This window comes from Oncorhynchus masou, chromosome 14 (assembly GCF_036934945.1).
Source record: "Oncorhynchus masou masou isolate Uvic2021 chromosome 14, UVic_Omas_1.1, whole genome shotgun sequence".
Lineage (NCBI taxonomy): Eukaryota > Metazoa > Chordata > Actinopteri > Salmoniformes > Salmonidae > Oncorhynchus > Oncorhynchus masou.
Window position 1 is genome coordinate 13081261 of NC_088225.1, and position 144179 is coordinate 13225439.

The following is a 144179-nucleotide window of genomic DNA, read 5'->3' on the forward strand; positions in this document are numbered from 1 at the left end:
GCAGGATTTCTTATCAGCGTCCGAATTAGTCTCCCGCTCCTTGAAAGCAGCAGCTCTAGGCTTTAGCTCGATGTGGATGTTTCCTGTAATCCATGGCTTCTGGTTGAGATATGTACGTACAATCACTGTGGGGACGACATCATCGATGTACTTATTGATGAAGCCGATGACTGAGGTAGTGTATTCCTCAATACCATTGGATGAATCCTGGAACATATTCCAGTCTGCGCTAGCAAAACAGTCCTGTAATGTAGCATCCACGTCGTCTGACCACTTCCGTATTGAACGAGTCACTGGTACTTCCTGCTTTAGTTTTTGCTTGTAAGCAGGAATAAGGAGGATAGAATTATGGTCAGATTTGCCAGAAAGAGGGCGGGGGAGAGCTTTGTATGCATCTCTGTGTGTGGAGTAAAGGTGGTCTAGGATTGTTTTTCCCTGGTTGCACATGTAACATGCGGGTAAAAATTTGGTGAAACTGATTTAAGTTAGCCTGCATTAAAGTCCACGGTCACTAAGAGCGCCGCTTCTGGGTGAGCATTTTCTTCTTTGCTTATGGCCTTATAGAGTTGGTTTAGAGCGGTCTTCGTGACCAGCTTCGCTTTGTGGTGGTAAATAGACGGCTACGAATAATACAGATGAGAACTCTCTTGGTAGATAGTGTGGTCTACAGCTTATAAGGTACTCTACCACAAGCAAGCAATGCCTCAAGACTTCTTTAATATTAGGCATCGCTCACCAGCTGTTATTGACAAAAAAGACACACACCCCTCACCCCTCGTCCTATCAGAGGTAGCGTCTCTGTTCTGCCGGTGCATGGAAAATCCTGCTAGCTCTATATTGTCTGTATCTTCGTTCAGCCACGTCTCGGTGAAACATAGGTACCTTAATATAAGTTTCCATTTTTAATGTCCTGTTAGGACAGTCATTAGTCAGTGATACAGTTGTTAACGTGTATTATTATTATTATCATCCATATTTTGTCTCATTCACTTATTTTTTTTACCTGCACTCTTGGATCCCGGAGCATAACATTGTCGCTGTACCCTGCAATTACATCTGCTTCCCTGTACTTATGACTAAACACAATGTAATCTAATCAAGAAGCTTCGTTTCCCTATCACTATGAAAAACCAGCAGCGTTGCAGTACTTGACACACTCAAACCGGTGCTCCTGGCACCTACCCCGTTCAAAGGCACTTAAATATTTTGTCATGCCCATTTGCCATCTGAATGGCACACATTCAGGATCCATGTCTCAAGGCTTAAAATTCCTTCTTTAACCCAGTTCCTCCCCTTCATCTACACTAACAGGTGACATCAATAAGGAATCATAGCTTTCACCTGGATTCACCTCGTCAGTCTATGTAATGGAAAGAGCAGGTGTTCCTAATGTTTTGAACAATCATTGTATATCACTCTAAAATGGGTGGGAATACTTTAGAACAGATTTCCAAAATTAAAATCACTTGGACCTGATTTGCTGGTGTTTTTAGTCTTTTATGTCCAACAACTAAAACAAATAAAAGTGGATTCTTTTTTTTTTGTTCAGAAACTTGGGGGGCCAAATAAAATCACCCGCGGGCCAAATTCATGCCACCAGTTTGGGAACCCTGAATTACATCATGAATATAAGTGCCAGTCTTACAGAATGGCGTGCTGTAGCCTATATATTCAGATATGGAAACCAATAATCTTAGAATCATACAGTGAAATACAGTATAAGAAATGTTGACATAAACACAGAAAAAGGTGTTGAGAAACTTTATTTGGAGCAGAGAGACAATGAAAATGGACAGCTCAGTAAAAGTGAGATGTCCTGTTGCTTGAATCATTCAGTTTTGTCATGTTTGCAGTATTTCACATAGCACTGTACAAGCCATATATTTAACACTTCCTCTTTAGTTTACAATTACTTTTAACTCTATTCATCTCAAAGAGACAACTAAGCAACCTCTGGATATTCAGTTTTGGCAGATTTGTAATATACTATATTAGATTTAAATCTGGGTTCAAATGACCCATCTTCAAGCCCTGGATGAAAGGGGTACGTCAATGATCTGGCAGATGAAAGCACCTCGAGTTATTTATAGCGCCTAAGTGTTTGAATTTCTTTTCACCTTTTTTCAGAATGTTGCATAACCAATTTGGTTCAATCATAGTGGAAAGCTTTAATATATTAAACACTTATTTGCATGATAGTCCTTCTAAACATTTAAATTAAGCTACTGTAGTGTCATACACTGATTTTTAAAAAGCATTTTGGAAATGCCTATCAATCGGTGATTCATCTGGCATGGTTTAGAATGTACACTAAACAAAAATATAAATGCAACCTGTGAAGTGTTGGTCCCATGATTTCATGAGCTGAAATAAAAGATCGCAGACATTTTTCCATATGCTCAAAAAGCTTATTTCGCTCAAACTTTGTGCACAAATTTGTTTACATCCCGTTAGTGAGCATTTTTTCCTTTGCCAAGATAATCCATCCACCTGACAGATGTGGCATATCAAGGAGCTGATTAAACAGCTTGATCATTACATAGGTGCAGCTTGTGTTGCAGAAAATAAAAGGCCAGTCTAAAATGTGCAGTTGTCACACATCACAATGCCACAGATGTTTTGAAGGAATGGGCAATTGGCATGCTGACCTCGGGAATGTCCACCAGAGTTGTTGCCATAGAACTGCATGTTACTTTCTCTACCATAAGTCGTCTCCAACATTGTTTTAGAGAATTTGACAGACGACCAAACAGCCTCAGAACCACGTGTAACCACGCCAGTCCAGGACCTACACAGCCGGCTTCTTCACCTGTGTGATCATCTGATACCAGCCACCTGGACAGCTGATGAAACTGAGGAGGATTTGTCTGTAATAAAACCCTTTTGTGGGGAAAAACAAATTCTGATTGGCTGGGCCTTGCTCCCAAGTGGGTGGGCCTATGCCCTCCCAGGCCCACCGACAGCAGCACCCCTGCCCAGTCATGTGAAATCCATAGATGAGGGCCTAATGAATTTATTTATTTTGACTGATTTCCTTATATGAACTGAAACTCAGTAAAATTAGTTTAAATTGTTGCCTTTATATTTTTCTCAGAATATTTGTATATTCAATTGACAAGTCCACACAGCCTTGCCTGTCGGCTCAAAGTGAATTCTTCCGCTGCTCTATCGATGGTAACAGACTTCAGTCTGAGAGTGCAATCATTGAAGTCGTTTGTATTGACGTCAAATTGACGGGTGTTGTACAAAACAAGGCATAAGCGGTTGGATCATCTCTAACCCATCAGCATATCAAAGCCAATGACGAATTTTCAAAACGCCGATTTACCCACGTGTTCTGGCTCTGGCCCAACCCATCGGTTTCTGGGACCAATCAGACGGTCTAGAATGGATTTCCATTCTAGAAATCATTGGGGAGGTACTCAGATCCAGACTCATTGCAGAGGAGAAACTAACGTCCGTGGGCGTGGCGTTTGGCCGGAGCAAGGAGTTTGGGTAGCTAGGCAACACAGCCATGGAGGCCCACTTAATCATCAAGAGCATTATAGGAGACAAATAGAAAACAATGTAAAAAGAACAGGGAAAAAACTAAGTATTAACACTGAAATGCAACCCAGAACCCTTTACAACACACACATCATTATCACCATCATTTAAACCTTGACAGTCTGAGTCCATAAATGTTTGTCAGTGTCCCCTCTACAGCAACTGACTGTAGTGTATGTGGAATGCTATCCAGCCTGTCAGGGCAGCCCCTCCTTTCGCACGCACAGCCCCAATCAGTATCGCCATGACGGCGGGCTGATACCCTGGTGAACATAGTGATCCGGGTGAGAACATTCCCATCCACTTCTCAGGTGGCAGTGGCAGGCCGTCTCCTGTGACCTCATTTCCTTTTAAGGCTCATGGGTTGTTTCTCTCTGTTGGGAAACGTCAGTCATCTCTCTCATTAAAACAAGTAGGTGACTGGTTTTGCTCAGAGGAGAGGAGACAATAGGAAACAACTATAAGTGTCTGTATATTGGTGTGTGACTGAGGGAGAGAGTCACTGCTGATGCTGTTCCAATGTGACTCCTTTCCACAGAGTAAAGCACCTCAGGGAAGTCTGTGAGGAATGTTGAGTGTTGAATGGTGGGATTCATGTAGAGTTCGCTCCACCAATAAATAAAGGACATTCTGTTCAATGGGTTTCAAAAATGTAGCCCCAAATCTGTTGTCTTCAGACGTATATACACCACACGTGTATTTCACATGACGTGCCATCATACTATCATCTTCCACCTGTTCCTCTCATGGCACCCACTTGACAACAAACCAAGCAGGGGTCTGTCCATCATGGAACATTTAAACTTGATTTTTTTTGTCATAAAAGAAAGTTGTTAAAAACAAAACAGCAAAATGTCTGTACAAAATCCTTTGAAGTCCTGGTTTGCAGTTACTCAACATTGCCATAGAACGGTGTCTACTTTGAATAACGTCCAAGGCTGGAAGTAGCGCACAGAGGTTTCTTTTGACCCAGTGGACACTGGTGCAGAACAAAGTCAAAGTTCGCCGACGTGCACATGGCGTAGAAGACATTAGCTTTGTCCGGAATGAGCAACTCTGAAAAACAGAAGAGGTGGCGGTTGGTATGAGAAAGGAGAATATTACATACAGTATACGTACACTATTAAAACGTCCTCTTCAATCATTCCAGGACAACAATATCTTCAGTGATATTTCTACTATAGGTAGGTGTAGTTAATGCCAAAAGATAACTATCTTTGCTTGACCAACACTGATCTGCACAGTGATGTGGCATCTTTGAGTGGGCATATGTACTGTGTAAGAGCATTGATTGTTTTAGCTCACCTCTTTCCTGGGAGATCAACTGTGTGAGGGTGAAGTCTTGACAGGTCAGGTGCTCCAGGTTGTGTTTTTCCAGGGCCCTCTGGATCACCTGGGCAGTTTTGTCCTGACTAGTCAGCTGAGAAGGACATAAGTCAAACAAGCAGTTAATATGCTGTAATGAGGAAGTGAAGGGTTGGCTGCAAAATCTCCCTTCAACCAACCAGAGTATCTTAAATGACACAACCCCCCCCCCGACTTTGCTAACTTCTTTATTGAGGAAAAATGTGGTTGTCTCACCAAGCTATCTTAAGATGAACGCAAGAACTAAGTCGCTCTGAATGAGAGCATCTGCCAAATAACTCAAATGTAACCAACACAGCAGTTCTTATCATAGTTTTCATCATAACCAAATGTACAGAGCTAGAGTACTATACCAATGATCCATTTTACATTTCCGTAACAGGACCCCAAGATAATCCCTACCGCCAGATCCCAGCTCACCAGGATGCTCTTGTACATGTTGCCGTTGCCAGCCTCCACACTGACCCTCACTATACAGGAGTCAGCCACCTGTCTGTTGTAGAGGGGGAGGGAGGTCATGGACACAGAGCGCTTGTGATGAGAGGCCAGCATGGGTTTAGGGTGGGCAGCCACTGGAGCAGAGAGGTCAGGCTGAGAACTGGAGGAACAACTGGAGGGAGTGGAGCCATCCGGGGAGGAGGGTAAGGCCTCCGCCATATTTTGACAGGAGCTGGACAGAGACTGGGACAAGGTAGAGAGACAGAACATGCATGAGTGCCATTGGAAATAATGAATTAGTCTTTCAGTTTGTCTGTCTGAGACATTGACCTCTGAAGACATTGACAACTGAAGTATTGAGCCATGCTTCACCAGCGAGGCATGTGCTAAGCAAACACCACTCCTGCTTGGCTTCAAGGACCTGGTCAATTGACTTTCCAGTTCTCAAGGACATCAGTTTCGATGAGATGTCAATGGGGATCACTGTTATGAATGGGAGGTTATATAAAAAGACACACAATGGCTTTCATTACTTTTGAATTGCTTCATGGTGTAACTACTGGTATTAGTAAAGTGTAACTAGAGGATGTTTTGTAGTACAGTGTGTTATATTAAAACATTTGAAACAGCTTTAACCAGGGTGTGCAATGACTGACAGAAAGAGAGAGACAGTCAGAGGCATGTCTAAAGGGGATAGGAGAGAACTGTACCTGCAGTCGGAGTGTGGAGGGAGGGGTGAAGACATCCTCCATCTCAGAGCCACTGGACCCTGAAGACGACACACTGATCTGGTCTGCATGGGTTTTCCTGCTGGATCCCTCACTCACTTTCAGGAGTCTGCAAATACACACAGTTAGAACTAGTAAAACCTTAAATACTGCATTTTGTCATGGTTCTTTTACAGTTCTTGTTTATTTACAACTATTTTACAATAGTTGTATAGAGTCGGAAGTTTACATACACTTAGGTTGTTTTTCAACCACTCCACAAATTTCTTGTTAAACAAACTATAGTTTTGGCAAGTCGGTTAGAACATCTACTTTGTGCATAACACAAGTCATTTTTCCAACAATTGTTTAGACAGATTATTTCACTTATAATTCACTGTACCACAATTCCAGTGGGTCAGAAGTTTACATATACTAAGTTAACTGTGCCTTTAAACAGCTTGGAAAATTCCATAAAATGATGTCATGGCTTTAGAAGCTTCTGATAGGCCAATTGACATAATTTAAGTCAATTGGAGGTGTACCTGTGGATGTATTTCAAGGCCTACCTTCAACCTCAGTGGCTCTTTGCTTGAAATCATGGGAAAATCAAAAGAAATCAGCCAAGAACTCAGAAAAACAATTGTAGACCTCCACAAGTCTGGTTCATCCGTGGGAGCAATTTCCAAACACCTGAAGGTACCACGTTCATCTGTACAAACAATAGTACGCAAGTATAAACACAATGGGACCACGCAGCCGTCATACCCCTCAGGAAGGAGACGAGTTCTGTCTCCTAGCGATGAATGTACTTTGATGCGAAAAGTGCAAATCAATCCCAGAACAACAGCAAAATACCTTGTGAAGATCCTGCAGGAAAACAGGTACAAAAGTATCAGTATCCACAGCGAAACGAGTCCTATATCGACATAACCTGAAAGGCCGCTCAGCAAGGAAGAAGCCACTGCTCCAAAACCAACATAAAAAGCCAGACTACGGTTTGCAACTGTGCATGGGGACAAATATCGTACTTTTGGAGAAATGTCCTCTGGTCTAATGAAACAAAAATACAACTGTTTGGCCGGAATGACCATCATTATGTTTGGATGAAAAAGGGGGAGGCTTGCACGCCAAAGAACCCCATGCCAAACGTGAAGCACGGGGGTGGCAGCATCATGTTGTGGGGATGCTTTGCTGCAAGAGGGCCTGGTGCCCTTCAGAAAATAGATGGCCTCATGAGGAAGGAAATGTATGTGGATTTCTTGAAACATCTCAAGACAGTCAGGAAGTTAAAACTTTGTCGCAAATGGGTCTTCCAAATGGACAATGACCCCAAGCATACTTCCAAAGTTGTGGCAAAATGGCTTAAGGACAACGAAGTCAAGGTATTGGAGTGGCCATCACAAAGCCCTGACCTCAATCCCATAGAAAATGTGTGGGCAGAACTGAAAAGGCGTGTGCGAGCAATGAGGCCTACAAACCTGACTCAGTTACACCAGCTCTGTCAGGAGGAATGGGCCAAAATTCACTCAAGTTATTGTGGGAAGCTTATGAAAGGTTACCTGAAACATTTGACCCAAGTTAAACAATTTAAAGGCAATGCTACCAAATACTAATTGAGTGAATGTAAACTTCTGACCCACTAGGGATGTGATGAAAGAAATAAAAGCTGAAATGAATCATTCTCTCTACTGTTATTCTGACATTTCACATTCTTCAAATAAAGTGGTGATCCTAACTGAACTAAAACAGGGAAATTTTGTTCGGGTTAAATGTCAGGAATTGTGAAAAACTGAGTTTAAATGTATTTGGCTAAGGTGTATGTAAACCTCTGACTTCCAACTGTATATTAGGTGAATACTATTGTCTTGATTACAATTAACCAGATGGCAACTGCTGTTAAGCGAAGTGTTCAGTACTCACGAGGACAGTTTCTTGCTGAGCAAACGGTGGCTCCAGGCGCTTGGGGAGCAGAGGTCTATTGGAGGCTCCAGGTTTCTGGACAGTTCATAGCTGTGGCAGAACACATAGAAAACACTTATGAGGCCTGAAGTCAGGGTGGACTTGTCTAAATGTATACAGCCTTTTGTTCTAGCACTGCACTAGCACATCTGACTCTAAAAGCCTGAACACACTGCAGCCCTGTGTCAACCCCAGCTCTAGATGGGTTTTCTATAAATTTCCTTAACAGGCAAAACCAGGGTAGGGATTATGGGAATTGTGTTTTACATGTAATTTGGGTATACAGTATATTAGAAAGGGACAATTCAGGTTGTATAAAGGGTTTATTGGCCTATAAGGGGCATCATTTTAAGACATGATTATGCCCCATTAATCCTTACAAAGCTCACCAGCTCTTTATCTCCTCATTGATCTACCATAAAACCAGTGGGGGACAGGTTCTCACCTCTCCTGGTCAGTGAGCAGCTTCTGGCCCTGCAACCAGGCAGTGATCCTGGTGTGATGGGGCAGGTTGTACTGAGAGCAGGAGGCTTGGAGCTGCCGGATCTGAGAGAGAATCTCAAACTCCTGCAGAGAGAGAGAGAGGGAGATCATGAGCCCATGTCAGCTGTGTGGTTGTTATGTAACTTGTCCTGAACGAGTAACACCTGACAACACTTAACTTTCATGGGGCTCCAATAAAGGCTAGGAGATTTAGAGTCATTTAGAGCAGTAAGCAAACATCCTTAAGCATAAAGGTGTCCACTTTTTCCTTCGGCATGTGAAAGTACCACTACAATGTGGTGGTGAGTGTGCCACCAATTCAATGCATGTCAAGTCCTATAACAAGGGTGAAATATTTAGACACGTTTGTACTGCATTTTTTGTTTTCTTTACGTAAAATCCCAACAGCAACAACTTACCCTCCTCCTCTTTTCAAAGTTTATGAGGTCCCCCTGTCAAAAATAGCACAACATGCTATTATACTTGACAATATGGAAGATTTATTATCAATATTAAACATTAAGATAGTAATCCACTAGAAGGCAAATATAGAATTAACTTAAAGTAGCTGCCATAACTGAGCAGTCTGTTTGCTTACCTCCACAGTATCTGGTAGAGCAGTGTCCAGCATTGTGAGGATAGTCAGGTACGTGCCCAGGTAAGGAACCACCCCACCGGAGGTGCTCTGAGGAGACGACAGTACATAGACAGCATGTCAGCAGAGGATTCTAGTAACACAGATTTAGAGAATGTGCATATGAAGCTAGAAAAGGTATTGGTCTATGATTACTGTCCTTTCATAGCCTAGTAATCTGTGGCCATTTGAAACATCAGTGGCTAAGGATAGGATGGCTTCCTTTTGCCACACATGACTCTCTCAGTCTTTGAATAGATTTTTCCTCCAGGGGAATCACTGTACCCTCTTGTGGGTTAAGAGCTGATGGGGTTAGGGGGCTACATGTGACTTCAAGAAGCAGAAACTGCCCCCGCAAAATACTGAGCAGACAATACTAGGATCACTCCTCCCCTCCGCGGTAGCAGCTTATAATAAACTTTTTTTTAAATTTTCAGATACACAGAATTCTGCTATCATTTCTATTTTATACCCCCTTTTTCTTGATATCCATTTGCAATCTTGTCTCATCGCTGCAACTCCCCAATGGGCTCGGGAAAGGCGAAGGTCGACTCATTTGTCCTCCGAAACATGAAGCCACGCTTCTTCTTTTTTACCCCTTTTTTCTCCGCAATTTCGTGGTATCCAATTGTTACAGTCTTAGTTGCCACTGTAGTTACAGTCTTATCTCATCGCTGCAACTCCCGTACGGACTCGGCAGAGGCGAAGGTCGAGAGCCATGCGTCCTCTGAAACACAACCCAACCTAGTCGCGCTGCTTCTTGACACAACGCACATCCAACCCAGAAGCCAGCCGCACCAATGTGACGGAGGAAACACCATACACCTGGCGACCTGGTCAGCGTGCACTGCGCCCGGCCCGCCACAGGAGTCACTAGTGCGCGATGAGACAAGGATATCCCTGCCGGCCAAACACTCCCTAACCCGGACGACTCTGGGCCAATTGTGCATTGCCCCCATGGACCTCCCGGTCGCAGCCGCCTGCGACAGAGCCTGGGCTCGAACCCAGAATCTCTGGCGGCACAGCTAGCACTGCGATGCAGTACCTTAGACCACTGCGCCATCCGGGAGGGAAGCTGTGCTTCTTAACACCCGCTCAACCCGGAAGCCAGCTGCACCAATGTGTTGGAGGAAGCACCGTTCAACTGACGACCAAAGTCAGTTTGCAGTTGCCCAGCCCACCACAACGTGTCTCTAGAGTGCAATGAGCCAAGTAAAGCCCCCTCCAGCCAAACCCTCCCCTAACCGGACGACGCTGGGCCAATTGTGCGCCGCCCTATGGGACTCCCGGTCACGGCCGGGTGTGACACAGCCTGGGATAAAACCCCAGGCTGTAGTGAAGCTGTAACACTGTGATGCAGTACCTTAGACCGCTACGCCACTCGGGAGGCCTCTGCTATCATTTCTGTCCATTTAATGTTGCATGGAAAGAAGAGAAAGCTAAACTCAAACTTAATGACCCCCACTATATATAGATATCTCTCATGTCTACATATCATGTCTGCAATGTCTCTTACTCAATCTCTCTCTCTGAAGTATCGCTTACCATCTGTCTGGCAATAGGACATCGCTTGGATATCTTGGGAGAAATGTTATCCATGGCTGTTTGGCTTCCATCCTGAAAAGGGGTCAGATAGAAGCTAAATTCAGTCTGCATTTATGCCCTTCCATTGTCAACCTGTCCACTCATGTGCAATGACCTACAGCATATGCAAAGAGTCAGTCAAATCTGGTCTAGGTCAGAACTTCCTTTACCAGCTTATGGGGTCAACACCACATTGGTTGTTCTTAGACACACACACACACACACACACACACACACACACACACCTCATTATGTAAACAATATAGAGCTTTTAAAATCCATGGAAACGTGAGCAAAAGCAGTTTTGTGCTAAGGAACATTTTGATAAGAACATCTGTCAAAAGCACAATTTCTGTGAGCCTGTTAATAGACACAGGGAGCATATTAAACTACGCTGCTCAAAAAAATAAAGGGAACAATAAAATAACACATCCTAGATCTGAATGAATGAAATATTCTTATTAAATACTTTTTCTTTACATAGTTGAATGTGCTGACAAATCACATAAAAATTATCAATGGAAATCAAATTTATCAACCCATGGAGGTCAGGATTTGGAGTCACACTCAAAATTAAAGTGGAAAACCACACTACAGGCTGATCCAACTTTGATGTAATGTCCTTAAAACAAGTCAAAATGAGGCTCAGTAGTGTGTGTGTGGCCTCCGCGTGCCTGTATGACCTCCCTACAATGCCTGGGCATGCTCCTGATGAGGTAGCGGATGGTCTCCTGAGGGATCTCCTTCCAGACCTGGACTAAAGCATCCGCCAACTCCTGAACAGTCTGTGGTGCAACGTGGCGTTGGTGGATGGATACGAGACATGATGTCCCAGATGTGCTCAATTGGATTCAGGTCTGGGGAACGGGCGGGCCAGTCCATAGCATCAATGCCTTCCTCTTGCAGGAACTGCTGACACACTCCAGCCACATGAGGTCTAGCATTGTCTTGCATTATGAGGAACCCAGGGACAACCGCACCAGCATAAGGTCTCACAAGGGGTCTGAGGATCTCATCTCGGTACCTAAAGGCAGTCAGGCTACCTCTGGCGAGCACATGGAGGGCTGTGCGGCCCCCCAAAGAAATGCCACCCCACACCATGACTGACCCACCGCCAAACCGGTCATGCTGGAGGATGTTGCAGGCAGCAGAACGTTCTCCACGGCATCTCCAGACTGTCACGTCTGTCACATGTGCTCAGTGTTAACCTGCTTTCATCTGTGAAGAGCACAGGGCGCCAGTGGCAAATTTACCAATCTTGGTGTTCTCTGGCAAATGCCAAATGTCCAGCACGGTGTTGGGCTGTAAGCACAACCCCCACCTGTGGACATTGGGCCCTCATACCACCCTCATAGAGTCTGTTTCTGACCGTTTGAGCAGACACATGCACATTTGTGGCCTGCTGGGGGTCATTTTGCAGGGCTCTGGCAGTGCTCCTCCTGCTCCTCCTTGCACAAAGGCGGAGGTAGCGGTCCTGCTGCTGGGTTGTTGCCCTCCTACGGCCTCCTCCACATCCTCCTGATGTACTGTCCTGTCTCCTGGTAGCGCCTCCATGCTCTGGACACTGTGCTGACAGACACAGCAAACCTTCTTGCCACAGCTCGCATTGATGTGCCATCCTGGATGAGCTACACTACCTGAGCCACTTGTGTGGGTTTTAGACTCCGTCTCATGCTACCACTAGAGTGAAAGCACCGTCAGTATTCAAAAGTGACCAAAACATCAGCCAGGAAGCATAGGAACTGAGAAGTGGTCTGTGGTCACCACCTGCAGAACCACTCCTTTATTGGGGGTGTCTTGCTAATTGCCTATAATTTCCACCTGTTGTCTATTCCATTTGCACAACAGCATGTGAAATGTATTGTCAACCAGTGTTGCTTCCTAAGTTGACAGTTTGATTTCACAGAAGTGTGATTGACTTGGAGTTATATTGTGTTGTTTAAGTGTTCCCTTTATTTTTTTAAGCAGTGTATTTTTCTGGAACAGTCCAGTTGAACAAGGGGTGGAGCAATACAGTAAAATTAAATAAAGATGTGAGGCAAATGACAGTGTTTCTCAAGGAACTGCTGGGGAAATTGTCATTAGTGCAGTGTTTGTTGACAATGATGTTATATCAGCTTATTTGGAAATTCTGAGCAATATGTAGAATATTACTTTTGAGCCCGCTCACTGTAACCAGACCTAGTGAAGATTTGACACAAACACCCAGAGCCGACAGAAAAATAGAACACCCTCTCTTTTGCTTTGGGACAATGGCTTACTATTAACACACTGTTACGCAATTTCACTAAACATTAACTTGACAGAAAGATGGGTTTTAATAAGTCGTAAAAGTAGAATATCAAGGTGCTTGAAGATGTAAGTAAAGGTCAACTGCTCTCAAAACAATAAAACACTCCATATTGTAAGTATTTCAACAGTGTCATATCGTCTGCATTATGGTTGTAAAAAGAAAGCATACATTTGTGCAGAGACGCAAGTTTTAAAAAATGAAGTTAAATAATTTTCCTTAATGTACTTACCTCCACACTGATCTCTCTGTTGCTCAACACACAGTTCTCATCAGGGAAGGTTTCACAGAGGTTATCAAAGATGGCCACGCTGTCCCTGAAGAAGAACAAACCAATTAAATCAATCCAAAAATAACACTCAGACAAGAGAGCAACTTTATTACAAAAGATATCCTTGAAGCTTCAAAGGGATTTAGAGTTGGTAAGGCATGGCATGTTGACCTAAAATTATTGTTCAACTATTCTTGACTGACACAATAAAAATGGTTTATTACATAGTTATGGCATGAATCAATTATTTTATTTATTTTTTCGTTTATTTTTATTTTTACAGGGACAGTGCACATTAATCAACGTTTCAGTAAAAGTGCCGGTTTTAGCCAGCCGGCTAATTTTCAACCGCAGTCCCTGGGCAGGTTATTAAAAACAATTACAATATAGAACAAGCAAGACGTAGCAACATAGGACAAGCAAGACATAGCATACAGACAGAGCAACATAGGACAAGCAAGACGTAGCATACAGACAGAGCAACATTGAGCAAAAAGCAGCAAGACAAAATTCATAAAAGCAACAAAGTGTTTCCACACCTCACAAGCTACAGACAACAGACAACATGGAAAGCGGCAACACACAGCTAGGGACCATGTTCACAAATCTGATTGACCTTTAGCCATGTCTTCAAGCATTTTGTGAAATTTTATTTTATTTATTTTTATTTCACCTTTATTTAACCAGGTAGGCTAGTTGAGAACAAGTTCTCATTTACAACTGCGACCTGGCCAAGATAAAGCATAGCAGTGTGAACAGACAACACAGAGTTACACATGGAGTAAACAATTAACAAGTCAATAACACAGTAGAAAAAAAAGGGGAGTCTATATACAATGTGTGCAAAAGGCATGAGGAGGTAGGCGAATGATATGTGGTGCAGTTATGTGTGTCTGATGGCAGTGTATTCCAGACATGGGAAGCTCTCACAGAGAATGCAGATTTACTAAAGGTGCTTTTCCTTAGGGGAACCATACAGTCACCTCTCATGGCAGACCTTGTGGATCTGCTGCCATATGTCTGGCTTTTCTGTTTAACAAAAATATTGAGTGGAGGGGGAGCCAGGCCATTAAGGATCTTGAATACAAGACATGCGTCGGTGTATTGCACAAGATTTTCCCAACTCAAGAGCTCATGCTTTCTAAGGATGTGACAATGATGATGGCTATTGGGCTTCCTATCAAGCACTTTGAGAGCCTGTTTGTAGACAGACTGAATAGGTTTTAATGTTGTACAGCAAGCTTGGGCACAACTAGTCAAGCAGTATGTTAAGTGGGGGAGTATCATAGAGTTGAAGTACAGTTTTGCTACCTCTGTAGTCAAACAATTTCGTATAAATCGGAAATTAGCTAGGTTGATTTTAGTTATTTGAATTACCTTTTTCACATGCTTTTTAAAAGAGAGGTTGGAATCAAGTATGATGCCAAGGTACTTAAAATCGGATACCACCTGGAGCTTCTCCCCTGACACAGAGTCATCTGGCTCAGTAGCATCTGTTGCCCTCTTTGTGAAGAACATGCAAACAGTTTTTTTCACATTGAGATGCAAACACGAGTCACTGAGCCACTTTGTAACCTGGACCATTACAGTAGTGAGTTCTTGTGCAGCTTGTTGTTTGCTCTTTGCATGCACATATATCACTGTATCATCTGCATACATTTGAACTTCAGACCCAGTACAGACAGAAGGCAGATCATTAATGTACAGGCTGAACAGGAGGGGCCCCAGTATTGACCCTTGGGGCACGCCCACATCATAGCTACGAGTGGGCGACAGCTCATTGCTCACTCTGACACACTGAGTTCTGCCTTCAAGGTATGATTTCATCCATCTCAAGGCATCAGGGGAGAAGTTGAACTTGGACAATTTTGTGATGAGAATCTCATGGTTAACAGTATCAAAAGCCTTCCTTAGGTCCAGAAACACAGCCCCAACAGCACCCCCTTTGTCCATCTTGGACTTCACATTTTCCAGAAGAAAGCAGTTGGCCGTTTCTGTGGAGTGTTTCGCTCTGAAGCCAAACTGCATGGAGTGTAATGTGAAGGGGCTGTTGTTGAGGTGGGCAATCAGTTGTTCTGCTACACACTTTTCAACAACCTTTGACACCACAGGTAGTATACTAATGGGCCTGTAGTTACTCGCGTCAGCAGGGTCGCCTGGTTTAAAGATGGCCGTTATTATGGCCGACTTCCATACCCTTGGAAACACACCGAGACCAATAGATGTGTTGGTGACCTTAGTAATGGGGCCAATGAGTGACTCTTTGTAGTTTTTAAGAAAGGTAGAGTCCATCCCAAACACATCTTTGGCTTTAGAGTTCTTTAGTGAGCTTATCACCTTGTTCACCTTTGACTCAGAAACCTCCCTTATGATGAAGACTGGTTGAGTGTCATTCACTAGCACTGAGCCCAAGAAACCAGTGGAGGGGTTCTGTGTCAGTGCCCTGACAGAGTCAATAAAGTAGGAATTGAAGGCTATTGCTATTTCGACTGCATCCTGTGTTAGATTGTTATTCACCATGATTTCTAGTCTTTTTGCAGTGTTACTATGGTCTTTCCCTGTTAACTTTTTTAGATTCTCCCATATCAATTTAGAATTTCCCTTTGCTTCACCAATTATGTTAATAAAAAAGTTTGCCTTGGCCTGTCTGATTTCTTTCATCACCTTATTTCTCAACATGGTAAACCTACGTCTGTCATGCTCTAATTTAGATTTTAGGGCTATTTTTAGAGCATAATCTCGTTCTTTCATCAATTTCCAGATTTCTCCATTTAGCCAAGGAAGAGTGCTCTTTTGGCCAGGTTTGGATTTGATTTTCTTTATTGTAGTCTGGATTGTGGATAGAAAAACCTGACTATCAGCTTCCACGTCTGTATAGGACAAGAGATCATTCCAGTTTATTCCCTTAATTGCTTTTTCAAAATAGTTTAATTCACTCTTAGGTATTCTGAGTTGATCCGGCTTTCTAACAGTAGAGAGGTTAAACCTGCTCTTAGACAGCTTTCTGGCTATAAGTGTCAGATTATGATCAGACAGCCCAGTAACCATATTGAATGATTTAGTCACTCTCTCTGGGTTATTACTGAACACCAATTTTTCCGAACATTTTTCCTTAGATGTGGCCAGAGCAAGTCTGGTATCTGACAATAAACAAAGCCATTGTTATGTAAATTACTAGTAAATAATTTCCTTACTAAGCCTTACATTCTCAGAGGATAAGGACACCCTTGTTCATTTTTTTGTTGTTGCCGTATTCAATCAATATTATTGGCCCTCTACCTTCATGACTCAGCTAACCCTTGCAGTGTGACCCGACAGTCCGTACCTACACACAGCAGCCCACGTCTTCCTCAGCCTGTAGACAGCATTGGACTGAAGGGCAGACAGGATGGCCCTCAAAGAGGAGAAATTCTTCAGCTGCCGACACTCCTGTTTCAGAAAACAGTCACAAGTTAGAGACTGACTAGGGACTTACAACTGAATGCACTGAGAACCAGGATACAGGTCAAAGTTTAGATGTGTAAGAAGGCTGCACTTGGATTTGAAAATGTATCCCTCAAATGGTCCAAGTTACTAGACGTGTCTGACCTGTCCTACTCTGATCCACTTCTCAATGACGCAGGCCCTCTGAGCTGGGCTGGAGGCCCTGTTGACGGAAGTGGGGCTGGAGGTGGGCCGGCAGAGCAGGGAGGTGATAACTCGGTTGGTGACTTCATTAAACTGGGCAATGGTGGCGCTGACGGTAGCAGACAGGTTCTCCTTCTTGTCTCTCTGGGACCACACACAGCCCAGACACTGGTAGGGAACCACCTTGCTAAACAGCCCCTGAGAGACGCACAGATAAGGAAGGTAAAAATGGAAAAAGAGTGTTAGCGATCCACTCCTGAGGACGCATATTAAGAGTCAGAAATTATCTGCCATGATTGACACTTACAGCGTCCAGTCGGGTGAGCTGTTCTGCGATGCCTGTGACTGAGAAGTCCATGATGTCACCCTGATCCAGTGGGCTGTCCCATCCTAGGACTTCCTCCCCTGAGCCCTCATCTTCCTGATTAACCTCAGCCTGGGAAGAATGGCCACCAGTATCCATTTCTATTAAAGGGAGAGAAGAATGACAGAAGGGGATCAACAATGGTATCATAATCAAAGGCAATTCACAGAAGAGGTTAGGAAAAACAAGTGGATCCTGTACCTTCTCTATGGAACTTCTTAAGCAGAGTTTCAGAGTGCTGGGCCAGTGAACAGGAGGAGGACAGACAGTGCAGGTGGTCCATCAGCAGCCTTAGGGAGGGGTGCTGAGGAGGATCCCGGAAGACCTCACTGTTCTCCTCCAACCAAGTCTGGATCAGGGGCAACAGACGCCTGAGGAGAAAACGTGATGAAACAATGTCTTCCCTGTTTCAGAGTCAAGGAAATAAATGTGATCAAGGGAAAAGCAGCCAGCTCACCTCCTGTGACATTCACTGTTGTACACGTCTGAAGCCCCATTGTCCCTGTGAGAACAATTAGGAAGAGTGTCAGACTCATCTAAACTGTGATTGTGACCAACAGGACAGTGGTCCATTCTTCTTCAGACTGATTTTCTTTGGTCTGTCTCTATGCTCTGTTGTTATCCTGACTTCACTCCAAACTCAGCGAATAATTGTTGTTGTTGTAAAACCTGTAATGGCTAACTACCTGCTGGGTGCTTATTATCATTACATCAAAGATGCTGAGATAGTAATTTTGTGAGGGAGGCAAGAAAGAAAAAAAATTGACGAAACTAAGTGACTTTGCATACACAGCGAGAGGTGTTGTTCAAAAAAGACCACTCTCGACATACCCTCTCATCTGTATCCAACATAACATTCAATTTGGCTAATCTTATTTGTTACTGTGATAACTCGGAATGTGTCAAAAGAGTTGTGTTTGCAGAAAGGTGGGTGAAGACGAGATGGCAAAAGAAGAGGGAGATAGACATTTTTTGGGCCATTTCACCCGAAATGTATTGTATAGAAGATGGGTTTTAATAAGCAGTAAAACTAGAACATCAAGGTGTTTTCAAACTATAGAGGTAAAACAACCTGCTCACCCAATTTCATACTGTATAATTTTAACAGTGAAATAGCTTCTGCATTATGGTCTGAGAATGGTCAGGTGAAACAAAACAGCAGTTATGAGTACTGTAACTTAATGACATGGCCCACCTCTGGAAGAGCAGCTCAATGAGTGCACTGGTAGTGGTGAAGGTCTGGTAGGTGGACAGAAAGATCCGTCTGTAGTCGGGCTCCTGGCAGCAGGGGTCCAGGAGGTGGCTCACCAGCCGGTTCAGGGTGGCTGCCTTCAGCCTGCGCACCTTGCAGGTTCGGTACTGGACGAAGGCAACGCATGGCCGGGCCTCGGTGGGGCCGGCTGGTATCTGGACGGGCTCCCGACGCAGGGTGATCCCATACAACGCCCCCTCCTCAAACTCCTCCCCCCACTCCTGCACTGGGTTCTGGTTGGGAAGAAGGAACTCACACGGTGAGACGGAGAGACTGGAGCTCCTTTCAATTCCTTCAATCTTCTATTACTCTTGTATTGACGCATACTGGACGAGACACCTCATTTTAGTTTTTGGAAACACAGAGGTCAAAAGGTGGATCATTAGCAGGTAAAAATAGCCATAGTTGACCACTAACAAACAAGCAGATGTGACCCGCTGACATGCAAACCACCTAAACCCCCCTGATCCACAGTGATGAGGCGGCTATGAGGCTCACACAACAACAAACTGGACCTCACATGCAACACAGACATTTCAGCTCATGTGTATAATAGCTGTTTATGGGCAGTAGACCACTGACAGGACAGAGCCTACAGACCATAATGACCAGCTTTAAGACCAGATTGATGTTTATGGTCCATCACAGTAAGCCTATTCAGATGCATGCCCGCCGTGTGAGCAAAATGTAGACACTTCACCTGGGAGGTCTGTGATACAGGGAGTGATACAGGGAGCGCTTTGGGTTTATCAGTTATTCAGCTGACAGGTGAAAAGACAAACTCATGTTTACATCTGTACCCACACCATCACAGATTTGTCTCAGGGTATTCACACGCAAAGATAGAAATCTCATCCAAATCTTCGCTTTAAAGGTTTAATTCAAATCTCTTAGAAACACTGTAACTGTTTACGTTAGAGAAAACACTGAGCAGAAATTGAGATATTCAATCACTTTGACAGCATCCTTTTTCCCCCCATACATGTTTGCTGATGGAAGAAGTGCTCAGCAAATGACTTTTTGGACATGAATGGCAAAACATTCAGGAAATAGAGGTGCTCAAAGTTTCCCCATGTTGCATACCCCACCATACCATCAGACATCCATTTCTTAATCATTGGAAAAGATACATGGTTAAACAGGGTTTGTCAAACTAATTTATTTAATACAAAATTATTATTATATATTATTTTTTTTACCTTTAACGTAAATGATTACCCAGCCTGTATTAAAGAGCATGTTGTGTCTCAACTGATGGCAGGCCTCAGATTATGTCAAATAGGGTCTAAACTACAACATGTGCCAATTTGAACAAATATATCATTTATGTTTAAGATTAAAAATATATATATATATTTTCCAGTGATGAAGACATGGATGTCTCATGGTACGGTATGCAAAATAGGTCAACTTTAAGCACCTTTCTCTGTTTTGGCATTCAGATCCAAAAAGTCACTTTCTGAGCACTTCTACAATGGACAAATATGTATGGAAGGTTTTCTTCAAATCAAAAGGTGTGCTGTCAAAAAGTGACTGAATTCAAATGGATTTACCCAATTACAACATTTCATACAATAGTCTACATATTTAGCAGGACAAGGAACTTGACTCATGTATTCCAAAGAACATTGGTACAGAACAACATGAAAGGGTACACAGCTTGCCTATTGAGGACAAGAGCAATGTGGTACAAAGAGACGGCACCTGGGTCAAATAATTGAAACAACATGATCAAAGAAATCTTAAATAAATCAGCATAATCCCCTTCAAAACATGTAACCTGTTAAATTGACAGTGGCAAGAAAAAGTATGTGAACACTTTGGAATTGCCTGGATTACCTAAATTGGTTAACCAGACTGTTTGTCTATTGTTGTGACATAGATGAAGATCAGATCAAATTGTAAAACCAATTTATGCAGAAATCCAGGTATTTCCAAATAGTTCACACACTTTTTCTTGCCACTGTATCCCTCCACCCACTCAGTCCTACATACAAGTCTGTCACTAGCCCCCAATCAACCTCTCTGTTCTAATACACGCCCCTCATATCTGTCCACCGCTTTCTGATATTATTTAGGCTTTCCCCCCTATGTCCCTGTCAGAACTAAACAGTCTGGTTTAAACATTGGCACTGATATTATCCTTGTATGCTCAAAGAAAATCTGAACATTTTAAGTCACATGCCATCTGACAGACGTGCAGATGCGTATGGTGGGCAGAGCACTCAAGGCACATTATAAACATTAACCAGCTCCTAAATTACAGAGGGTTACTGAGGTACCAGGCAGGCAGACGTGCGTCACAACCTAATTATACACACCTGACAAAAGACCAGGCCAAGAAAAAGAGACACTATTATCGGTGTCGTGAGGGGACCAATATCACACCATTGTCCTTTATGGAATACTGCAGTACATTATCTGTAGGCCTACATGAGGCCAAGGCACAGAGATCCTAATTCTATGGGCAAGGATACAATACAGTAACATCTTTATCTTAGTCTTAGGTGCACCAAACTAAATTCAAAACAGACAAGAATTGTCCAATATTGAGACTAAACATAATGATACAAATTATATCAGGATAGCTCTCGAAAACCCTTCTTCCCCGAACTACAATTTCGATGCTTTATTTTAATGTTTAGAAACATAAATCATAGCTGTCAAACCGGTTTTCGAAACATTCCGATATGCACCTTATCTTTCATATCAACGAAAACAATGTTCAAGTAAGATCACTTACTGTTGTAGCTTTGCACAGATCCACAAACTGTGTGTGCCTCCAGTGACGAACTACACTTCCTCCCAGGTATGCTTACACACAGGTTAACGGAGAACGCTAGATAGCAATTTACTACAGGTGGCAGCCTATGTCTTCCGTAAACAAGCGATGTAACACGGAGATGTGGCCGAACACTAACCCTAAAAGGTCGGTAGTAAATTTAATTGTCGCCGATATGAAACACGATCCTTGATTGCAATACCATGCCGCAAGAGATGCGTTGTAACGTGTAGAACGAGTGTCTGGGGTCCTAACAAAACTGCCCTGATCAGAAAATACTATTGTCAATAGTTGCTAAAGCGTTAAGCGTCTATTAATCTGTTAGCATTATGATATCACCATGTATTGTTGAAAACCAGCTATAGGTCTAATACTCTTTTTTCCATTAAGGCAGTTTTATCTAATAAATAGACCATGAGACTAAAAGAGGCACCATCGGTCGTCACAGGACAATGATGCAAATAATAGTCTCACTGATTTATATGCATACACTACATGCAATGATATACTGTACATCCATGCATGGGCAATATGTTGCAGTGTTGCTGCCTTATTCATTAGCTGCACATTAGCCCATTCATAGACGCCTTCTGGCCGGGGAAGTTTTGTTAAGAAATTAAACGTTTGCTCTAAGTGTTAACACGAAGGAAAAATAAGGACAGGTGGAGGCTGGTGGGAAGAGCTATACGAGGACAGGCTCATTGTAATGGATGGAATGGAGTAATGTAACGGATTCAATCGTATGGTTTCCATATGTTTGATACAATTCAATGAACTCCATTCCAGCCTTTACAATGAGCCAGTCCTCTTATTGCTCCAGCCTCCTCTGACGAGGACCGTTGTCTCCTCAGGTATCTGTTTCATATCAGCAAGAAATAATAATATATTTTTTATTTTAAATATTACACTACTACCCACCTTTATAGAGTTAGGGTTCCCACACAGCCATATTTCCATGTTACAGCGCTTGTTTACAGAAAACAGACAGAAGACAAGAGTCCACTGCCTATGCTAATTAACCGCTTCTCCAAAAACCTGTGTGTAAACAGAAGACTGACGCCACAAAGTGTTGTCACTGAAAAATACTGTCTGCTGCAACTGTGTTAAACCGTGTACAGAAAGTGTATATTAAGCCTATATTTTGATGTGACATGAAAGTAGAGGGCTTTATGTTCCTAAAAATCATACCGCAATTGTGAATCGATTCACGTTTAGATGGTGTATTTGGCTACCATAACCAATTCACCTCGAAACAGAACATCCAAGGTCCTTAGAAAATACGGAGTAACGTTAGGCTCATTTAGTCCATTATTGGGCTATAGCTACACATGTCTATAACGCTCTGACAAGACAGCACTTTCTGATTTATGCCTAACAGGTGTAAGAGAAATTAGGCTATTAACCGCATATGACTCTGTTCAAACAGTGCATAACCTATGATTCAAATAGCCTACATTACATTATAGTTCTTAAAATACAGTAAAACTAATAAGATAACTATCATTTCTAAATGAAACGCATGTCGTACAACCACAAAATTATTATGCACATCATTGGAAATTACCATTGATATCTCCCATTTTCCCATCTCCTCAGTCCCCGCAGAACGTTTATGGTGTGATAACTTCCATCTTGTTCAAACTAAGTGTTGAAGCTGAAAATACACATCCACTTCGAAGGAGTTGAAGTTTACGGCTGCATGGTGATATGAATAAATATTTTACAGAAACGTCTCTTTAAACTACATGTTTAAAAAATATATATGTAACGTATTGTTTTTATCTGAGTACTATTCGTCACATTTTGCGGCCGCATACAAGTTACACGCTATCAGTTGTCAAGAGCTTCCCATAACTGATTGTCAGGCAAATCAATAAGCTACACGAGCTCCGCACCTAATGCCAGTATCGGTAAATTCTTCAAGGCGAAGCTTGGCGTTCTTGCCTGTAACTTCCAGCTTTTATGCAGTGGGTGGCGGCTATGGGAAGGATAGGCTACTCATTTGAGTGCGGTCTTGATGAAAGGGGTGTGCTCTCTGGTCTACTCTTTTGTATGGGTTTGCATATTTCCTACAAAAAACTACATAGGGGATAATCATCTGATCGAAACTCGAGCTCATTGCTTCTGCAAGTTCATCTTCTGGTGAGTTTTTTGTGATGATAAAGAAAAAACCTGGATGCTGAAAGTAAAATCTGTTGTAGGCGTGTTGGCAGCTCCACAACCTATATATCCTATGGAAAATAAGGGTGGCAGAATGAGCACAATGATAATTAGGGGTGAGTGGGGTAAATTGAGCGAAAGGGGTAAGTTGAGCCTCCCTTGTTTCTAGGAAACCATACACACAATTAATCATTTGACCAAATGTTTAGGAAGAGGTAATTTCATTGAGTCTGTGAAGGAAGAAACCACATGGAAAAAGTGGTAAGCAAGTTAGGTCCAAAAGATTTTCAGCAAGTCAAATGCATTTGTTAGAGGTTTCATGACACTTGTATCTAAACCGAAGTAGATAATTTTAAGTGTTCTATACATCAGTTGGGGTCTCTATAATCTTCATTATGAGGTCCTAAACCTGGCATGAACATGCATCCCTGTAGCTGTGTGGGCTAATATAGTCAACATGTTTGCCTTGGGGTAAGTGAACCAATGGCAAGTTGAGCAAATGTAAGTGTTTTCTTCCCAGGCATTATGCAAGACATTGTTGTTTGGAAATGAGGTTAGAACAGGGCCTAGCTTACGATAAAGGTGTTTTTAAACACACAGTCTTTGTTAGGTGTTAAGCTTATGTTAAAGGATGCTTAAAATGATTATAATCCAAAAGTGATTGTGTTAAATTGTGTTTGGGAAATAGATAGATATGGTTTTAAAAAGGTAGTGTATTTCATTCAGTACTTACAGTGGGGAGAACAAGTATTTGATATACTGCCAATTTTGCAGGTTTTCCTACTTACAAAGCATGTAGAGGTCTGTAATTTCTATCATAGGTACACTTCAACTGTGAGAGATGGAATCTAAAAGGTTTGAGTCTGTTTGATTGAGTGTGTGACAGGTGTATTTTATACAGGTAACGAGTTCAAACAGGTGCAGTTAATACAGGTAATGAGTGGAGAACAGGAGGGCTTCTTAAAGAAAAACGAACAGGTCTGTGAGAGGAATTCTTACTGGTTGGTAGGTGATCAAATACGTATGTCATGCAATAAAATGCTAATTAATTACTTAAAAATCATACAATGTGATTTTCTGGATTTTTGTTTTAGATTCCGTCTCTCACAGTTGAAGTGTACCCATGATGAAAAATTACAGACCTCTACATGCTTTGTAAGTAGGAAAACCTGCAAAATCGGCAGCATCAAATACTTGTTCTCTCAACTGTACATTTGTAGGTGGCTTAACTTACCCATACCCGGGGTAAATTGTGCCAAGAGATCATTTTTTTGGGACAAGCTGTGTTTTCAAAACTAATGTTTACATGAATTCTGATTATTTCCAGGGATACACATCATCCTGAAATATATGTAGATATAATTATTAGAAAGAATACTATATTTCCCTTGACGGAATGACCCTGAATGTAAAAAAATGGCTAAACTTACCCCACTATCCCCTATTGCAAATAAGGACAGAACATAAAAATGTTTTTTTCTCTCCCCAAACACACCCACACTGGCCCAGAGTCTGCTTCCTCCAGTGGATAGTGCTTGTCTGTTGCCCCTTTTTCATTCTACACAGCGAGTTGACAGTCTGGAAGACAGGTGGACAGACAGAGAGCATTGATTTGGTTGATTTGATAAAGCACGTGTGGGAAACAAATCCTGATTTCAAATTTCCTGAAAGAAAGGTCTATGTTTAGGTAAGTCTCAAATTAGTGAATTCAACTATCTATGGTGTATCTTCTTGAACCTGTTTTTGATTTATACTGAACAAAAATGTAAATGCAACATGTAAAGTCTTGGTTTCATGAGCTGAAATAAAATATCCTAAATGTTTTCCATACGTACAAAAAGCGTATTTCTCTCAAATTTTGTGCACAAATTTGTTTACATCCCTGTTAGTGAGCATTTCTCTTTTGCCAAGATAATCCATCCACCTGACAGGTGTGGCATATCAAGACGTTGATTAAACAGTATGATCCTTACACAGGTGAACCTTGTGCTGGTGACAATAAAAGGCCCCTCTAAAATGTGCAGTTTCGTTACACAACACAATGCCACAGATGTCTCAAGTTTTGAGGTAGTGTGCAATTGGCATGCTGACTGCAGGAATGTCCACCAGAGCTGTTAAAAGAGAATGTGTTAATTTCTCTACCATAAGCCTCCTCAACACTGTTTTAGAGAATTTGGCAGTACGTCCAACCGACCTCACAACCACAGACCACGTGTATGGCGTTGGGTGGGGGCGAGCGGTTTGCTGATGTCAGCGTTGTGAACAGAGTGCCCCATAGTGGCGGTGTTGTTATGGTATGGGAAGGTGTAAGCTACGGACAACGAACACAGTTACATTTTATCAATGGCAATTTGAATGCACAGAGATACCGTGACGAGATTCTCAGGCCATTGTCGTGCCATTCATCCGCCGCCATCACCTCATGTTTCAACATGATAATGCACAGCCCCATGTCGCAAGGATCTGTACACAATTCCTGGAAGCTGAACATGTCCCAGTTCTTCCAAGGCCTGCAAACTCACAAGACATGTCATCCATTGAGCATGTTTGGGATGCTCTGGTTCAACGTCTACGACAGCATGTTCCAGTTCCCGCCAATATCCAGCAACTTCGCATAGCCATTAAAGAGGAGTAGGATAACATTCCACAGGCCACAATCATCTTCCGGATCAACTCTATGCAAAGGAAATGTGTCACGTTGCGTGAGGTAAATGGTGGTCACACCAGATACTGACTGGTTTTCTGATCCCCGCCCCTACTTTTTTTTAAGGTATCTGTGACCAACAGATGCATATCTGTATTCCCAGTCATGTGAAATCCATAGATTAGGGCCTAATGAATCTATTTCAGTTGACTGATTTCCTTATATGAACTGTAACACAGTAAAATCTTCCAAATTGTCGCATGTTGCGTTCATATTTTTGTTCAGTATAGTAACTGTTTGTGTAGCCAATCTGGGCCATTTGGCAAAATTATGACCTAAATTTAACAAAATCTTTGTTAAAAGTCCTGTGCAGTCAAAATGTATTTTCCTGTGTTTTATATATATTTCCACACTATGAGGTTGGAATAAAATTGTGGTATTGTGAAAATTATGATAATGCCCTTTTAGTGTAAGAGCTGTTTGAAATGACCGCCTGAAATTTCAACCTGTTTTTGTAGAGTGGCTTTTTGGCCTATCTGGTGACGTCACTATGTGGTAAATTAGTTAATAGACCAATAAGAAAGCGAGCTCCAAACCTCTCTGCCAATAACAGCTAGTTTTCTGTTTTTCCATCCCCACTCAGACCACTCCCAGACAATCCTAGCAAAATTCTTGCTTGAGAAATTGCTTTTTGGTAAGAAGCTATTTTTGTCTCTTTTTTTTACCATTTTAATTGCAAAAATCATGGTACGGTAGTTGTTATCCAATCATTGTGGATTTATTCCTCGTATTATTATTATTATTATTATTATTATTACTATTATTATTTTCTCTGCATTGTTGGGAATGGCCGGTAAGTAGGCATTTCACTGTTGGTCTACATCTTTTGTTTACTAAGCATGTGACAAATACCATTTTATATGAAGTAGTTATTTTGCGATTTCTTCCTCTGTCTGGGTGATATCAGTTCAGTACTTTATCAGAATGTTTTCTTTACAGTGTGCTTTTGTTATTTTGAGAAGGTTACAGAGACGACCTTGTATTGCTGTTTATCTCCCTAATACAACTTTATTTGACCTCGTCTGTATAATTTGAACTGTATTTCCACCAGGGTAGTCCATCCGTCTTTCTGGATATGTACCCTCCTGTAGGTCTGCTAATTTGTTGTGAAATCCGTCAGTACATAGATATCCAGGAAAAGAGGACAGTTTAGTAAATCATTCTAAAACCATTTAAAAATTACAATAATGATGACTATATGCTAGATTGCACAAATATTGTTTCTCACACAAGTGTTTTGCCAACACAGACTTCACTTATGTACATATGATATATGTTTGGTTGTACTGCACCCTCTTTCAACAACATTTCTGAGTACTCTGTAGGTTTTCACACTTTCCCGGGAACCACCAAGTCTGACATAAGGGAAAGCTCCTTCTCCGCTCAAAGGTGTGCTAACTGCATCCTGTGTTGCGTGGTGACATCTCCTCAAAGTTGTAGCAGCTCAGCCGTTGTTGGTGGTGGCACTTCAGGGAGTCTTGGTTCATCTGATCTCAGGATCGTTAAGAACAAATTCTTATTTACAATGACGGCTGACCCTGGCCAAACGCTAACCCGGACGATGCTGGGCCAATTGTGCACCGCCTTATGGAACTCCCAATCACGGCCGGTTGTTATACAGCCTGGAATCTAACCAGGTTCTGTAGTGATGCATTTAGCACTGAGATGCACTGCCTTAGACCTCTGCGCCACTCGGGAGCCCAAGACTGTACATTCAGTTTAGGATGAAGGGAGTTAGTTTTTTTCTATAATTGTAGGAGACTATTAGGAAGAAAGAATGCTTCCAGTCATTCAATATAATGTCATGTTACAATCTTATATTCAGTACATGTGTAGCTTTTGGGATGGGACTGTTTACATCTCAGCCAGACGGTTCAAATGGGGAATAACAATAACACAGTAATATACTGAGTGTACAAAACATTATGAACAACTATTCTTTCCATGACATAGACTGACCAAGTGAATCCAGGTGAAAGCTATGTGTCACAATTCCCACCGAAGCTGGCTCCCCTGCCTGTTCGGGCGGCGGTCGGCGGTCGGCGTCGCCGGTCTACTCGCTGCCACCGATCCCCTTTCCTTTTCTGTTTGTTATTGTTTCTTATTGGTTGCGCCTGTCTCTTGTTTTAGTTTTGATTCAGTATTATTTTAGCCTGTTAGGCCTGTTTGTTTTTGTGCAGGCTTCTTTTTCTGTGAGCGGTTTCCCTCATTACCCTCTGCTCTCTGCACTTGACTCCGCACCCACCACTCCAGGCTTTGTGACACTATGATCCCTTGTTGATGTCACCTGTTAAATCCACTTCAGTTAGTGTAGGTGAATGAGAGAAGACAGGTTCAATTATTTTTAACCCTTGAGACAATTGAGACATAGATTGTGTATGTGTGCCATTCAGAGAGCGAATGGGAAAGACAAAAGATTTAAGTGCCTTTGAACGGGGTATGGTTGTAGGTGCCAGCCGCGCCGGTTTGATTGTGTCAAGAACTGCAACGCTGCTGGGTTTTTCATGCTCAACAGTTTCCCGTGTGTATCAAGAATGGAGCACCACCCAAGGGACATCCAGCCAACTTGACCCAACTGTGGGAAGCATTGGAGTCAACATGGGCCAGTGTCCCTGTGGAACGTTTTCAACACCTCGTAGAGTCAATGCCCCGACGAATTGAGGCTGTTCTGAGGGCAAAAAGGGGGTGCAACTCAATATTAGAAAGGTGTTCCTAATGTTTTGTTCATTCTGCGAATAACAGCAAAAACAGGTTCAATGGACAACATTTCTTCTCCACTAAATGTTCAAGTAAATCTGTTGGGTCTCTTTTTACCAAGGCTGTCGTGTATGTGAAGACCAGAAGAGGCTGGTGGGAAGAGCAATGGGAGGACGGGCTCATTGTAATGGCTGGAATGGAACCAATAGAATGATACCAAACACATCAAACACATGGAAACAATGTGTTTGACTCCGTTCCAGCGATTCTTTCACACACAAGATCAGACACTCATCTCAGGAGTGAAAGATGAATTAGATTGACCCAACTAGCTCCTAAAACGGGCCTTTTAAGTCTCCCTCCATGGATAGAATTGTGATTACACTGCATAGACATGGCACCTCAAATTGACACGTTTTCTTTCAATGCCCATAAGCTAAAGAGCTGGAATACCCCAGAAAGACTATGCCAACAAAGCCTACAATGTAGTGCTACTTGTGTAACGTGAGTCATGGAATGGAAAGAGAGTATTTTTCAGTGAGTTGCAATAACAAACATTTGCACAGATGCTCACCTTTCCAGAGAACGTTCACCAAAAACCTGGTCACCCACTTAATCCATGTCTGCCAAATAGTGCTTTAAAATCATTGACTTTTGTTGGAGGGGTATTACATACATACTGTATCTGATGAACTATTTAATATGTCACCATATATCAGCCTTGGGCTCTAAACCTGTTTGCATCAGGACCTTCCATTTATCTGTTATTAATGTGTCATCTACAAATTAGGTTATGAGAAATTAAAGAAATTACAACATTGTTCTAGGTAGGTATGGTTCTGGAACCTATCAAATAACGGTTCTTTCCAGAATAGGCATCTAATAGTTTGTTTTGAAATCAAATTAAGACATTATTCTGACTGAAAGTAATAATTATTACTGATTGTATAGTTATTAGACAGCCATTATTACTGATTGTATAGTTATTAGACAGCCATTATTACTGATTGCATGTTATTTATACAGTAAATAATTATTACTGATTGTATAGCTATTAGACAGCCATTATTACTGATTGTATAGTTATTAGACAGCCATTATTACTGATTGCATGTTATTTATACAGTAAATAATTATTACTGATTGTATAGCTATTAGACAGCCATTATTACTGATTGTATAGTTATTAGACAGCCATTATTACTGATTGCATGTTATTTATACAGTAAATAATTATTACTGATTGTATAGCTATTAGACAGCCATTATTACTGATTGCATGTTATTTATACAGTAAATAATTATTACTGATTGTATAGTTATTAGACAGCCATTATTACTGATTGTATAGTTATTAGACAGCCATTATTACTGATTGTATAGTTATTAGACAGCCATTATTACTGATTGTATAGTTATTAGACAGCCATTATTACTGATTGTATAGTTATTAGACAGCCATTATTACTGATTGTATAGCTATTAGACAGCCATTATTACTGATTGTATAGTTATTAGACAGCCATTATTACTGATTGTATAGTTATTAGACAGCCAGTATTACTGATTGTATAGTTATTAGACAGCCATTATTACTGATTGTATAGCTATTAGACAGCCATTATTACTGATTGTATAGTTATTAGACAGCCATTATTACTGATTGTATAGCTATTAGACAGCCATTATTACTGATTGCATGTTATTTATACAGTAAATTATTATTATTACTGATTGAACAATTATTACTGATTGAACAATTACTGTGTAATAACATACAATCAGTAATAATAATAATTTACTGTATAAATAAGACGAGACGTGTGGTCGGTACTGGAACCTCTTCCCCAGACAAGACGTGTGGTCGGTACTGGAACCTCTTCCCCAGACAAGACGTGTGGTCGGTACTGGAACCTCTTCCCCAGACAAGACGTGTGGTCGGTACTGGAACCTCTTCCCCAGACAAGACGTGTGGTCGGTACTGGAACCTCTTCCCCAGACAAGACGTGTGGTCGGTACTGGAACCTCTTCCCCAGACAAGACGTGTGGTCGGTACTGGAACCTCTTCCCCAGACAAGACGTGTGGTCGGTACTGGAACCTCTTCCCCAGACAAGACGTGTGGTCGGTACTGGAACCTCTTCCCCAGACAAGACGTGTGGTCGGTACTGGAACCTCTTCCCCAGACAAGACGTGTGGTCGGTACTGGAACCTCTTCCCCAGACAAGACGTGTGGTCGGTACTGGAACCTCTTCCCCAGACAAGACGTGTGGTCGGTACTGGAACCTCTTCCCCAGACAAGACGTGTGGTGTCGGTACTGGAACCTCTTCCCCAGACAAGACGTGTGGTCGGTACTGGAACCTCTTCCCCAGACAAGACGTGTGGTCGGTACTGGAACCTCTTCCCCAGACAAGACGTGTGGTCGGTACTGGAACCTCTTCCCCAGACAAGACGTGTGGTCGGTACTGGAACCTCTTCCCCAGACAAGACGTGTGGTCGGTACTGGAACCTCTTCCCCAGACAAGACGTGTGGTCGGTACTGGAACCTCTTCCCCAGACAAGACGTGTGGTCGGTACTGGAACCTCTTCCCCAGACAAGACGTGTGGTCGGTACTGGAACCTCTTCCCCAGACAAGACGTGTGGTCGGTACTGGAACCTCTTCCCCAGACAAGACGTGTGGTCGGTACTGGAACCTCTTCCCCAGACAAGACGTGTGGTCGGTACTGGAACCTCTTCCCCAGACAAGACGTGTGGTCGGTACTGGAACCTCTTCCCCAGACAAGACGTGTGGTTGGTACTGGAACCTCTTCTCCAGACAAGACGTGTGGTTGGTACTGGAACCTCTTCCCCAGACAAGACGTGTGGTTGGTACTGGAACCTCTTCCCCAGACAAGACGTGTGGTTGGTACTGGAACCTCTTCCCCAGACAAGACGTGTGGTTGGTACTGGAACCTCTTCCCCAGACAAGACGTGTGGTTGGTACTGGAACCTCTTCCCCAGACAAGATGTGTGGTTAGTACTGGAACCTCTTCCCCAGACAAGACGTGTGGTTAGTACTGGAACCTCTTCTCCAGACAAGACGTGTGGTTACTACTTGCCCTTGCTTGGGAAATAGCTACTCTCGTTAAAATGGGCTTCCATAAAGTTGATAATGTATTTCATGATCATGCACTACATTTTTTTCTGCCAATATCCTTTCTGAATTTAAAAGTAATCCAAAAAGTAATTATCTAGTTATTTGAAAGTATCTGTAATCTGATTACAATATTTTTGCTGGTAAGTGATTACAGGTAGATATTTTTGTAGCCAGATTACATGTACCTGATGTAATCAGATTATATGTAACTGATGTAATCACACAAACCTGTGTGTAAAATACTTCAGCTCTCAGATTGTTTTCAATCGTCTCTGTTCTGCTGTTGAAATTACGATTAGGGGTTGTACTATTCACAGTGATGCACGCAATGATTAAGCAGGGGCGGAGCATTGATTACATTAGCCACTCCTACATCAAATCAAATTTTATTTGCCACATGCACCAAATACAACAGGTGTTACCATGAAATGCTTACTTACAAGCCCTTTACCAACAATGCGGTTCAAGACTTACAGCTAAGAAAATATTTACTAAATACAATTAAATAAAAATAAAAAGTAACACAATAAAATAACAAGGCTATATACAGGGGGTGCCAGTACCGAGTCAATGTGCGGGGTACAGGTTAGTGGAGGTCATTTGCACATGTAGGTAGGGGTAAAGTGACTATGCATAGATAATAAACAGTGAGTAGCAGCAGTATAAAAACAAAGGTGTGGGTGTCAATGTAAATAGTCCGGGTGGCCATTTGATTAATTAGCAGTCTTATGTCTAGGTCGCAGTTGCAAATGAGAACTTGTTCTCAACTAGCCTACCTGGTTGAATAAAGGTGAAATAAAATGTCAAAATAAAAATGGCTTGGGGGTAGAATCTGTTAAGGAGGCTTTTGGACCTAGACTTGGCGCTCTGGTACCGCTTGCCACAGTTTGACTTGGGTGACTGGAATCTGACAATTATTTGGGCCTTTCTCTGACACCGCCTAGTATAGAGGTCCTGGATGGCAGGAAGCTTGGCCCCAGTGATGTACTGGGCAGTACGCACTACCCTCTGTAGCGCCTTACGGTCAGGGATGCCGAGCAGTGGCCATACCAGGTGGTGATGCAACCGGTCAGGATGTTCTCCATGGTGCAGCTGTAGAACTTTTTGAGGATCTGGGGACCCATGCCTAATATTTTCAGTCTCCTGAGGGGGAAAAGGTGTTGTTGTGCCCTCTTAACGACTGTCTTGGCTCCATTACAATGTCTTCCTCTAAACCTTATCTGCAGTTTTAGCAGTCAGATGTTCGATGGGCATCTGACATCAGATGACGTCAATGCATTTTCTTAGAATGTAGGATGGTGTTTGTAGAGGGCTAGACATAACTTTGATGTTTAAAGTTGGTAAGTGGAATGTGGCTGAGCGTTAGGTGGAGTTTACAGTAAACACATTCCTACCTGTGGAGAGAAAGTGCTGGTTGGATGGGGAACCTTTTACTTACCTCATGTAACAATCCAAAACAGTACAATTAGTAAAAAGAGGAATTTTAAGAAAGTTCGCTCTCACTAAAATCAAGAGGTTTCAGATCTCTGAAGTGGTCTAATGTAGAGATGAGTCCTTAACCCATGGTGCAGATGAAGCTCGACACGTGACACTGACAGCAAGTTGAGCGTGTCTTAGATAAATTACTGCTGAAATTAGGTCAACTTTTCTTTTGCATGTAAACAGTGGCATGCCTGCTGGAGTCACACTGCATGCTGAATACCGGTCTGAACATTCCTCATGATTACACAGAAGGTGAATCCTTTCTCTACTCCCTGTTGGCATTCTGTGGCATGTCTGATATAGCCTGGTGGTTGATCACATCAGCATGGTTAGCAGTCTGTTTTGTTGAAAGTGAAGCTTGTAATGTTAGCTATGACAAGCTAAACTAAATACTACTCCTAGTTTACACGTCACGAAGATCACTTCATACTGCATGCCATGAGATAAAATCTCTTAGCATTTTGTTTAAGGAAGTGCTAGTTAACAGTGGCATGTTTGCATGTAATAATCCTTCATTTATAATCCTAAATAGCATCATCAGGTACTTGACATTTCTGAAGCAGCCAGACCATGATGCCACCACATTCAGTGCATGCCAGACTGTCTCGAGGCCTGTACCTCTAATGATAATGACTTCGTAGCCCTCTAAGTCCACTGGGACAAGAATGAGAGGAATCCATAATACCATGATTGACACAGACCTCTGCAATGCTGACGCACACCGCCACCGAGCCACCAGCATCCCTTCACCATTTATACGCTGTTTGATTCCAAACAAGATACACACTTAGTTGTTACATAAAAGCCACTGTGATATGATCATGTGCTCCACTTAGCCAATATAAACTGGACCACTTGATTACATTTTCGCTAAAGGGTTTGAGAAAAAGAATAGCACCACTTGTTTTACAATGGAGTTTTGTCCCTATTAAGCTGAGTTGCCTCTGGGGGAAGTGTCCTCCTCTTACGCACTAAACACCCCATCATTGTGCTGTAGGACTGGCATGACGTACCAGAGCACCAGGGGGAAACAAAGTCTTGTGATTGTCACTTGAAACATACTCTATTGAAAAGGCTTTGTTGAACTGATATGCTTTTATTGGCCTTTGTGTATGTAAAGACTCAATGTGGGACTAAAGGGACTGAAAAGGGATGACCTTTCATAGTAGGTTACAAGATATTGTTACACAAAGACCTTCCATGAAAAGACTTCAATAGACGGCACAATAAATGGCCGACCTATTAGATTCAGTTTGGCATTATTCAGGCATTTATGAATGCATATTTAAGGCTACAGCTTTGAAGAAAAGGTGCTATCCAGAACCTAAAAGGTTCTAGGTATAATGATTTTGGGTTCCATGTAGAACCCTTACTACAGGTGGTTCTACCTGGAACCAGAAAGGGTTGTCCTATGAAGACAGCAGAAGAACCCTTTTGGAACCCTTTTTTCTAGAGTGGATAGGATCAAGTTATTTCCTGAATTGAGTGCGCTGAGAGGGTGCATTGGCTCTGTCATCACCTCACAGAAATGTATTTGACCCAGGATACATCCACAGTTCAATCATAGAGTCCCATGGAGGAACCACAGACATCCATAGGTTATGACCTAAATAATCACAAGCCTAAGTGAGGTCACTGAACATATGCCCGAAAGCCGGATCTCGAGTCATCTCTAATATGTTATACAATGACACAATTGTAGTGACTGTGAAAAATGTTGTTTATGGTGCTGCCAGTATACGTTTTATGTAACGTTCTGTTGGGACAATGCCAAGACAGTCAGTCATGCTGGTGTCAAGGATGATGGATGCTTCTTGGAACATAATGGTTCCTAGTCAGATGAGTAGGTGAATAAGCACCTGACGCAAAGCCAGCATTGGGACTGGGAGAGATATGGAGATGCCTTAGAACTCCATCATCTTCTGCAGAATGAGCTATAATGAGCTGTTTGGAAGTTTACATACATTTAGGTTGGAGTCATTAAAACTTGTTTTTCAACCACTCCACACATTTCTTGTTAACAAACTATAGTTTTGGCAAGTCGGTTAGGACATCTACTTTGTGCATGACACAAGTCATTTCTCCAACAATTGTTTACAGACAGATTATTTAACTTATAATTCACTGTGTCACAATTCCAGTGGGTCAGACATTTACATACACTAAGTTGACTGTGCCTTTAAACAGCTTGGAAAATTCCAGAAAATTATGTCACGGCTTTAGAAGCTTCTGATATGCTAATTGACATCATTTGAGTCAATTGGAGGTGTACCTGTGGATGTAGGTCAAGGCCTACCTTCAAACTCAGTGGCTCTTTGCTTGACATCATGGGAAAATCAAAAGAAATTTTCTTTGCTGCACTTCACAAAATAGATGACATCATGAGGAGAATTATGGGGATATATTGAAGCACCATCTCAAGACATCAGTCAGGAAGTTATAGCTTGGGTGCAAATGGGTCTCCCAAATGGACAATGACCCAAAGCATACTTCCAAAGCTGTAGCAAAATGGCTTAAGGACAACAAAGTCAATGTATTGGAGTGGCCATCACAAAGCCCTGACCTCACTCCTATAGAAAATTTGTGGGCAGAATGGAAAAAGCGTGTGCGAACAAGGAGGCCTACAAACCTGACTCAGTTACACCAGCTCGGTCAAGAGGAATGGGCCAAAATTCACCCAACTTGTGGAAGGCTATCCAAAACGTTCGACCCAAGTTAAACAATTTATAGGCAATGCTACCAAATACTAATTGAGTGTATTTAAACCTTTGACCCACTGGGATTGTGATAAAATAAAAGCTGAAATAAATCACTCTTATGACATTTCACTTTAAAATAAAGTGATCCTTACTGACCTAAGACAGGGACATTTTATTAGGAATAAATGTCAGGAATTGTGAAAAACTGAGCTTAAATGTATTTGGCTAAGGTGTATGTAAACTTCCAACATCAACTGTATAATTGATGATCGTAGAACAGTTAATTCTGTTTATAGATGCTTTACTTGTCATTCAGAGAGCCGTCAGGATCCACAGCTGACCATTAAAACAGTTTAACTGACGATAGCTAAATAATCACATCTGCCCTGGCAGGCAGTCACACACAGGACTAAATGTACAAAACTATTTTTATTTTCAGAATTCCACAGGCACTTAAACAGATCCACATACGACCCATATTTTTCCCTGCTTTCAGCTTCACACCATCTTAATACATTCCTTTACCGCTCATTCTCTCGCAATTATAAACAGAGAGCAAACCATTGATGTTGAACAGCGGGTTAAAAAGAGGCTACAGTACTGTATTAATGGCTTTGGTAATGACAAAGCAGAGAAAATATTGCAACAATTAAAAAGTAGTTATACATTATAAACTTGTTTGAAGTACTGCATGTATTAAAATAATTGCATAGGTTACATACAAATGTATAAAATACTTTACTAAATAGATCAGTTCCGTGCTCACCTTCATGTAACACACTCCAAGTAATATTCATAACAAAACATGCTCATAACATACTAGCTAACAGCTGGTCTGATTACAGTAACGTACAACTATATTCAATAAGAACCACATTTGGTTGATGGTTTTTGAAAATATACTTAAAAAATAAACAACTGTTTTCATCCAAACCAAATAACGAAAGAAAAAAAAAACACATCCTTATAAGAAGCACTCTGCATGCAGCATTAAAATTACGCCTCACTCGACCACAGAGGACGGCAGTGATTGTTTGGACTTCTGGCAACAGATTGACACATAGGTGCAGGATGAGTGACAGCATGAGGTCCTTGGCCAACCCAATCTTTAAGGCATACTCCACTATATACACACACAATTACACACCAGAGCTTTTGCCCTCCTCCACACCACATGGGAGAGCGCTACTCTGCTGGTTCAGGCTTGTTCTTCTTATTCAGGACTTTGAGGAGGCGGTCAGACATCAGGAAGGGTCTCTCCGCACTGCCATCGTTCCTCTCCAGGTCCTCCACTGAAGAATCAGAGAAAACATCATGAGACAAAAATATGAACATTATTTCAAAACAAAAAACATGAACATTGTTACATTTCCAAGCAGGGGCCAGATCAGAACCAACTTGTGATGCATTAGCAAAGCTTCAAAGATTACACCAAGTTAAACAAATGCTTTAAGTCATTTAACATGTCATCCTACAAAACACAATTGGCCTGCTTTTGATAGAATTGGTAAAGTTTGCCTAGTCAAACCCAAAAGGAAGTTAGTTACCTTAGCTTGTTCCCCATCAACACAATGCAGAAAGAGAATGAGGAGGAAAGGCAAATAACAGAAAGACTGGCAGCTTTAATCACTAGCAGACATACTACCAACATGCACAATAGCACAAGAGAGAAAGGAGATACTGCATTCAGTTAATGCTCATAGATCCTAGGAGTCTCCAGGGCAGTGCAGCAAACAGACCTTGCTGACAGGCAAACATTTCAAGGCAATAAGGGATCTGATTGCAATTGCTTTACAGAACAAAATGGAGCCGCTTCCCTCACAAGCGGAACTAAGAAATACATTTCAGTATATACAAAACTACATATGGCTTTTATAGATCATTGAAAATATCAACATTTTAATAATGCACTGATAGCAGTAATACTAATGATGGTAGCATTGCAGAGATCTTTTGAATGCATTAACTGTAAACAATGTGATATGTAAGAGGTTCAATACATCAGACCAAAACGGATAGTCAATTAGGCACATTGTTTCCTATGGCCGACAGGGTTTCCCTTCTAGCAACAATGTCAGAACTGCAACATGTTCACTAAAACATCAGTGGAATCCCTAGATTTGTTTATGGTTTGAAACTACTATCATTTGCCAACTCCAACCATTAAGAGCACATACATACTGGTGAAGCAGTTGACTTGTTCAAATTCAGGCTTTCATATCGATCTACCAATCATGAGTAGCATGCCCAGTTCTACAAGACAGATCTGCAGGTGGAGATCTCGTCCACAGTGTCTTTGCTATGACTACTCCTAAACGTCCTGGTCTTTCCCCTGCATCGGAGGCTGCTATTGTTTCAGCTGGACGTGTTGGTCATCTGGCTGATGTGGCGAGGACTGGGTTGGCTCCTCGGTCTCCTCCACAGCCTTGTTCTCCGACAGAATGTCATGGAGCGAAGCTGACATGTAATACGGTCTTGCCAGAGAGCCATCATTTCTCTCCAGGTCTTCGCCTATGTGTGTGTGTGTGTGTGTGTGTGTGTGCGCGCGCACACACACACACGTGTGTGTTATATGGGGTCAAGGGATGGTTGTTTTGAAAACAGGATGATGAAGGTGAAGGGTGGCATTAGTAAGGGAGATGGAGGAAAACAATATGAATTGAGAAGGGAGAGAAAGAGAAAGTCAGTCAAAATTCCCAGCAAAAGCACCCATTCGCATTTTAAATGAATAGATCAACACCCAAACTTCCCCATTGTCTGCAACCAGCAAGTTAACACTAGTCCTAGAAAGCTGGGTTAGGTTCAATAACTTAGCAATAAAGCATTATGAAGAACACCAGAATATCATCATGCAATTCATCATTAGTGGCAGCCCAACACCATTAGCAGTGAAAGAGGTCATGAAGAAAGAGAGGAAGTCACCATTTCAGGACAACATGAACTCTAGACACATTGGGACATCTTGACTTCAAAACTTGCCATTTAGTAAAGCTTTGAGATGTAAAACAGTTGCCAACACGAGGCAGCCATTTCCTGAGTATACTGTGTACACCATAATCCTTTACCTTCTCACCACTGGTACCTTGTGTTTGTGGGGGAATGACAATACATAAAACAAGAGAGAGGGGGATGGTTCCTCTGTTACTCACAGAAGCAGAGGAAGAGTGTGTCCACACACATGGCGTACACGCTGAAGAAGCCGTGGGCAATAAGGTAGGAACCAACCACCACCGTCTGAGGAGAGAAACACACTCCAACCATTACAATACACAACACCGTAGGTTACACTCAGCTACATTTAAATCATAGGTTAAACTACATGTCTTTGTACATAACCCACCAGACCCGGAGGACGGCTATGCTACTCACCAGGATGGGAACCCAGTAGTAGTGGAGGTTGGGCGCTGTGTTCTCAAAGGCCTTCACCCTCCCAGAGAAGAAGAAGAAGGCAAAGATTCCTGGGAAACAGGACTGAAGAGTTCTCATCCAATAGCACAACTGGTTGTCAACAGTGAAACGTAATAAAACTAAATACAATCATTAGAAGACTGGCCGTACTGAGAGCGTGTTATTGTTCATCATGTTTCCTATAGAAACAGCCTCACTTACCCACAAGCCCCACGATGAGGAGTTTACCCAGGAACAACAGAAAGTCTGTCACCTTGTCCAGGACGGCTACCCTGCAAGGTCAAACAGTGATACGTTGTGATGGATCATAGTCCATTTTATAAAGTTCATTAAGTCAACACAAACATTAAGAAACAGCACACTCACTCACCTGATCATGTTCCTCATGAGAAGGAAGAAGGCATCTTTGGCAGACGTGCAGAAATTCTTGCCATATATCGCCACCTGGAGGCAGCAGACTCAAATTCATAATCAAGCATAAACCAAACATTTTCCCACAGTTAACGGTTAGATGATCCAGGTGACAAAGCTCCTCTGCAATGAATTATATCCAATCTGACATGCATTTAACTGGGTGACATTGGGCACAGCAGGTGCATACAAACAGGTGGTACACACACCATAATATAGGCATTTCTATTGATGAACTTGATGAATTTCTCCAGGCACCAGAAGCAGCACTTGAGACAGCACAGAAGGAACTTCGTGCACTTGTTTTGGGTTCCTTTAGGGGAGAATAACACACAGTAGGGCAGAACCAATCAGAGCCAACACAAGTACAAAAAAAACAAAAAACATTCATACACAACTAATGTGAAGTATGATGAGGGCAAACAATGACAGCTGTGTTAATAGCAACATACCGTACATAGTACTGATAATACAGGATCTATGGCTCACCTTGGAGCTTGTGGTCGATGTACTCCAGCAGAACCCTGATGATCTGGATGATGGAGAGGATGAGAGAGCCAAACGCCAGGGAACCTGTGTGATATCTGAGCAGGGGAGTGATGACATGTCACTAACCAACCTTAAATGTTGTCAAGATACCCACATATGCAACAAAGCATCATGTACATATCTGAACACCCAACTTGGTTAGGAACAGGAACGTAAACAGTCACACACACCTGAGTGATCTGCCAAGGGATGAGAAGATGGGGAAGGCAGGCATGTCGTCAGGCTTGACGAAGGCCCAGTAGTAGGAGGCAAAGGCCCCAGCCAGGGTCATCTGACCCAGCGCTGTCACAAAGTTGGCACACCAGAAGAACAGGAAGACGTTGTAGAACTGCAGGCCGATCAGGTACTTATGGTAGACCGTCTCTCCACCGTAGAAGGCAAACAGACACTTGGAGTCTGGGCACTCGGCCTTCATACTGGAGGTGCTGAAGTTCTGGAGGAGACAGGTAGAGAAGAATCAACAGTGGACATTCTACCCATTGTATACACTTTTATCATTGAATGTGAGCCGATAGTTCAATGTATCCCCAATTAAGATCAGGCTGTTCGATGGTGATATACTGCATGGGCTAACGGAAAAGCAGGACTCACAGCTGGCTCGCAGATTTTCCTGGAGTGATCGCAGGCTGTCTCATTGAACACCTTATAGATGGGCTGATTGGAGGTGGACAGGAACCTGGCCAGAGGCTGTCAAGGTCTAGAACATGACCCAGAGAACTACACATCCCAGCAAATACACATCAATCATTCAGAAGAGCATGTTGAGTTACTCAAGCCTATGAGTCATTTTTCTCCAAACATGAAGGATACACAGCGGTCACGGCCCAGTAGGCGATGACAATGGATAGGAGGGCAAAGGTGAACAAGGGGTAAAACAGGGCTGACATCACATAGCCAATAGCCCTGTAAACAAATCACAGTTTAGCACTAGAAAGGTCTTATCCACCATCTATGTATTACATCACCCTTTAACGACAATGATCTCGCAATCAATTATCCATTTCCCATCCAATCTCATTATAAATGCCTGTAAGTGCAGATAGCACTCCCGTTTCCTGACCTGCTGGCTTCTTTGATGAGAGCGATAGCGATGAGGATTCTATTCCTGAGGAAGATGAGCAGCAAAATGATGACGACCTCCACAATGGCCAGAATAATAACTAAGAGAATGGGAGAGAGAAAAGGCATAAAAACAAAATGGAGAATTCAGTCACAACCATTTATACAGGAATCCTAGTTGTCCTTAGTATCAGTTTATGCTTGCGATAAAACTGAAATATATCTAAGGGTTTATAAAAGTTACCTGGCTAACGTTGATCCTGCTTCGTGACTTATAGTAGAACTCTAATGTATTGGCCCAGGTGTATACCTCCTGAGCCACACTAGCTTTAAGGTTGAGAGAAGGTTAGTGGGGAGACTTACTGAAGGCCAGCCAGGTCTGTCTGATATGCAGGTACACAGAGAAGTCTGTCTGGAAGCCCAGGTCCTTTAGTGTGACATTAGAGCCGGCCTCTGACTTCAGGCTAACATACTCCATGGAGCAGTGGAAGATGCCTGTGGTTCAATACAGAGCATGGCCACAAGAGGGACGTTCAGCATTTTGATAGAGATTAGGGAAAGGGACACAGGATATGACTCTTGATTATAGAGAGTTTATATATAGAGATATGAACATTAAGAAACAACTCAAAATGGGACTGTTGAACTGGTTTTTACCGTATCCAATGACCAGAATCACCATGACGATCATGACCCACACCATGATCCCGGCCAGGAAGCGCAGAAGGACGATGAAAAGGAGACTGATGAGCATGGCAATCACCAACCCTCTGAACCCCGACACAAAGACAAACTTGAGTGGCTACGTAACTGCCTCTTTGCTGATCAAGTGCTTTGGAATTCAGTGTAGAATTCAGTGTAGAATAGTGTCAAAGGGAAGATGCTGACTTACATTAGGATCCAGTACCAGGACTGGGTGTAATCCTCAAAGATCTTCATGACCACTTGTCGAGCCTCAATGACCACTGTGGCATTCCTATAGAAGAAAATACAGTGACCAATGCTGATTGTAGATGTAGCCCTAGCAACCATCACAGGAAAACATCTTGCAAATTCTGTTTATCTGTGGACTCACTTGACCCCCGCCACCAGATCTTTGGCATCTCTAATGTTCCCCTCCCCGTCATCAAACTTAGAGTTATTTCCCACTGTGATCTCCCCTCCCTTCTTCTGGTCCAGGGCAGGGAAGCACCTGCGGGTGACTGGAGGAAGAGGAAGGGGGGTGAAGGAGAAGACACGACAATAAGGGAGAGCAGCTAAAATAATGTCTTTCACTTTTTTCATTGTGGAGGATGGGCTGGCCAGATGGAGTGTTGGGAGTTCGACTCAGAGGAATGGAAGAAGGGCAGGTAGACAGGATAGGGGAGCAAAAGAGACAAGAGCCGTACTTACAGGGTTTACTTGGAGTCAGCATGGCAGGACACAGGCCAGTACTCAGGATCTGTGTTACAGTCTAAAACACACATGAACAACCAGCACTTAGTATCTCAACCATTGGTGCGACAATGTATATTCAAAGTTTGAATTGTTCACACTAAACTGCCACTGGGCACACTATTGCTGTAGAACAAAACACTGTCACATTCTTGACATTCTATACCAAGGAATCTTGACATTGTCATCCATGTTGATTTTGGGAAACTACTACGCCACCTATCTCAGATTCCTCTTCACATGCTACTCACCAGCCCCTCTAGACCCTCCTTGCAGAAGTTCTTATAATACTTAAAGTCCTCTTTATTGGTGTAGGCCTTCAGGAGCGTCAGGAACTTATCAGGGCATTTCTCCACACACATCTGATGGCAAAAGAAATGTAAGGCATGAGCCAAGATAATACAAGTGCATAGGCATACATAAATAACATGGCGTACAAGAACGTATCAACTGAAAACAAAGGTTCAGGTCACCTGTGTGGTTGGGCACTGAAACTCCAGCAGCACCATGGGACTGGCACACTTCATGATGTTGAAGTAGAACAGCAGGGGCTTCGTCCTACAATAAAACACACACAACCAGTTGTTCAGAGAACAAGAGCAGGTTTAAAGAGAGAATGCCCAGGGGGGGAATGATGGAGACAACCAACACATGTGAGTGTTAGTGATTGTCCATTATGTATTCCACCGTGTATGAATGATGAGGGCAGAACTTACTCCAGAGGTGTGCCTGCCTGCCCACAGAACTGTCCTCTGCTGTCTGTGGGGTAGATCACCTTCCTGGGGTCTCCCTGGGACCAGGCTAGGGGAGAAGGGAACCATCAACAACAAAGAAACAATCAAATATCAGACATCTTTAACACACAGACATGCTTTAGGTGAGCACCACTCAGAGACATACCCAAGGGCATGACTCCAGGTATACGCAAGTCCTTAATATGGGGTCAGTTAAGCTTGTTTGTGCCTATAGTACACATTTACTTACCCAGAATTCCCACTGCAACATAGCCCAGTATGCAAATAATGAAGAGGATGCAGCATACAATGTCAGTGCAGCCCCTAGAGTAAAGAGAGAGGGAGACATGGAAACGTTACGGGAACAATAGTTTTTAGATGTGAATTATGTGCCGTCCTGACTACAGTGTGGATGAACTGGCAATCCTCTCACCTGTTATAGATGGGGCCTTTGAAGGTGGGGTCATACTTCCTTGGTTCACCTAGATGGAAAGAACGCAAGTATTGAAAAATACAGTAGGAATACAATTTCAGATGGTAAATGGCTTGCAGCGTAGAAGTTAAATGAAAGTGTACACACTGCAGGGTTGTCAGAAGGCATTTCATAACCAAGATGCACTTTGACACTGTTCCATGTGGGGGCGTCTGCCTCCTAGTTATACATTTCATGGGGTAAACAGAGTGGATTGCCCACGCGTTGACATTCTGCTCCCTTTACTGTTGGTCAGATTACATTTCCCCTCGGAGCAGACACACCTGGCAACCCAACAAATTCCTCTGTAGTGACTAAGCAACTGCAACTTGAGAACCTGCAGTACCACAACACAGTCACCAGAGGTCAGCAACTCTACTGTGTGAGCACAACCTATTCATCAAATCACTTTTTTTTGTGCTTACTTGGGGGTCATTTCCCAAAAATGCAGAGTTAAGATAAAATATTTTTCAAAATGGTGGAACGAGGAATAATACACAGTGAATATTGAATAACGAGTAAAAAGTAACATGGTTATATACAGGGAGTACCACAGTTGATGTGCAGGGGTACGAGGTAATTGAGGTAGCCATCTACATCACAGGTGGTTGGTGAAACCTTAATTGGGGAGGATGGGCTGGAGCAGAATGGTATCAAATATGGTTTCCATGCCATTCATTTGCTCCATTCAGCCATTATTATGAAACGTCCTCCCCTCAGCAGCCTCCTGTGATCTACATATAGGTAGGGGTAAAGTGACCAGGCAACAGGATACATAAGACAGTAGCAGCAGCCTCCTGTGATCTACATATAGGTAGGGGTAAAGTGACCAGGCAACAGGATACATAAGACAGTAGCAGCAGCCTCCTGTGATCTACATATAGGTAGGGGTAAAGTGACCAGGCAACAGGATACATAAGACAGTAGCAGCCTCCTGTGATCTACATATAGGTAGGGGTAAAGTGACCAGGAAACAGGATACATAAGACAGTAGCAGCCTCCTGTGATCTACATATAGGTAGGGGTAAAGTGACCAGGCAACAGGATACATAAGACAGTAGCAGCAGCCTCCTGTGATCTACATATAGGTAGGGGTAAAGTGACCAGGCAACAGGATACATAAGACAGTAGCAGCCTCCTGTGATCTACATATAGGTAGGGGTAAAGTGACCAGGCAACAGGATACATAAGACAGTAGCAGCAGCCTCCTGTGATCTACATATAGGTAGGGGTAAAGTGACCAGGCAACAGGATACATAAGACAGTAGCAGCAGCCTCCTGTGATCTACATATAGGTAGGGGTAAAGTGACCAGGCAACAGGATACATAAGACAGTAGCAGCAGCGTATGTGGGGAATGAATGCATGTGATGTCTCCTTCAGCCGATGCTGAAAAATGTTGATTCATGCCACGAAAAGGTTTTTTTTAAAGTTTGCTCTTGTTAATGTTTCTTGACATTCTCAACTTGATAACATCCGCCAAATTAAACTTGGCTATAAACCAGTGCACAATATTCTCTCCCTTTCACACCCAATACAATGTGTAACCTGGATCTGAACCCTGGAGTTCCCACAGGGTGAGGAGGAGCACAGAGACGGCAGACTCTCCACATCTGCCATCAGCCCACATCAATCAAAGTTACCTACAGTTACTGTACAAGGAGGGAATGGAGATGTCATGAGCAAAACTACATTCACTCATTGCCAGTTCTAAATCCTCAGACGACCAAAAGGAGGCATTAAAGTCAACTACATTTAGGACTAGATGAGAAAGGGTACGATTATAACAAATCAGTCAGAAGTGCTCAAGTTGAGCCATACTGAATCTCAGCTTCCCAGAACATCAATAATCACAGTCTTAAGGTGGATGAACCACTAGGTCTAGGCTAGATACTATAGAGTATGACGTTCAGCATGGCGGCCATTAATAATGCAGAGCAGTGGTGAGGGTGCTGTCGCAGCATGCATTATAGTGGGCCTGCCCCCAGAGAACATCATTCCACAAGCACAGAGATCCAGAGTCTGGATGTTAAAGTGTTACATGGGCATAATCAGCCTGACATGCCCTTCAAAGACATGGTGGAAACAGCTTGCAAAGGAAGTGTAGGCTGGAGCAAAGTGAGGAAACATTTGCCCAAAACAACAATGGCTGATGCATTTATGTTTTTTCAGGGCTGAAAACAAAATGTTTCCTGCCAATTTTTCAGTCCAGTCCTTATATACACACAATGCAGCAGCATTTGATAGAAGAGAGAAAACATTGATACACAAGCACTTGCATTTATCCACACACACACACACACACACACACACACACACACACACACACACACACACACACACACACAAAATCAGCAGGTTTAACCCACACCCATTCTCAGACATGTTGTTTTCATAATGCCAATACTATAGGTGTAGTTTCACCCAGTGCCGATCTTCTCTAGAGACAAATTACACCACCCTTTAACAAGCTCCAACTGATAGATTCATTAACACATTCAAGCAGTGAGAAAAGCTCTATCCCACTTCAAGAACTTAAGCTACAACCAAACCAACCAACCAACATAAAGACACAAACAGCTTTTCACAAGATTAAAAAAGGTAAAACCACATTGACGCAAATAGAAGTTACCATGCTTTCCGTAATAGGGTTGCTCCTCAGGCATCTTTAAATTTCTTTCTGGTAGTCAGCTTATAAAGGACCAGAACTCTCCCTCTTTTTCTTCAGCCCTTTTTTTGCTTCACTTCCCTTTCCTGCCAACTGGTGTGTTTAAGAACGTGAGAGAGACAGGTATTGTGGGAAGAAACTTGTCCAACCTGTCTGCAACAGCTCTGAGCACACCCCTGTTCCTCAGAGTCCACCCACTGCCCAACCCCCCAACAGCTGCCGAGCTCAAATCTCTAGTCCACCTGTACCTTTCTCTTCCCCTTTTTCCTCCACACAGAGCTCTTTTTGTCTGTGTTTCTCTCACTTTCTGCCTTTGTTCCTGGCTTTCTCTACCTCTTTCACACTCTCTCTCTCCCCAGAGTTTGGTCAGGTAGCTCACCTACAGGGAAGGGTGGGAGCACAAACGAGGCAAAATGGGTGGAGACAATTCCTTGTTTTTCACTACACTGACTCTCCCCTCCCCCTCTGTGAAAAAGCTGCTGGATATCTTTGTGGATCCCAAGCAAACTACACAGGAATGATTAAACATGTGTTTGGGGGGGAAACAAAAAGCTGTTGCACTGGAGACTGCTGAGACTCCGGTGGGCTGGTTATAATAAGGTGGGTTGGTTATAATACTGGATAGATGAGCGCTTTAATCAAGATCTCCAGCCCTGAAGCTATTTAGACTGTCAAATGAACACAAAGCTATATTTTGATACCTTATTTAACTTCTAGATCTATCTTAAATGGCAATTCTGATATTTCTCCACTAATTGGCCTTTTGACAAATCAGATCAGCTCTGAAAAAGATCTGGGCCCATTGTTGGTTCTAACAATAAACTCAGCCTTAAGATGCTATTGGGAAAACGGACCCTGATGTGAAAGATCTGATGTGGTTGGTCAAAAGACCAAGTTGTGGAAATAAATATCAGAATTGGGCTGCTTGTGGAAACACAGCCTTATTTACTTATTTCTAGCCGTCACTTCTTCTACGTTTGAATAATTATTGTCCCACCAGGGCTGCGTTTAGTATGTTTTTATGTTCTGCAACATTCAACTGAACGTTAACAGCGATGTACTGAACGGCCAGGTGAAAAGGGGGGTTGGATTGTCGTTTTGGGGAAAGCAGTATCATTGCCTCTGACCTTTAAATACGTTACTCATTGCATCAAGGCACGACTCGAAACACCCACCAAACCGGAGCAAATGTACCTCAAAGTCTGTTCAAAAATGTACAAGCGTCAGCACAAACCACTTCTGCAACGTAGCAAACGTTCAAGCAAACTGAGCGCACCTCTGGCCAATGGATTATTCACAAATTGCATTCAATTCAAAGCTGCTCATTAGGAAGTTCATTATAGCCAAAGATTGTCTTATTTTGACAAGATAGACATGTGACTGCTCTGACAATGGAAATACTTATCCTCCAACATGGAAGGCAAGCAGGAGGAGGGACCATTATAGCCAATGAGAGGGCAGATAAACTTGTGAACAACGGGCCATAGAGATAGATAGAGGACTCGTCTTTGTATCTGTGCCATTGTATTGTCCGTGACAGCATGGCATCTCAATTTTAAGGTAGTACATTTTCTTCTTCTTCAATGGCTGATTGCTTCCAACTCATAGGAATCCCCACCCAGTTTACTACTTTAACAATGGTGGAAGTCCTCAATGGCTAAATCAATCAGGGCTTGACATTCACTTTTTCAGCCAAGTAGGACAGATTTTTTTTAATTGTCCAAAAGCTCAAGTCACTTGTACCCCCCCCCCCCTCCAAAAATGCCAAAAATACGACAAATGGTTTTGTGTTATGCAAGTAACCACTTCACAAAATAACATGAATTATTATCACTGGTATTGACAAGGGAAGGCTGCTGGTCTGATCCCATGTATTATACAGTATCTCCTACTGTTGTGGCCTTGAGCAAGGCACTTAACCCCCACAGAGTAAAATACGCACCAGAGTCGGCTTATCAAGGTCCTATTGAGCAGTTGATTTTTTGCAATGTGCTCTGTTCACGCAAGGCTGGAGCAAAAGCCTGCACACCAAATAGCACTCCTGGAATCTCCTGGAACATGATTGGCCACCCTGCAACATTACAATTTCAACCAAATACTTTTTATGGTCTTTATAAAATAATTCCCTTATTCAATGAACCAGGGATCAAATGGTTAAGGTGGTTGAGGTAGCTAACTAAGATGTTTATCTATTTATAAGGTTAAAATATTCAGTGTTGACAGCATAAGAGTTACTTGTCAATTAGCCTAGTCTAGGAATATTCTTGTAACTTTGTCAGAATTATATGGCCAGTGAATAGATTTTGAGCGTGTGAGAGACGGTTTTACAACCGGAGTTTGCAGCATTGGTTTCATCAACTGTGCACCCGTATCAACTGCATGTCAGACCACTTGCGCCTATGTGGAAAGTTATTTTAGGACATTGGACATGGCAATGACATTAATACATGCTAAAAGCTAGATAGTTCATGATTGAAATTATTTATTTAAGTGTTATACACCTACCGTTGCCCAGCCAAACTACACAATATGTTTTGAATTGGCTATCTAGTTAGTCTTTTTGTATATCATTATTTTACCTGCTGCGCAAATGTCTCTCTCTCTCTCTCCTCTGGCAATGTCCCACTGGAACGCAGGTGATACACACACCATGCCTTTTACAGGAGTTTCATTCATGACTAAAATGAGCTATAACTGGGCAAATAACTCACTAACTAGCAATGAATATCAACAAATGTACATTTCAAAAACGCATCTCGTGACTGCAAGATGTAAAGGCCTGTCAATGCAGGCCTAGAATATTATACGCGCTCTGCTGAGATTGGGAGGACAGTGTGCAACACATTGCGCAACACATTGCATCCAGAGGACACTGATCCAATTCTGATCGGAGTAACCCAATGTTTGATATTGCGATTTTTGCGTGATTGTTTTTTACGTGTACATTTGGACAACTTAAATCTATATTCTTCTTGTCCGACAATTGTTTTTCTTGTCCCGGGCAAGCGGACAAGTGTTAATGTCGAGCCCTGTCCATGATGAGTCCTCTATCTCTCTCTATGAGAACAGGCACAATGCAGATATAAAGTTGTTTTTTTTTGCCAAAGTTGACGAAATGCCATGTGTGTCCACTTATATCAGTGCTTTCGTAACAACCCAACCATTATGAAACTTCTATTCGATCAAATAAGCCTCACGTAGCAAATTAGCAATTACATTTGGCCACACTTTATTTGGATAGAGCACCTGCAGATGGACTATCAAAATAGTCTAACCTTACATTTTTTTTATACCAAATTCGACACTCTCATTGACCTCCATACAAAAATACCTCACTTCGTGGGCTTATTTTCATGGACATATTTTGGGCTGTGTTAAACCTCTCGCTTCCGCTATTCCTCTCTGTTATTTCCAGGTGTGTCCTCTCAGAGCCATTGCATGTCATATTCATAGGTGTTTTCTACCCTCTTGTGGGAACATGACTGTATTACATTGGGTGGTTTCACCCAGCTTGGCTGGATATTCACATATCCATAACCACATCCTGTTGTGCCATTTCCTCTGCTTTCACTGGGTTTGCACGCTAGCGGGATATTAGACTACTTTTTATTAAAACACATTTAGCAGTGAGCAATGAAAAGCAATCTCTATAACAATTCAATTTGGATTGCCTTTGTCTGAACCCAACGGGATGCTGTGTATGCTGATGATAAAGACAGATTATGGGGAAATGGAGTATGTTTCATGATGAGCTGTGTTTGGAAAATGGGTATTGATGAGAAGCTTCTGTTGCAATCTCTCCATACTCTTTCCAGGCAGTGGAGTCACTTGTTTTGGCCAATGGGTAGTCTGTGTCATTCTGGGAATGGCCAATTGTCCCTTCATTACAAGTTAATGAGAGTAAGCAAAGGCTCCCTCTATCTTCATTTTCTGTAAAACCCTACTGGCTCATTATGACATGCACAGTAACAGACGGTTACAAGCTACCAGCACAAAATAGTCTCAACATCTCGATGGGCTATGCACAGGGAGCATATTTCACCCTGCAAGAGTTGGATCTCCACTGAAAACATAATATGGGTATGACATAAATTCCCACATTTCAGTGTCACATTTTCTCTATTGCTTGAGAAAAGGTATTAAAAAAAGCTACAGCACATTAGGAACAAGAGAACAATGTGGTATTCTGTTGGGGAAGCATGGTGAGTGGGAGTGTGCTGTCAGGGCCTGCCAACTTTAATCCATTAATGCATCCTCAGCCTCACTACATTGTCACGGCCGTCGAATGAAGTAGACCAAAGCGCAGCGGGGTGAGCGTACATAATCCTTTTGTTCTCAAAACACTTGAACAAAATAACAACGTGCAAACCGACAACGAACAGTTCTGTCAGGTACAGAAACAGAAAATAACTACCCACAAAACACAGGTGGGGAAAAAAGCTGTGTAAGTATGATTCTCAATCAGAGACAACGATAGACAGCTGCCTCTGATTGAGAACCACACCTGGCCAAAAACATAGAAGTAAAGAAACTAGAATGCCCACCCGAGTCACACCCTGGCCTAACCAAAATAGAGAATAAAAGCCTCTCTATGGCCAGGGCGTGACATACATTCACTATCAGGACAAATGTTATTTGCTACATCGGTTGTTTATTAGGGTACACTACTGTGGCTAGATGTTTCCCAAAAATATGCACAAAGAAATAGATATACAGTGGGGCAAAAAAGTATTTAGTCAACCACCAATTGTGCAAGTTCTCCCACTTAAAAATATGAGAGAGGCCTGTAATTTTCATCATAGGTACACTTCAACTATGACAGACAAAATTAGAAAAAAAATCCAGAAAATCACATTGTAGGATTTTTAATTAATTAATTTGCAAATTATGGTGGAAAATAAGTATTTGGTCAATAACAAAAGTTTATCTCAATACTTTGTTATATACTCTTTGTTGGCAATGACAGAGGTCAAACATTTTCTGTAAGTCTTCACAAGGTTTTCACACACTGTTGCTGGTATTTTGGCCCATTCCTCCATGCAGATCTCCTCTAGAGTAGTGATGTTTTGGGGCTGTTGCTGAGCAACACGGACTTTCAACTCCCTCCAAAGATTTTCTATGGGGTTGAGATCTGGAGACTGGCTAGGCCACTCCAGGACCTTGAAATGCTTCTTACGAAGCCACTCCTTCGTTGCCCAGGCGGTGTGTTTGGGATCATTGTCATGCTGAAAGACCCAGCCAAGTTTCATCTTCAATGCCTTTGCTTGATGGAAGGAGGTTTTCACTCAAAATCTCATGATACATGGCCCCATTCATTATTTCCTTTACACAGATCAGTCGTCCTGGTCCCTTTGCAGAAGAACAGCCCCAAAGCATGATGTTTCCACCCCCATGCTTCACAGTAGGTATGGTGTTCTTTGGATGCAACTCAGCATTCTTTGTCCTCCAAACACGACGAGTTGTTTTTACCAAAAAGTTATATTTTGGTTTCATCTGACCATATGACATTCTCCCAATATTCTTCTGGATCATCCAAATGCTCTCTAGCAAACTTCAGACGGGCCTGGACATATACTGGCTTAAGCAGGGGGACACGTCTGGCACTGCAGGATTTGAGTCCCTGGTGGCGTAGTGTGTTACTGATGGTTACTTACTGGTCCCAGCTCACTGCAGGTCATTCACTAGGTCCCCCCGTGTGGTTCTGGGATTTTTGCTCACCGTTCTTGTGATCATTTTGACCCCACGGGCTGAGATTATCAGTGGTCTTGTATGTCTTCCATTTCCTAATAATTGCTCCCACAGTTGATTTCTTCAAACCAAGCTGCTTACCTATTGCAGATTCAGTCTTCCCAGCCTGGTGCAGGTCTACAATTTTGTTTCTGGTGTCCTTTGACAGCTCTTTGGTCTTGGCCATAGTGGAGTTTGGAGTGTGACTGTTTGAGGTTGTGGACAGGTGTCTTTTATACTGATAACAAGTTCAAACAGGTGCCATTAATACAGGTAACGAGTGGAGGACAGAGGAGCCTCTTAAAGAAGAAGTTACAGGTCTGTGAGAGCCAGAAATCTTGCTTGTTTGTAGGTGACCAAATACTTATTTTCCACCATAATTTGCAAATAAATTCATTAAAAATCCTACAATGTGATTTTCTGGATTTATATTTCTCATTTTGTCTGTCATAGTTGAAGTGTACCTATGATGAAAATTACAGGCCTCTCTCATCCTTTTAAGTGGGAGAACTTGCACAATTGGTGGCTGACTAAATACTTTTTTGCCCCACTGTACCACTGTTCCTCTTGTGGACAGAGAGCTCATTGTATAGTGTACTACACACGGCAGTTTTGCTTCTGGTTGTCTTGACCTTCTGGTTTTCTTGACCTTGCTTTGGAAATGTTCTATTGTTTCCTGAGTCGAGTTTCTCCTAAAATATTATCCTTCCTCCCTAGCCTCTCAATAGTGAAAACAACCATAAATAAGGTAAACCTTCCAATAAATGTTTTATCTGTCCACCATGCCTGTATTTATACCCATGCCGATATCTACAGTGCTCTATGTACAGAATATATTGTGACTGTCATGCTGAATATGTGTATGCACATATCTGGAGAGAACATAAATAATGTATTTTGTTTGGGACTGGTGAACAGCAATGCACATAAACAGTATGCACTCATCCAATGTGCACTTCTCCTGAGTCAACTATTATACAGAGCATTTGGAAAGTATTCAGACCCCTTCACTTTTTCAACATTTTGTTACATTACAGCCTTATTCTAAAAGTGATTAAAATGTTTTTCCCCCTCATCAATCTCCACACAATACCCCATAATGACAAAGCAAAAACAGGTTTTTCAAAATTTTGGCACAAAAACTGAAATATCACATTTATATAAGTATTCAGACAGCTCTAGGAAGAGTCTTGGTGGTTCTCAAACTTCTTCCATTTAAGAATGATGGAGGCCACTGTGTTCTTGGGGACCTTCAATCCTGCGGAACTTGTTTGGTACCCTTCTTCAGATCTGTGCCTCGACACAATCCTGTCTCGGAGCTCTATGTGCCTTTCCAAATCATGCCCAATCAATTCAATTTACCACAGATGGACTCCAATCAAGTTGTAGAAACATCTCAAGGATGGAAACAGGATGCACCTGAGCTCAACTTCGAGTCTCATAGCAAAGGGTCTGAATACTTATGTAAATAAGGTATTTCTGTTTTTATTTTTAATACATTTGCCAAAAATTCTACAAATCTGTTTTCACTTTGTCATTCTGGGGTATTGTGTGTATTGATGATTATTTTTTATTTATTTAATCAATTTTAAAATAAGACTGTAACGTAACAAAATGTGGAAAGGGGGAAGGGGTCTGAATACTTTCCCGAAGGCACTGTATACTCCTGAGAAAAGAGAAGCATGATGTCATATCAACTCAGTAGGCTATAGTAGCAGTCTGTCTGCCTCTCATTACAGTAAGTGCAGTAGTAGAGTGTTGACTGAGTGCAGTATGTATGACCGTTTCCCTCATAGGGAGTTTTCAACATCAAGATAAGATTGACTTGACCAACAGTAGATAACATAACTACTTCAGAGATATCAAACTAGATATGGAGCCTTGTTGGTGGTTAGGGTAGGGAAGTGTGCCCTCTCTCCAAATATATCTGCTAATAAAAACAGCATTCTCTTTATGGTCTGGACTAGATGTCTGTACACTTTGGGTCAGGGTTCAAATTACAGAGCTACCAGGACACCCACGTAAACGTTACAAATATCAATGTTGGTCCAGTCCACTATTTTTAGAGCATCCCAAGAGACAATATGTAATTCCATCCCTGCTCTGGACTAAAATCCTAAACAAAACTCTGCTGTAACAATGAATATAAGAGGCTCCTGAATCCTAACCATCTACTCTTCTTCAGTTTCCACTTTCTGAAGCTTGCTGGATAAACAGGCCCATCTTCCTGAGGAGAGAGTGTCACCTCTACTGTCTGTCTCCCTAATTTACTCCAGTGAGAGACTCTCTCAGGGACAACAGACAGCACTGCACTTCAATGAAACAGACGCCCATTCATGTCTTGTCTTTGTTGTTTTCTCCATTGTGCTCATAGCAGAGATAGATAGGCCAGAGCCACAGCACCAACCCATTAGGCAACATCAATTAGATTACTTGGCTATGTTTTGATAACATTGACAAAGAAACATGATTACACTCTCTAAATGTCTGCTAAATGAACCTAATTTCCAAAATAGTGCTCTATTTTTGCACCCCTTACTCGTGGCTCTGATTCAGCTACAACAATCTACCAAACAATGCAGAATTCCAAAGAGTATAGGGGTTTTTCACCTTCCAAACATCCCGATGTGTAAGGGGTGCGTAACCGGTGGTAGGGAAGTCAGACGCAGGAGAGCAGAACTTGGTAATAGCCGGAGATGTTTAATAGCAAAACCAACGGCATAAAAAGAACAAGTTATTGGGTACAAAAACCCGTCGTGCACCAATCAACAGGTGGACAAGCACTTACAATAAACAATCCCATACAAAGACATGGGGGGGACTGACAGTTACATACACAACAAGTGATTGAGGGAATTGAAACTAGGTGTGAGGAAAAACAAGACAAAACACATGGAAAATGAAAAGTGTATCAATGATGGCTAGAAGACAGGCGACGCCGACTGCCGACCGCCTCCCGAACAAGGAGAGGACCCAACTTTGGCGGAAGTCATGACAGTACCTCCTCCTTGACGCACGGCTCCAGCAGCGCGCCGATGCCAGCCTCGGGGACGACCCGGAGGGCGAGGCACCGGGCGATCCGGACGGAGACGGTGGAACTCCCGCAGCATTGAGGGGTCCAACACGTCCTCCACTGGAACCCAGTACCTCTCCTCCGGACCGTTCCTTCCCACTCCACGAGGTACTGAAGGCCCCTCACCCGACACCTCAAATCCAGGATATAGCGAATGGAGTACGCCGGGGCCCCCTTGATGTCCAGAGGGGGCGGAGGAACCTCCCGCACCTAAGACTCCTGGAGCGGGCCAACCACCACCGGCCTGAGGAGAGACACATGGAACGAGGGGTTACTATGGTAATCAGGGGGAAGCTGTAACCTATAACAAACCTTGTTCACTCTCCTCAGTACTTTAAATGGCCCCACAAACCGCGGACCTAGCTTCCGGCAGGGCAGGCAGAGGGGCAGGTTCTGTGTCGAGAGCCAGACCCAGTCCCCCAGTGCGAACACCGGGGCCTCACTGCGGTGACGGTCCGCGCTGGCTTTCTGGTGCAGCTCGGCCTGCTGGAGGTGAACATGGGCAACGTCCGACCCAGCCAAACACTGCACCGTCCGACCAATCCCAGTTGGGTGGGTGGTCGAAGACTGGTCCAGCGCCGCATCTCCTTCTCCCCACACGGCGTTGGCCCACTCCAAGGCTTTCCCAGAGAGGCACGAGATGAGGGCAGACACCTTCTCATGACCTGAAGGAGCCGGTGGACGGCTGCCAGGTAGATGTCGAGCTGTAACAGAAAACCCTGGCAGTGTGCAGCCGTCCCGTCATACTCCCTGGGAAGTGCGAGACGAATCCCACTGGGACCGGGTGAAGGGGGGATGAGTAATGGAGACCCTGGTTGTGCTGGTGAAGGCGCTAGAGGAACTCCCTGCCTCTCCCAGCGGTCCATAGTTTGGACAACGTGGTCCATGGCGGCGCCGAGGTGGTGGCGCATCACCGCATGCTCCCGGATGCACTCCTCCACCCCTATTCCAGGAGCACTTGCTCCTGCTGACTCCATATAGTTGGTGTGAGATTCTGTAAGGGGTGCGTAACCGATGGTAGAGAAGTCAGACGCAGGAGCGCAGAACTTGGTAATAGCCGGAGAAGTTTAATAGCAAAACCAACTGTCAGGACCCGGTTACGAACCTGGGTCTCCGGAGTGAGAAACAGTCACTTAACCAACTGAGCCACGAATAGTCAGCAGAACCCAGAAGATGAGGCAGACACAGCAGTACTTAAGACGGTGTATTTAATAAAGTAAAAAGGAGAAGTCCTTCAATACAAAAATGGCAAATCCAAAAGGTGGTAGGAATAGCACAAAAAAGCCTCAAGAGATACTCAAAAACAAAAACAGAATTCCACAAGAGCATCCACCGGAATCGACAAGAATACACAGAACACTAGGGCTGGGTGCTAACATACAAACACAGAGCACAGAACTGAGGGAAACTAAGGGTTTGAATACAATCAGGGAAAACGAGGCACAGGTGCAAATAATAATGGGGATCAAGGGAAAAAACATAAGGACAAAAAGCACAATGGGGGCATCTAGTGACCAAAACCCGGAACAACCCTGGCCAAATCCTGACACCAACGGCATAAAAATAACAAGATATTGGGTACAAAAACCCGTTGTGCACCAATCAACACGTGCACAAGCACTTACAATAAACAATCCCACACAAAGACATGGGGGGAACAGAGGGTTAAATACACAACAAGTGATTGAGGGAATTGAGGAAAAACAAGACAAAACACATGGAAAATAAAAAGTGGATCAATGATGGCTAGAAGACCAGCGACGCCGAGCGCCACCCGAACAAGGAGAGGACCCGACTTCGGAAGTCGTGACAAGATGTGACAGACCAGACAGGCTGTGGGAGGGCAGCCAAGTCCAACAGCGATGACTACCAGTCAGGAAGAGGAAGGGTATACCACACAAATAGACCAAGTGATAACACGATGACAGCTGTTGTAATAGAAAACAGCTGGATTGGACTTCAAATGCAAATGTTCATGAATAGCACAACACTACACTATTGCTACACTCTTAGAAAGAAAGGTGCTATCTAGAACCTAAAAGGGTTATTTGGCTGTCCCCATACGGGAACCCTTTGAAGAATCCTTTTTGGTCCTAGGTAGAACCATTTTGGTTCCAGCCAGAACCTATTTGAGTTCCATGAAGAACCCTTTACACAGAGTGTTCTACATGGAACCCAAAAGAGTTCTACCTGGAATCAAAAAGGTTCTACTTGAAAACAGAAAGGGTTGTCCTATGGGGACAGCCAAAGAACCCTTTTGGAACCATTTTTTTATAAGAGTGTAGCTTGACCTTGCCAGAGCTTGAAATAAAGATCAGAGAGACTCTGGATCAAATTTCAAACCACTCTCCTAAATATGTCTTATAATTACACATAAACTAAGACTGCACAGGGCTGTAGGCTGTCTGATCCTGTCAGTTCCCCTGTTATTGAGGTTTCCTGATATGTGTTGGCCTGAAATTACTCCATGATGTGAAATGGGGATGACTATGTTAGATCGCAGCCTTAACCCCACTGTATTTCTGAGGCAGTCCTATTATACCATGAAAACCTAAAATATAACCGTATGAATGTATCTACAACATTAGCACATGGGAGAGTCAGGGTCAAAGGAATGTTGAGCAATGCTGGGGGAGATATTGAAAACCATTTCTTCATAAAAACAGATACAATCTTTAACCAAGTGAGGACTGTTCATTTCTGCAAGGTGGTAGCCTGTGTCAAACTCCCCATAGTTATGTTTGTTGTCCTTTGCCTTCTTATGTGAAACCCTGACAGATTTCCATTAAATGCAGAAAGACTTCATACGACCGCAAAACAAACACACAAGAAACTTACAACGAAGAAGAAAAACGAAGGGCCTCTATAAGTCCTCTGTCTAACAATCATTACACTATTTATAACCACACAAACACATAACACCTGATTATCACTAAATATGCTTCCTACTGGTCAGATTCCAATACATCTGCACCTCCATCATTATTTTCATTTAAGAGTTACTACGCTGAATTTGACAGTCATTTGAGAGAGTCATTTATGTCACAATATAATGCTAGAGGTCATTAACCCCACAACTTTTCACAGAATGTCTTCAACTTTATTTCCTGCCAAGTCACAGCTTACTATTCCCACAATGCAGTTTGATGCTCAACTGTCTTTTCTTCCCATCAAAAGCTTGCTCTGTTGTTGACCTGACTACTTGTTTGTATGAGGGTTATAACACATTCCTAAATCCTGTATAGAGGGAAGAGGCAAACAGTGCTGTATACTAAATAGTAGCCTATACTGAGGTTGTAAAATGTATTGTGGTAGGAAGAGTGGTAGAAGTATTGGATAATGAAAGAGAGGATTTTAAATAATAAATGAGTCATCATAAGACAGGCAGAGGGAGGAAAAGGCTGTGTGCAGCGAAAAGAAGAAAAACAGCTTTCATATGGCTGGGGAGGGGAGACAGCTAACAAGTCAACCATTAATCTCGCCTTATCCCTCCTCCATGTTGTTCACAGGGCTCTGCAAACCCCACATAAAACCAAAACACAAACAGTGAAAATGAGAAACTTACTCATTTAAGGGTTTTTCTTTATTTTTACTATTTTCTACATTGTAGAATAATAGCGAAGACATCAAACTATGAAATAACACATATGGAATCATGTAGTAACCAAATAAGTGTTCAACAAATAAAATATATTTTATAATTAGATTCTTCAAAGTAGCCACCCTTTGCCTTGATGACAGCTTTGCACACTCTTGGCATTCTCTCTACCAGCTTCACATGCTTTTCCAACAGTTTTGAAGGAATTCACACATATGCTGAGCACTTGTTGGCTGCTTTTCCTTCACTCTGCCATCCAAATCATCCCAAACCATCGCAATTGGGTTGAGGTTGGGTGATTATGGAGGCCAGATAATCTGATGCAGCACTCCATCACTCTCCTTCTTGGTCAAATAGCCCTTACACACCCTGGAGGTGTGTTGGGTCATTGTCCTGTTGATAAACAAATAATAGTCCCACTAAGCGCAAACCAAATGGGATGGCGTATCGCTGCAGAATGCTGTGGTAGCCATGCTGGTTAAGTGTGCCATGAATTCTAAATAAATCACAGACAGTGTCACCAGCAAAGCATCCAGATTGACTGAAGTAATGATGGACTGTCATTTCTCTTTGCTTATTTGAGTTGTTATTGCCATAATATGGACATGGTTTTTACCAAATAGGGCTATCTTCTGTATACCACCCCTACCTTGTCACATCATAACTGATTGGCTCAAACGCATTAAGGAAAGAAATTCCACAAATTAACTTTTAACAAGGCACATCTGTTAATTGAAATGGATTTCAGGTGACTACCTCATGAAGCTGGTTGAGAGAATGCCAAGAGTGTGCAAATTTTGAAGAATCTTATATTCTGATTTGTTTACTACTTTGGTTACAAAATGATTCCATATGTGTTATTTCATAGTTTTTATGTCTTCACTATTATTCTACAATGTAGAAAATAGTAAAAATAAAGAAAAACCCTGGAATGAGTAGGTGTGTCCAAACTTTTGACTGGTACTGTATATTTAAAGTCCAAATGACAAGCGTGGAGTCAGACTCTATCATTTTGGTAGAGGTTTGTCTACTTCAGCAGAGATTCTTGCTCTTTTTAGGCAGCATAAATTAACTAATGTATTATAAGAACATATCTTCAAGAAAAAACATTTCCCTTACATGAACAACAATTGTTTGGTTCCGTTAACCTACCAACATCTTTATATTGCAGGGAATAGCAGGGTTTTCCTGACAATAGCTGAAACTATATACACAGTATCTTCTATAAATTCAGATTCAGACCCACCATGAGGCATTTTTTAATTAACTAATCTATATTCGGATGGTGGTCATTTTTCTGTCAGCACAAAACTGGTGAGTCGTTCTCTAGTGTGCCATACCAGGCTGAGGAATGTAGCAACTGAACACGCAAAGCCTGAGCAGGGACACTACAGCTTAACCCTAACAATAGTAAACTACATGTTTACTACTGACTAACTGAAAATGTTTTTGAGAATTGAAAGAAACCCACATTCTATTTGAGAATCATATTGTATGATCATTTGAGATAGGCTACAGTATTTGCATACAAGTGTGCAATTATTGTATGGAATGTTTATCAGTAATATCATTGTTTGGCACAGGGATGAGACCTGGGCGTGGGAATGTGAGAGAGGCAACAACAACCTAGGCTAATCAAATGCAATGTGTAGACTAGCCCAAAACAGAAGCATAGACCAAGCATAGACTATTACGTATGAAAATTATGGCTCGAATTGTGAGTCAATTTCCATTAGTCTATTCTCTGAAAAGGAGACAGAGAAAAGTTGATTGAGTTAGGCTACGTCAATGAGGTAAATCAAATATGTAATAGCCCAATGCTGAGTTAAATTGTCACATGCAACCAGCACACACCAATACAATGTTGCATTCCACACTCCAGTCTTCTTCATACATGAAAACGAAACTATATGGGGCTGGTCGGCTAGCTATCCCAGGACAGTGTAAGCGCTGTTAAAGAGATATGGTAGCCTATATAAACTAAACAAGCTAACAACTTACCATACTTCGGTTTCTCACCCTCCAGTTCCATCATGAATTAGTGAGTCCACTTGTAAACTAAAATTGTAAGACTACATATATCCTAATTTCCAGTCCAAATGGTAGCCTACGGATAAAGTTACTGCGCTGAAGTCCACTCCAAATCTGAATCAAACTCAAAACATTTAGCGAGACGTTCCTTCTTGAAAAAGTTGACCAGTGAATGCGAACAAAACTTTGAATGACGGGCAAATAGACGAATCACTGGACGTGGGTGTGAGCACGATGACACTGCTATTATAACGGTTAAAAAATGTGACCATATCAGATGCAGACTGTATAGCCTGTCTATTCTTCATCTTCTTATGCAGAGCACAGGGACATATTTTTTATACAGTGTGTCAAGAAGAGAAGCTGCAAGATTTCCTAAAATACTAAATAATATATGTCAGAACTGGAGTGGAAGAACCACTGTGAAAAGGGAATTGGAGTACGATACAGGTTAAACCTACTTGCACAGGAATTTGTTTTCTAATTTATCAGAGTAATTGAGCTACACAATACATTTGTAAGAACTGTGTTGGACGTGCAGTCAAGTTAAAATATTATTTCCAAAACAAAAAAAGAATGCTAGAATTGGTGCCTATATATCCAACTCCGATGACTGGCAAACAATTACATTTTCATTACACTGGAAGGCATCCCATTGGCACCATATATCAACGTGGCTATTGTTCAAAATGTGTGACTGGCCTGATAAAAAAAAAGTGACATAATTCAGCATAACACCAGGTGTTACACCATGTCAGTTTGTTTCTGTCTCAGCATGGCTGGTACCTTGAAGGTCTTACCTAAATTGGCATCTCATTGCAGGAATCCTTAGGGCCTTTCAACAGCACACTGCTTCAGCTGAGTGTCACACAGGATTTAAGTGCTTTTTTTCAATTATTAATTTATTTAATTCTCATTTAGTTATAGACCTTTTTCTAAATGCGGGATGGGGTAGGTTAATGTCTGGAATCAACATCTCTTTGCACACTTAATTAACAACTATCAGAAACAAATCTTCAATGAGCTTTGTAGAGTATTATATCTCCATTATACTCTATCATATTAGTGCATGTTACATTGAGCTCATTACTCAAATGCCAATGTGCTGCATTCTACTGGTAAAGTCAGGGCCCAACATCTTAGAATAATATGAAAATGATCCTCCTTTTATGACCCGGAGAGAAGGGCAAAGTCATGAAAGGGGTTGCTCAAGTAATCAGACTCTAGTGACTCAATGTTTAATTGTTATCTACAGGTAAAATATTCCAAGTCATAGTCAAGTTAATGTATGCTATGATATGTATGTATGATATATATGTATGATTGATACATTACAATCGCCGCCCAACAACCTGCCCGCTTGACCCCATCCCCTCCTCTCTTCTCCAGACCATTTCCGGAGACCTTCTCCCTTACCTCACCTCGCTCATCAACTCATCCCTGACCGCTGGCTACGTCCCTTCCGTCTTCAAGAGAGCGAGAGTTGCACCCCTTCTGAAAAAACCTACACTCGATCCCTCCGATGTCAACAACTACAGACCAGTATCCCTTCTTTCTTTTCTCTCCAAAACTCTTGAACGTGCCGTCCTTGGCCAGCTCTCCCGCTATCTCTCTCAGAATGACCTTCTTGATCCAAATCAGTCAGGTTTCAAGACTAGTCATTCAACTGAGACTGCTCTTCTCTGTATCACGGAGGCGCTCCGCACTGCTAAAGCTAACTCTCTCTCCTCTGCTCTCATCCTTCTAGACCTATCGGCTGCCTTCGATACTGTGAACCATCAGATCCTCCTCTCCACCCTCTCCGAGTTGGGCATCTCCGGCGCGGCCCACGCTTGGATTGCGTCCTACCTGACAGGTCGCTCCTACCAGGTGGCGTGGCGAGAATCTGTCTCCTCGCCACGCGCTCTCACCACTGGTGTCCCCCAGGGCTCTGTTCTAGGCCCTCTCCTATTCTTGCTATACACCAAGTCACTTGGCTCTGTCATAACCTCACATGGTCTCTCCTATCATTGCTATGCAGACGACACACAATTAATCTTCTCCTTTCCCCCTTCTGATGACCAGGTGGCGAATCGCATCTCTGCATGTCTGGCAGACATATCAGCGTGGATGACGGATCACCACCTCAAGCTGGACCTCGGCAAGACGGAGCTGCTCTTCCTCCCGGGGAAGGACTGCCCGTTCCATGATCTCGCCATCACGGTTGACAAATCCATTGTGTCCTCCTCCCAGAGCGCTAAGAACCTTGGCGTGATCCTGGACAACACCCTGTCGTTCTCAACCAACATCATGGCGGTGGCCCGTTCTTGTAGGTTCATGCTCTACAACATCCGCAGAGTACGACCCTGCCTCACACAGGAAGCGGCGCAGGTCCTAATCCAGGCACTTGTCATCTCCCGTCTGGATTACTGCAACTCGCTGTTGGCTGGGCTCCCTGCCTGTGCCATTAAACCCCTACAACTCATCCAGAACACCGCAGCCCGTCTGGTGTTCAACCTTCCCAAGTTCTCTCATGTCACCCCGCTCCTCCGCTCTCTCCACTGGCTTCCAGTTGAAGCTCGCATCCGCTACAAGACCATGGTGCTTGCCTACGGAGCTGTGAGGGGAACGGCACCGCAGTACCTCCAGGCTCTGATCAGGCCCTACACCCAAACAAGGGCACTGCGTTCATCCACCTCTGGCCTGCTCGCCTCCCTACCACTGAGGAAGTACAGTTCCCGCTCAGCCCAGTCAAAACTGTTCGCTGCTCTGGCCCCCCAATGGTGGAACAAACTCCCTCACGACGCCAGGACAGCGGAGTCAATCACCACCTTCCGGAGACACCTGAAACCCCACCTCTTCAAGGAATACCTAGGATAGGATAAGTAATCCTTCTCACCCCCCCCCCTGAAATGATTTAGATGCACTATTGTAAAGTGGCTGTTCCACTGGATGTCAGAAGGTGAATTCACCAATTTGTAAGTCGCTCTGGATAAGAGCGTCTGCTAAATGACTTAAATGTAAATGTTAAATGTTGTTATCAGCTTGACAGGTCCATATGCAGTGATGTAAAGTACTTTAAAGTTCTACTTAAGTAGTATCTGTATTTTACGTTACTATGTTATGTACTTGAGTGAAGACCCAAAAGCGGTTTTAACAGAAAACAGAGTTCTTTAATGAAAAACAGGAATGGCATAAATCCTCTTCCAACGTAGTCAATGGAACAAAAGAACGTAGTATAATGCAGGATGCACCTGCCAGGCAGACTCCGACAGGATAGGACAAGGTGGAAGCAAACGGGACGACAGCTTGCTTCTGGCATCAAAAACACAAACAAGAATCAGACACTGAAAGTAGCAGGAACAGAGAGAGAAATAGAGACCTAATCAGAGGGGGAAGAGAGAACAGGTGGGAAAGAGTGCATGAGCTAGTTAGGGGAGATGTAGAACAGCTGAAGAATGAGAGACAGAGAAGGTAACCTAAAAAGACCAGCAGAGAGAGACAGAGTGAAGAGAAAGGACAGGAACAGACATAACAAGACATGACAGTACCCCCCCCCCCACTCACCGAGCGCCTCCTGGCGCACTCGAGGAGGAAACCTGGCGGCAACGGAGGAAATCATCGATCAGCGAACGGTCCAGCACGTCCCGAGAGGGAACCCAACTCCTCTCCTCAGGACCGTACCCCTCCCAATCCACTAGGTACTGATGACCACGGCCCCGAGGGCGCATGTCCAAAATCTTACGAACCCTGTAGATGGGTGCGCCTCGACAAGGATGGGGGGGAGGGACGAGCGGGGCGCGAAGAACGGGCTTAACACAGGAGACATGGAAGACCGGGTGAACGCGACGAAGATAGCGCGGGAGAAGAAGTCGCACTGCGACAGGATTAATGACCTGAGAAATACGGAACGGACCAATGAACCGCGGGGCCAACTTGCGAGAAGCTGTCTTAAGGGGAAGGTTCTGAGTGGAGAGCCATACTCTCTGACCGCAACAATATCTAGGACTCTTGGTCCTACGCTTATTAGCGGCCCTCACAGTCTGCGCCCTATTACGGCAAAGTGCCGACCTGATCCCCTTCCAGGTGCGCTTGCAACGCTGGACAAAAGCCTGAGCGGAGGGGACGCAGGACTCGGCGAGCTGAGATGAGAACAGCGGAGGCTGGTACCCGAGGCTACACTGAAAAGGGGATAGACCGGTAGCAGACGAGGGAAGCGAGTTGTGGGCGTACTCTGCCCAGGGGAGCTGTTCTGACCAAGACGCAGGGTTACGAAAAGAAAGACTGCGTAAAATGCGACCAACAGTCTGATTGGCCCGTTCGGCTTGACCGTTAGACTGGGGATGAAAGCCGGACGAGAGACTGACGGAAGCCCCAATCAAACGGCAAAACTCCCTCCAAAATTGAGACGTGAACTGCGGGCCTCTGTCGGAAACGACGTCAGAAGGAAGGCCATGAATTCGGAAAACATTCTCGATAATGATCTGAGCCGTCTCCTTAGCAGAAGGGAGCTTATCGAGAGGAATGAAATGAGCCGCCTTAGAGAATCTATCGACAACCGTAAGAATAACTGTCTTCCCCGCTGATGAAGGCAGTCCGGTGATAAAATCTAAAGCGATGTGAGACCACGGTCGAGAGGGAATGGGAAGCGGTCTGAGACGGCCGGCAGGAGGAGAGTTCCCAGATTTAGTCTGCGCGCAGACCGAACAAGCGGCGACAAATCGACGCGCGTCACGTTCCCGAGTGGGCCACCAGAAACGCTGGCGAATGGAAGCGAGCGTACCCCGAACGCCGGGGTGGCCGGCTAACTTGGCAGAGTGGGCCCACTGAAGAACGGCCGGACGAGTAGGAACGGGAACGAACAGAAGGTTCCTAGGACAAGCTCGCGGCGACGGAGTGTGAGCGAGTGCTTGCTTTACCTGCCTCTCAATTCCCCAGACAGTCAACCCGACAACACGCCCGTCAGGGAGAATCCCCTCGGGGTCGGTGGAGACCTCAGAAGAACTGAAGAGACGAGATAAAGCATCAGGCTTGGTGTTTTTGAGCCCGGACGATAAGAAATAACAAACTCGAAACGAGCGAAAAACAGAGCCCAACGAGCCTGACGCGCATTAAGTCGTTTGGCTGAACGGATGTACTCAAGGTTCCTATGGTCAGTCCAAACGACAAAAGGAACGGTCGCCCCTCCAACCACTGTCGCCATTCGCCTAGGGCTAAGCGGATGGCGAGCAGTTCGCGATTACCAACATCATAGTTACGTTCTGACGGCGATAAGCGATGAGAGAAAACGCGCAAGGATGGACCTTGCCGTCAGAGAGAGAGCGCTGAGAAAGAATGGCTCCCACGCCCACCTCTGACGCGTCAACCTCAACAACAAACTGACTAGAGATGTCAGGTGTAACAAGAATAGGTGCGGATGTAAAACGATTCTTAAGAAGATCAAAAGCTCCCTGGGCGGAAACGGACCACTTAAAGCACGTCTTAACAGAAGTAAGGGCTGTGAGGGGAGCTGCCACCTGACCGAAATTACGGATGAAACGACGATAGAAATTAGCGAAGCCCAGAAAGCGCTGCAGCTCGACGCGTGACTTAGGAACGGGCCAATCAATGACAGCCTGGACCTTAGCGGGATCCATCTTAATGCCCTCAGCGGAAATAACGGAACCGAGAAAAGGGACAGAGGCGGCGTGAAAAGTGCACTTCTCAGCCTTCACATAAAGACAGTTCTCCAAAAGGCGCTGGAGGACGCGTCGCACGTGCTGAACATGAATCGAGAGAGACGGTGAAAAAAATCAGGATATCGTCCATGTAAACGAAAACAAAAATGTTCAGCATGTCTCTCAGGACGTCGTTAACTAGTGCCTGAAAGACAGCTGGAGCGTTAACGAGGCCGAAAGGAAGAACCCGGTATTCAAAGTGCCCTAACGGAGTGTTAAACGCCGTCTTCCACTCGTCCCCCTCCCTGATGCGCACGAGATGGTAGGCGTTACGAAGGTCCAATTTGGTGAAAAACCTGGCTCCCTGCAGGATCTCGAAGGCTGAAGACATAAGAGGAAGCGGATAACGATTCTTAACTGTTATGTCATTCAGCCCTCGATAATCCACGCATGGGCGCAGGGACCCGTCCTTCTTCTGAACAAAAAAAAACCCCGCTCCGGCGGGAGAGGAGGAGGAGACTATGGTACCGGCGTCGAGCGAAACCGACAAATAATCCTCGAGAGCCTTACGTTCGGGAGCCGACAGAGAGTATAATCTACCCCGGGGGAGTAGTTCCCGGAAGGAGATCAATACTACAGTCATACGACAGGTGTGGAGGGAGAGAAGTGGCCTTGGAACGACTGAACACCGTGCGCAGATCGTGATACTCCTCCGGCACCCCTGTCAAATCGCCAGGCTCCTCCTGTGAAGAAGAGACAGAGGAAACAGGAGGGATAGCAGACATTAAACAGGTCACATGACAAGAAACATTCCAGGATAGGATAGTATTACTAGACCAATTAATAGAAGGGTTATGGCGCACTAGCCAGGGATGACCCAAAACAACAGGTGTAAAAGGTGAACGAAAAATTAGAAAAGAAATGGTTTCGCTATGATTACCAGAGACAGTGAGGGTTAAAGGCAGCGTCTCACGCTGAATCTTGGGGAGAGAACTACCATCTAAAGCGAACAAGGCCGTGGGCTCCCTAACTGTCTGAGAGGAATGTCATGTTCCCGAGCCCAGGTCTCGTCCATAAAACAGCCCTCCGCCCCAGAGTCTATCAAGGCACTGCAGGAAGCAGATGAACCGGGCCAGCGGAGATGGACCGGAAAGGTAGTGCGTGATCCAGAAGGAGAGGCCTGAGTAGTTGCGCTCACCAGTAGCCCTCCTCTTACTGATGAGCTCTGGCTTTTACTGGACATGAGGTGACAAAATGACCAGCGGAGCCGCAGTAGAGACAGAGGCGATTGGTGATTCTCCGTTCCTTCTCCTTGGCCGAGATGCGGATACCCCCAGCTGCATAGGCTCAGCATCCGAGCCGGCGGAGGAGGGTGGCAGTGATGCGACAGGTGGCAGTGATGTGGAGAGGGGAGCAACGGAGAACGCGAGCTCCTTTCCACGAGCTCGGCGACGAAGATCAAACCGTCGCTCTATGCGAATAGCGAGAGCTATTAAGGAGTCCAGACTGGAAGGAACCTCCCGGGAGAGGATCTCATCCTTAACCTCGACGAGGAGACCCTCCAGAAAACGAGCGAGCAAAGCCGGCTCGTTCCAGTCACTAGAGGCAGCGAGAGTGCGAAACTCAATAGAATAATCCGTTATGGATCGATTCCCCTGACATAGGGAAGACAGGGCCCTGGAAGCCTCCTCCCCAAAAACAGAACGGTCAAAAACCCGTATCATCTCCTCCTTAAAGTCCTGATACTGGTTAATACACTCAGCCCTCGCCTCCCAGATTGCCGTGCCCCACTCACGCGCCCGTCCGGTAAGGAGAGAAATGACGTAGGCGATGCGGGCTGCGCTCCTGGAGTAAGTGTTGGGCTGGAGAGAGAACACCACATCACACTGAGTGAGGAATGAGCGGCACTCAGTGGGCTCCCCAGAGTAACACGGCGGGTTGTTGATCCTGGGCTCCGGAGACTCGGAAACCCTGGAAGTGGGCGGTGGATCGAGGTGGAGTTGGTGAACCTGTCTTGTGAGGTCGGAGACTTGGACGGCCAGGGTCTCAACGGCATGTCGAGCAGCAGACAATTCCTCCTCGTGTCTGCCTAGCATCGCTCCCTGGATCTCGACGGCGGAGTGAAAAGGGTCCGGAGCCGCTGGGTCCATTCTTGGTCTGATTCTTCTGTTATGTACTTGAGTGAAGACCCAAAAGCGGTTTTAACAGAAAACAGAGTTCTTTAATGAAAAAACAGGAATGGCATAAATCCTCTTCCAACGTAGTCAATGGAACAAAAAGAACGTTAGTATAATGCAGGATGCACCTGCCAGGCAGACTCCGACAGGATAGGACAAGGTGGAAGCAAACGGGACGACAGCTTGCTTCTGGCATCAAAAACACAAACAAGAATCAGACACTGAAAGTAGCAGGAACAGAGAGAGAAATAGAGACCTAATCAGAGGGGGAAGAGAGAACAGGTGGGAAAGAGTGCATGAGCTAGTTAGGGGAGATGTAGAACAGCTGAAGAATGAGAGACAGAGAAGGTAACCTAAAAAGACCAGCAGAGAGAGACAGAGTGAAGAGAAAGGACAGGAACAGACATAACAAGACATGACATACTATTTATATTTTTTACAATTTTTACTTTTACTTTACATTCCTAAAGAAAATAATGTAATTTTTACTCCATACATAGGGAAGAGCACCAGGGGCCCAGCGTCGTCGGGGTATGGCCAGTGTAGGCCATCATTGTAAATACAAATTTGTTATTAAATAACTTGCCTAGTTAAATAAAGGTTAAATAAAATACATCCAAAATACATCAGTATATTTAAAACCAAATATTTTTAGACTTTTACTCAAGTTGTATTTTACTAGGTGACTCTCCCTTTTCCTTCAGTCATTTTTTATTAAAGTATCTTTACTTTTACTCAAGAATGACAATTGGGTACTTTTTCCACCATTGTCCCTACGTTCCGAAAATAGTTGCATGAAATGAACCCTCTCATAGCCACGCCTTGAATCTGCACGCCCCCGCCAATAAACCAAACAGAGCTTAGTCAAAAACTACGCAACAGCATGGTGAGGCACTAGAAAGCAGCTATAGGGAGTGGTGAAAAGAGAAAAAAAACGAACAATGCTTTTGTACAAAAAAACATATATTTGAAGTTCATAGTAATTTCTTCCCACTATAATTTACATTTGGTTCCAGACATACCATTAACATTTTATTTTATACTAAATGTGGATCAAGGTTCATTTGCCACACTCAAAATGGCGACAGAACCTAACCATTCCTGACCAACTTTACGCAGGTGTCTGTGTTAACGTTTGTCCTCCTCTACCTTGTCAATTTGGAAAGGACTCTACGGAGGCCTGGGTCACGGATCTCCTGCATTGTAAATTACAGGTCAGTCTATGTATTGAAGTTAGCCAACATATTTGGGACATTGAAGAAACAGTAAGTTTGTGCTCGTGTCAAGTAAATAAACTCGATACTATGCCTTTACAGCTTGATACTAGAGCAAGACTGACTTTCAAGCTAGTCTAGCTAACGTAAACCTAATAGTAGTAATTGATCTGCCTGCAGCAGACATTTTAACCTCAACTAACGTGGCCAACACACGTTGAGTTGTGTTAATAGCTGACAAGTTTCAGTTGCCTCCATATCGAGATTTTTCTAGCTAGCTACTGTATAAATAGTTGGGATAGCTACTAGCTGGTGTTGTTATCTTGTGTAACAACTTGTCTGCCAACCACCACATCTCTCTCTCAACATTCTCTAAACTAATCACGACTCCTTTCTCCTCTCAAACTATCATATGCAACTACGTGAGTTAAATTTGATAGTTGCTTTCTCCACTGGCTCTCTCAAATTACATAATAGGTTATAACTTTTAACAAACATGTCTTTGAAATGACAACTATTTGAGTTTGTTGCATTATTTTATGGATTATTTTCTTCTAAAACGTTTTTCTCTCCTATCTAGCTACTCATCATGGCACTGAGAAGCACGGTGTGCCATCATTTCAGCATCAAGATCACAGGGATCAGCAGCGCCTGCACAAAAGGGTATACCATTACTCAATAATGACCTTGACATCATGAGAACACAATGGTAGCAGTTTTACTAAGCCATTCTTACAATCATCATGCCTCTTTGTCAAGGGAAGTACTCAATCTGTGTCCTTTTCACAGATGCAGAGAAAGCTAGTGAGAAGAAAGCTAAAGCACGTATGTTGATATCAACTCCTTTCAGATAAATCATACATATATTGCCCTTTTATTATTTTTGGTGTCTGATGACTATTCAGTTGCGCTTCTCTGCTCTATGATCCTTCTCTACTGAACCACTAGCCAAGGTTCAGTTTAACTGGCAGGATGGCCTGGAGCTGGAGGGTCAGCTGACTGAGGACGAGATCATGATCCGAGACTCGTTCCGGGATTACTGTCAGGACAAACTCATGCCCCGCATTCTGATGGCCAACAGAAACGAAGGTGGGCCTGACTTTTGAGACATACCATCATTCAGGCACAGCCCATTGAGCTATTGATGCCAATAACCTAGGAAGGAACCCTTAAGGATCCGTTTTGCACTTTAAGTTGGAATGTCAATATTATGAATTTCGTCAGCTATGCAAACCATGTCAACATAACATGCTGCCTGTTTTGTCTTAGTGTTCCATCGAGACATTGTGTCAGAGATGGGGGAGCTGGGTGTCCTGGGCCCAACCATTAAAGGTGAGTCAATACCTTTGCTATCTCAAGGGTGGCCTTGCTGATATCATGGACAGTAATGGTTTGAGAACATTCCAATATTTGAAATGCATACACATTACCAGGTAAATAATTGTTTCTATATTTACAACTTAAGTCAGCTATGCTGGCCTATGGACTCCCTTGGGAAACCCAACTACCGAACCTTCCAATTATGGGATTTATAAATAAATTATCTGTGCTCTCGAAAGGACTCATATCTATAATATATAAGCAACTTTTGGAAAGTTCATTCTGAGCTAGCTATTAAAACAGTTTGGTTCACAGATCTTGTTGAATCTGAACAAGCCTTTGACATTCCAACTTAAAGTGCAAAACGGATCCTTAAGGGTTCCTTCCTAGGTTATTGGCATCAATAACTCAATGGGCTGTGCCTGAATGATGGTATGTCTCAAAAGTCAGGCCCACCTTCGTTTCTGTTGGCCATCAGAATGCGGGGCATGAAACAGAATATGGAAAATAATGTCATCCTGTAATCCAAACCATTAATTTATACATTTTTAAGTTTGTTCACAGACTGTATTTAACACCAAGGAAATGTTTTATGATGAAATTGGCCCCAACTCCATATGCTGTGGGAGTGCCCTGCAGTTAAATGCTTCTGGGGCGAAGGTACAAGTGCGATGTGCATGAATGTAAATATTCAATGTTTGATGATGGCTCCTTGAATCTCTCAATCAATCAGAGATGATTACTGGCTCGTAGATGGTAATCACCTCACTCTCTCCCAATTCGCCAGTGGATACAGTTACTGTTAGAAGTTATAATATTAGAATTATCGACCGCGAGAATGAATGGTGCTACTCAAGGAACAATTGAGGCTTGGACAAATATACTTGACTCTGTAAACTGGTGAGCGGGATGGGAAGGGGTGGGAAACATGGTTGGCTGTTTTTTTAATCACTTAAACTCTGTATTTCTTACAGTTTTCTTATTTTCATTTGAGTTTCAGCCTACTGGCACATGTTTTATAAACGTATAATTTGTAAATGATAATGTTCCTGTAAACTCACCGGGGGTTATATCATTCTCTGAAAGCTTTTGGTCATTTGGATCACAAAATGTTAAAGGCTATTTCCTTTTCAGAATCAACTATATGTGTGATGCCAGAAGCATTTAAATATAGATAATGTAAATTAGATAATTGGATGTAGATTCACTTAATTTCCTTTTAATGTAGGCCTACTGTTTGTTTGGAGGTTATTGCCTATAATGTGTTCTCTCTCCCTCCACACTTTGACTAGGCTATGGCTGTGCTGGGACGAGCTATGTGGCCTCAGGTTTGATCACAAGGGAAGTGGAGAGGGTGGACAGCGGCTACCGCTCTGTCATGAGTGTGCAGTCCTCCTTGGTCATGCACCCTATCTACGCGTACGGTACCGAAGAGCAGAAGGAGAAGTGGCTGCCCAGGCTGGGTAAGGAGGAGAGGACAACCACATCCCTTAGGCCTCTTCTTAAATGACGCACAATCCTGTTTATATCTGGGTGTATTTGTCCTGTAATGCGTCCTCTACCTCCCAGCTCGCGGAGAGATCCTGGGCTGTTTTGGGTTGACTGAGCCCAACCACGGCAGTGACCTCAGTGGCATGGAGACCCGGGCGAAGTTCAACCCCTCCAGCCGCACCTTCACTCTCACTGGCTCCAAGACCTGGTGAGTAGGACTGGGAGACTGTAGTTCACTACATAGTAGTGCTAGGGGGAATAAATCAATACAGTGACATGTCGCAATATTAATGTATTTTTCATCTTATAGCTTGTTCTCCATCTTCTTTTTAAATAGTGAGCCAACAAGTCTTCAGCAGGTATTGACTGATCAAAACTAATTTTCTCATGCTCTCTTGTCTCTGTAGCAGACAAATAGTGAGCGATATGTTTGGAACATAAAATTGCAATAAAATCGCAGTATTGAATCACAATACATGAGAATTGCAATACATATCGTATCGGCACCTAAGTATCGTGATAATAGAGTAGCGGGAGGTCCCTTGCAATTCCCAGCCCTACTACATAGTGAGGGAAATAGTTGATCACCCCATGAGCATGAGGACTTCAGGACTGACTGGACAGAGATGTGTGTAGCTGGATAGCAGGCATTAGGAGAACCTTGATGGTTTGATGTGACATACTCAGGGTTTTGAGTTTGAGCTCCATGCAAGAACCTTGGAATTGCTTCCTATAAATAGCCAATGGATCATAAAACAGAACAAACGCCTACAGACCACAAACATTGATGAAAGCTACCTTTGTCTTAACACCTTGGAATGCATTCCTCTACTTATTGAAAAGGCTACCTATTCATGAAACATCAAGAATAGGCTACTTCCAAAATTTCTGAAGAATAGGAATATGTGCTTTCTATTATACAGAAATCGTAATTAGAGTTTTTGTATTCATTAGAGCATTTTTTTTTAAATGTATTTTTCAAATAATAAACCCAAGATCCAAGTGGTTTAGCGCTTATGTAAATTGTAAACAACATTTCACTCTGTATACTAGTCCACAGGGTGGTGCTGTTCACAAATATATTCATGCAAGGTGCATGAATATTGGGTTCCCCTCAGTTCCCCTTTACTCTGGTTTCACAGAGTGTTATGATTCTGAACTGAGAGATGTCAGCAGTGACTGAACTGGACTTTGTGGTTGTATACTTAACCATTGAGTGCATTTGGCCCTCACATTGCGTAAGCTTAACACTGAATAAATATCAAATCAAATTTATTTATATAGCCCTTCGTACATCAGCTGATATCTCAAAGTGCTGTACAGAAACCCAGCCTAAAACCCCAAACAGCAAGCAATGCAGGTGTAGAAGCACGGTGGTTAGGAAAAACTCCCTAGAAAGGCCAAAACCTAGGAAGAAACCTAGAGAGGAACCAGGCTATGTGGGGTGGCCAGTCCTCTTCTGGCTGTGCCGGGTGGAGATTATAACAGAACATGGCCAAGATGTTCAAATGTTCATAAATGGCCATCATGGTCGAATAATAATAAGGCAGAACAGTTGAAACTGGAGCAGCAGCACGGCCAGTTGGATTGGGGACAGCAAGGAGTCATCATGTCAGGTAGTCCTGGGGCATGGTCCTAGGGCTCAGGTCCTCCGAGAGAGAGAAGGAGAGAATTAGAGAACGTACACTTAGATTCACACAGGACACCGAATTGGACAGGAGAAGTACTCCAGATATAACAAACTGACCCAGCCCCCCGACACACAAACACCTGCAGCATAAATACTGGAGGCTGAGACAGGAGGGGTCAGGAGACACTGTGGCCCCATCCGAGGACACCCCCGGACAGGGCCAAACAGGAAGGATATAACCCCACCCACTTTGCCAAAGCACAGCCCCCACACCACTAGAGGGATATCTTCAACCACCAACTTACCATCCTAAGACAAGGACGAGCATAGCCCACAAAGATCTCCGCCACGGCACAACCCAAGGGGGGGGTGCCAACCCAGACAGGAAGATCACATCAGTGACTCAATCCACTCAAGTGACGCACCCCTCCTAGGGAGGCATGAAAGAGCACCAGTAAGCCAGTGACTCAGCCCCTGTAATAGGGTTAGAGGCAGAGAATCCCAGTGGAAAGAGGGAAACCGGCCAGGCAGAGACAGCAAGGGCGGTTTGATTGGCTTCATCCTGGAGCGAACTTCAACCAAATGCTTAGTTTGACATTGAGTACGTGGTTCTGCTCAATTCTACCATCACGTTTTGTGAAACTTGTACAAACATATCCTCATATAGCCCTAGAAACCAGGCTCACTCTGTAGCATACTGATAAAATAGCTCCTCCCTAAATTAAAATGCCTTTCCTCATCTCCTTCACCTTCGTCAGGATCACCAACTCCCCTGTGGCGGACATCGCTGTGGTCTGGGCCAAGTGTGACGATGGGAAGGTGAGTGGCTTCATTCTGGAGCGCGGTATGAAGGGCTTCACCACACCCAAGATCGAGGGCAAGTTTTCCCTGAGGGCGTCTGCCACTGGCATGATCATCATGGATGAGGTGGAGGTTCCTGAGGAGAACCTGCTGCCCAAAGTCTCTGGCATGGGGGTGAGTAGAGGCCAGGATACCATTGTCATGTACTGACTTTTATGTGGATGGCCAGACTTTCTTATAGTGCTGTTTTAATCTTGTTGGTATAAATGTTTTGTCTGTTCTCTTTGCCTCTAGGGTCCCTTTGGTTGCCTGAACAATGCCCGGTATGGCATCGCCTGGGGTTCACTAGGTGCTGCAGAGTTCTGCTTCCACGCGGCTCGTCAGTACACACTAGACAGGTGAGGATTCTTAGGCTACTATTGGTATGAGATGTTGTTTTGGATGAGCAGGACCGAGCAAAAGTCTGTAGCTCTTGAATTTTATTTTGGTTTCTCAGCTTTTCTGAGTGAATTTAAGATGTTCTGCTACTCATGATATTTTTTAATCTCAGAATCCAGTTTGGAGTACCCCTCGCCAGAAACCAGCTGATGCAGAAAAAGATGGCTGACATGTTGACAGAAATCACCATTGGCCTGCAGGCCTGTCTACAGCTGGGGAGACTCATCGATGCCAAAAAGTAAGCGGGAACTGGAAATGGGAACATAATCGTCTTGTAGTGTGACACCACTTTTTAACAAAGAACTACACACCATAGGGGAAGTACAATTTCTGGTTGTTTCAGAGTGAATAGAACCTGAGGAGGAGATTTAACTCATGTCTTCTTCTCTTCTCCATCAGGGCAGCCCCTGAGATGATCTCTATGCTAAAGAGGAACAACTGTGGGAAGTCCCTGGACATTGCCCGGCAGGCCAGAGACATGCTGGGAGGAAACGGCATCTCTGACGAGTACCACATCATCCGCCATGTTATGAACCTGGAGACCGTCAACACATACGAAGGTGAGGAGAAAGAAGGCCATAACCAGGTCTAAGAGGATATGGATGTGGAAGCAAAACTGTTTTATCATGGTATATTTCCTCACCAGTAGAGGTCAGTAATATGTCATTTACAATTAATAAATGGATCAAATGGGAAAACCATTGCATTTTCCAAGATATTTTCAACTTTATATTTGCTCAACTTCAACATCAGCACTGTTTAACTGTTCCACATGGTTCCTTATTCTTTGTCTTCCAGGTACCCATGACATCCATGCCCTGATCCTGGGCAGAGCCATCACTGGACTGCAGTCTTTCACTGTTAATACCTAACTGCCTGTTGCTAGTGCTCAAACAGACCACTAACAGAAACCTCAAGTCAATCTGTTCCTTAAACAAAGGACAAGTAGTTCTACACTGTTTTGATGGCTTGTCTTCTACAGAAACACTGACGCTAATGTTGCCTCTCTCTTGAGTTTGTAGAATATGGGCTGGTTTTCTGGACGCAGATTAAGCTTGGTCCTGGACTAAAAAGCATGCTCAATGGAGAATTTCGATTGAAATAGCTTTTTAGAACAGGCTTAGGCTTAGTCTGTGTCCGGGAAACCAGTCGTAAATCAATATTTTACGCGAAAGACTTGCCTTTAAAACTTGACCTGGTCTATTGTCGATCTCATGGACAATTCATGAGTGTAATTATTTCAATTTGAAAAACTAAGCTATTTTTCTACTCTGTCATAAAACCCTAGTACTTACTGGTTAGTTTGGACAATTTCTGACTACAATGTTTTTGTAATAGTTTCTATACTGTGGAAGTTAAGATGGTTCAGAATGAATCACTATTTCCTCACAACATTTGTAGTAAAATAGTTGTTGGACAAACGTTTTAAAATTCGGTCAAGATCCATACTTATGTCCTGAGTTTTTAGAACTGTGATGGTACTAATGACCAGTTATTGGTAATTGAATGCCAAATAAATGATACTACATTTACTGTTAGTTTAAAAAAAAAATAAGTTAAATCAATTGAAGTTAAGTAAATAAATAAACAGTTTATATAATCATGCCATTGCTTTTTTGTAATTGAATAGATGTATTTATGACTTACCATTTAGGCAGATCAGAAAGATTTGTATTTTTGGGTACAGGACAGTGAATGCTGTTTGCACTTTATTATGTTTGCTCTCCTCAGAACTCAACCAGGTGTAAATGTTATGGATGGTTTGAATTGCACTGTCAAGGGTTAATTCAAGATTTTCACGAATAACGCTTGCAGTACTTTCATGGTCGTTGCAATTTCCTTTTGCTGGCAAAGTAAGTGTTGTAGTAATGCTCACTATCTAATGCTAAATTAGTCTCTTGTTTATAAATTAATTGTCATCAACAGGTGGTCCATTTAATCCAGAGTGGTTGGAGGATTTTTGGATTACTCATCCTTCATTTCGTGGTAGTGTTTTGAATGTTTCTATTTGAAGTAACATGGAGTGTTTTATAAAGTGAATCAAAAAAGATGAGGGGGTTGGTTATTCCATGAAGTGTATTTTGCATATGATATAGAAATTGTGCACCACTATTGAATTTTAAAAGCCTGATACATTAAATGAAGTGCCCTTTAATATAGACCACATGGAGAATTCAATAAATCAGTTTTATATTATGAATAAAGACTTGCTAAATTGACTAAATTCATTATGTTGACATGCCCCTCTGTGCACTCTGACTTCTGAAAGATTTGAATGCACTTAACCTCAAGTTTTCACCGTTATTGTGAAGCTGTAGTTATTTTGTTGCTTTGACAAGGTAATTCGCAAATATTTATTTTGTGATTAAATTCTATACATTTTAACGTCAACACTTGTGAACTGAACTCGTTTTCTCTTGTTTCTAAACATTGAACATCTAATTGTCAAATCATAGTGTAAAAGCAGGTTCTACTCTTTGAACATTTTCTGGTGTTTAGTGATGGAAAACTGAGTGGATCGAGCATAACACGTCAACCCTGTTACCCATGGATAGACAGGCTAGAAATGTTTTAACAATTTAATTTGTTGGATGAAGCTTGCATTCAATTGCCACTCAACATGCTTCCATTCCCCGTCACGAGGATTTATGGCAGCTTTAAGAAGTCGTCAACCCTGTTACTTTATTTGGCACTTACTATAGTAATTATTTTTATTTAACTTCTTTTGATAACTTTTTTTAATGAAGTTCTCTGCTCTTTATAACAGAATTTTTTAAAATATATATACCAAGTTACACTTATCCAAAGGCACTGAATTGGTGGACCGACCCATAGGCATTTAGGTGAATGTTTTGGATTCTAAACTGAGCACAAGCGTATATTCTGGCCCATTTAAATATGTTCTATAGTGCTATTTGGTCATAGGTATGAAAAATATCCACACCAGTTATGTAATAAATAATTTAATAAACAAAAGCTTCTTCCAACACCTCAGTTTACAACCACTGTTTTATATCCTTTTAGACATATACCACAGTCAAATAAGGCATTGCTTTAATTATTCTAGACCTCCCAGAAGTCGGGATGCTGTAAGGCAGTTGAAATAAATTAATGGCTGGGTAGATGTCAGTTCTCAGCTGTATGTTGCAGGCTGTTGTTGATGGCTGATAAGGTCTGACTGGCTCCCTGCAGCTCCATACTGAGCTGACTGCTCCTCTCCAGCACCTCAGACAGCTCTTGCAAATTGGCCTCCATCCCACGGCCATGCTCCTCATAGCTGCTGAACATCTGCTCCTTCACCTGCTGGCACACCTCACTCACCTGGGGACGGACCCACATATGCATGTACACAGGCGTCACAGTCACACTCCTTCACATAAACATTAAACTAGACTTGTAATCTCAATGCATTCTTTTTTAACTACAAAAAATATGACCATGTACTTTTTACTCAATAGTAGGACAGTGATACCTTATTCATTAACTTGTTCTCAAAGGTGGTCATGATTTCCTGGTCCATGGCTCGGCTCTGGTTTATTCTCTCTATCAGATCCTGGGCCTTCTTCCCTATCTCCTCGATCGTTGAACTGAGAACAGTCGTCTCCTCACCTGGGAGCTCACTGGAAGTACTGTTGTGTACGTTACGTCTATTGGAGATGTTTGAAATGTCGATGCCGGAGTCCTCACTTCCATAAAAATTAAAAATAAACGTTAAATACTTAACAGAACACAATGAATAATGCTTTAAACCCAGTAACTCCATACCTTTGCTGTCCATGGCTTTCATCCAGTGTCACAAATGAAAATGTCTCATCAGGGATGTCCTGGTCTGGCCCATGTCCTTGTTCAGGGTCCTAAGGATACAGGGACAAATGTCAATCAAACCATACCATTTTCTGATCCCTCCAGTATACATTGATAAAGTGTACAGTTGTCAAAACTAAGTAGCAAAGGATTCGCAGGTGCAAGATATCAGTCATTCAGAGTTGAGCTGGACAGTCTCATATTTTCCTTCATTTACCTTGGGTGATGAGGGATGATGACCCGGTTTTGGTGTAGACTGAAAGGTAGGGCCTGGCTTTCCAAAGAAGAGCTGGGACATTTTCTATGAGCAAAATGTTGCATAGGAAAAATAAATGCAACCGGTATGGAAGTTAGCTAATTCTGTAAGAACTCAACCAAAACTACTTTCTAACCTTTGACTCAACTCCTTTAACGTTAATAGTTACATTGGGCTATGCTGGCCAGCTAGCCTAGCTAGGCATAAAGCTAACCCCTCAGTCTGATCTGATCATGACAGAACCAAATAAGTTATCCAGTCTGGAGTTTTGTCAAGGGTAACTCATGTGGTAACCAAAATATTAGGAATATTTAGCGAAATTTCATTGGAAACAACAAAATACTGTAGCTGGCTACTTACCCCCCCAAAATAATATTATTCAGTTGCAGTGTGTCATAAAAGTTTTCGTCAGAACTGTCTGGCCACCTCGAAAATTGCGCGCGAAAAACGTGTTCTGGGTGACACGTGCTGTGAACTGGTCAATTTTTCAACGTCGACTACGAACAATACTGTATCATGCACCGACACGCATTTTGAATGATTGAATGCATATTATTTTAAATAATTATCAAAGAAACACATTTTATCATCAAACATATGACACATTCAAATGATCTGTTAACTGTGAGTCTGGAGTCCGGTCAAGACAGTGGGAGAAAAACATTTAGATAGAGCACCAGAGATGGGGTATTTTCAGGATGAACTTTGTGTGATCAAACAAATTTTAAAGTACATCCATCTGAGCTCAGCCATTGTGAAAAGTTTTTGATATATGGGATTAGGCCTGAGGTAATGCCAGTGGGATTTAAACAGAAGTGATCAGCAAACTGGAAGAAGAAAAAAAAACAGAAAAAGAGAGGATGAGACAGGAAGAAGTTAAAAACAAAGTCAAACTAGGGGCTGAAGTTCATGTAAGGCAGTTCCTAGGATAGATAAAACACCTAGCATCAGAAGGGTGAACAAGAAGATGCAGAGAAGATGGTGTGACAGACAGATGGAGCTATATGATTAATATAACCATCATGCTGCACATGTGCAGTAGCTTAATCTGTTTTAGCGACCTTGCCGCAGTGTCTGAGAACGGTGTTGTACTGCAATAATTCCATAGCAAACACTGGGAAAATGGTATTTGGATGGGTCATGTACACAGTGATTTGTCCTGGCAGGGGCTCAACGGTAATTTAACCCATGCAGTGTCCTTTCAGTTCCATTCTGAGTAAAGCAGATTCAATCCGAACCCTGGAAGATCCATGTTATAGCGCGCTTGACATTTAAAGGTAATTTCCAGTTGAGCCGATATATGCAGCGTTTCCCATGAACGTAGTCTCCGCGAACGAAGAAACATTTTCTTTAAAAGGTGGATAGTCGAAAGGGGGCGATCTGATTGAATCTCGGCTTGACATCCTGAATATCCCAAAATTCCATAGCCTTCTAGGTGTGTCTGATGTGCATTCTCTTTCATTTATTTAGAGGCTTCTATGTGAAAGAAGTGATTCGCAAACTGGAATTCCACCCCTAACACCTTTGCACAGATAGTCTACAGGCAGGCAGAAAGGGGTGCCTGTAATTTGCAAATTACCATAATTTGCAAATAAATTCATTAAAAATCCTACAATGTGATTTTCTGGATTTTTTTTCCTCATTTTGTCTGTCATAGTTGAAGTGTACCTATGATGAAAAGACCTCTCATACAGGCCTCTCATCTTTTTAAGTGGGAGAACTTGCACAATTGGTGGATGACTAAATAGTTTTTTGCCCCACTGTACAGGAAGCAACACAATATGAGAAGATGTCCGTGTTCTGTTGCAATATGTAGATATATTGAACCAACAGAACAAAACGTTCTCAAAGTTCAGGAGATAATCTCTGGAGGTATTCCAGTGGCTCTAGCAGTTTAAATCCATCAGGAAATGAGGGACATGGGGTGGGCAGATAAAGGCTCGTCTCATAAAGGGAATAAACCTCTAATCTCTTCAGATTCTGCTTCTTTGCATGTCTACTGCTGCTTTGAAATGGGGAATTATGAAACAAATAAATCCCATACATGCCCAAGCCTGCTCTCTACCTAAGGAAATAGAAGTCAGTCACTGAACATGAACCAATGTAGCTCCTATTTTGGTATAAATGATTTGTTTTAACACGTAGCCTAATGGTAATGTATTTATTTGATAGGGACAGCCTACATTGACACATTGAGGCCATGAACTATATGCTTATTTCCAGTTAGGATTTGGCTTATTAGGATGAGTTTCAAAATCTTCTTACAATTAGCGCTGCTACTGAAACGAGCTGTTAATCCAGTCTATGGTGGGAAAGCATTGAAGGTCAAAGGGCAGGGCTGTGCCCTGAATTATGCCCAGTGGAGTGGAGAAGTATATTTCCCCTAAAATAATCTAGTGAAGATGAACAACTACATGTTTCAAAGATGATAGTATATTTATATTGAATATGAAAAGCTCTTCAATATTTCCTAAACAACATGGATGAACCAAATAGGCCCACTAAATGCGATCGTGTGTCGTTTAACTATCTCCTGTAAAGGTTCTAATTGGCCAGAGGATCTTTACGCCATGCGTCCTTAGTACATTTAAGGAGACAACATTTCTTGGTAATGTAAATCCATCAACTAAGGAATTAAGGGAAGATTATCAACTACATCTAGTTGATACGGGTTTGCTGTTTAAGTGGAGGCGGGATAAAGTTTATCCCTTGAGTGATGAACAGTGGGCGGTCTAAAAAATACTACTGTTTACTACAGAGTGAAAATTGGTTGGGTCATTTCAGCACCAAGGACAGAGACAAAGGGATGACAAAGAAGCGCGTCAAAGGAAAGCTCCAGGGGGACTGATTTATGAACATGGAAATTAATTTCAGATAGACATCCAAACTTTTTTCTCCAATTTAGGGACCTTTTAAAAGAAATCTAAGCAAAGCCAGTATCATCAAAACAGCAGTCGTCCAAAATCGTCCAAAATCAAGGTAAGCGGCTAACGCTTGTACTGTCAAAATGGTTTTGAAATCGTTTGGAAGTAATATTTCCATAAATTAAAACTATATTTGGTGGAGTTGTGTTCACCTCCAAATCCACTGATATATTAACATATATACATGTTTCATGCTTTTCAATCCCCTTTAGGATCATTCGAACTGAGACATCAAAAAGTTGAGACTTGAGTGTTGCACGGATTCAAGACTCACCACCAATCAAGTCCTTGTCTTGGTGTTGTGGGTGGGGGGGGGGGGGATTTCCTCATATCCGGACATCAGCGCGTTTATCATCATTAGAGCTATATCGCTTAGGCTTCTTTTCCATAATGAATGACCTCAATTTCACCAGTTTTAATTTCAATGATGAGGCACATGCTTCCCCACTAGTCTCCAAATTCGACGTACTAGACGGGACGGAAGACCCGCTGTACAAAGAGTATAAGCCGGCAGTCCGGGACCTCATTCCGTTGCCAAAGGCAGTGGTCTACCTGCTGATTGCAGCACTGGTAGTGGTTGGAGTCGCCTATGCTATTGTTGGACATCTGATCAAGGACCTGGCCCTTGATATAACAGGTATGAACTTAAAATGTTCGAAAATCAGGTGGAAATGTAACTAATATAGTAGTATAGTAACAATATGTAGTTGTTAGGCTGTTCCATCGTCAAGTATAAGTGTACCAAATAACTTGTGACGAATAGGCATAAACCTAAGCTTTTCTATGCAAAATGGCTAAATGACTAGCTAAGACAGGGATGACCAGGGGCACCAGTCCTGAAGCAAATGTGCTTATCTCTGTTTACCCCTTTCACCAGAATGTCTTCTTGGCCCCACTGAGGAGGACCTAGAGAAGAACAGAAACCCAGAGTGCTTCATTGCCAGACACCCCCCCATAGTCCTGACCCACAATGCCTTCCATGTGTGGGACACAAATGATGTGGGCTTCCCCATGCCCCTGGATGAGAGCCTCCCGGCAAGCCCTTTGCTGTTTCCTGCAATTCCCTACATCCCCTTCTTCCCCACCCATGGCACCGGCAACAACAGCCCTGCTGCCCTAGCCATAGACAGCAGCCCCTGGCCTGGGTACTCTAACTCCCTCCCCAGCGAGATCTGAAACTGGTTGATTCTGATTACACCAAGCTCGTCACAGGACTCAACAGACCTACTTAAGGTTATTAACAAGACAACTAAATGGGTTGAAATGTTAACACCACACAGCAACCAAAGCTTGACAAAGGAGAGTTTGAAGATAACTTTCATGCTGGTGCTGACACTGAGATTTGTCTACTGCAGGGTATCTTAATTAAACTATGGGTTGGGACCTTGAGTGGGCCCTGGGTATGTGAAAGGTGGGTCGCGAGTTATGAGAATACATCTAAAATTATACACTATTTATTCTTAATTTGGGTCACGGGAGGATGGTCAGTTTCTCATTTGCGTCTCGAGCTGAAAAGGTTTAAGAACCCCTGGTCTACTGAATGGACCCTGTGCAGGACAGGGGTTAATCAATGGCTATTACCATGAGAAGATTATTTAAAGATGTGCAACACATTCAAAATGATCCAGACTGATCCCATGGAAAAGGATTTGCCATGTTTCATCCCAAACCTATCACCATCAGCTGCCTACACTAGCCCCCTTTCTTATATAATATTTAAATACTGCTTCAGTATCCATCAAAACATGGATGGATTTGGGGGCCTCTAAAAACAGCTACTCCTCTGTAATATAAATGTTGCTTCATTTCAAGATCAAAGTAAAATGATGAAAGGGAAATAATGAGACCATGTTTTGATGAACTCCTAAATGTATTAATCATTTACTGATCAATGCAAAGCATTGCATTCATGGTGATATATGTGGAACTGTGTGCAAAATGACTCCCAGATGTGGCTTTGGAGTTGAAATGAGAGTATGAGGGTGAACATAATTAAGGACCAGCTAATAGGTTTGTCCACTGGTTGTGCCAACAAAGGAATTTGACTTTACTGTCTGTATCTACATAACATGAAAAGGGACTACAATTATACAGTACCACATCAAAGTTGAGATGTTCAATGAAGTAGTAAATATGTGCACCAAGTTCAAACTAAATGGTTATTACATTGGTTGTTATTGATTTAGGTATGTAGTGTAACTTCTGCAAGTTAGAAACTGCAAACATGATATGATGCAGGTGAACACACAGGATGAAATTGCACAGGATAAAAAATATATCTAAATTGAAATTTGCATATAAAACTGGATACAAATACCTATGAAGCATTTTTCTATCCCAGTGCTTGTGAAGATAGTTAGTACCTGGTAGGATAAAACTTCATCCAGAAGTATGTTCCAACTAGAATTAGAGGTTCCATAGAGAAACTTGGTTGATCTGTTCTGTCCATATATTGTTTTGTTCTGGGGAACCCTTAGCTGGACTCCCAGACTCTGGTTTAAAATGTTATTTCCAGACGTTGAAGGATTAGCTGAACAGAAATACTTATGGAGTTTGTGCAATTGATTAAGTAAACAACCTTTAAATCCTGTCTGTCCATTATTGCAGCAGACACAGGATTTCCCAGTCTTGGCAGAGCACGCAACATCATTCTCTTTATCACAAACTTTCAACAGCATCTATTCTGGGCCCACAATTTAGCTTCAATAGCATGCAAGGTTTTATAAAGACTCCCGAATTCAGAAATTCAGCTCCATGTAGGCGTCGAAAGACAGCACAGGATGCTCAGGCAGACTTGCATGTACCACGACGTCGCTGTGCCAGGTTCATTCAGGAGAAGCAATTCCAGTGAAGTGATTACACATGGCTGAAGTACAACTTCAATATTGCTCCTCAGAAGGATACTGATTTGCATTACAACATACAGTCTCTGATTCAGACTATGGAAGATTTACATAATACATAACAGTAGAGTGTATAACATCTCTTCACAACAGCAAATTTATTCAGAATCTTGCAGGGATAGGGGATGAACTAGGCTACCAGCAAAAAACATATCCAACGTGCTGTTGCCCAAAACAAACTAACAGGAAGACTTGACTCTTTATTTAGTAGCATAGCAAATTATTTTAGGTTACACTTACAACCAAAGTGCTCTAATGTGTTAACCCAATTATCTCCTGTGAGCACACAGAGCTAAAAGTCTACCCTGTGTACGATGACATGAGACTTAGAGGCGATAAAGGTGATTCGTAATCCCACCTTCACTGGAATGACACAAATAACTCCTAAATCCTCTGGGTTAAACCTTGGCACACATCACTCAACACGCCAATCCACGTTACACACCTGCCACAACAAGATTGAGGAAAACAAGAATGTTCTTCTGACCGGTTTAAAACCAGACCTGGCACAGCCAGAGTAGAATAACAAAAACTCAGCATTACCAATGGGGATTACATTAGACTCACGGCGTAAATCGTGCTACTTTCAAACATCTTTATTTGACCATTTCTAATTTGTCTCATGAACTGAGTGGACACAGCACAGAGTTGGTTGGTTTTGTATGGAAGGCTAAAGGGCTTCAAATTAGGATCTTTACTGTACAAGTATTTCATTACATAGAAAACTGCACAGCGGCTACCTAACGTTTAAATTAAAAAACAGACTCACTGGTGAAGTTCCTTATGCTCTGATGTAGTGCACACATCAGCAGAGAACACAGTAATAGCACTACCTACCCCTCAGCACATGCATAGCTGCTGGTTAGGACCAAAGATGAGTTATAACTGTTTCATAAATTAGGTTTAAAGTATAATCTGTGTATCGCGTGGCTTAACAACGGCAATAATCCAGCTAGAACCACAGACAAGCTAAAAGAAGAAAAGTAAGTCCTCTTCCCTCCCTCTCAAACAGACAGATCTGTCTCTGGCCAAGGTAGATTAAGGGTTTGTGGGATTCTCCAGTGTTCATATGGTTGCTAGTGGGCAAAGGGGTCCTGATGACACGGGCCTTGGGTGGGATGTGTATGGTAATGTGAGCCTGTCCAAGAGGAAGCCTGAACAGAATCTAAGAGTCCAGTCGACACACAGGGCTGTCGTAGACCATCTGCAGGTTGACCTTGTGTCCCACCAGCTCACGAATGTTGTTGATGCCATACTTGATCATGGTGGGCCTGAAGGAGACAAAGAAGGGCAGAGGAAAGCGCGTCAGGAAGATGACAGTACATTATAAGGAGAGGTGGAAGACAGCAAAGAGAAAGAGGGGACAAACAGGGATAGAGACAAAGGTCTATATGGACAGAGGGGATGGAGGACAGCGATTACACAGAGTAGATGATATGGTCCTTCCCAGCTCACTGACTATAGCCATTAGCAGTGATTTCTTCATAGATACAAGTCCTCAGTGTCACCAGGGTTCAAGCACCCGCAGTAGAGCACAAATATACCTAAATGGTCAATTCTGACCTGCATCTGAGGAAACCATTATTCTAGGCTCATTAGGCGATATGGTGTTTTATGCTCATTGCTCAGATATAACAATCCAGATGTAAACATGTCGACATGTGGGCCAACAGACTGGTGTTCTGTGCTGGAAGCATGGCTGCACATCTGGGGGGGACATGACCACACTACTGTCCACCTTTAACCCCTCTATGGGAAATCACACTGGGATTACAGGCATAACATTGTATATTTTCACATTATGGAAACATTTTACTATTGAAATCCCATGTCCCATTCAAGTACACTAACAGTTGACCCTGTGCATCTGGTTATGAGAGAGTTAAGGTCAGGGTAAGGGATATGGAGCTGATGCGGGTCAATTCCAGTGAGATAGCTGGCCCAAGAGTGGAGCAGTGGAGAGACGGGTAATGATGGGGGGGGCGAATAGATAGTTACATATTGCAATATTATTTTTGGATGGTATTATATCGATATCCAAGTTGATTTGTAATTAATAATAAATAAATGGTTTTGCTACTCTCGGTAGCGTTAGCTAGCACTAGTCGGCTGTACCTGCCTATAGCTTTTTCTCCATCTTCTTTATAAATAGCGATCAAACATTTTTCCAGCACTTCGTTCCCTGACTGATCAAAATGTGTTTTCTCATGCTCTCGCTTGTCTCTCTGCAGCAGACATACACTGAGTATAACAAACATTAAGAACACCTTCCTAATATTGAGTTGCACCCCTCCTTTTGCCATCAGAACGGCCTCAATTCTACAAGGTGTCGAAAGCGTTCCACAGGGATGCTGGCCCATGTTGACTTCAATGCTTTCCACAGTTGTGTCAAGTTGGCTGGATGTCCTTTGGGTGGTGGACCATTCTTGATGCACACAGGAAACTGTTGGCCATGAAAAACCCAGCAGCGTTGCTGTTCTTGACAGACTCAAAACTGGTGCCCTGGCACCTACTACCACACCCCGTTTAAGGCACTAAAATCTTTTGTCTTGCCCATTCACACTCAATGGCACACATACACAATCCATGTCGCAATTGTCTCGAGGCTTAAAAATCCTTTAACCTGTCTCCTTGAAGTGTATTTAACAGGTGACATCATTAAGGGATCATAGCTTTCACCTGAATTTACATGGTTTGTCTATGTCATGGAAAGAGCAGGTCTTTCTTATGTTTTAGACCACATATCGTATCGGCACCTAAGTATGGTGATATCGTATCTTGAGGTCCCTGGCAATTCCCGGCCTTAGAGACAGGGGTCAGAGAGTGTTGAAGTGGGGTAGGCTAGGCAGAAGGGGTTGTGTATTGTAAGTCTTGTATTAACAAATGTCAGTCAGTCAATTCCATTACATCACCAGGATCAGTTCTAGTTGAAGAGGATGTGTTTCTTTGTCATTGACTCACCTCTCCAGAGACAGCCCCCAGGCGATGACCGTCACCCCCTCAGGGAGCCCCATAGGCAGCAGCATCTCTGGCCTGAACATCCCAGAGTTTCCCACCTCCACCCACTTCTTCAGCCCTGGAGTGAGCAGGAATGGACAAATAAGATTGTGTGCCAGTGTGTGCCTCCCGGGTGGCACAGTGGTCTAAGGTACTGCATCGCAGTGCTAGCTGTGCCACCAGGGACTCTGGGTTCGAGCCCAGACTCTGTCGCAGCCCGGCCGCGACCGGGAGGCGCACAATTGGCTCAGCATTGTCCGGGTTAGGGAGGGTTTGGCCGGTAGGGATATCCTTGTCTCATCGCGCACTAGCGACTCCTGTGGCGGGCCGGGCGCAGTGCACCCTGACCAGGTCGCTTGGTGTACAGTGTTACCTCCGACACATTGGTGCGGCTGGCTTCCGGGTTTTGATGCGTGCTGTGTTAAAAGCAGTGCGGCTTGGTTGGGTTGTGTTTCGGAGGATGCATGGCTCTCGACCTTCGCCTTGTAGTGATGAGACAAGACAGTAACGAAATTGTGGAGAGAGAAAAAAAAAAAAGATGTACTCAGTGTGGATAGGATTGCGTCGTCTATGGGGGGTTTGAGTGAGACAAGGCCAAAACACACATTTCACACAAACATGAGACATGCCAGGGTTTGAGGATCTTCAAAAGAACTGTACCTTCATGATAGCTGAACACTTCCATGCTCGGCTCGGTGTATGGATTGTAGGCCGGTTTAAAGCGTAATTTGGTGATTCCTGGAGAAAATTATAAATATATTTACTTTCTCAGAAATCCTACATCTGACAGAGAAACAAGCTCATGTTATACTACAGGCATTAAGATGCATTAGAGGCCACTTCAGTACGGACAACTGTTAAAAAATAAAACATTTAAAAAATGAGGTACTGGAAGCAGGGTGGGGTCAATTCTTATACAATTTAAATTCCATTCAATTCTTGAATTCCCTCATTCATGAGAATGTGTTGAATTACATTCTATTTTTTTATATATATTTTTTTACATTTAATCTTTGGAATTGAAATTCAATATTTTTTACATTTCCTAGTTAATAGAATTAATGCATATAGTATAAAAAACATTTACTGTAGGATTTGTTTTTAATCATTTCAACCTGTATTCCGATATTTCCAGTACAGCTAGGCTGTCTGAACAGTGACATGATCAGCCTGAAAGCCTGAAGAAATTGAATTTCTAATTAGAATTTGTTGAATTTTTGGGGATAATATTGAATTTTGACTTGAATTCTTGGAATTTACCTGACATTGGAATTGAGAGGAATTTAATTATCTCTGAATTTAAAGACCGACCTCGAATTTGAATTGAATTACATTTCCTGGGAGAGAATTGAATGAGTGGAATTGACCCCAACCCTGACTGGTAGAGCCCTCACCTAGTTTATTGAAAAACTGATGAAGGATGCCCATGAGGTCACCCAGGGTAAGGCCATAGTCAGCCACCACTCCCTCAATCTGGTGAAACTCTGCCAAGTGGGTGGCATCCAGAGTTTCATTACGGAATACTCTGTCGATGGAAAAGTACTTGACAGGGGTGAACTTTTCCTGGTAGAAAGAAAGGTACATTTGGAATGGTTACAGAGGAAAGTTGCTCAATTGCTGCACAGTTAGAATGTAACATCACCCTCATGCAATTACTTTCTAATTAATTTTAGTAAATACTAAGACAGCATGAACAAACGTAGATAGTGGGTTACCTGCTGAGCGAGTTTGTACAGCATGCGAGCGCTGACTGCTGTGGTGTGAGTACGGAGGATGTTCTTCTGAGCCTCCTCAATCTTCCAGTCATACTTGTACCTGTCAAACACACACAGCGTTAAAATAGAACATGTTGGGCCTCCTGAGTGGCACAGTGGTCTAAGGCTGTGCTGTGCCACTAGAGATCCTGGTTCGAGTCCAGGCGCAGTCGCAGCCGGCCGCGACCGAGTGACACATGGGGCGGCACACAATTGGCCGAGCTTTGTCCGGGTTAGGGTAGGGTTTGGCCGGCAGGGAGGTTCTTGTCCCATCGCGTACTAGCGACTCCTGTGGCGGGCCGGGCGCTGTTTCCTCTGTGTTTCCTCCGACACATTGGTGCAGCTGGCTTCCGGGTTAAGTGGGCATAGTGTCAACAATGAGTCCGTACGGGAGTTGCAGCAATGGGACAAGACTGTGACTACCAATTGGATACCACGAAATTGGGGAGATTTTTTTTTTTTATATAAATAAATTAAATAAAACGTGTGTGTGTAAATCCATGTGTATGCAGGTGTGTGGAAGATTAGCTCTCACCCCTGTGATCCAAAGCCTCCCTCTGAATGGACCTTCCTCACTCTCTCCAGGTAGTCCTGGGGAAACTCATGGGCCTGAGCTGGGTCTGAGACATATAATAATAGGAGGGGCCATAGTTACCGGTAAGTTAAATGGAAATAATACTGATGGTACATGATGAAAACAGATGAGTTATATCTAATGGAAATCTAGTCTGTTTTAGGAAATCAGATTTCCCTTTCAGCGCATCATCAAAAATGCACCATTTTATCTTATCTGGGCATCAAATCCAGACCCACAGAGACACCCAGTCGCTCACCAGACAGGAAGAAGGTGTCATGTTGGTCCCTGGCTGGGTGCTGTTGGGGCTGAAACAGGGAGTCAAAGTTCCAGAAGGAGCTCTCAATGAAGTTGTTGGTGGGCATCTCAGTGAAGCTGAAGAAGACAGGAGGAGTGAGTACACACAGGTCTTCGAACTTAGTCTTACCGTCCATTAGTTATATAGGGTATACTGATGGTGTCCTGCAAGGGCAGAATAGAGGATAGGCGACTGACCCCATCTCCAGGAAGATCTGTCTGAACTGCGTGCGGACCTTCATGAGCGGATGCAGGTGGCCACAGTCTGGGGCCACACCCAAGGCATCAAAGTTATAAGGCTTGAACTTCTTCTCCTTCCAGCTCCCACTGTCACAGACCAGAGATAGGTCAATATGGAGGAGAACATATAATATGTTCTAGAGAACATCAAATTAATGAGTGTATATGGCCAAACACAAGCAAAGTCTGTGTGCAGATAAAACGTGGAGGTAAATATACAAAAACACTCATTTCATTTTTGGGACACCTGAATACAGTTCTGTGCTAAATCCCCTCATGTGATAATGCAGACCAGGTGCATTTTCATTCATCTGTTTTGGGGTACAAGAACTAACATATTGTTTCAGACAATCACATGAAAACCAGGCTTGGTCAAGAGATCACCTGCATTTTGAGAAAGACAGCAGTTTCCAGGTAAAAATAAAAACTAATTGGATCATGCCTAATGAAAACACTGCCAATTTGACTACAACATGCAGTGATATGAATAGAAATGACATCACTGTGAGAGAATGAACAACTTCAGGCTAATATACATTTGCCTTAGGACAGGGTCCTCAGCAGCAGCATGCAGGTTAGAGATACAGAATGAGGAATCCCTCGTCCATCTTAGCAATCATAGAGCGACCATGACAAAGTTGACAGGAAAAGCAGAGCAGGACTCACCTAGCGATCATCTCTGGGGTGAGCTCTGTCTCCTGCTTAGTGATGGTGGTGCTGAAACAGCTGCCCTTTGTGATCCAATAGGACTTGACCGTCCTAAAATTCACAGAAATAAATACAATCATTCTCATTCAAACTGCATAAATGTGGTCATTTGAAAGTGGTATATCACATGAGTCACAAAGGCCACAAGAGGTCTTATCTTGGGGAACATTGTAGATTGGGAACATGTGGTGGTGGTGAGGGCCTGGGACACTATTTAGCAAATAGGAAGTATACAATTAACAATTTGTTGCTCAGTGTATTCATATCATTGGGTGAACTAGACATCTCGACTTGACTCACATCTGATCTGTGAATATTATGTAAGTAGGATGTAACTATGATATAAGACAATTTATATTCTAATCTAAACCTTAATGATGTATTTAATATAATTTCTCAGCTGTTATTCAACTAAAGACTTAGGGGTCAACAAGTCAGAGAACATCATCAGCATGAGACTATGCTGAGGCTAGTTGTGACTGGGGCATCCTGAACATGCCGGATGCCAGATGAGTGAACACTGTTGTACTGCTGAATGGCATCTATTGCCATCTACTGGTAGATATCAATTAGGAATATACTTAACATTTCACAGACATTTTCACAGTTGTCAAATATTATCAACCGGTCTGATTCTTACACTTCAGAGAGCAGTTTGCGTTTCTTCAGCTCATTCTTCTCCTTCTCCTCCAGTTGAGTCGCCTGGCCTTTCTGTACCAGGAGCAACTTGTCCCTCACCAAGTCTTCTAAGTGCTCCACCTAGACACACACACTTGAAATTGATGTTTATGTGTGTCATACTTAATTTCTCCATTACAAAAGCAATATTTACACTCAATCACAAAGCACACCAAGTCAGATGTGAAGATAAACTCACAGTCTTGAAGATTCTGGGTCCACCCTCGTGGCCCTTGTCCAGACGGATCCATTTGTTGGACATGGCCTTGCTGAAACCCACCTTCCCAAAGGCTAGTTTCTACACAGAAAGAGAGACAAAACTATCTGTAAACACTGCCCCATTGCTCCAAGTGGAAAGCATATAAAATCACAATGTAAAGATCAACTTTCATTCAATTCTTTATTTTTCAGCCAGATTTTTTTCCTCCAAATAAACATAACATCATGGTACATATTATTTGTCCAGGCACCCTGCAGGTCCTCTCACCATGAGCTGGCTCTGAGGCATCCCTTCCTCTGGGATGGAGCTGACGACTCGGGCCTCATGGCTGCCTTGTTCGGCTATCTCACAGCCTTCCCCAGTCAGCTCCCAGTGCTTCGAGGAGCGCTGCTCAGCTGAGATCACCTGCGCAGGAAAACAAACAACCATGATCAGAATCATAATGGAGCCTTGAGGCAGAGGACCACACATTTGTCATCTTCTCAAGGTCTGATTGGTGTACACATCATGAATTAACTATCACTGCACATTATACGTTTACCATGGATTCATTTTTAGATCCAGTGACAAAAACAACTCCCAATTTATTGACTCAGTCTAATTTCTCAATGTTGACATTTTGGTATTTCATTAAGATCCCCATTAGTTGTTGCAAAAGCAGCAGCTACTCTTCCTGGGGTCCACACAAAACATGAAACATAATGACATAATACAGATCAATAGACAAGAACAGAACCACATAAAAAAAAATTAAAGGCACATGTAGCCTCCATATCAATGCATACACACAAACTATCTAGTTAAAATAGGGGAGAGGCGTTGTGCCACGAGGTGTTGCTTTATCTGTTTTTTGAAACCAGGTTTGCTGTTTATTTGAGCAATATGAGATGGAAGGACGTTCCATGCAATAAGGGCTCTATATAATACTGTACGCTTTCTTGAATTTGTTCTGGATTTGGGGACTGTGAAATGACCCCTGGTGGCATGTCTGGTGGGAATAGTTTGTGTATGTCAGAGCTGCGTGTAAGTTGACTACGCAAACAATTTTGGATTTTCAACACATTAATGTTTTTTATAAAAAGATGTGATGCCGTCAATCTCTCCTCAACTCTTAGCCAAGAGAGACTGGTATGCATAGTATTTATATCAGCCCTCCGATTACATTTAAGAGCAAAACGTGCCACCCTGTTCTGGGCCAACTGCAGCTTAACTAGGCTTTTCCTGCAGCACTGGACCACACGACTGGACAATAATCAAGATTAGACAAAACTAGAGCCTGCAGAACTTTCTTTTTGGAGTGTGGTGTCTGAAAAGCAGAGCATATCTTTATTACGTCTAGACCTCTCCCCATCTTTACAACCATTGAATCTATATGTTTTGACCATGTAAGTTTACAATCTAAGGTAATGCCAAGTAATTTAGTCTCCTCAACTTGTTCAACAGCCACACCATTCATTACCAGATTCAGCTGTGGTCAAGCACTTCAAAAATGATTTGTACCAAATACAATGCTCTTAGTTTTAGAGATGTTCAGGACCAGTTTATTACTGGCCACCCACACCAAAACAGACTGCAACTCTTTGTTAAGGGTTTCTGTGACTTCATTAGCTGTGGTTGCTGATGTGTATATAGTTGAATCATCAACATACATGGACACACATGCTTTGTTTAATGCCAGTGGCAGGTCATTGGTAAAAAATAGAAACGAGTAGCGGGCCTAGAGAGTTGCCCTGCGGTACACCACACTTTACATGTTTGACATTAGAGAAGCTTCCATTAATTACCATCCTATACAAGTAGTAGCCAGCTAGGTGTATCAGACGTTGGTAGATTGCCTTAATGACGATTCAATAAAACCAAATATTGAAAGTGTCTAACAGTTTTTGTTTTTAGTCAAGTTTGCTGACGAGCAGTGCAGTTGAACAATCAGACTGAAGTCACCACTGCATTTATTCATGGCTAACACGATCCCGTTTACGTCCCTATTGCATCACTTTCCTATCCAATCGCCCATCATCATAGGATGACCAGAAAATGCTATAAATACAAGCTTGACGCCCAAAACGATATTTAATTTAAGAATTTATTAAAATTAGGTTAGTGTTAAGGTAATGGTCAGTTTTAGGTTTTTGCTAAGCGGTTTAAGCGTCAACTGTTAACCTTAAAGTCTCCGCGGAATGAACAAAGTGGACGGTCACTTGACTTCCGCTTCAAAACGGGCAGGTAAACTCACATCACTAAGTGCCAGTAGGCTCTTCACAGCACCGACGATAGCTTGGTGGTCCACCCCGAGACTGGTCGCAACATCCTGACTGTCGAGACCATCGTCCACCTTTTCCACCCGCCGAAGAAGCGTTTCTACAAGACCAGTGTCAGCCATGCTAGTCACAGCGAAACCGAAAAGAGACCGGTAGTGAGCTCAGTATTGGATATGTCGAAAGTACTGGAATACAAGAGCCAGTATTTTGGAAATACCGTAAACTCCTTAGAACAAGCGAAAATTAATACCTGAATTGACATCTTGAAGAATAAAAAAAAAAACACGACACACTTGATTTATCCCATGCAATGTACTGACAGTGACTGCATTGCGACTGAGGATGAGAATGATTAACACTTCACATGAATGGATATAGTTGAATTACTGATCTGATATATCCTGGAAATATTATGCTTGCTGTAGGTAGGTGAAGTTTAAATGCATGTAAGATCATACAGTTGGAATTCTGTTTTCCTGAATGGCTCTCAAGACCAGAATTGTCCCATAAAAGGGGGCTATAACGTGTTTGCCTAGAACTAGAATGAATATTTCAATAGAAATATAATAACATTTTACTTTATACAAAAGCAAATTACTACACATCTTCCTTGTTGAGAGTTTCAAAAACAACTAATAGAACAGACATGGAAATCCAGATGGATAGCTGTACCAAATATAAAATATGATGTAAATGTAAAGTGTTGGTCCCATGTTTCATGAGCTGAAATTAAAGTTCCCAGAAATGTTCCTTACAGAGAAAAAGCATATTTTGCTCAAATGTTGTACACAAACTTGTTTACATCCCTGTAAGTGAGCATTTCTCCTTTGCCAAGATAATCCATCCACCTGATCGGTGTGGCATATCAAGAAGCAGATTAAAATGCATGATCATTACACAGGTGCACCTTGTGCTGGGGACAATAATAGGCCACTCTAAAAGTTTTGTGCAGTTTTGTCACACAACATAGTGCCACAGATGTCTCAAGTTTTGAGGGAGTGTGCAACTGGCTTGCTGAGTGCAGGAATGTCCACCAGAGCTGTTAACAGGATGTTAATTTCTCTACCATAAGCCAACATCCTTTTAGAATTTGGCAGTACGTCCAAACGGCCACACAACTGCAGACCAACACCTCCACATCCGGCTTCTACACCTGCGGGATCGTCTGGGACCAGCCACCTGGACAGCTGATGAAACTGTGGGTTTGCGCAACTGATAAAGGTAAGCTCATCAGGTAAGCTCATCTGCGTGCTCATCGTCCTCAACAGGGTCTTGACTGCAGTTTGGTGTCGTAACTGACTTCCGTGGGCAAACGCTCACCTTCGATGGCCACTGGCATGCTGGAGAAGTGTGCTCTTCACGGAGGAATCCTAGTTTCAACTGTACCGGGCAGATGGCAGATAGCGTCATGTGGGCAAGCAGTTTGCTGATGTCAATGTAGTGAACAGATTGCCCCTTGGTGGCGGTGGGGCTATAGTATGGGCTGTGTGCAATGAACACAGTTGATGGCAACTTGAATGCACAGAGACATCGTGGCGAGATCCTCAGGCCCATTTTTGTGCCATTCATCCACCCGTGTTAGTGTTTCATACTGGAGAGGGAATGCAAATCAACCACGCTGGACAGAGTGGAATCAGGTGTATCAAAAAGGCCGTTTATTGATCAAAGATATCTTGTCCCGCCGTTTAACGTGCACGGATCTAGTTCATATAACACGGTAAGGAGTCAGGTGAAAAAGAGGCCTAGATATTGGTCACAACAGATTTTATACATGGAATATGTAGGTGGAGTCTTGTCGTGTTTGTCTTCTTACTGGTCCTGAAGAGTTGGAGGCGGGCCTTGCTCTAGCCAGAGCGGGCCCCATTGGTGCACAGCATAGTCCTTTGCTCTTGGCACCCGACCAGTAGGGGGGGTAGAGTGTGTGTGTACAGTGAGTTTTACAGGGGAGTAATATTTGCGTGATGGCAGCTGTGTGTCCTTCGGATAATCATGTTATTGCACACAGGCTCTAGACTTGACTGAAGACACTGGGCCCAGAGTTATCTGAGGGCATCCGGTTTAACCAGAGCTTTGGTCTGCTAGTAACGCTTTATATTAGATTATTTATATAACACCCGCCATCACCTCTTGTTCCAGCATGATAATGCACAGCTCCATGTCGCAAGGATCTGTACATAATTCCTGGAAGCTGAAAATGTCCCAGTTCTTCAATGGCCTGCATACTAACCAGACACTTTTTCCCATTGAGCATGTTTTGGATGCTCTGGATCGACGTGTAAGACAGCATGTTCCAGTTCCCGCCAATATCCAGCAATTTCACACAGCCATTCAAGAGGAGTGGGACAACATTCCACAGGCCTGATCAACTCTATTCGAAGGAGGTGTGTCATGCTGCATGAAGCAAATGGTGATCACAGCAGATACTGACTGATTTTCTGATCCACACCCCTACTTTTTCTTTTGTTGGTATCTGTGACCAAAAGATACATATTTTTTATTCCCAGTCATGTGAAATCCATAGATGAGGGCCTAATGAATTTATTTAAATTGTCTGATTTCCTTATATGAACTGTAACTCAGTAAAATATTTGAAATGGTTGCATGTTGCTTTATATTTTTGTTCAGTCTATATTTGGCTCAATTGACTGTAATACACCTATGCAGAAAGAAAGCTGAAATCACTCAAAGCAGTATATACAGTTCATTCGGACCACTTGACTTTTTCCACATTTAGTTAAATTAGAGCCTTATTCTAAAATGGATTAAATAGTTATTGTTCCCTCATCAATCTGCACACAGTACCCCATAATGACAAAGCAAAAAGAGGTTTAGACATTTTTTGCAAATGTATTAAAAATCCCAAACTTTAAATATTACATTTACATAAGTGTTCAGACCCTTTACTCAGTACTTTGTTGAAGCAACTTTGGCAGCAATTACAGCCGTGAGTCTTCTTGGGTATGACGTTTCTCCCATTCTTCTGTGCAGATCCTCTCAAGCTCTGTCAGGTTGGATGGGGAGCGTCGCTGCACAGCTATTTTCAAGTCTCTCCAGAGATGTTCGATCGGGCTCCAGTCCAGGCTCTGGCAGGGCCACTCAAGGACATTCAGAGATGTGTCCCAAAGCCACTCCTGTGTTATCTTAGCTGTGTGCTTAGGGTCGTTGTCCTGTTGGAAGGTGAACATTTGTCCCAGTCTGAGGTCCTAACCTGCTCCAGAGCGCTTTTCATCAAAGCTCTCGTTGTACTTTTCTCAGTTCATCTTTGCCTCGATCCTGACTAGTATCCCAGTCAGTGCCGTTGAAAAACATCCTCACAGCATGATTCTGCCACCACCATGCTTCACGGTAGGGATGGTGCCAGGTTTCCTCCAGGCGTTACGCTTGGTATTCAGGCCAAAGAATTCAATCTTAGTTTCATCAGACCAGAAAATCTTGTTTCTCATGGTCAGAATTCTTTAGGTGCCTTTTGGCAAACTGTCATGATTAATTACTGTAAAGTGAATGGCTAGCAACCTAAAGGTTAAGAATTAGAATCTCATCACCCTAATCCTAAACCCTAGCCTAGCTAACGTTAGCCAACTACCTAACATTAGCCACCTCGCCAGAATTCGTAACACATCATACGTTTTGCAAATTTGTACCATAGAATAATGCAGAATAATACAAATTGTTCTGAGACCAGGTTTGGGAGGTGAACAAACGCCTGAAGATGATTGACATGAAGAATCAGGCGGAGGTAGAGGTGAAATATCCTCCTCCTGCGATGCCCATGATGCCAGTGTGGGGAACAAGTCAGGCTAATCTATGAGCCACATTCACTCTCTAGTAGTTATATTATCTACTTGCATCATTTTACAGAAAGATGTACCAGATGTAATAGCCTACCTACAATGTCCTCAATTGTAGTTGGGAGGTTCACATTGTTTTTTGTTTTTTTAATATCCACAATTGCTCTAGCTGCAGAAAGCACAGCTGCTCTTCTTGCTGCATCCATATCAGTTTTTCCAATAACTAACAGAAATGGAATATTCAACAAACTCTGTTGAAAACAAATATAGTTAGCCGCGAGCGTTTGCAAACGGAAGCTTTGTTGAATGCACCTCTAGTTTTCTATACCTACAGCTGAGAAGATCATCCAAAAAATGGAAGCTAGAGCACCTGTTTGGCACTACTAAACTCCTGACTGACAAACTAAGCACAGGTGACACACACCTGCTCAACACCATTACTGCTGAGATCACAGCTAAAGTTAATGTGTTTAAGGGTCCCAGCAGTCTCAATGTAACAGTCAGCACTACCCTCAGCCTCTTATCGGAGGCTACTAGGAATAGGACTCCAACAGAAGAAGAGGACTTGCTGGTTCACTCAGACACTGTGAGGTGCAATGTCTCTCTCTTGCACATTCAGATCCACAATGACACCAAAAAAAACAAAATCATAGACTTGCATGACTGGCAGCTCGTTGATTGTGTTGTGAGCAAGGTAGATTTAATTGAACGAGTCACAGTGTTGAAAACGATGTCCAACCTCCAAAACTGTATCACCAGATTCATTGCACAAATGACAAGATGCCTGTCATGCTGTACGACGATTACACAAAGTTGTTCCCCCCAGAACATAGCACGAAAATCGAGACCTTCATAGCAGACAGAACGGTGTTTGGTGGTGGTTCACATGATCACTCTGACATTCCAGCATTTTTCCAAGCTTCCTCCGACTCTTTCGAAAGACATCAAGGCGGAGCAGGTAATACCTGATGTGGTGATGGTACCAGAGCCCGTCTCCACTCCACCATCTGTAGGTACAAACTCCTAGCTGGCATCCCACCATGGCTCCTCGGGACTGACAGTCAGTGCTGAAGCAGAAAGAGAGGGGCAGAGAGAGACATCCAGATCAGCTTAAATTGGGGTAAGCAAAGTACGCTGACCACAAATGGAAAGGCCTTTTGGTTATGCTATTAATGGTATTAATCAAATCAAACATTTTGACATGTAATGCCATTGCTTTTCAACTTTCAGTGGGCTGTGGCACAAACAATTTCCACAGACAACTCTGACGAGGAATCAGTTGATACCCAACCAAGTACTACTTGGTTGTAAACTGTATCTTTCCTTTTTGTATTAATACACATTTTAACACTTCATCAAGTACCGGATACGTAGATTCATCCAATCTGTTTGACACTTAATACATTGTCATTTGTAGGAGTTGGTCGCAAACCAAAGAGCTGGATCATATGCTGCTGTCCCAGCATTGTAAGGGCAATGAGCTGTTATCCCGGTTTCTGATAAAACTGTCGGAGCATGACACTTCATCACAATCACCCACATGCTCACCTCATTCAGGCTGCACCTGAACAGGGTTGGGGAGTAACAGATTATATGTAATCCGTTACATGTAAGAGATTACAAAAAAACGGTAACTGTAATCCGTTACGTTACCAGCAAAAATATTAGAATCAGATTACAGATACTTTTTAAAAACTAGATGATTACTTTTAAAATTCAGAAAGGATGTTTTCTCAATGACATTCAAATCAAATTTAAGTTTGTTCCACCAAAGCGAGTCTGACCACAAGTCAGAGAGCACTATGATGACACACCAAATGTGTTTGATGGGTCGCGGGAAAAGAGTAGGAATTGGCTTTTCTAGGCTACAGTCTAAGCTGTCTTCCAATGGTGCGACTGCATCCAAAGATTATCCAATTTGAATAAACACTTGGAGGTAAGGGTGACAGCAGTGGTGGAGTCTAAGGCGATACTGATATCTACATAGCTCATTGATGTGAATCACACTGCTGCTCTCTCATCTATTTGCGCCTTACTGGTTGTGGATGGGTGTTCACAAATCTAAATGTTTTTTTGAACCCAATAATGGTTGAATTCAAGAAGTTTAAGCTGCCTATCAATCAATGTTTTTGAAACCAGTGGACATCCAGTGAAAAATGTGTTCTTGCAACAGCTGCATAGTGCAGATCCCAGCATATTGAATAAAAGTGGTGCTTTTATTGCTCAATCTAATTCATGCTGATAAAAAAAAATCCATAGGCCTAATGGACACATGCTCAAACTAGCAACCTTTTGATAGACTTAAAGGGGAAATCTGTAGTTGCTACATCCATTTTTTGACTTATGTATACATCATTGATTCTTGAAGAATATAACTAATAAATGCCTCATGAGTTTAGTTCAACTGTCACACTCCATTAGAACACAATATATGCTTGTTTTTCTCCGATGTTTGTAAACATTGTAAATGTGAACAAACACCGTATAGCCTCATATGGTTAAAACAATTTTGGTATCATGGATGGTCAGTCCTTGTATCCATAGCGGTCTATTAATCTCAATGGTTACATTTCTCCAGGCCCATCACTCATCTTTTTACCAAAACAGCATCCGTATTGTTTCATCTGTGGATTTGCCCTTGAAACAGCTGCATATTATCAAGATAAAGTGTCACCAACAAAAAGGTCAACAATAGGCCTATAGTAAATGCAGCATTTGGCATTCATTTTTCACATGTAAATAGCACATTTCAGTAGTGCTCAAAGCATGTCATTCCATGAGCTCACCATTTATTTTTCAACTCAAATCAGTGAATCCAATCAACAAAATCATAGAGTAGGGCTGGCTAATAAATCCTTAGTTTTGGGGTTGTGCTCAGGTAAAATAATTTGGGTAATCTATACTTCCATATTTCCAAGTCCTATTCTTGAAGATTAAGGGGTAAAACATTTATTGGAATGACTGGAATTCTGACTTTGGTTTTAATGTTTATATGCAGTAGAAAGTGATGGGTTAGATTAGAAGCCAAAATAGCCAACCCATAAAGAACAATATAACATCCATATATGGCCAGCTATGTAAACAAACATTGATTTTTCCTACAATAGATGTGGTTCAATTGGTAACATACATTTGTCTTCCAATGTATTTTATGGGGAAAGTAATCTTAAAGTACTAAATGTAAATCAGAATAAATTAGTTTGGGTAATCCAAAAATTGTTACCGATTATAATTTGACAGGTAGCTAGTTTTGCTGATAGTACATTTGTCCTTAATGTAGCTATGACAGATGTGGTTGTCCCACCTTGCCATCTTAAGATGAATGTAAGTCTCTCTGGATAGGAGCATCTCCAAAAGGACAAATGTAACATTTCATTGCACAATGGTTGACTACAAATGTATTTTCTGAAATCTGGGAGGGCACTTAAGGTTAGTAGAGAGTATCTTTCATGAAGTGAAATGCTTGGTCAACACACAATTTGCTTTGCTCCAAAATAAGTCCTTTATTGATACAAACACCACTTTCTTATACACTGTTCTGAGAAAAAAATGAAATAATCCCAACCACCAAATCTACTTTGACCAGAAATGTGATTGACATTTAAAATGTATTTCTAGTAAACTTCCAAAATTATTTGTTAAAATTAAAAACGACAGAAATACATCAAGTAAAACATTGAAAAATAAATGTCTAAAATTACAAACAAATACTTCAACAAACAAGCAGTTCTCCAGACCCATTGTAATGTGAAATGAAAATTTAAACAAATCCTCAGCCAAAAACAACATAGTTAACTTGTGTATGGACAGAAATAAAATCATAACTGGGTGGTAAAAAATAAAGATGTCATTCCCTCTTTTTGAGTGGTAGTGATGGTGGGGAGGGTAAATTGGTGGAGTGCATACAAAGAAAATACAAGCTTGAACACTGACCAAATTGATGAAATAGACTATTTGATTCAGCCGTGGGGAGCTGCCAACTAATAAGTCCAATTTATTTCTTTAAAGTAAAAGAAAAATAACCAAATGCACGCAGACATGGAAAAACCAGGATAGCCACCATCACGGATTCAGTCTATCTGTACTGGTAGTTCATGGTGGGGTCTCCCCTGCCGTACCCTACTGGGTTGTGGTATGGAGCTGGATTTGTACCATAGCTCTGGTTGGTTCCTGCCTGTGCGTTGTAATTTGACTGATTTCCGTAACCTACAGAAAAGAGTAAGTTGATTAGTAAAACTGTCGATAAAACAGCTTTGGTTACGGTGTACCTGTGTTCCACTTTGCCGAGAATCCAACTTACCTTCGTAACTGTAGTCTTGGCTGGCAACAGCGCTTCCCGTCACCTGGCTGGGGTAGGCAGTGCTGTAAGGATAAACTCCTGCTCCTGCCTGGTTTTGATTGAAGGTCTTATTGCCTTGCCCATAGCCCTGGCCATACTGGTTATAGGCACTCTGGCCAGGGGTGGTCTGATAGGCCCCTTGGGTCCCTCCACCAACTCCTGGTGGTCCAGGGAAGGTTGACTTAGCCTCCTTTTTGACAGGGGCTTTGGGGGCTGGAGAAGGGCTGGAGTAGCCTCCATCGTTCTGGTAGTATGAACTGTAGGTTCCTGTAGCTGTCACGCCTGTAGTGCTGGCCGCAGGGACTTCAGTAACGGTGCCAGCAGCCGCAGCTCCACCATTTGCTCCACTATTGTAATAATCTAAAAGAAAGAAGCATTAGATTAAGATAAGGGGGGTTTTGTAGAGAGTTCTACTGCTGTCACACCCATGCTTGTAAAGACACTAAGAATAATTACATTGCATCTTCAAGAAAGTGAAGCGTTTCACTAAAATTGTAGTACCACATTATTGAATGGGATATCACATTTATTTTTTAAAAACATACAAGACTATTTTTTACTTCACAATCATAATGCAGAATGTCAAAATCAGTCTTGTGCAAGTATCAACAACGCTGTGGTTTTTTCATGCCTAACGGTGCCTCACGTGAGGTAAATGAGGGGCATTGTGAATATTGTCATTTAAGATAAGACTAGCATGTAACTGCCATGATTTAGCAATTCTGACATTTGAATAAAAAACTGCAAATATTCAAAGCAGCCTTATGATCCCATAACAAAAGGCAAAAAAAACAACAAAAAAAACAGGTTGACAATGAGGTGATTGATAATACACGTTCAGACAATAAAATGAAATAAGACCGTTCGCATAAGAAATGTAACTTTTTTTCTAGACATTCAAGACAGATGGCCACAATGGGATCAATCTCCCCAGTCTGACCCACTCCAATGTGCATGTCATCACAGTGGGCCATTATCCATCAGCCAACCATAATGTTCTGGTCTCAATTCCACTAAGGAAGGCAGTCTATTGGAAAAGTGTGCCTGTGGCTTTTGGCATATCCAGGTGTCCAGGTACGTCCCAGGGTTGGCAGAGGGTATGGAAGCTGACCAAAGGCAACTCACTGGCCTCCCATCTCTCTAGGCGTTGGGACATGAGTCGTCGCAGGTAAGCAAAGGGACCGTTTTTTTCCCAGGGGAGTGATTGGAGTTCATGTTGCGGGAACACTATAGTTTGCTCCTCTTTCTCTACATTTTGTTTTGATTTAAAAGATTGGGATGATCTATGTAGCAAATTCGTGGTAGCCATAGCAGTCTGAGACAAAGTCACCTAAAGAATGAGACAGAGCAGAGAAGGAAAAATGTAATTAGATTGGTTTGTTTTTCGCCATAAAAAGTGGCATGTGTCAATGATTTGGTCAAATTGTTTTCAAACAGCTTTTTTTGTTTGTTGGGACTTTTAGATTTCTCTGCTCCGGTCACGCTCAAGAAGATGTTTCCTCAGAACAGGCTGCTGGTAGGAGGGGTGTCTCATATGGGGGGGGTCAAAGTGATATAGATTGAGTCCTGTGGCTTAAAGCAGAGAAATGTAAAATCATAATCGAACCAGGAATAAGAGCACTCCGGTTCCTTCTTTGGTAGTTTGAACGTCATCTAAACAACGGCATACTCTCTACAAAACAAAAATATACTTTTGATTATAGATACAAAATAACTTTTCCCAGGTCTTCTCTTGATGGGAACCTCCAGATGTATGCCACTAACTCTCCTCCAAGATGGCTGGGCATGTTGTGCTCTGATCAAACTACACTGAACTTCTGCTAATATTACAATGTGAGTAGAGTGAGAACCCCTCTTGTAATGTCCTCCTGATAAAGGTGGACATTATAGAGGTCGACCGATTAAAAGTTTTCATAACAATCGGTAATCGACCTTTTGGACGCCGATTACATTACAATCCATGAAGAAACTGTGGCAGGCTGACCACCTGTTATGTGAGTGCAGCATCAAAAGGGGCCTTGTAGCTGCAACAAGCCACGGTAAGTTGCTAGCTAGCATTAAACTTATCCTATAGAAAACAATCTTCATATAATCACTCGTTAACTACACATGCTTGACTATATTACTAGGTTAACTAGCTTGTCCTGCGTTGCATATAATCAATGCGGTGCCTGTTAATCATCAAATTACAGCCTAATTCAACTCCGCCAAACGGGTGACGATTTAACAAAAGCGCATTAGCGGAAAAAGCACATTTGTTGCACAAATGTACCTAACCATAAACATCAATGCCTTTCTTAAAATCAATATACAGAAGTATATTTTTTTTTAAACCTGCATATTTAGTTAAAATAAATGCATGTTATAGCAGGCAATATTACCTTGAGAAATTGTCACCACCTGTTCAACAAAAATACGGAATGGTTCCGTATTTCACTGAAAGTATAAATGTTTTGTTTTCGAAATGATAGTTTCCGGATTTTACCATATTAATGACCAAAGGCTCGTATTTCTGTGCATTTATTGTAATTACGTCTATGATTTGATATTTGATGTGGTGGTAGGCAACAGGCTCGTAAGCATTCATTCAAACAGCACTTTACTGCGTTTTGCCAGCAGCACTTAGCAGTGCTTGAAGCACAGCGCTGTTTGACTTCAAGCATATCAACTACTGAGATTAAGCTGGCATTACTGAAGTGCCTATAAGAACATCCAAAAGTCAAAAGGTATATGAAATACAAATGGTATAGAGAGAAATATATTAATTCCTATAATAACTACAACCTAAAACCTCTTAACTGGGAATATTGAACCACCAGCTTTCATATGTTCTCATGTTCTGAGCAAGGAACTTAAACTTTAGCTTTTTTTACATGGCACATATTGCACTTTTACCTTCGACACGGTTTTTGCATTATTTAAACCAAATTGAACAAGTTTCATTATTTGAGACCAAATAGATTTTCTTTATTATATTAAGTTAAAATAAAAAGGTTCATTCAGTAGCTTTGTAATTATTACAAATATATATAAAAATCGATATCTGCTTTTTTTGGTCCCCCCAATAAATCGGTATCGGCATTAAAATTTATAAAATCGGTCATCAAATAAATAAAATATCAAATAAAAACCAGACGAGAAGTCGGAAGACTATTCCAGGGATTGGAAGATGAGGGAAAATAAATACTCACTATAGCCTCCAGAGTTTCCATTGTTCCCATATCCATAACTTCCATAGCCACCTGAGGAGTTAAGCAAACCAACCATTACATTTCTCAGCTGACGTGAGATGTTGCCTACCATTTAATATATTGAAGAACCGTATTTACAGCATAAAGTCAATTCAGGTACAGAACACACAATTGCAAATAATACCTTCAGAAAGTACTCATACCCCATGACTTATCCCACATTTCCTTGTATTAGAGCCTGAATTCAAAATTGATTTTTTTTTCCTGACCTGACAACCTACACACATAATGAAAAGAAAAACATGTTCGTGGACCCCAAAAAATATATATACACACCCCTGGGTCAATACATGTTAGAATTACCTTTGGCAGCGATTACAGCTGTGAGTCTTTCTGGTTAGGTCTAAGAGCTTTACACACATGGATTGTACAATATTTGCATTCTTTAAAAAAAAATTCAAGCTTTGTTGGTCATTTGTTACATGCTGACCAGACCGGTCACATCGCAAAATACATTTAGAAATCCATGTTATTCAATTATTGCGAGTGCCACCGAGTGTCTATTTTAGCCTTTGGCAATGCAGAACTCCTTTTCTGACGCAAATCACTCTGCAACTCATTGGTTATACCCACATGGGCGATTGAAAGACTAAATGTTTTGCCGGTCGTCGCGGTAATACTATGAAAGTGTTCTAGAGAAGAAAAAAAAAATACTATGAAAGTGAAAATGCCAATCACCATATAAGTTCAAAGATGAAAAGGCCTGGAAGGAGGAGAGATGACTAGAAACGATTCGGTTGGCCGTTTTGTGTGTGGATGAATTGTCGGAGTAGAGGACCTTGTGCATTTCAGGTAAAATAACAGCTCAATGTTTATATCCCAGGACAAATTAGCTAGCAACAACAAACTAGCTAAATAGGGCAAATTAGCCATCAAGTGCAAGCTACCTAGCATGTTTAATGCTTTTCTACCTGTCCCCAAATTAATGTCATTGGTTCAGAGTTTGTTTTGATATTTTAACCTGCGTGTTGTGATTGCGTTTAGTGTGGGGGGACTAAATACATTTATGCACGATAGCGCACAATTGGTAAGACAACGATTTTCAACTCTTGCCAAAGATTTACAAGCTGATTGAAGTCAAATCTGTAACTAGACAACTCCGGAACATTCAATGTCTTCTTGATAAGCAACTCCTGTGTATAGCTGGCCTTGATGGCAGGACAATAGCCTAACACACATCTCCCACTGCCCGATGGAAAACAGACAACCAGGTTTCTCTCTAGGATTTTGTCTGTGCTTAGCGCCACCCAGTTTATTTTTTATCCTAAAAAACCCAGTCCTTAAAGATTACAAGAATATCCATAACATGATGCAGCCACCACTAGGCTTGAAAATATGGATTGGTGCGCCGTATTGGATTTGCCCCAAACACTGTATTCAGGACAAAAAGTGAATTGCTTTGCCACATTTTTTTGCAGTATTAGTTTAGTGCCTTGTTGCAAACAGGATGCATCTTTTGGAATATGTTTTACTCTGTACAATGTTCATTTTCACTATCAATTAGGTTAGTGTTGTGAAGTAACTAATGTTGAGCCATCCTCAGTTACTCCGATCGCAGCCATTAAACTCTTTACCCCTTTTAAATTCACCATTGGCCTCTGAAATCTGAGCGGTTTCCCTCCTCTCCGGCAACTGAGTTGGGAAGGACGCCTTTATCTTTGTAGTGACTGGGTGTATTGATACACCATCCAAAGTGTAATTAGTAACTTCACCATGCTCAAAGGGATTACTTTTTGAAATAATTTTTACACCCATCTACCAATGTGCCCTTCTTTGCGAGGCAATGGAAAACCTCCCTGGTCTTTGTGGTTGAATCTGTGTTTGAAATTCACTGCTCAACTTAGGAACCTAAACAAATAATTGCATGTGTGGGGTACAGAGATGGGGTAGATATTCAAAAATGTGACATTGAGGTAATGCGTGTTGGCCAATGACAAACTATACATTTAATCAATTTTAAATTCAGGCTGTAACAAAACATGGAGAAAATAAATGGGTGTGAATACTTTGAGGGCACTGTAGGTAGCATATAGCTCTGTTTTACCTTGTCCATAGCTGCCACCATTATTGAAGCCTCGGCCCCTCCCCCTGCCACGCCCTCTACCTCTGCCCCTGGGAGTGGCTGCCGGGTCACCAGTTGGGTCACCCATCATGCCAAACCCATGCTGTTGGGAGAAAACACAAGGACTAAATGAACAGACGGGTCAGCAGCAACCATCATTACTCAGCTAATATATTTTACAAACAATAGCAAGCAAAGAGAGTAAGACAGAGGGAATCTTACCATTGGGAGTTTCTTCTTCTTGGCTGCCTCAGTCACAGAGCCCTCTGGGAAGAGTTTGTCCAGGGCTGCCAAGGCAGCATAAGCCTTGGCCACCTTCTTATTGGAGCCAGTCCCTTGGAACTTCTGTTCGTCTATCTCCACCTGGAACAGGGGGAAAGAAAGGTCAATACATAGACAAGAACAGAATAAAGCATTGGACACTTCATTTGTGTCATAGCCAAGCTCATGTTGTTATTGTCAATGTTTAAAAAGGACAAGTTCACTTTATTTGAATCAAATTTCAATTTGTATGTTGTTATAGAAGTGTCCAGACACTGTTTTGAAAAATGTACCTCACCAATATACTTCCTTGTTGCTCTTTCTGCAGTATGGAAGCCAGATATATATGAACAAAGCTCCAAACACACCCCAATGTAATGTTAGAAATGACAAAGCTCTCAGTATAGTGATGCAGGGGTAAATACTCAACACAAAAATTAAAAATAGACACCTCTATAAAATTAATAAAATCGAGATTGGTGCAAATAAAGTAAACTTCTTCATTCATTGAAGCAGCTAGATATTTTCTGTTAGATCCTAAAGGCATCAGTCTGGTTTCAGGGTGGATGGGAACGTCGTCCATGCCTGAGACAATTACCTCCATGACGAAGCGTTTGTCATGGCTGCCTCCGGTCTCTGAGATGAGCTCATACTTGAGGCCGCGCCGCTTCTCGTTCAGCTCCATCACAGGGTTCTTCCCATGTTTGGTCAGGATTGGTCCCTGTTGACGAGCACTCTAAGACAAAGACTGACATTTTAATTTCTCTGTAAACAAGAGAAATACAATAAACTGGAGTCAAAACCGAGCCTAGTGTCCAAAAACATGGTTTTGAGTTCTACTCAGAGGACCCATACCTCTGCACCGTCTGTGGCCTCCACGCTGTCCGCCCCTGTGGCTGCAGTGTCCATTGCGATGGGCGTGATGCAGGGTTTCACCACCTCCACAATGGCCGTTGCCACCTCAGTCTTCACTGGCTCAGCAGTCTTCAGCTCCACACCTGTGGGGAGACCCATGTCCTGGAGGACCTATGATTGGGGCCAGGCAGAAGATTGGAAAGGAAAATGTGAAGCGTAGCAGACAATAGTTACAATCTACAGATTTCATGACAACACACCAAACGCTTAGAACATATACCACTTACCCCATACATCCACATCCACCCACTCACCTTGACAGCAACGTGAAGCTTGGCAGTGCGTTTGGATGGGCCTGAGGCTTCAAAGCTCTTGCTGTCCACCTCAACAGACATGGTGAAGACTGGTACGTGCACCGGGCCAGTTTGGGAGAGGAGTTTATACTGCAGGCCTGGCTTCAGCTGGTTCAGCCTCATCAGAGCATTCATGGCCTGGGGAGGCTCCGACTTCTCATCTGGGGCTGGGGGGAGTGAAGATAAGGATTATTGTTTTTAGCTGCCACTAACACTGAAGAACTGCGCTGAACAGGAAGAACTTGGCAACACCTACATTTCTTTTGCAACTTCTTTTTCTTCTTGTTTGGACTTTTGTCCTCCCCTCCTTCCTCCTCCTCGATGGGCCTCTTCATTGGTGGGGCGTAGGTTGTACTGGGGGGGATTTGGACTGCAACAAAAAGACAATGACTGCTGAGCCTTTCCAAAATATGGACACTAAATTGTATGCACATGTCTGCAGCCTGGCTTACCTGTATAGTCAATGGGGGTCTCGCTCCTGGGTTTCCGGGGCATTTTGGAAGGAAGGGGGTCCATCCCTAGCACTTTGTGAAGCTGTCCGAAGGCAGACAGCCTTAAGGCATGCTGAAAACAGATGAACGGGTGGTGATTTTTTCCATTCACTACAGCAAACAGGGTGTAGATTTTCAAAAATATTTGCACCCCTTTTTCGTGGTATCCAATTGGTAGTTACAGTCGTCGCATCGCTGCAACTCCCGTACGAACGCAGGAGAGATGAATCCTCCAAAACAAGCCGCACTGCTTCTTGACAATGCCCACTTAACCCAGAAGCCAGCCACACCAATGTGTCGGAGGAAACACCATACACCTGGCGACAGTGTCAGCATGCATGAGCCTGGCACGCCACAGGAGTCACTAGAACGGGATGGGACAAGGACATCCCTGCCGGCCAAACCCTCCTTTAACCCGAGCACGGTCTCCCGAGCACAGCCAGCTGCGACAGAGCCTGGACTCAAACCAGGATCTCTAGTGGCACAGCTAGCAACTGCGATGCCTTAGACCACTGCGTCACACAGGAGGCCCTGTGGATGTAGATGTATCTCACCTGGGCACTCTGTGTGAGGTCCTCCCTCTGCTGCAGGTCCAGGTGGCCAATAGCATCTGTCAGATCCTTCTCACATGGATCACAGATTCCAGCACCATCTAAAACAAACAGGCACATTTTTACAATCTTTTGGCTTGTGATGTGGAGCAGAGGTACGAGGACATGTCCTCTCCGCTCTGAGACTACTCACCAGCCATGAGGATTCCAGAAGCCAGACACTCCAAAACTCTTCGCAGAGCCTCTCCTGCCCCCATTGGCCGGTTCCCTGTGCCAATTGCCTTCTCACACAGCAGCTCTATTGGCTAGAAGGGGTGAAGGGAAGATGTTTGAATTTCTAGATGTTTGGCAAATTGGATAAAAAGGCTGTAAATAAGAAATTGTTGCAGTTTGATGTACTAAGCCCCTTAAAATAAATTCCCATCTTACACATTAAACCTGACCACTGTGTAATTAGAAAGACATTTCTCAAACAAAATTCACATTCGAAGAACCAGCTGGCAGAAAATGCTTCTGGTGACTCACCCATCCATGCAGTGGGGCCCAAGTGGGGACGCGGGAGCACAAGTCCCTCAGGATACGGATGACGATGACGCAGGACCTCAGCCCATTGGCCCTGGCCTGGAGACACAAGCAGGGAGGGGGAGGAGGGAGAGGGAGCCTTAATCAAACAAGAACTCACAAAAACACGAAGACGCAGCTACATCAAAAAGCCACACAGACTAACGGCTCTGCTTTGTCATTATTGTGGTACAGAATGGGAAGAGTGCAGTATGAATCTGATATTTGTTCTGTCTGCAGATGTATATTAAATTCAATAACCACAACTCCATGTGTGTGAAATAAAAAGCAGATTTGATCAGTGGTACAGTAATAGGTATGATCGAGTGGTGATTGTTGAGCAATTGTGCTTCTTGCAGCTCCGTATCAAAAATGTGTCAACTTGTGAGATTCTGATTAAGAGGGAGAAGGAGAGTCAATGTAAAGCCAAATGTTGGCATGGAAAAATGTATGACAATGACAGTATTTATAATGTGCTTAGTTTAATGAGTGGTGATTCACCTTACAGTAGCTCTAAAGGTTATTGTATGGGGTATACCAGGGGCCTCATTTATAACCATTGCGTAAATTTAACAGTAAATATGTGCGTCATTTCTGAAAAGACTGCGCACGGACAAAAGGATTTATACAAACTTTGCGCATGTCAAACATATGCATTTTCCCCGTTAGAAATCAGACCGGTCATAATTATTTTTGAAAGTGTGCACGTTAACAAGCAGGATAACTCCACAAGAAACTCCCATATTTCACATTTTATGGCGACAATAATGCCCTCATTTGCAGTATACTAGTATTAGAATTAGGCAAAGTCAGCATCTAAAGGGAATAGCAATGGTGAACTGGATCAAATGTCTTGTGTTGGCAGAATGTTCTCTTAAGCTGTATCTGACTGTTTCTGAAAGACAAAATTAATTGCAAATTGTGGACCTGTAAACAGATCGTTGAATGCAATAATGTTTTGCATTGACTTTTCCCCCACACATATGTAGCAATGCCTGCAAGTTCTGAAATAATATCTACTCTGAAAAAAAACGAAACCTACCATAGGCCCACACACTTCAATGCAAAAGATCAACTGCCTGTTCTCCTGTAAATTCTCCTGTTGGATGTATAGACTAAAAACATGACATTATAAATAGCACATCCAATTGGCCCAAATTAGAGGTGTCATGGTTATTTGTTGTATGGCTACTTCAGGAATATAAACTCAACCGTCTTAACATGGCCAGAAAAGTTGAGGAATGTATTATGCATGTTTTATGCTTCTAAATGAAACGTCTACTGGAGAAATTTGACATTACAGTATTCAGACGTAGGCCTAGCCTACAAACGTCAATGAAAAGGTGAACAGTCTGTTCTACTGTTAAACAGCATTTTGGAATGGATCACAGAGCAAAATACAGTAGTGAATAGATAAGCTATTTCAAGTAACGTAAATCAAATTCAACGAGCGATGGGAAAAATGGTAGCCTACACTAACTTGTTGTAGGCCTATAGACCATTTTACGAGTAGCCCTTGAGTCAGAAAAGGTGAAGAATTTATTTTGCAATGATCATGTGAGTGAAATAGGATTTTATTTTAGAATTCAAAGGAAATAAAAACATTTTGCCTCTCGCGAAATGGCTGATTTTGGCATTATTTTTAGCTAGGCCACCCGTTTGTTATGAGTTGGAGTAATATTCCCCATTAGCACAAGGCTACCACTTCCACCTTGCAATGTAATACTTCAACCACCAGAAACTGTGCTTATGCATGGTCTAAAGTTTGCAGGAGGAAGGCACATACACAGAGTTCATTTTTAAAAATTAATACCAACTTTGGTGCACGCATGTTTTGGGGCATATTTTGTGCGTAAGCAACATTTATAAATGAGGGCCCAGAAGACTGACGAGTGAATGTACATTTCTAACTAAGGTGCAATATTCCTTTTTTGTGGCACACAGAAAGCTGAAACAGCCAGAGCATGGGGGATTGGAGCCTACACACTCTACAAGAACAGACTGCAGAGATGGAGCGCTTACAGTTAAGAGCGAGAGATGACAGTTCACTATGATGACTAAGAATCAACCTCAACACAATATGATGGTACAGAAAAAGGGTTGTCGATTGATAATATTTGAGAAATATTGCACCCGAGTGTAGCAAGTTAGTTCCACATCTCTGATCAAAATTAAGCAATGGTTTAAGACAACAGTTGCTTTGAGGGGATTGTTGAACATTCTAAAAGCAGCATTGAACATTTTCAATGACACTGCAATCAAACCTGTTAAGTCAGCAGAGCATCTCTACAAGGTAATGACAAAGGTTTCCTTGGAAACGCTATAAAAACCATAGAGTAAGAAGTCTACTACAGGTGATAGATACACTTTGAAAGGACATTAAAAATAAAAACACAGAAAAAAAAACAACCAAAGAAAGAAACTGCGTCAAATGGAAAAAAAACTCAACTACTTTAAGACAAATAAAGACAAGATGCAAACCTGGAACCACTTGGCGTGGCGAAGAGACGCCAAGGCAGTAAGGCATTTCTGCCTGTCCAGAACATCCGGTGGATCGTTGACTGATAGCGTTTCTATTGGCGGGTGGAATAAGAAGACAAGGTACAGTTTGACCAAGGGGGGTTCTGTCACACGGCCAGGGGGAGTAGGCAGCTTTCCCAAACCACAGGCAGGACGGGGAAGGGGAGGGGGGACCCCCCCACCTGGAGAACTAATGGTCTGAACCTCTCAGTGAAACTGCAATTACACTAAAGATATGTAACTTCAACCCACTTCAGAAACTGTTGTTAAGTGGGTGATTTCTTAAGATAACTCCCAGTAGGCCTATATGGAGAAAAATGTGTAATGATGTAAGATTACAGTGGGAGTGAATTATCAAAAGGGAGGTTGTCTCCATTATGTTAACTCAATGTCAACTCGTATGCCTCAGCCCAGTTATGAAGTCTGAGTGCTTTGCTATAACAATGAGAGGTAGAGCCCCTCCCCTTCGCCCCTATACTGGGTGTACTGCTTCGCCCCTTCCGAGACAGAGAGCGTCCAGTTGGTCAAAGGTCCAGCGTCCCTAAAAATTGACAAACTAGAAGGCTTGACAGAGAGAATCAGATGCACAAAATTATCAAAACAAGTCCACACTGCAGCAAAACTGATGGCCTTCAAGAGCCAAACTGGGCTTCAATGTTGACACAGTTATAGATAAGGCTAGGTTGATGCCTGTTGGGTACATCCAACTTCCTGTTTAGAACATCTGAGGGGGAACATGGGCCGCCACCGACTAGTATCCTTTCCCATAATATACAGTGCCCTCCGTAATTGGGAAAACAAAGCGTTTTGTCTTCTTTTGGCTCTATAGTCCAAAAGTTTGGATTTCAAATCCAACAATGACTATGAGGTTAAAGTGCAGACCATCAGCTTGTGTTTGAGGGTATCTATACCGGGTGAACCGTTTAGTAATTGCAGCACTTTCTGTACAAATTCACCTGTGTATAAAAGTAGTTAAAAGTTTAATATTTGGTCCTGTATTCATAGCATGCAATGACTACATAAAGCTTGTGACTTAACATTTGTTGGATGCATTTTCTGTTTGTTTTGGTTGTGTTTCAGATTATTTTGTGCACAATAGAAATGTATGGTATATAATGTAGTGTGTCGTTTTGGAGTAACCTTCATTGTAAATAAGTTTCTAAAACACTTCTACATTAATATGGATGCTACCACGATTACGGATAATCCTGAATGAATCGTGAATAATGATGTGTGAGAAAGTTGGAAGCACAAATACACTGCCAAGACATGCTTACTTCTCACAATTACAGGAGAGGTTAGCATTTTTGGGGTGGTATGGTATTTATGTATCTAACTTCAACAAATAATTATTCACGATTAATTCAGGATTATCCGTAATCATGATAGCATCCACAAGCTTGACGTAGTCATTGTGTGCTATGAACATGGGACCAAACACTAAACTTATTACTACTTTAATACACAAGTGAATTTGTCCCAATACTTTTGCTCAGGGGGGACTATGTACAAAAAGGGCTGTACTTTAACGGTTCACCGATATGGATGAAAATATCCTCAAATTAAAGCTAACAGTCTGCACTTTAAGCTCATAGTCATTGATTTTGTATCCAAAATGTTGAAGTAAAAGCCAAAATTTAAAATAAAAATGCTTCACTGTGCCATTAATTACAAAGGACACTGTAGGTATTTATTGCATAAATTATTGAACTTATGACTCCCCTTGCGTCGGACATACCCCCATGGATTGGATTTACAAAGACTACGATCACAGTTGTCCCCTGATTTTGACTGTGACTGGGAGAAGTGACATTCAGCCATGCAGAGTCAAAGAGCCCCTGGCGTTATCTGTAACCCGTGTCCTCCCTGCTGATGAACATCAGTCAATAGCCCACTGCTGGGTCTAGTAACCAGAACACTTGACAACACTTTGCAACTCATTTTTGCTGCAATGCAAACCGTTCATCAGTGTTCAGTATAAAACATGCAAACAAAGTGGTGTTTGTTTTTTTGTTATTCTCAGTAAGCCTTCATATAGTTAATGTCTGGACTCCATAGGGAATAGAAAACCCTTTTCAGTCAGTAACTAGCCTTTCTATACTGTGTATTGGGCCATCAAAAATGTACATCACATTACATGGAACTACGAGAGTCTAAAGAGCTATAAACATAGCATGGTTTCATTACATGACAGTTCCCACACATCCCCTAGCTCCATTGAAGGCCCAATAAACAATATCTGTCTAGACTGGCTGCCTGTCTGTTCAGTCTCCCTGCCTAAGGGGGCGCTAGTGAGCCACCTGCACATGTGTGGCAGCCTACCTCCGGCAGCCTGTTTCTCCACCTCCTCGCGGACCAGGGGGGACGTCATGTTGATAGTCAGGGTCAGGGGAGGCTCCTTGGTGCTCTTGATCACGATGGTGGCTTCACGGATGACCTGAGTGACCTCATACTTGTCCTCTGTGATGGTCTGCCAGGTAGAACAGGAGGGATTGTTAATACAATAGCCATGTAGTGGCTATCCCGCTAAACAGTCAAGGTCATGTTACGCCAAGTAAAAATAAATAAAATAATAATAATAATAAATCTACCGAATTCAGTTGTGACTATTCCTCCCAAATGAACGCATCAACCCACAACTGAAATGATGCAGGAGAGTATATTCTCGAAAGGTCAAATTCAACTTCACAAAGCCAACTCTATATGAAGACACAGAAAACACCAGTAGGTAAATGGACTCACCTTGAGTTGAACAGCCAGGTTGTCTGCCACATTCTTGAGCAAGGTGATGGTGGGTTTGTCCTTACACAAAAGCACCAGCTCCAGGTCCAGGTCCCCCTTCAGCAGCAAGCCCTTGGCCACCAGGCCCACCCTCATCACCCCACGCAGGGACCGTGTGGCCTGTTCCGACACCTTGGGCTCACTGGCAGAGGAGACATGGGTACCCAGGTCAATTACTTTGAAACTTAAAGCTGAAAGTGATGCTGCCTTCACCAATACTCCAGCCTTGATGGTGCAAAAAGTATTTCAACGCAACTGACATTTTGTACCCCATGCACCATTTTGAATACAATTTCCCACTCCCTTACCTTTCCTTATCGGACTCGGTTCCGTCTGGCCCAGACTTGACCACCTTCTCCTGCTCGTCCAGCCAGTCGGAGACAGCCTTGAGGGCACGCTCTGTGTGGGACACCATGTTCTGCACACCCTCCAGCTCCTCCTGTGTGGGGTACACAGCGGAGTGCTTGGCCATCACGTGGCGGTCATCGTTCATGAAGATGCGCATGGAGCGATGGCGCAGGGGAGGAGGCTGGATGGGAAAAGAGGAGTTATTTTAAGGAATTACCTTCAGCAGGTCACAATTGTAGGCAGTAAGTGGCTCTGATAGGAAGAAACAGTCAATGAGATAAACCCACCCCCCTGTAATGCTCAAAATACAGTAATGACTAACAAGGACTATTTCACTTTGTCAGCTTTCACTGCCCTTACATACGCATCCATGGACTACTGCTGGGTGAGAGTCATGCCCAATTAGAAGAGTGCAATCAAGTGCAAGCAGGAGTATGTGTTCCAAATGCCCAGGGCAGTTTTGACTGGCAGCAACTTGAATTACCCTTAGTGGACATTTGATGGAACTAATTTTTTTATATACCACGTCCTTGTTAACTTACAAATAATCTTCTCAATTAATTATGTCAGAAAAATACAGTCGAATGTTTGCAGAGGCAAATTATTATGGTGGTGAGGCTAGTAAAATGTAAGCGCTCCATGTTCACTACCAAAGAGAAACGGTTCACACAAAATAGCCTTCCTAAAAATGAGTGTATAAGAAAAGTGGTACCATAGTTGCTTTAGAGTCTTTGATCCTGTGTATATGGCAGTGATACAAGAACAGGTCCTTCCTGAGAGAACACCAACACTGCTGCTTCGTTCTGCTGACAACAAAAGGGGCATGTTTAAAATGAGCAAAGCAATAAAAAGGCCAGATTCCCCTGGAATAGCAATGTCATTTTATTGATAATATAAAAACATGGTATTTAAGGGTAACAGAACATAGGTCTGTTCAAAGAAATCTCTAAGGATGCGCCTTCTTAAAGTGAAGGGTGGCTTTGCATGACGAGGTAAATTCCATGCTAACTGAATTACACGGAGACACCAATTTTTCACTTTAAAATGTATACCAAACAAACCATTGACTAAGTTTAACAAACCAACAACTATGCACATTGACTGCTTTAAACAATTTACACAGTAGGAGTCTCAGCATAATTCAGATACCATGGAATTGCCCATAGGCTAAGTGTGCTGATCCAGCAGTAACATGGGTGTTCCTATTGCAGCCTGAACACAACCTGGGTTGTGTTCAGTAGGCACGGAATGAGGGAGGGGAAAAAAATAGGACTCAATGAGCACTGTTATTGGACAAGGTTGCGCCTCTGCGTCAAAATGTTTCTCCCATTTGAGCCTCACTGTATAAAACCCAGCGCCAAAAGTATTAATTTAAAGATGGGCAGCTCCATCATTGTAGGCCTACAGATGAGCAGGACACTTGTCGCATTCTTCCTCCCAAAAATAAAAGATGGGAGAAGTTGGACCAGGGCTGAAGCAGTGCCAGGACAACTGTAGCACAATCCTTGGAGGCACCAACAGCATCTACTTTCAAAACACTGATTCATTCAGTTTGATTATGAATCAGTTCTGCAGGAGCAGATGCCAGAAATGTTAGTGACAACCAAGGAAGATAAATTGGGCACCTGCCCCTGTATACCAGTATGACTCCGAGAGCAATAACGATCAAAAAAAAAAAAACATGGTTTGTCAGTTAGCCGTTGAGTTTGAAATTAACATTTCAGAGCCCGTGTACAGTCTGGAATGATATGGGTATCAGTTACCAGACAGACCTGCAGTACATGCACAGTCCTAAAGCCAAAATGCATTTAACAAGAGCACACTGCAGTTAAAATCTATGAACAGTTCATTGCAGTTCACATCAATTATAAACTGACAGTACCCCACGGCTTGAGCCGCTCAGTTCTGACAGCAAATCTGGCTGAGAAGTCATCCAAGGTACACAACCAAACTGATCATTTCTATCATGTGTCAAATCCCTCCATTCAGGAAACTAGCTACACATTGTAACGGCAGCGATATGTGAATGCTTCCATACAGCCGTTACACCTTAGCTTGTGTAAAACGTCAGGAGCAATTTTTTCAACTAACATTTACAAAGCGATAACTTCCCCAAATCTCAACTTACCATGGTCTTCTCCAAACCCATCGCTAGTTGCAGGAGAAACATTTGAAGGATGGAGAACAAGACTCGCCTTTTTTGGAGTTTTATTTTTTAAATTTCAGAATCAAAACAAGATTTACTCAAAAAGGGTTTTGATTGTTTTCCCCATCATCCCCCGATTCAGCATATACCCTCTTCATGGCACGCTTGGTTCAATAGCTATTGATGCAGGGTTCGTAGACAGTGAAAAGCCAAATTAAAAGGACTTAACTACTTTTTCAAGCGCTAATATTTATTTTCAATGACCATCAACTTGTAATAGTTCCTATTATGCAATAATTTCTAGTCGCCACCAGATAACCGTGTATCTCCACAACCGCATGAAAAAAAAACCCTGCAGCTTACATCACTACCTTACAAGTTCTACTCAGTGTTGTTTCACTACATACATGGTGGTAAGTGAGTAGAAACGTAACTTGAGTAGTGATGAGCAGGGTTTGACATGCCTACTGGCATAATTTACTACACAATTCCAGCTTAATGACTATTGTATTTTTATTGGGCATCTACTACTTAATAGCTACAAAGAAGTGTCTTGCTTCTGACTGGCTGCTTTAGTGTCGCTATTTGGAATGGCTGTGTGAGGAAAACGGCATGCGAACCGCAGGAGCCTGTGAATGAGGTGATTGGCAACAAAGGTCTGGAGGTTGTTGTAGAGGAAAACATCACAATGTAGAACTGGCGCCAGTGCAGGATGCAGCGTGTGCCTTTCCCCCTTCAGGGCTCATTCACCCATGCTCGCAATGTCAGTGATGCATGTTGCACTTTACAGTGTGGATTGGTTGGGTCCAGTGATGTAAAAAAAAATTTTTAAAGGTCAATTGTTGGTCCCATCTTTTATTTCAGCTAATGAAACATAGCAAAAATCCTGCAATGCGCAAAAGGCAGGATTATATCTAAAATTTGCCTGCCATTTTGGCATTTCATAAACATGAGCATCTTCTGTTCTATTATTTTAATTGAAGTACTTATCCAAGTATCAACTCGAGAAATTCCAGTGGTTTTCCAGAGTACCAAATTCAAGTACTTTAAGGCACCTTTTGCAAAACCCTGTTGAGGAGAGCAAACCGAATAATCCAATACAGAACTAACTTTACATTGGTGCAGAACAAACCATAAACCTACTGCTCAATCTAAAAAGTTGGGTAAACAGTACTTTCCTGTGGATATTTTGTCTCAAATTTCAAGCAGGTGAAGGACAAACCACTCGACGGTGGTTTGTCGGTAAAGTGTATATGTAATTGTATTCAACATTGTGGCCTGTCAGGAACATTTACATAATCATTTGCTACCCAGGGCCTAGCCAGCAGATCCGACCCACTTGCTTAGTGGCACTAGGGTTGGACAGGCTTCCTGTCTAGATTAAGACACTGTGGAGCCGGCACAAAATATGGCTTGGGAAAACACCTCAATCCTGGGATGATAACTGGTTGTACCACAAATTGTCCCATTATCCCAACTGTTACACCAAGAAGACCGAATGACTGCTTGATTTTAAGTAAACTGATGTTTGTCCTCATGTTAGCTAGCAGTGGTCATTATGGATTTGCATGTCACCTGAACAACAAAGGAGCCAATTGGCAGACACTGATATTCCAAAATGGCTGTTGTGTTTTATGCTACCTAACCCGAGGAAAAATACACTTTTTCTGAAAAAAAAAAACTACCAGTTGATAAATAATGTGACAATTCTGCATACAGAGCTATATTTTGCGAAGGTTCTGTGGTGTCTTTATCTACACATGAACGCTGTCTAACCCTAGTCAGTGTTGCTGTAAGCAAGTGGGTAGGACCTGCTGGCTAATAGAACTCTTCCAGTCGCCATTTTAATTTCAAACCTCAAGTCAGTGCGCTAGTCTGGAATATGCCCCCTGCACGAGTCACACCACAATTAGACTGCTAGCTATGTGGGTATAGCTAGATAGTTACATATAAAATGCCATATGCGATCGCCATGATATTGTGATAACTAGCCAGTTAGCTAGATAACGTTTCACGAGATTAGCTAGCGTGGTAAGCACAAGATGGTCGTGTCCTCGCATTGTAGCTAACGTTAACTAGCCATAGCTACGTAGGCAATCAAACATAACTATGGCCAAATTCCTGCATTTGCTTTCAATTCATATTCGCCTATCTTACTAATATTTTTTCTTCATAATATAACGTTAGGTAGCTAGCATGCTGCCTTGCTTGTGGTTCGAGCTGAGGGAGCGTTCTGAACAAAGAGGGCTGCTGCTAGGCTAACGTTAGCTTGCGAGACGTAATTCATACAACGGCAAATGAGTGTCACCGGTAATATAGTTGCTTAATTCATGTTCATAGGGACGGTGGTAATCATTTCATAAATCTGAATATAATGTGCATCTTTATGAAACATCCTTCTAAACTTACCAATTCTGCAACGCTTCGCTCCAACTCTCTTCGCGGAGGAGCAGAAATAGAACAGCAAATTCTGAAAGCTAATTGGGCGAAAGTAGCATGTGACTAAAGAAGTATCCAATCCCGTTTCACCTTTCGATGTATAATCTGAAATGTAAATTACAAAATAGCTCGTTCATGAGTCATTACCGTACTGTAGGATAATCACCAGCCAATTTCCCAAATTACATGGCTACTGTATATCATTATTTAATTATTAACTCTATACATCATGCCCTGTTTACCCAGGATACACAGTAGTTATGACTTGATATCTGGGGATTCCATTAAAGTATGTGACTAAACACACACATTTCAGACATAAGATGTGGTATATTTAAACAATAATGCCCGAGGAGGAGTGGTATATGGCCAATATACCACAGCAAAGGGCTGTTCTTAACCACAACGCATCTGCGGAGTGCCTGGACAGCCCTTAGCCATGGTATATTGGCTATATATCACAAACCCCAGAGGTGCCTTATTGATATTATAAACTGGTTACCAATGTAATTGAAGCAGTAAAAATACATGTTTTGTCATACCCGTGGTATACGGTCTGATATACCACGGCTGTCAGCCAATCAGCATTCAGGGTTCGAACCACCCAGTTTATAATACCTGTTAAAAATATGAGGCAATGTTTATATAAACCCCTTTCAAACAGCCCTCTTATTTACCACTTTCTTGAAGCCCCCTTTATACATATCAGTGGGTAATTGGCAAATTTGGAAGGGAAAGGGGTTTTAAACCATGGGGGCTGTTCGCATTTCAAATGAGAGAGGTGTGACCTGACCCAGAATTCATTACAATCAAATGTCGACCACTTTATCTACCAAGAGAATTCTCTTCGATTATCATCACAGCCGTATATATCCTATGTATCCTATCCTATGACTCTATGTAAACTGGAAACCACATATCCTGAGGCTGCATTCATTGTAGCTGGGGTTTTTAACAAGGCTAATCTGAAAACAAGACTCCCTAAATTTTATCAGCATATCGAATGTGCTACCCGGCCGGAAAAAATCCTGGACAATTGTTATTCTAACTTTCGCGAAGCATACAAAGCCTTGCCCTGCCCTCCTTTCGGGAAAATTTGACCACGACTCCATTTTGTTGCTCACAGCCTATAGACAGAAACTAAATCAGGAAACGCCCGTGCTCAGGTCTGTTCAACGCTGGTCCGACCAATCTGATTCCACGCTTCAAGATTTATTTGATCACGTGGACTGGGATATGTTCTGCATAGCGTCGGACAATAACATTGATGAATACGCTGATTCAGTGAGCAAGTATATTAGCAAGTGCATCAGTGATGTTGTACCCACAGCAACTATTAAAATCTTCCCAAACCAGAAACTGTGGATTGATGGCAGCATTCGTGCAAAACTGAAAGAGAAAACCACTGCTTTTAATCAGGGTAGGGCGACCGGAAACATGACTGAATACAAACAGTGTAGCTATTCCCTCTGCAAGGTAATCAAACAAGCTAAGCGTCAGTATAGAGACAAAGTAAAGTCGCAATTCAACGGCTCAGACATGAGAGGTATGTGGCAGGGTCTACAGTCAATCACGGACTACAAAAAGAAAACCAGCCCCGTCGCGGACCATGATGTCCTGCTCCCAGACAAACTAAACAACTTCTTTGTTCACTTTTTGGACAATACAGTGCCAACGACACGTCCCGCTACCAAAACCTGCTTCACCATAGCCAACGTGAGTAAAGCATTTAAATGTGCTAACCCTCGCAAGGCTGCCGGCCCAGACTGCATCCCTGGCTGCGTCCTCAGAGCATGCGCAGACCAGCTGGCTGGTGTGTTTACGGACATATTCAATCAATCCTTATCCCAGTCTGCTGCTCCCACATGCTTCAAGATAGCCACCATCTTTCCAGTTCCCAAGAAAGCTAAGGTAATTGAGCTAAATGACTATCGCCCCGTAGCACTCACCTCTGACATCATGAAGTGCTTTGACAGACTAGTCAAGGATCATATCAAATCAAATCTAATTTTATTTGTCACATACACATGGTTAGCAGATGTTAATGCGAGTGTAGCGAAATGCTTGTGCTTCTAGTTCCGACAATGCAGTAATAACCAACGAGTAATATAACCTAACAATTCCACAACTACTACCTTATACACACAAGTGTAAAGGGATAAAGAATCACCTCCACCCTACCTGACACCCTAGACCCACTCCAATTTGCTTACCGCCCCAATAGGTCCACAGATGATGCAATCGCAATCACACTGCACACCGCCCTAACCATTCTGGACAAAAGGAATACCTATGTAAGAATGCTGTTCATCGACTACAGCTCAGAATTTAACACCATAGTACCCTCCAAACTCGTCATTAAGTTCGAAACCCTGAGTCTCGATCCCTCCCTGTGCAACTGGGTCCTGGACTTCCTGACGGGTGGTGAGGGTAGGAAACAACATCTCCACCCAGCTGATCCTCAACACTGGGGCCCCACAAGGGTGCGTTCTCAGCCCTCTCCTGTACTCCCTGTTCACCCATGACTACGTGGCCATGCATGCCTCCAACTCAATCATCAAGTTTGCAGACAGTGGTAGGCTTGATTACCAGAGACGGCCTACAGGGAGGAGGTGAGGGCCCTCGGAGTGTGGTGTCAGGAAAATAACCTTACACTCAACGTCAACAAAACAAAGGAGATGATCGTGGACTTCAGGAAACAGCAGAGGGAGCACCCCCCATCCACATTGATGGGACAGTAGTGGAGAATGTGGAAAGTTTTAAGTTCCTCGGCGTACACATCACAGACAAACTGAAATGGTCCACCCACACAGACAACGTGGTGAAGAAGGCGCAACAGTGCCTCTTCAACCTCAGGAGGCTGAAGAAATTCGGCTTGTCACCAAAAACACTCACAAACGTTTACAGATGCACAATCGAGAGCATCCCGTCGGGCTGGAGCACCGCCTGGTACGGCAACTGCTCCACCCACAACCGTAAGGCTCTCCAGAGGGTAGTGAGGTCTGCACAACGCATCACCAGGGGCAAACTACCTGCTCTCCCGGACACCTACAGCACCCGATGTCACAGGAAGGCCAAAAAGATCATCAAGGACAACAACCACCCGAGCCACTGCCTGTTTACACCGCTATCATCCAGAAGGCAAGGTCATTACAGGTGCATCAAAGCTGGGACCGAGAGACTGAAAAACAGTTTATATCTCAAGGCCATCGGACTGTTAAATAGCCACCACTAACATTGAGTGGCTGCTGCCAACATACTGACTCAATCTCTAGCCACTTTTAATAATTAAAAATTGGATGTAATAAATGTATCACTAGTCACTTTAAACTATGCCACTTTATATAATGTCTACATACCCAACACTACTCATCTCATATGTATACACTGTACTCTATACCGTCTACTGCATCTTGCCTATGCCGTTCGGCCCTCGCTCATCCATATATATTTTTATGTACATATTCTTATTAATTCCTTTACATGCATAAGGTAGTTGTTGTGGAATTGTTAGATTATTTGTTAGATATTACTGCATGGTTGGAACTAGAAGCACATGCATTTTGCTACACTCGCATTCAGATCCGCTAACCATGTGTATGTGACAAATACAATTTGATTTGATTTGATTTTTAAATATTGAGCTGTTAATGAATTTCCATGCACAAGAGGAGCGAATCATTCCAAGGGTCTGTGAAAATGCAAGAATCATGACAAGATTTTTAGGTATGTTTTAATGTACTATGTTTTCAACCGCACTCCATTAAGGTGACTTAAAGTTACCTGAACAAAAATATGAACGCAACATGCAACAATTTGAAATATGTTACTGTGTTACAGTTCATATAAGGAAATCAGTCAATTTAAATTAATTCAGTAGGCCCTATCTATGGATTTCACATGACTGGGAAAACAGATATGCATCTGTTGGTCACAGATACCTTAAAAAAGGTAGTGGCGTGGATCAGAAAACCAGTCAGCATCTGGTGTGACCACCAATTGCCTCATGTATAGAGTTGATCATGCTGTTGATTGTGGCCTGTGGAATGTTGTCCCTCTCCTCTTCAATAGCTGTGAGAAGTTGCTGGATACCGGCGGGAAATGGAATATGCTGTTGTACACGTCGATCCAGAGCATCCTTAAACATGCTCAATGTGTGGTGAGTATGCAGGCCATGGAAGACCTGGGAAATGTTCAGCTTCCAGGAATAGTGTACAGATCCTTGCGACGTGGGGCTGTGCATTATCATGTTGAAACATGAGATGATGGCGGCGGACGAATGGCATGACACACTGCTTTACTTTTTACGTACTGCTTTACTAATTTCATATGTATTTACTGTATTCTATTCTACCGCATTTTAGTCAATGCCACTCCGACATTGCTAGTCCTAATATTTATATATTTCTTAACTCTTTTCTTAACTCATTCTTTGACTTTAGATTTGTGTGTACTGTTGGAGCTAGGAACACAAGCATTTCGCTACACCCGCAACAACATCTGATAAATATGTGTATGTGACCAATACAATTTGATTTGATGACAATGGACCTCAGGATCTTGTCACGGTATCTCTGTGCAAATTGCCATCGATAAAATGTAATTGTGTTGGTTGTCCATAGCTTATGCCTGCCCATACTATAACGCCACCACTAGCATGGGGCACTCTGTTCACAACGTTTACATTAGCAAACCGCTCACCCACACGACGCCATACACGTGGTCTGCGGTTGTGAGGCCGGTTGGACATACTGCCAAATTCTCTGAAATGAAGTTGGAGGCGGCTGGTAGAGAAATAAACATTACATTTTACGTCAAAAGCTCTGGTGGACATTACTGCAGTCAGCATGCCAATTGCACGCTCCCTCAAAACTTGAGACATCTGTGGCATTGTGTTGTGTTACAAAACTGCACGTTTTAGAGAGGCCTTTTATTGTGCCCAGCACAAGCTGCACCTGTGTCATTTATTTATTTAACCTTTATTTAACCAGGTAGGCCTGTTGAGAACAAATTCTCATTTACAACTGCGACCTGGCCAAGATAAAGCAAAGCAGTGCGACACAAACAACAACACAGAGTTACACATGGAATAAACAAACATACAGTCAATAACACAATAGGAAAATCCATATACAGTGTGTGTAAATGAGGGAAGATGAGGGAGGTGAGGCAATAAATAGGCCATAGTGACAAAATGATTACAATTTAGCAATTAAACACTGAAGTGATAGATGTGCAGAAGATGAATGTGCAAGTAGAGATAATGGGGTGCAAAGGAAAAAAACAAAAAACAATATGGGGATGAGGTTGTTGGGTGGGCTTTTTACAGATGAGCTATGTACAGGTTCAGTGATCTGTAAGCTGCTCTGACAGCTGATGCTTAAAGTTAGTGAGGGAGAAATGCTTCTCCAGCTTCAGTGATTTTTGCAATTCGTTCCAGTCATTGGCAGCAGAACTGTAAGGAAAGGCGGTCAAAGGAGGAATTGGCTTTGGGGGTGATCAGTGAAATATACCTGCTGGAGCGCGTGCTATGGGTAGGTGCTGCCAGTGAGCTGAGATAAGGCGGGGCTTTACCTAGCAAAGACTTATAGATGACCTGGAGTCAGTGGGTTTGACGACGAGTATGAAGCGAGGTCCAGCCAACAAGAGCATACAGGTCGCAGTGGTGGGTAGTATATGGGGCTTTGGTGACAAAACGGATGGCACTGTGATAGACTGCATACAATTTGTTGAGTAGAGTGTTTGTTGGCTATTTTGTAAATGACATCGCCGAAGTCAAGGATCGGTAGCATAGTCAGTTTTACGAGGGTTTGTTTGGCAGCATGAGTGAAGGATGCTTTGTTGCGAAATAGGAAGCTGATTCTAGATTTAATTTTGGATTGGATATGCTTAATGTAAGTCTGGAAGGAGAGTTTACAGTCTAACCAATCACCTAGGTATTTGTAGTTGTCCACATTTTCTAAATCAGAACAGTCCAGATTAGTGATGCTAGACAGGCGGGTGGGTGTGGGCATTTAGTTTTACTTGCATTTAAGAGCAGTTGGAGGCCACGGAAGGAGAGTTGTATGGCATTGAAGCTCGTCTGGAAGTTAGTTAACACAGTGTCAAAAGAAGGGCCAGAAGTATACATAATGGTGTCATCTGCATGGAGATGGATCAGAGAATCACGAGCAGCAAGAGCGACGTCATTGATGTATACAGAGAAGAGAGTCGGCCTGAGAATTGAACCCTGTGGCACCCCCATAGAGACTGCCAGAGATCTGGACAACAGGCCCTCCGATTTGACACACTGATCTCTGTCTGAGATGTAGTTGGTGAACCAGTCGAGGCAGTCATTTGAGAAATAAGGCTGTTGAGTCTGCGAATAAGAATGCGGTGATTGACAGAATCGAAAGCCTTGACCAGGTCGATGAACACGGCTGCACAGTAATGTCTTTTATCGATGGTGGTTATGATATCCTTTAGGACCTTGAATGTGGCTGAGGTGCACCCATGACCAGCTCGGAAACCAGATTGCATAGTGGAGATGGTAAGGTGGGATTCGAAATGGTCGGTGATCTGTTTGTTAACTTGGCTTTCGAAGACCTTAGAAAGGCAGGGTAGATATAGGTCTGTAGCAGTTTGGGTCTAGAGTGTCTCCCCCTTTGAAGAGGGGGATGACCGCGGCAGCTTTCCAATCTTGGGGATCTCAGACGATACGAAAGAGACGTTGAACAGGCTAGTGATAGGGATTGAAACAATTGCAGTGGATAATTTTAGAAAGAGAGGGTCCAGATTGTCTTGCCCAGCTGATTTGTAAGGGGTCCAGATTTTGCAGCTCTTTCAGAACATCAGCTATCTGAATTTGGGTGAAGGAGAAATGAGAGAGGCTTGGGCAAGTTGCTGTGTGAGGTGCAAAGCTGTTGACCGGGGTAGCGGTAGCCAGGTGGAAAGCATGGCCAGCTGTAGAAAAATGCTTATTGAAATCCTCAATTATCGTGGATTTATCGGTGGTGACAGTGTTTCCTAGCCTCAGTGCAGTGGGCAGCTGCTGGGAGGAAATGCTCCTATTCTCCATATACTTCACAGTGTCCCAGAACGTTTTGGAGTTTGTGCTACAGGATGCAAATTTCAGTTTGAAAAAAGCTAGCCATAGCTCTCCTAACTGCCTGTGTATGTTGGTTCCTAACTTCCCTGAAAAGTTGCATATCGCAAGGGCTGTTCGATGCTAATGCAGTACGCCACAGGATGTTTTTGTGCTGGTTAATGGCAGTCCGGTCTGGAGTGAACCAATGGCTATATCTGTTCCTGGTTCAAAATTTTTTGAATGGGGCATGCTTGTTTAAGATGGTGAGGAAAGCACATTTAAAGAATAACCAGGCATCCTCTACTGACGGAATGAGGTCAATATCCTTCCAGGATACCCGGGCCAGGTTGATTATAAAGGCCTGCTGTTATGAACTTGAGTGAAGACCCAAACGCGGTTTTAACAGAAAACAGAGTTCTTTAATAAAAAACAGGAATGGCATAAATCCTCTTCCAACGTAGTCAATGGAACAAAAGAACGTAGTATAATGCAGGTTGCACCTGCCATGCAGACTCCGACAGGACAGGACAAGGTGGAAGCAAACGAGACGACAGCTTGCTTCTGGCATCAAAAAACACAAACAAGAATCAGACACTGAAAGTAGCAGGAACAGAGAAAGAAATAGAGACCTAATCAGAGGGGAAGAGAGAACAGGTGGGGAAAGAGAGAATGAGCTAGTTAGGGGAAATGAAGAACAGCTGAGGGATGAGAGACAGAGAAGGTAACCTAAAAAGACCAGCAGAGAGAGAGAATGAAGAGAAAGGACAGGAACAGACATAACAAGACATGACAGTACCCCCACTCACCGAGCGCCTCCTGGCGCACTCGAGGAGGAAACCTGGCGGCAACGGAGGAAATCATCGATCAGCGAACGGTCCAGCACGTCCCGAGAGGGAACCCAACTCCTCTCCTCAGGACCGTACCCCTCCCAATCCACTAGGTACTGATGACCACGGCCCCGAGGGCGCATGTCCAAAATCTTACGAACCCTGTAGATGGGTGCGCCTCGACAAGGATGGGGGGGGAGGGACGAGCGGGGGCGCGAAGAACGGGCTTAACACAGGAGACATGGAAGACCGGGTGAACGCGACGAAGATAGCGCTGGAGAAGAAGTCGCACAGCGACAGGATTAATGACCTGGGAAATACGGAACGGACCAATGAACCGCGGGGCCAACTTGCGAGAAGCTGTCTTAAGGGGAAGGTTCTGAGTGGAGAGCCATACTCTCTGACCGCAACAATATCTAGGACTCTTGGTCCTACGCTTTATTAGCGGCCCTCACAGTCTGCGCCCTATTACGGCAAAGTGCCGACCTGACCCCTTCCAGGTGCGCTCGCAACGCTGGACAAAAGCCTGAGCGGAGGGGACGCAGGACTCGGCGAGCTGAGATGAGAACAGCGGAGGCTGGTACCCGAGGCTACACTGAAAAGGGGATAGACCGGTAGCAGACGAGGGAAGCGAGTTGTGGGCGTACTCTGCCCAGGGGAGCTGTTCTGACCAAGACGCAGGGTTACGAAAAGAAAGACTGCGTAAAAATGCGACCAACAGTCTGATTGGCCCGTTCGGCTTGACCGTTAGACTGGGGATGAAAGCCGGACGAGAGACTGACGGAAGCCCCAATCAAACGGCAAAACTCCCTCCAAAATTGAGACGTGAACTGCGGGCCTCTGTCGGAAACGACGTCAGACGGAAGGCCATGAATTCGGAAAACATTCTCGATAATGATCTGAGCCGTCTCCTTAGCAGAAGGGAGCTTATCGAGAGGAATGAAATGAGCCGCCTTAGAGAATCTATCGACAACCGTAAGAATAACTGTCCTCCCCGCTGATGAAGGCAGTCCGGTGATAAAATCTAAAGCGATGTGAGACCACGGTCGAGAGGGAATGGGAAGCGGTCTGAGACGGCCGGCAGGAGGAGAGTTCCCAGATTTAGTCTGCGCGCAGACCGAACAAGCGGCGACAAATCGACGCGCGTCACGTTCCCGAGTGGGCCACCAGAAACGCTGGCGAATGGAAGCGAGCGTACCCCGAACGCCGGGGTGGCCGGCTAACTTGGCAGAGTGGGCCCACTGAAGAACGGCCGGACGAGTAGGAACGGGAACGAACAGAAGGTTCCTAGGGCAAGCTCGCGGCGACGGAGTGTGAGCGAGTGCTTGCTTTACCTGCCTCTCAATTCCCCAGACAGTCAACCCGACAACACGCCCTCAGGGAGAATCCCATCGGGGTCGGTGGAGACCTCAGAAGAACTGAAGAGACGAGATAAAGCATCAGGTTTGGTGTTTTTTGAGCCCGGACGATAAGAAATAACAAACTCGAAACGAGCGAAAAACAGAGCCCAACGAGCCTGACGCGCATTAAGTCGTTTGGCTGAACGGATGTACTCAAGGTTCCTATGGTCAGTCCAAACGACAAAAGGAACGGTCGCCCCTCCAACCACTGTCGCCATTCGCCTAGGGCTAAGCGGATGGCGAGCAGTTCGCGATTACCAACATCATAGTTACGTTCTGACGGCGATAAGCGATGAGAAAAAAACGCGCAAGGATGGACCTTGCCGTCAGAGAGAGAGCGCTGAGAAAGAATAGCTCCCACGCCCACCTCTGACGCGTCAACCTCAACAACAAACTGTCTAGAGATGTCAGGTGTAACAAGAATAGGTGCGGAAGTAAAACGATTCTTAAGAAGATCAAAAGCTCCCTGGGCGGAAACGGACCACTTAAAGCACGTCTTAACAGAAGTAAGGGCTGTGAGAGGAGCTGCCACCTGACCGAAATTACGGATGAAACGACGGTAGAAATTAGCGAAGCCCAGAAAGCGCTGCAGCTCGACGCGTGACTTAGGAACGGGCCAATCAATGACAGCCTGGACCTTAGCGGGATCCATCTTAATGCCCTCAGCGGAAATAACGGAACCGAGAAAAGGGACAGAGGCGGCATGAAAAGTGCACTTCTCAGCCTTCACATAAAGACAGTTCTCCAAAAGGCGCTGGAGGACGCGTCGCACGTGCTGAACATGAATCGAGAGAGACGGTGAAAAAATCAGGATATCGTCCATGTAAACGAAAACAAAAATGTTCAGCATGTCTCTCAGGACGTCGTTAACTAGTGCCTGAAAGACAGCTGGAGCGTTAACGAGGCCGAAAGGAAGAACCCGGTATTCAAAGTGCCCTAACGGAGTGTTAAACGCCGTCTTCCACTCGTCCCCTCCCTGATGCGCACGAGATGGTAGGCGTTACGAAGGTCCAATTTGGTGAAAAACCTGGCTCCCTGCAGGATCTCGAAGGCTGAAGACATAAGAGGAAGCGGATAACGATTCTTAACTGTTATGTCATTCAGCCCTCGATAATCCACGCATGGGCGCAGGGACCCGTCCTTCTTCTGAACAAAAGAACCCCGCGCCGGCGGGGGAGGAGGAGGAGACTATGGTACCGGCGTCGAGCGAAACCGACAAATAATCCTCGAGAGCCTTACGTTCGGGAGCCGACAGAGAGTATAATCTACCCCGGGGGAGTAGTTCCCGGAAGGAGATCAATACTACAGTCATACGACCGGTGTGGAGGGAGAGAAGTGGCCTTGGAACGACTGAACACCGTGCGCAGATCGTGATACTCCTCCGGCACCCCTGTCAAATCGCCAGGCTCCTCCTGTGAAGAAGAGACAGAGGAAACAGGAGGGATAGCAGACATTAAACAGGTTACATGACAAGAAACATTCCAGGATAGGATAGTATTACTAGACCAATTAATAGAAGGGTTATGGCGCACTAGCCAGGGATGACCCAAAACAACAGGTGTAAAAGGTGAACGAAAAATTAAAAAAGAAATGGTTTCGCTATGATTACCAGAGACAGTGAGGGTTAAAGGCAGCGTCTCACGCTGAATCTTGGGGAGAGAACTACCATCTAAAGCGAACAAGGCCCTGGGGGTCTGATTCTTCTGTTATGAACTTGAGTGAAGACCCAAACGCGGTTTTAACAGAAAACAGAGTTCTTTAATAAAAAACAGGAATGGCATAAATCCTCTTCCAACGTAGTCAATGGAACAAAAGAACGTAGTATAATGCAGGTTGCACCTGCCATGCAGACTCCGACAGGACAGGACAAGGTGGAAGCAAACGAGACGACAGCTTGCTTCTGGCATCAAAAAACACAAACAAGAATCAGACACTGAAAGTAGCAGGAACAGAGAAAGAAATAGAGACCTAATCAGAGGGGGAAGAGAGAACAGGTGGGGAAAGAGAGAATGAGCTAGTTAGGGGAAATGAAGAACAGCTGAGGGATGAGAGACAGAGAAGGTAACCTAAAAAGACCAGCAGAGAGAGAGAATGAAGAGAAAGGACAGGAACAGACATAACAAGACATGACACCTGCTCGTTGAAGAGTTTTAGGGAGCGTTTGATAGTGATGAGGGGTGGTTGTTTGAATAGCACAAACTCTGAAGATAAATGGGGGACAATTAATTCACGTATGGTGTCCAGGGCACAGCTGGGGGCTGAGGGGGGTCTGTAACAACAGTGAGAGACTTATTTCTGGAAAGGTACATTTTTAAAAGTAGAAGCTCGAACTGTTTGGGCACAGACCTGGATAGCATGACAGAACTCTGCAGGCTGTCTCTGCAGTGGATTGCAACTTCGGTAGTTCTATCTTGGCGGAAAATGTTGTAGTTGGGGATGGAAATTTCAGAATTTTTGGTGACCTTCCTAAGCCAGGATTTAGACACGGCTAGGACATCAGGGTTGGCGGAGTGTGCTAAACCAGTGAAACAAATCAACTTAGGGAGGAGGTTTCTGATGTTAACATGTATGAAACCAAGGCTTTTACGGTTACAGAAGTCAACAAATGATAGCGCCTGGGGAATAGGCGTGGAACTGGGGGCTACAGGGCCTGGGTTAACCTCTACATCACCAGAGGAACAGAGAAGGAGTAGGATAAGGGTATAAAAACTGGTCTTCTAGTGCGTTGGGGACAGAGAATAAAAGGATCAGATTCCTGGGAGTGGTAGAATAGATTCAAGGCATAATGTACAGACAATGGTATGGTAGGATGTGAGTTCAGTGGAGGTAAACCTATGCGTTGCTTGATGATGAGAGAGGTTTCGTCTCTGGAGGAGTCAATTAACGTAGATCAGGTCTCCGCATCTGTGTGGGGTGGGACGAAAGAGCTATCTAAGGCATTTTGAGCGGGACTGAGGGCTCTAAAGTGAAATAAAACAAAAAAACTAGCCAGGACAGCAGTAGACAAGGCATATTGACATTAGAGTGAGGCATAAAGAAATCACAGTGTTGATCAGGTAAATGGCAGAGCGGGTCAGTTAGGTACACACAGGTCCTGGGTTCGAGGCTGATCATGATCATAATGATCATGCTGTTTTATCAGCTTCTTGTTTTCTAGACCTGTCAGGTGGATGTATTATCTTGGCGAAGGAGAAGCACTCACTAACAGGGATGTAAACAAATTTATGCACAAAATTTGAGAGAAATTCGCTTTTTGTGCATATGGAACACTTATGTGATCTTTTATTTCCGCTCATGAAACATGGGACCAACACTTTCAATGTTGCTTTTATAATTTTGTTCATTATATATGTGTTTCTAAAATATTTACTGTTTATGTTTGAATGCAGTGGCTAAGTGATCTTTCTTTTCTTTCACGAAGAAGCATTGTTTCACGATCGCCGTCAAGGAAATGACCGGACCAAGGTGCAGCGTGGTAAGCGTACATTTTAAATTTCGCCAAAAATTACCCCCCCCCCAAAGGTGTGGACTCCGGCCGCAAACCTGACACTATAGGGGAGGGTCCGGGTGGGCATCTATCTTGGTGGCGGCTCTGGTGCGGGCCGCAGACCCCGCTCCACCTCTGGTTCCCCCCACTTTGGTGGCGCCTCTGGTGCGGGGGCCCTCGTCGCCGACCCCGGACTGGGGACACTCTCTGCAGGCCCCAGACAGGAGACCCTCGCCACAGGCCCCGGACCGGGGACCCTCGCAGCAGGCCCCGGACTGGGGACCTTCGTCGCATGCCCGGACTGGGAACCCTCGCCGCAGACCCCGGACTGGGGACCCTCGGCACAGGCCCTGGACTGGGGAACCTCGCCGCAGGCCCCGGACTGGGGACCCTCACTGCAGGCCCCGGACTAGCCTGTGGAGCAGGCACAGGACCTACCAGGCTGGGGAGACATACTGGAGGCCTGGTTCTGGGAGCAGGCACAGGACTCACCAGGCTGCGGAGACATACTGGAGGCCTGGTTCTTGAAGCAGGCAAAGGACTCACCAGGCTGGGGAGACATACTTGAGGCCAGGTCTGTGGAGCAGGCACAGGTCGAACCGGGCTATTAGGGGAGCACTGGAGATCTGGTGCTTAAAGCTGGCACCACTCGTCTTGGCTGAATGACCACTTTGGCCCTGCACGTGCGGAGCGCAGGCACAGGACGCACTGGGCTGTGATAGCGCACCGGAGACACAGTGCGCAGAGCCGGCGCAGGATACCCTGGGCCGAAGAGGCGCACCGGAGACCAGGAGCGCTATGCTGGCACAATCCGTCCTGGCTGGATGCCCACTCTAGCACAACACACATGCACCGGGCTGTGAAAGCGCACTGGAGACACCGTGCGCTTCACTGCATAACACGGTGCCTGACCAGTACCACACCCTCTACCGTGAGCACGGGGAGTTAGCTCCGTCAACCTCCCTGTGTGCCCCCTGTCTTCCTGGATTCCCTGTCTTCCTTGCCAGCCGCGACCCTGTGTAACGCTGGTCCCCCTTTCTCTCTGCTTCCGCCTTCCTCGCTGTCTCTGCCTGCTTCCACGGCAGGTTCTCGTGTCCTGACATCACCTCCTCCCAGGTCCATGATATCCTCCACTCTGCCTGCCCTTCCTGGCCTCGCTGCTTGGTCCGCTTATGGTGGGTTGTTCTGCCACAATCGTCATGAAGGAAATGACCGGACCAAGGTGCAGCGTTGTTAGCGTACATTATTTTATTTTAAATGTCGCCAACAAAACAATAAACAACAAAACGAACGTGAAGCTCTGTAAGGCTATACCTGCCACTTACAAAGACAACAACCCACAAATGAGAAAAGGGAAATAGGCTGCCTAAGTATGATTCCCAATAAGAGACAACGATAGACAGATGTCCCTGGTTGAGAATCATACCTGTCCAAAAACAAAGAACCAGAAAGCATAGACTTTCCCACCCGAGTCACACCCTGACCAAACAAACATAGAGAATTAAAGGATCTCTACGGTCAGGGCGTGACACATTGTAATTGTTTTTTGTCGGTTTTGTATAACTGTCAGCAACATATCTAATCCTGTAAAAGCACTGTTGCACTTTAGAAAGGAGCAAAGATCTAAGACTCCATTTGTGTACTTGTGTCAATGTCTTTTGTACTGTTACCTACTACCATACAAACAAACCTAAACCTTGAGCCATTAATAGACTGCTTGTTGTTTTCATATCTGTCTCAGACAATATCCCTATAAATGAGCCTAGAATCAGATTAGCAAGTATGCTGGTGCTTCCGGAACAGTCCTTGAAACTAATAAATATTCATTTCCATGATGAAGATAAAATGTAGATTAGGAGACTATAGGAAAGTTTGTTGTATTTTTCTGGATTTCTCTGCAGCTCTTGGGGGGGGGGATTTGGCCCGGTGTGACAAACTGTTCAAATTCCTTTGTGTTTCTGCATTTTCAAGAGAAACTGTGATGTAGAGCTGTCTTATTTTCAAATTTCTTATTGAGTTCATAGAATTCCATAGACCCCAGAGAAGATGTATGCAATTGTAAGACATTGAATGTATTGTAGGAAATTATTTGTGGTAGTTCATCAATATGAACCATTACAGACCACTTTACTCAGTAATAATTAACATTCATTACAACCATTGCAATTGAAGGAGTAATGAAAACTTGTATCAATTCATACCTATACTGAGATCATTTCTGTACTACTTCCTCCTGTCAGAGGATATTTTCCACACCTCTGTTCTCTCCTGGGATTAGCACCATGGTGCTATGACCCTGACAGGCCATTTTGTGGTTTATTTTATTTTATTTTGATTTAACCTTTATATAACTAGGCAAGTCAGTTAAGAACAAATTATTATTTACAATGACGGCCTATCAAAAGGCAAAAGACCTCCTGTGTGACGGGGTAACAGGCAACATAAACTTTATTAGACAACATTCAATTCTATAGCTTTTGCAACACTTAGCTTCATTTAGGTCCCCAGACAATTGGGAAAACAATATAAGCAATAAATACATACACACAATTCACACATTAATAGCATTACAAGTTTGACACATACTGTATGTCGTTCACATCTTCAAGCACAGGTAAAAGCACAGCCTTTACTTTGCTTTGGCATAGTGCCACTGACTTCATGATGTGTCAAAGTGCACTTTGACATTTCCACAAACAAACAAAGTATGAACTCCAAAAAACACTGACAGTAACACACACACACACACACACACACACACACACACACACACACACACACACACACACACACACACACACACACACACACACACACACACACACACACACACACACACACACACACACACAATTTGAGATGTTTGTTGTTGAGATCTTATAGGCAGCTTCATTTCATGTACTGTTATGTACACAGAGAAAGCATCACCTGCCAGACACTTTTACAACAAACCTTTTTTCTTGGGCAGAATTATCTGTGCTATGTCTCCAGTATCCAGGTGAGGCATACTGTCCTTACTTGGTCAGATTTTTCTGTTATAAATCCGTTTATGACATTTAATTTCTTTGAGTATAGTCTGGCTTGTCTGTTTCCCATAAAAGGATGAGACTTCTCCACACCACAGTCAGTCAAAAGCAGGTCTTACTGGCCAATCAAATGAATCTGAAAGAGATCCAAGATCTGGAGGATGATGATTTCAATCCCAAACCCCATAGACTTTCACAGTCAGGCAGACCCACACAGTTCTCAATAAAGGAATATAGGTCTTATAGACAATAGGTATTTCCTTTTGTGTGATAAACCAACACTGCTGTTAGATCCTACTGCTGGATGTTCAGTCTTCTCCTCAATCCAGCATGTTGGGTTGGGTGGCAAATAAAGCACCCAGGACAACAAAGGACTTTGATAAGATGTTTCTTTCTATCTGTGTCTTTTCTTCTTCCTCAGATCCTGTTGACAGTGTTTATTTTCTCAGAGTTCTGGAAGGAGCTGATGTCCCAATGGCGGAAGGTGCTGTTCTTGAAGCTGGCCCGGCTCTTTGTGATGCGGTAGATCTTCCTCAGCACGGCCCGGCGCAGCAGGATGTAGACCCAGGGGTCCAGGATCTGGTTCCAGGAGGCCAGCCGGACGCCCATCACCATCAACCTCCTGTATGTGTCCTGGTCACTGCCTATGGAACCGCTGTAGGACCGTGTGACTGACATCAGGCCAAAGATCTGCAAGGAACACAGATACCTGGGTTAGTTTTACAGGGGTTGTGCAGGATATAGAGATGTTCAGCCGGTGTATATAAGTTTGCATCAATCTGCATACACTGCTAGTAATTTATCTACATGACCTAACACTGTAGAATGCCACATATTAACAAAAAAACACATAAATGGAGCAGTCAAAATGCATCTTCACAACGTGTTCCTATGAATAGTTTTATTGATGTTAGAAATCACAGGCTCTAAAATCAAAATTGTAGCCTGATAAATTGTATTTACAATTTTTATAACAATTGGCCACAGCTTATTAAGAGATTTAAAAGCTCAAGGCTATTCTAAGTGAAGCATGGTTTATAGTCTGTCTTCTTTCACTCCTCACAGTTTGTGTCAAAAGGAATGGTTACTTTTATATTGGACTTGAATAATTGATTTGACATATTAACAGTTTATGCAAACTTCTTAGTATTGGAATTGTAAAAAACAATCTCCATGATAAAAATCACGTGTTCGTATGAAATTATTTTAGTTGACTAATATTGCTTTTTCCCAGAAGACTGGAAAAGGAGAGAAGCTGTAACATTGTCACGATCGTTATGAATGACGGACCAATGCGCAGCGTGTTGGGTTCCACATATTTATTACCGTGAAACAAAAACAATAAACATATAAGGAACGTGACTAACAGCGCACACCTCAGCACACCTCAGCACACCTCAGCACACCTCAGCACACCTCAGCACACCTCAGCACACCTCAGCACACCTCAGCACTCAACAAAACAATATCCCACAAAGCAGGTGGGATAAAGGGCTTCCTAAATATGATCCCCAATTAGAGGCAACGATTACCAGCTGCCTCTAATTGGGAACCATACAAACCAGCAACATAGAAAATAAATGACTAGAACACCCCCCTAGTCACGCTCTGACCTAAACACCATAGAGAACCGAGGACTCTCTATGGTCAGGGCGTGACAAACATTCTCAATGTCACCCAATCTGAAATAGGGTGATGCCCAGCAAGGCCAGTGTTATTCAAGCCCTTCATAATGGCATTCCCTTAAATAATTTATCATTTATTCCATCTAGTCAATGAAAGGGCCCACCATGACTATTTATTTATTCACCTTAGTGCAGTGCACCATGTCTATCCATCTGTTTTAGGTGCAGTATTCTGAATCATAGTGTTTGTGACTGGGAACTTGAATGTGTCTATTTCAGAAGGTGTACATAAAGAGGATGAAATAGTACTGGATTGTTAGCAGAGATTTTCTATATTATTTCAGGCCTTTGAGTTTATGGGGCAGAATATCTTGGAGATTTACTGAGAGGTTGAATTACTTTTGTTAGCTGAGAATTTTTACAATATTATTTTATGCTTTTACCACCCTGCATCTCACTACGGGCTTGTCTCTTAAGCTTCCAATTGGCTCATTCATCCCCCCTCTTCTCCCCTGTAATTCTTTTCCAGGTCGTTGCTATAAATCAGAATGTGTTCTTAGTCAACTTACCTGGTAAAATAAGGGTTAAATTGGAAAAATAAATAAACAATTATAGGTCAGAATATCTTGGATATTTATATTCCTCCAAGCAACAAACAATTATGAACATTATTATTATTCATAAGGATTACTTGAAGTTTGGATGTACAACATTCTTATTTGATGGTAAACCACCATTGCACTTTCACACAGCCCGAGAATGGGATGCATGAGCATTCAGAAGAGTATGTCATTCCTATCACAGGTCATTGGTAGGTGATGACTCGTATCATTTCAGGTTATTGAGCTCTAACTCTCGTATCCATAGTTGAAGTCAAATCCATTTCAGTATCTCAGTGAATGAAGATTAAGAGCTCTATTCAATCTGTATCGCTGAAGCGCAAAACTACTACAGTTTACTATAGAATTCTATAGTAAACTGTAGTATACTGTACACTATACTACACACGGTAGTATCCCTCAATCATGTGTAGTACTTACTGTAGAATGTTGTCGTATACTTTAGAATACTACAGTTAATATTACAGTATGATCCACAAAAGAACACTGTAGTAAATACTACAGTAATGTCCGCAAAAACACCACAGTCCGCACAAACACTAACCTTTTTTACTATAGTAAAGACGACAGTATTTAATTTGCATATACTCTACCCATTCCCCTCCCCAATCCCACTTTGTGCCACCCATAAGTGAGAAACCTACATGCCAAGTATAGAAGAAATTATGTTCCCTACAGGTAATAGAAAATAGCAGAAGAGCTGAATTATCTGTTAAGAGTTCAAGCTGACTGATTTAACTACAGGTTATGGAAATTGTGCTCATTTAGTAGGTTTCATGAAGGAGAAAGCCTCTACATCTATGTCAAAAATAATAAAACAAAAACACTGTAGTAAATACTACATGAATGTCTGCAAAAGCACTACAGTGAATACTACAGTGAAGTCTGAAAAAACACTACAGTGAATACTATAGTATTTATACCAGGGTTCTCCAAACCTGTTCCTGGAGAGCTACATTTCCGTAGGTTTTCATTCCAACTCCAGTGGTAACTAACCTGATTCAGTTTATCAACCAGCTACTTATTAGAATCAGGTGCCCTAGATTGGGATTGGAGCAAAAACCTACAGGAAGGCAGCTTTCCAGGAACAGTGTTGGAGAGCCCTGATTTATATCATAGTATACTAGTATTTTTTCATGTGGGATTTTCCGATTGAGCAGACATATGAAACGTTTACCGTGAATGCAGTAGCCGCTAACGTGGGAGCATTGCCTTTCAATCACGCGGTAGCGCTGAATTTCCATGATAAGGGTTGAAAAGAGACCTTAATTCCAGAATGAAACACAATAAAGACAGTTTTGATCCCTAACCTGATTCATGGAGAGTTGTTTCAGTGAACTGAACTTTTTCAACTTACCAGCAGGGGGCTCCAACAGATGCAAGAGGTGATCATAATGCCCACCAGCTGGGCCACCATCTCAATGTCGTGGGACTTGGCTGAGCGACGGTAGCAGGTCTTACACTTCTTACGCAGTCTGGCAAGCACCAGCGTGACCCCACTGATGGTATTACACACCAGGGCCACAGTCAGAGAGGCCAGGCCCAGTCCAGAGAACAGCATGACAAAGGCCACGTCCGTCTCCTGAGTCTCTCCCAGGACCCTGATGAAGCACCAGGTCCCGGGGTACTGGTAGGTGTAGGCCCCCAGCCTGAAGAAGGGCAGGAGGGCAACAAACAGAGCCAGCAGCCAGATGAGAGCCAGTGCCATCTTGGTCCGAGCCGTGGTGACCAGTGAGGCATGGAGCAGGGGCTGTGTGACACCCAGGCAGCGCTCAGCAGCCATGGCACAGCCCAGGAACAATGGGCACAAGCCAAAGAACACCATGCAACCTCCTAGGAACTGGCAGGGGGCATCGGTGGCAGGACGAGCTAAAGGCCCAGTCGCAGCCCCAGCTGAGTACAGCCTCAACACCAGGGCACCGGGGATGACGTGGCCGGCAAAGTCTGTGGCCACCAGGGAACTGGCGAAGAGCAGGAAGGTGGCCTTGGAGCGGCGGCGCAGGCGGGCATAGGCTTTCGCCAGGATGACCAGGGCCACAATGTTGGACAGGATGCCCAGGGTCATGGAGAGGCCAGCTGCCGTGGGGTTACTGGGGGGAGACATGGGCCTCTCTGTGGTGATGTTTGCCCTCCAGGCCATGGCCAACCAAGTCTGGTTGGGGAGGAGATACGGGGCAGCCAGGCCTGAGGAGTTGTAGTGCTGCATGGCCAACATCACTGGCCTCTGGGAGTCATCGGGGTCCTCAGAGTGGGAGGGCACTGAAAATAGGAAAGGTGTTATGATTAATACACTGACCGGTTGACCAGGAAGAACTCCTAACCTCACTAATATAAAGGACTACCATAACCTAACTTGCGAACTCACCAATAGCCTACGATACAGAATAAATACCAATTTTACTGGTGAAAAGAAAACTCATTCAGTATTCAGTTATTACTTAACAATAACAAATCTTATCCTGCATTATGTAAGGATTTTTTTCCGTCATAAACCAGGTTCCATCCAACCTTATTATGCGAGAAAAGTATGGTGCATTTGGAAAATATTTAGACCCCTTGACTTTATCCACATTTTGTTATGTTACAGCCTTATTCTAAAATGGATTAATACAAAATGTTCCTCATCAATCTATACACAATACCCCATAATGACAAAGCAATTTTTGCTAATTTATTTTAAAAAACAAACAGAAATACCTTATTTATGTAAGTATTCAGACCCTTTGCTATGAGACTCAAATTGAGCTCAGGTTCACCCTGTTTCCATTGATCATCCTTGAGATGTTTCTACAACTTGATTGGAGTCCACCTGTGGTAAATTCAATTGAATGGACATGATTTGGAAAGGCACACACCTGTCTATATAAGGTCCCACAGTTGACAGTGCATGTCAGAGAAAAAACCAAGCCATGAGGTCGAAGGAATTGTCAGTAGAGCTCCGAGACAGGATTGTGTCGAGGCACAGATCTGGGGAAGGATACCAAATCATGTCTGTAGCATTGAAGGTCCCCAAGAACACAGTGTTCTCCATCATTCTAAAATGGAAGAAGCTTGGAACCACCAATACTCTTCCTAGAGCTGGCTGCCTAGTCAAACTGAGCAATAGAGGGAGAAGAGCCTTGGTCAGGGAGGTGACCAAGAACTCTATGGTCACTCTGACAGAGCTTCAGAGTTCCTCTGTGGAGATGGGAGAACCTTCCAGAAGGACAAGCATCTATGCAACTCTCCACCAATCAGGCCTTTCTGGTAGAGTGGCCAGGTGGAAGTCACTGGTGTCAAAAGGCACCTATAGACTCTCAGACCATGAGAAACAAGATTCTCTGGTCTGATGAAACCAAGATTGAACTCTTTGGCCTGAATACCAAGTGTCTGGAGGAAACCTGGCACCAGCCCTACGGTGAAGCACAGTGGTGGCAGCATCATGATATGGGGATGTTTTTTAGTTGCAGGGACTGGGAGACTAGTCAGGATCAAGGTAAAGATGAACGGAGCAAAATACAGAGAGATCCTTGATGAAACCCTGCTCCAGAGTGCTCAGGACCTCAGACTGGGGTGAAGGTTCACCTTCCAGCAGGACAACGACCCTAAGCACACAGCTAAGACAACGCAGGAGTGGCTTCGGGACAGGTCTCTGAATGTCCTTGAAGGTCTTAATACTTATGTAAATGTCATATTTCCCTTATTTTAATAAATTTGCAACAATTTCTAAAATCCAG

At 43.1% G+C, this 144179-nt stretch overlaps 7 protein-coding genes across 14 annotated transcripts in view; 1 reads left to right on the forward strand and 6 right to left on the reverse strand.

Moving 5' to 3' along the window:
* Positions 1–1754: 1754 nt before the first annotated feature.
* LOC135554276 (ral guanine nucleotide dissociation stimulator-like 1) lies at positions 1755–23267 on the reverse strand. Its single transcript, XM_064986475.1, has 17 exons — positions 22870–23267; positions 18467–18756; positions 17729–17773; positions 17473–17642; positions 17215–17372; positions 16869–17105; positions 16606–16709; positions 13242–13326; positions 10681–10752; positions 9100–9186; positions 8921–8953; positions 8464–8585; positions 7980–8069; positions 6060–6186; positions 5332–5592; positions 4852–4966; positions 1755–4602 (listed from the first exon to the last, which is right to left on the reverse strand). Exons 1-17 carry the CDS (start codon positions 22891–22893, stop codon positions 4463–4465), a joined length of 2160 nt encoding a protein of 719 aa, XP_064842547.1. The 5' UTR covers positions 22894–23267; the 3' UTR covers positions 1755–4462.
* A 13326-nt stretch (positions 23268–36593) lies between these two features.
* Positions 36594–61488, reverse strand: LOC135554278 (choline transporter-like protein 2). 4 transcript variants are annotated; one of them, XM_064986478.1, is made up of 22 exons: positions 61317–61486; positions 44212–44260; positions 44029–44102; positions 43761–43845; positions 43518–43602; positions 43296–43406; positions 43003–43063; positions 42686–42812; positions 42503–42586; positions 42268–42380; positions 41974–42105; positions 41612–41711; positions 41362–41454; positions 41143–41227; positions 40722–40984; positions 40492–40586; positions 40212–40315; positions 39962–40035; positions 39793–39863; positions 39553–39641; positions 39333–39417; positions 36594–37475 (listed from the first exon to the last, which is right to left on the reverse strand). In XM_064986478.1, exons 1-22 carry the CDS (start codon positions 61348–61350, stop codon positions 37369–37371), a joined length of 2121 nt encoding a protein of 706 aa, XP_064842550.1. In that variant the 5' UTR covers positions 61351–61486; the 3' UTR covers positions 36594–37368. The 4 variants fall into 4 exon arrangements, with proteins under 4 accessions (XP_064842550.1, XP_064842551.1, XP_064842548.1 ...); XM_064986479.1 differs by lacking the exon at positions 61317–61486 and adding an exon at positions 46882–47281; XM_064986476.1 differs by lacking the exon at positions 36594–37475 and adding an exon at positions 37786–38694 and having other exon boundaries at positions 61317–61488.
* Positions 61489–70247: 8759 nt separating this feature from the next.
* On the forward strand, positions 70248–78444 carry LOC135554280 (glutaryl-CoA dehydrogenase, mitochondrial-like). The gene is made up of 12 exons (XM_064986481.1): positions 70248–70373; positions 70954–71036; positions 71163–71198; positions 71322–71462; positions 71643–71705; positions 72986–73156; positions 73263–73392; positions 75573–75789; positions 75910–76013; positions 76166–76291; positions 76453–76613; positions 76852–78444. The coding sequence occupies exons 4-12, from the start codon at positions 71387–71389 to the stop codon at positions 76923–76925; spliced, it is 1122 nt and encodes a 373-aa protein (XP_064842553.1). The 5' UTR covers positions 70248–70373; positions 70954–71036; positions 71163–71198; positions 71322–71386; the 3' UTR covers positions 76926–78444.
* Positions 78445–79115: 671 nt separating this feature from the next.
* On the reverse strand, positions 79116–80155 carry LOC135553798 (synaptonemal complex central element protein 2-like). Its single transcript, XM_064985742.1, has 4 exons — positions 80075–80155; positions 79819–79907; positions 79526–79739; positions 79116–79374 (listed from the first exon to the last, which is right to left on the reverse strand). The coding sequence occupies exons 1-4, from the start codon at positions 80153–80155 to the stop codon at positions 79180–79182; spliced, it is 579 nt and encodes a 192-aa protein (XP_064841814.1). The 3' UTR covers positions 79116–79179.
* A 5859-nt stretch (positions 80156–86014) lies between these two features.
* Positions 86015–95828, reverse strand: LOC135554281 (phenylalanine--tRNA ligase alpha subunit). The gene is made up of 13 exons (XM_064986482.1): positions 95642–95828; positions 93676–93813; positions 93388–93486; positions 93151–93269; positions 92469–92561; positions 91761–91889; positions 91525–91640; positions 91227–91311; positions 90653–90752; positions 90332–90500; positions 89598–89675; positions 88902–89016; positions 86015–87211 (listed from the first exon to the last, which is right to left on the reverse strand). Exons 1-13 carry the CDS (start codon positions 95786–95788, stop codon positions 87106–87108), a joined length of 1494 nt encoding a protein of 497 aa, XP_064842554.1. The 5' UTR covers positions 95789–95828; the 3' UTR covers positions 86015–87105.
* A 7104-nt stretch (positions 95829–102932) lies between these two features.
* Positions 102933–122469, reverse strand: LOC135554282 (interleukin enhancer-binding factor 3 homolog). 3 transcript variants are annotated; one of them, XM_064986484.1, is made up of 19 exons: positions 122383–122469; positions 118540–118633; positions 117788–118008; positions 117441–117621; positions 117021–117168; positions 114660–114751; positions 112143–112238; positions 111811–111922; positions 111621–111718; positions 111028–111139; positions 110832–110945; positions 110537–110742; positions 110223–110393; positions 109966–110103; positions 109329–109469; positions 109089–109209; positions 106985–107035; positions 103755–104153; positions 102933–103660 (listed from the first exon to the last, which is right to left on the reverse strand). In XM_064986484.1, exons 2-19 carry the CDS (start codon positions 118540–118542, stop codon positions 103530–103532), a joined length of 2535 nt encoding a protein of 844 aa, XP_064842556.1. In that variant the 5' UTR covers positions 118543–118633; positions 122383–122469; the 3' UTR covers positions 102933–103529. The 3 variants fall into 3 exon arrangements, with proteins under 3 accessions (XP_064842556.1, XP_064842555.1, XP_064842557.1); XM_064986483.1 differs by having other exon boundaries at positions 118540–118630; positions 122383–122464; XM_064986485.1 differs by lacking the exons at positions 102933–103660; positions 103755–104153 and adding an exon at positions 104176–105123 and having other exon boundaries at positions 118540–118630; positions 122383–122464.
* Positions 122470–137622: 15153 nt separating this feature from the next.
* LOC135554283 (prostaglandin E2 receptor EP1 subtype-like) overlaps positions 137623–144179 on the reverse strand; it is a 16024-nt gene continuing 9467 nt past the window's right edge. For all 3 annotated transcript variants that reach the window (XM_064986487.1, XM_064986486.1, XM_064986488.1), the window contains exons 2-3: positions 141821–142722; positions 137623–138908 (exon numbers count right to left, since the gene is read on the reverse strand). In XM_064986487.1, the coding sequence (XP_064842559.1) occupies positions 138636–138908; positions 141821–142678 (1131 nt within the window). In that variant the 5' untranslated portion in view covers positions 142679–142722 and the 3' untranslated portion in view covers positions 137623–138635. The remainder of the gene's footprint in view (positions 138909–141820; positions 142723–144179) is intronic.

What these genes read in the sequence shown, in the direction of transcription:
- LOC135554276 (XM_064986475.1), bottom strand. Translation starts at nt 22,893, where the DNA reads ATGGGAAAATGGGAGATATCAATG. An exon ending in TAAGAAGTTCCATAGAGAAG is followed by an intron (nt 17,373 to 17,472) that starts GTACAGGATCCA and finishes TCCCTTTAATAG; the next exon opens with AAATGGATACTGGTGGCCAT. An exon ending in GTCCTATTGCCAGACAGATG is followed by an intron (nt 9,187 to 10,680) that starts GTAAGCGATACT and finishes TCGTCTCCTCAG; the next exon opens with AGCACCTCCGGTGGGGTGGT.
- LOC135554278 (XM_064986476.1), bottom strand. Translation starts at nt 61,350, where the DNA reads ATGATGGAACTGGAGGGTGAGAAACCGAAGTATG. An exon ending in CTCATCAAAGAAGCCAGCAG is followed by an intron (nt 41,455 to 41,611) that starts GTCAGGAAACGG and finishes ATTTGTTTACAG; the next exon opens with GGCTATTGGCTATGTGATGT. An exon ending in ATAGAAATGCCTATATTATG is followed by an intron (nt 40,036 to 40,211) that starts GTGTGTGTACCA and finishes TGCTGCCTCCAG; the next exon opens with GTGGCGATATATGGCAAGAA.
- LOC135554280 (XM_064986481.1), top strand. Translation starts at nt 71,387, where the DNA reads ATGATCCGAGACTCGTTCCGGGATTACTGTCAGGACAAACTCATGCCC. An exon ending in GAAGTGGCTGCCCAGGCTGG is followed by an intron (nt 73,157 to 73,262) that starts GTAAGGAGGAGA and finishes TCTACCTCCCAG; the next exon opens with CTCGCGGAGAGATCCTGGGC. An exon ending in AGACTCATCGATGCCAAAAA is followed by an intron (nt 76,292 to 76,452) that starts GTAAGCGGGAAC and finishes CTTCTCCATCAG; the next exon opens with GGCAGCCCCTGAGATGATCT.
- LOC135553798 (XM_064985742.1), bottom strand. Translation starts at nt 80,155, where the DNA reads ATGTCCCAGCTCTTCTTTGGAAAGCCAGGCCCTACCTTTCAGTCTACA. An exon ending in ATCATCCCTCATCACCCAAG is followed by an intron (nt 79,908 to 80,074) that starts GTAAATGAAGGA and finishes CTGTATCCTTAG; the next exon opens with GACCCTGAACAAGGACATGG. An exon ending in AGAACAAGTTAATGAATAAG is followed by an intron (nt 79,375 to 79,525) that starts GTATCACTGTCC and finishes GTCCGTCCCCAG; the next exon opens with GTGAGTGAGGTGTGCCAGCA.
- LOC135554281 (XM_064986482.1), bottom strand. Translation starts at nt 95,788, where the DNA reads ATGGCTGACACTGGTCTTGTAGAAACGCTTCTTCGGCGGGTGGAAAAG. An exon ending in TGCCTCAGAGCCAGCTCATG is followed by an intron (nt 93,487 to 93,675) that starts GTGAGAGGACCT and finishes CTTTCTGTGTAG; the next exon opens with AAACTAGCCTTTGGGAAGGT. An exon ending in GACCCAGAATCTTCAAGACT is followed by an intron (nt 93,270 to 93,387) that starts GTGAGTTTATCT and finishes GTGTGTGTCTAG; the next exon opens with GTGGAGCACTTAGAAGACTT.
- LOC135554282 (XM_064986484.1), bottom strand. An exon ending in AGCTTCACGTTGCTGTCAAG is followed by an intron (nt 110,394 to 110,536) that starts GTGAGTGGGTGG and finishes CCCCAATCATAG; the next exon opens with GTCCTCCAGGACATGGGTCT. An exon ending in CCAAGACTACAGTTACGAAG is followed by an intron (nt 103,661 to 103,754) that starts GTAAGTTGGATT and finishes TCTTTTCTGTAG; the next exon opens with GTTACGGAAATCAGTCAAAT.